This window comes from Hyperolius riggenbachi, chromosome 1 (genome assembly GCF_040937935.1).
Source record: "Hyperolius riggenbachi isolate aHypRig1 chromosome 1, aHypRig1.pri, whole genome shotgun sequence".
NCBI lineage: Eukaryota > Metazoa > Chordata > Amphibia > Anura > Hyperoliidae > Hyperolius > Hyperolius riggenbachi.
The window spans coordinates 455,686,968-455,831,146 of NC_090646.1; the positions used below are offsets into that span (position 1 = coordinate 455,686,968).

General features: G+C 43.1%; 1 long non-coding RNA gene across 2 annotated transcripts; it reads right to left on the bottom strand.

Annotated features, from left to right (window-relative positions):
• Positions 1–1,534: 1,534 nt before the first annotated feature.
• Positions 1,535–58,217, bottom strand: LOC137553873 (uncharacterized). 2 transcript variants are annotated; one of them, XR_011027301.1, is made up of 4 exons: positions 58,120–58,217; positions 51,445–51,508; positions 37,524–37,570; positions 1,535–1,812 (listed from the first exon to the last, which is right to left on the bottom strand). It is a non-coding gene; the product is annotated as an uncharacterized lncRNA (long non-coding RNA). The 2 variants fall into 2 exon arrangements; XR_011027303.1 differs by having other exon boundaries at positions 57,905–58,217.
• Positions 58,218–144,179: the final 85,962 nt, after the last annotated feature.

Below are 144,179 nucleotides of genomic sequence, written 5' to 3' on the forward strand. Positions count from 1 at the left end.
ATCAGCAATAGTTAGATGGGTAGAAGGTGTCCGTTGTACGTTCTGATCCAAATGCTGTTATTTTTAAGTAGCTCTTAGTTTCATATGTTTTAATTGCTTTTATTTGATTATTGTTTAATGGGGAATGTACACAATGGGCTGTGACCTGCATAGCTTGATAGTTTGGAGATTGCGGGCTCCTGTTGCTAGGGGGAGGTATGCTTTCAGTTGCTCTGTTGTTGATGGTGGGGGGACTGGTTTGAGCAAGTACATTAATGCCAATCCTTACGTGGGATGTCAACCCCTGAAGAGTCAGAACGCTGACAAAGCGCGTAGGGTAGAGATACATTCCACACGATCGGCAGTGAGTCTTCCGGATTGAGAATGCATGGATCTTGGAGCTGCAGTTGTGCAGGTGGTCATCCAAGCATCCTCACCACATACTGTTACATGCTTTAGACTGTTTAAGTCCATGGGAGTGCACTAAAATCACATAGAAAGTTTGGTATGATGCCTTTTTCTTGCAATTCCCCTAAACTACATGAAAACCCCATTACCCCCGCCCTTCTTCAAACGTAATGAAATTACATTTGAAGAGTGGATAACTTGATGCTTGAACAAAAATTGCACCGGAAGGCATATTAAATCATGTTTGTAAATTAGATGTAAATCATGATCAGAAATCGCAGGGTTTTTGTGAGTGTTTTTGTGAAAAAAATGTGTTATTTTGCCGTAATCCATGATTCTAGTCATAGTGTTATTAATGTGCATGTGTGTATTAAATCATTTATGTAAATCTATAATAACCCCACTGTAATTGGCCACCATGATTGGTAGTATCACTGAATGGATGGAAGCGTGCGAGTCACGATGCCCAGAGAGATGGCCTGTGCACTCCTGCCCCATGTAATGTTTGCCACCAGCTAGTACATTATACTAGATGAAAGTTATGTTTTAATAAATAGGTATGGAAATTTCAGATAAATTATACCAAGTCATGTCCCACCAAACTGCTTAGTGTTTTGGGAGTGCTGTATCCGACGTATATCTGAAGTATTCAACAAGTAGGCATGACATTCTTTGATGATCTGCATCTTGTACTTGCGTCATTTATGTGAGTGAAGATATTTGCATCGAAGTATTTTTCTATATGCTGTTATCCATAGCCAAGGTCATGGTGCTTCTGTTGCTATAGTATGGAGCCTCTATTTGGACCATTATGCCCCCTATACAATTATTTTGCATAGGGGGCATCTTTATGATGTAGTCTCTTTCATGAGCCACAGTGAAGTCTCTTTCTGTAGACTGTCAATCATTCTGTATTTAAGATACCATCTATTCATACGAACAAACCATCTGAGGTAGCCATTAATAAAGGAATGCAAAATACTGGGAAATAAATCTTGGATCAGAATAGAAATACATGTTGCAATTCAAGGTTATCTATAAAGGAATATAATTTTGCTCAGATAATGCAATGACTTCATCATGTGTGTGTGTGGGAGGGAGGGGGGGAGCAGGCTTTTGTGGAAAATAATTTGACGCTGGTGCACAATTTATGTGCAGGTACTCACTTTATTCATGATAAATATTTGTTCCTCCAACAGTAATTATGAATGTTTTCAAGGTTTTGCCCCCATTGTCTTCTCGCTAGCCGCTGATTCTTTTAACACACTCCAGTTCCCGTCATATGGGAAGCAGCTGTCAAACCAGAGGTGGCTGGTTGCCATAGTAGCTAGTAAACATTCAGCACTGGAACAGAAGATACCTCTAAAACATCTCTCTTTGGCTTTTACTTCCCAAAGAGAAAAGCGATGTACTCTTAAAGCAAATCTAAACAAAAAAATATAAACTGATTAGATAAACAATTGTATCTACCCTTCTACTCTACAATATTATTTATTTATTCATTTATTTATTTTAGAATCCTATGGCTTCATTTTGTATTTACATGTTAAACAAGTAGGTTTAATGTTTTTATTGTCGTAGCTGAATGACATTGACTTTTAGTGTACCAGTGCCACAATGTATAAAATATTTTTAGTAATTCCCTGCACTCAACAATCAAAAACTGTTTCCTGTCAGGCAAGAGTTTTTTGACTTGCAAGAAGATATCAATGAGAGTTACTCTGTAGTCCGACTAGATGAGACTAGAGAGAAACAGTAATTTGCATAACTTAATCATTAACCCTTACAGTGAGGAGAAAGATAAAAGGAAATAGTATAAAGGGATGGACTGACTCTTGGGTGCATGCAAAAATTGCTTTACTAGAAATATTTATATAACTACAAAAATACCATGTATCAAACAATGCACACATTACACAGATAAACAAAGATTTTAGTTAAAAAGCCTGGACCTAAAACCCCAGATAAGCTCAATTAGAGGCTGCAGTCCTCTAATTACAAGTAGCAGTTAGTAATTGATAATGATGTTACTGTGGTACCGCTGATGTAGGTTAAGAACCAAAAAGTTCATGGGCTCTGAATGCAAAGTGTTAAGAGCAAAGCAATTTAACTCTATCAGTTAGCCATTAAAAGGTATTAATTTTTACAAAACGTTGTTTTTTCTACCTATATAATTTGTTTGGCTAACACACAATGAAGAAACAAGCTTATTATCTTGGGTGGCACCTGAGACACTCATATAGCCGGCGGTCATTGCTTCATTGTGATACGCAAGCCTCTTCACCGCGGCAAGGTAATGAACACAAAGGGGAATTGGCACATGTACATGCTTTTTGTTTTGTTGTTGCAGCTGCAGTGCAGCCAGAAAAATTAGGCAGGCATGTACACGCACCAGAAAAATTATTATAACGGCCACTGCTAGCTTAAAAATTCAGGAATCCACCTGGAGTCCTGGACCCTGTTGGTGGTGGTGGAGAAGGCAGCCAAGCGGCCTGCGGGCAGAGGTGCTGTGTTGGGAGCGACTTAGTCTTGGGGCAGGCAGTCACACGGCGTGCAGGCAGAGATGCTGTGTGTGGGGACTGACTTCTGGGATCCATGCCTCATTCATTTTGATAAAGGTCAGGTACTGAACACTTTTGTGACTTCTCTTCTCAGTGTCAATGCATTCAGCTGCGCTAAAGGTCCATTCTGACAGGACATTTGAGGCAGGGCAAGACAGAAGTTGGATGGCAAATTGGGACAGCTCTGGCCACAGGTCAAGCCTGCGCACCCAGCAGTCCAATGGTTCATCGCTGCTCACAGTGTCTACATCCACACTTAAGGCCAGGTAGTCGGCTACCTGCCGGTCCAGGCGTTGGTGGAGGGTGGATCCGGAAGCGCTAAGGCAAGGTGTTGGACTAAAGAATGTCCGCATGTCCGACATCACCATGAGATCGCTGGAGCGTCCTGTCCTTGCATGCGTGGACATGGGAGAAGGATTACTGGCAGTGGTACCTTTATTGCGTTGTGCTGTGACATCACCCTTAAATGCATTGTAAAGCATAGTTGCCAGCTTGTTCTGCATGTGCTGCATCCTTTCTGCCTTCAGGTGAGTTGGTAACATCTCCGCCACTTTGTGCCTATACTGAGGGTCTAGTAGCGTGGCCACCCAGTACAGCTCATTCCCCCTGAGTTTTTTTATACGGGGGTCCCTCAACAGGCTGGACAGCATGAAAGACGCCATCTGCACAAAGTTGGATGCCGACGTACTATCCATCTCCTCTTGCTCTTCCTCAGTGATGTCAGGTAAGTCCTCCTCCTCCCCCCAGCCACGAACAATACCACGGAACTTCGAGCAGCACAAAACCCTGCGACGCCTGCTGCAGTTGTTCTTCTGCCGCTGCCTCCTCCAAAGAAACACCTTCCTCATCATCTGAGTCTGACTCCTCTACCCCACATGACTCTTCCTCCTCCTCCCCCCTCTGTGCTGCTGCAGGTGTTGAGGAAACATCTGGTTCTGATGAGAATTGATCCCACAACGCTTCCCCCTGTAACTGTTCCTGTTCACACTCCTCCACAGCTTGATCCACCACTCTACGCATGGCATGCTCCAGGAAGTAAGCGTACGTGATCAAGTTGCTGATGGTGCCTTCACTGCGACTTACCAGGTTGGTCACCTCCTCAAATGGCCGCATGATTCTACATGCATTTCGCATGAGTGTTCAGTTGTTGGGCCAGCACATCCCCATCTCCCCAGAGTTTGTCCTTCTACTGTAGTTGTAGAGGTACTGGGTGACGGCTTTCTCCTATTCTAGCAGGCGAGAGAACATAAGGAGGGTCAAATTCCAGCAAGTCGGGCTATCACAAATCAGGCGTCTCACCGGCAACTTTTTTCTCCGCTGAATATTGCCAAAGTGTGCCATGGCCGTGTAAGACCACCTGAAATGCCCACACAACTTCCTGGCCTGCTTCAGGATCAGGACGTCCTCTAAGCCTGGGTACTTTAACACAAATCTTTGAATGACTAGATTCAGCACATGTGCCATGCAGGGTACATGTGTCATCTTTCTCAAATTCAAAGCAGAAATGAGATTGCTGCAATTGTCACACACCACGTTGCTGATCTCCAGCTGGTGCGGGGTCATCCACTGATCCACCTGTTTGTTAAGAGCAGCCAGGAGAGCTGCGCCAGTGTGACTCTCTGCTTTGAGGCAAGACATGTCTAAGATGGCGTGACACCGTCGTACCTGGCATGCAGCATAGGCCCTGGGGAGCTGGGGCTGTGTAGCTGGAGAGGAGATTGCAGCAACAGTAGAGTTGAACTGCCACTCAGCCAAGGAGGAGGATGACAGTGAAGAGAATGTAGCAGGAGGAGAGGAGGTGGCAGCAGGCCTGCTTGAAAGCCATGGAGATGTCACTAGGTCCGCTGCACAGCCACGTACTCCCTGCTTGCCAGCGGTCACCAGGTTGACCCAATGGGCTGTGTAAGTAATGTACCTGCCCTGACCGTGCTTAGCAGACCAGGCATCCGTGGTCAGATGGACCCTTGACCCAACACTGTGTGCCAGAGATGACACCACTTGCCTCTCAACTTCATGGTACAGTTTGGGTATCACCTTTTTATAGGCCTCAGAGTCCACCAGCTGGTATGGTAACAGCTGGCGAGCTAACAGTTGTTTTATATTACAGTGATGTTAGCGCTCAACAGGACTTGTGGTAGATGATTATGCCATAAACAGCCTTCTAACTGGTTAAAATCTAACACTAGACATCCAAAGATAAATGGTAACCCTGCAATATTGGTTGGCCTAGTATGCAAGACCTAAATTAAAACACCGTCTCAAACCTTTCTCCACAGCCTCTGGGTTGTGTTTAGAGATTGGATTGGTTCAGAACCTTATTCCAAAAAACATTAGTACATTTTGTGAAACCAGCAAAAGTCCAAGTTTAAAAGTCCCAAATTTTAAAAAACTCTAAATTAATCAGAAAGTCCCAGATAACTTGTTCTTAATGCTTGATATAACAGCGGATGATATCCTTTTCCAGAAAACCTAAATATGCTCACCAGATAACCATGCCAATTGTGACAGTTGGCATACAGCGCAAGCGGCCCAGCCAGTAACCTCAATGGATCCTCCTGTGTATCTTCAGCCGTGTCCCAAACATGTGTGAGAAACAAGAGAGAAGCCTCTATGGCGTAGTATGTTTAATCTCCTCACCACAAAGTGCTCAACAGACACGTTTTCATACACCGTGACCCAACACCTTTGCTCTCCTCTTCATACAGGCACTGCAACACATAGCCTCTTACCAGATAACATGGCTGACCAGTAAGACCAGCGTAAGCGCTTTGGTGAAACCACCTTGTATCTGTTTTTGCAGTTCCAAAACTTTCCTCAGCCCTTTAAACTTTAAACAGAGACTAGCATAGCGTAATACCGTTTTTATTCCAGTTAAAATTGATTAAAAGTGCACTCACAAGATTCGTATTAAAATGCGCATATCACAAGAAACATCCACATGGTTCAGCGTCTTCCTCTGTGGCTAACTCCGCCCGACTAGTTTCGTCAATGATGACTCATCAGGAGCATAGCCAACCATCAGAGGAGACGCTATAAATACTCAAATGACAACCCCTATGCTCCTGATGAGTCATCATTGACGAAACTAGTCGGGCGGAGTTAGCCACAGAGGAAGACGCTGAACCATGTGGATGTTTCTTGTGATATGCGCATTTTAATACGAATCTTGTGAGTGCACTTTTAATCAATTTTAACTGGAATAAAAACGGTATTACGCTATGCTAGTCTCTGTTTAAAGTTTAAAGGGCTGAGGAAAGTTTTGGAACTGCAAAAACAGATACAAGGTGGTTTCACCAAAGCGCTTACGCTGGTCTTACTGGTCAGCCATGTTATCTGGTAAGAGGCTATGTGTTGCAGTGCCTGTATGAAGAGGAGAGCAAAGGTGTTGGGTCACGGTGTATGAAAACGTGTCTGTTGAGCACTTTGTGGTGAGGAGATTAAACATACTACGCCATAGAGGCTTCTCTCTTGTTTCTCACACATGTTTGGGACACGGCTGAAGATACACAGGAGGATCCATTGAGGTTACTGGCTGGGCCGCTTGCGCTGTATGCCAACTGTCACAATTGGCATGGTTATCTGGTGAGCATATTTAGGTTTTCTGGAAAAGGATATCATCCGCTGTTATATCAAGCATTAAGAACAAGTTATCTGGGACTTTCTGATTAATTTAGAGTTTTTTAAAATTTGGGACTTTTAAACTTGGACTTTTGCTGGTTTCACAAAATGTACTAATGTTTTTTGGAATAAGGTTCTGAACCAATCCAATCTCTAAACACAACCCAGAGGCTGTGGAGAAAGGTTTGAGACGGTGTTTTAATTTAGGTCTTGCATACTAGGCCAACCAATATTGCAGGGTTACCATTTATCTTTGGATGTCTAGTGTTAGATTTTAACCAGTTAGAAGGCTGTTCATGGCATAATCATCTACCACAAGTCCTGTTGAGCGCTAACATCACTGTAATATAAAAGTTTTGATTTAGGGCTTACACTCCCTGCTGATTACAGCGCACCAGGTGGAGCAGGTATATTACTCCAAGAGGGATAACGAGGTTTACAATACACCTGAGGAGCGCACTTTTCGTTTCCATAATATTTGAGCTAACAGTTGTGCCAAGCCAGCTGTCAGACGTCGGGCAAGGGGATGACTGGCAGAAATTGGTTTCTTCCGCTCAAAGATTTCCTTCACAGACACCTGGCTGCTGTGGGCAGAGGAGCAGGAACTGCTCAAGTCAGAGGCGGAGTGGAGGAGGGTGGCTGTGAAGGTGCAAGGCAGAAAGCGGCTGAAGATGATGCACCTGAAGGAGGAAGAGGAGAAGGAGGGTGGCTTTTCTTTTGTGTGCTGCTTTTGCTCAGGTGCTCATCCCATTGCAATTTGTGCCTTTTCTCCATGTGCCTTTGTAAAGGCAGTTGTCCCTACATGGCTGTTGGCCTTTCCACGGCTCAATTTTTGGAGGCAGAGAGAACAGATGGCATTGCTCTGACCTGAGGCAGACACATTAAAAAATTTCCAAACCACTGAGCCCCCCTGGGGTGATGGCACTATGGTGGCATCAGCAGCTGATGTTTGAAGGGCATGTTGTCTGGCTGTCCATAGGTGGAGATATATGGCGCCGGACACTGCCACCAGCTGTTTCTGACAACGAACTCCCCCTGTTTCTTTCAGGAACTCGTCTCCTCCAACTCCTCTCTGACTCCACCTCTGTACTGTGTCCCTGTTCATCTCCTCTGTTGGGAACATACGTGGCATCCGTATCATCGTCATCATCATAATCATCCTGCCCAGCTTCGCTTGCCTCAGACACCTCCAAAACTGCACCAACAGCAGGTACTTCATCCTCCTCCTCCTCCTCACACTTTACGTCCATAGTGTCGCCTAACTCAGACATATCAGGTGGTGTAACTTGCTTAGCGCCTTCATCTGGTTGTAACAATAATGGCTGTGCATCAGTGATTTCCCCACCAAATAACTCCTGCAAACTGTCAAATGTAGTGGATGCGGTTCTTGGAGTAGTGCTGGTGGCTGCGTAAGATGAGGTGTTCTGTGTTAAATAGTCAACCACGTCCTGACAATCTTGGGAGTTAATGGGACTTGTCTTCTTCTGAACACTGTACTTTGTTCCAGGCCCGCACGAAAATCACATCAGCATGACCTCGTACAGACCTGCCGGATGGCCTTCCTCTGGGTCTGCCTCTACCTGTTTGGTCCATTTTGTTCATATCGGGGGGGATGAAATGAAAGGTATGCACTGACTTGACTAATACAATGTGCAGTCACACAGGTGCAGTTAACAGGTATGCACGGAGTGGTATATCACACTGCGTGCACTCACAAAGGTAGGTGGGTGCACTGAAAACAACAGGTAGGTATATGCAGTGATGGGTATTACAATGTGCACCTGTCACACACAGACAGGTACCGGACAGGCACAGTGACACTGCGTGCGCTCACGTAGGTAGGTTGGTGCACTGACTGAAGTGAACAAAAGGTAGGTATATGCAGTGATGGGTATTACAATGTACACCTGTCACACACACAGGTAGTCACTGAATGTGCTGGGCCTGGCAGTGGCACACCAAGTAGGAATTACCAAGGCTGTGTATGCAACACAAGTGTCAGTGGAACACACACAAAAAAAAAATAGATCACAAGAACAAGATTAGCTCTCAAAAGGTGTTGAGGGGTGCTTTTTTAGCAATAAGAATCAGAAAGGAGCAAGCTAGGAAGCCTACAAGAGCCTAACTAAGCTTTCCATATAGCTCTCTATGCAACAGCTCTCCCTTCTCTAATTAGTGCAGGCACACGAGTGAGTCCAAAGCCTGCCTTTTATAAGGGGGGGAGTGGTTCCAGGAGGGAGTGTAGCCTGATTGGCTACAATGTGCCTGCTGACTCTGATGTTGAGGGTCAAAGTTGACCCTAATGATGCACTATGGTGGTGAACCGAACTTCCGGAAAAGTTTGCGGTACGCCGCGATCGCGAACCCCGGAATTTCACCGGGAACCGTTCGCCGGCTAACCGTTCGGGCCATCTCTAATCATTAACTGCTTGTGCTTTATACACACTACCTACTGCTTTGGGAGACCTGTGCTGCCTTACTTGTGTGCTGATTAACCTGCTTTCCAGGAACTTGTTTGCACTACTTTGGATATCCTTTTATACAAGGGACTGCGATTGAGTCCAGCATATTATCCACAGTGCTTTATGTCCACTCTTCTGTTCTGTGACTGGGTCCAGGATTCAGGCTCCATACACCATAGGATGTGTTTGTCAATTCAAGCCGATGCAGGTCAATTTGTTGCTTTGCTCTTAGAACTTTGCATTCAGAGCCCATGAACTTTTTGGTTCTTAACCTACATCAGCGGTACCACAGTAGCATCATTATCAATTACTAACTGCTACTTGTAATTAGAGGACTGCAGCTTATTTGGGGTTTTAGGTCCAGGCTTTTTAACTACTGTAAAATCTTTGTTTGTCTGTGTAATGTGTGCATTGTTTGATACATGGTATTTTTGTAGTTATTTAAAGAGACACTGAAGTGTCCTAAAAAAATCAGCTTTTTCTTTCAAAAACCTGTGTAACATTATTGCCCTAACTAAAATGCCGCATCCCCGCAGCTGAAATCTAACAAAATCCCCCCTAACTCCCCCCTACCTCTCCCTCGCAAAATCCACGACTTTCTTGGTCGTGGATTTTGCTGCTGGTGGAGGCAAAGCTTAGACGTAGCTCTGCCTCCTTACGCATCAATCAGCGCGTATCTCCGCCTCTCCCCCGCCCATCTCAGTGAAGGAAGACTGAGAGGGGCGGGCGGAGGCGGCGATCCGCGCTGATAGACCCGTGGAGAGGCAGAGCTGCAGCTGAAAGCTCTGCCTCTAACGGAAGTGCTCCCCGCAGTGTGCCCCAGGGAGTTTGGGGCGATTTAGTTAGTGTCCAGCTGCGGAGATGCAGCGTTTTAGTTAGGGCAGGGATGTTACAGAGGTTTTTGTAATAAAAACATGATTTTTATGAGACTTCAGAGTCTCTTTAACCAGTTAATGACAATGCGTTGTATTAAATGTCATGTTAGAGCCTGTTAACGGCAACATGACGTTTTAATACATTTCCCGTTTCCGCCGTCGCACCGCACGTGCGCGCACCGCTTCCACCACCGTTTCCATTGGGATTCGGTGTTAAGTGATTGGTCCTCTACCCAATCGCAATGCCTGGAATGTACGCGACCGTGAACAGCGGCCGCGTCAATTTAGAAAACAGGAAGCCGTCACAGTGCAACAAAATGTAAAAAAAAAAGTGAAAACTTCCTATTCCTATTACACATACAGGCACATACATACACATACACTTATACACAATATTAATACAATTAATAACTTACACTTCCAAAGGCTCCCCCCCTTCTTGTAAAAAAAATCTAATAATCTTAAATAAATACATAAATAGTTGCCTTAGGGACTCAGCTTTTTTAATTTATATTTTATGAGGGAAAATTACTTTTACTTTATTACATAGGGGCTTGTAATTATGGACCGGACAAAAAAACCCTGAAAAATAACACCTATATTTCAAAATAATATATTGTTGTCATACATTGTGATAGGGACATAATTTAACCATTTTAGTAATCGGGACAACTGGGCAAATATAATGTGTCAATTTTATCCACAGGAGAACGTTTAATTTTAAAAGTATATTGGCTGAGAACTGAGAAATAATTATTTTTTTCCATTATTTTTGTATTTTTCCCATTAAAACGCATTTAGAATTAAAAAAAAATTCTTAGCAAAATGTACTACCCACAGAAAGCCTAATTGGTGGCGAGGTATAGATCATTTTCTTGTGATAAGTAGTAATAAAGTTATTAGGGAATAAAAGGGAGGCGCACTGACAGGTGAAAATTGCTCTGGTCCATTAGGGTAAAAACCCTTGGGGGTGAACTGGTTAAAAATTTCTATTAAAGTGATTTTTGCATGCACGCAAGCATCAGTCCATCCCTTTATACTATTGCCATTATTTTACTGACAGGGTACATGTGAGAATCTAGTCTATATTTATGTTTTTTTACATTGATTGTTGTTTTGGCTTAATTGCCTATGAATTATACTAGTTCAATTTCTGTCTTAGCCCCCTTTTCGATATATTTCCCCCAAAGATAAAAGGAACACAGCTTTTAGTTCTATTCAGGAATGACACGGTAAATACACGTGATATCTCATTATCTCATATGTCAATTCAGGTACCCTCTAACAAATGTGATGAAAAGGTGGAGAGAGGTGGAGAAAAGCTCTGTACTTTCCCATTGACTTGTGTAAAAGAAAGAATGCAAATACTAAAACTTATTTTTTTACAATATTAATTTACTAATTATTTAATCAGTGTTTGCCCATTATTAAACCTTTTTTTCTCCTCACCCTGATTTACATTCTGAAATGTATCACAAATGGTAACATCTTAAGTCCTGTCAGGTGCAGTGCTGTCAAATGTTTGTTTCTGAGAATGTTAAAGCCAGTGAAAATAATGCCTGGTCTCCAGCCTCTGGATTGAGTATTCCACACAGCTAAACAGCCTAAGCTAAGCATCACAGGTAGGGTGGGGTAACCAATATACAGCAATATAAAGATATAGGAAGTGTTTCTGATGCTGAAACAAGGAAAAGTATCATAATAGTTAATATTCTGAATAATTGACTGCATTATACTATATGTCACTACAGTACCTCTTTAACCATTTCCTTTAAAATGGATGACTTTTCAGTGCAAAGCAGACACTATAAAATGATCCATTTTACAGGGCAGACAAATGGGATAAACCCATGGGTGCTGAGGGGCGTGCACGTATACTTGCTTGTATGTGCACACGTGTGGCCACTTTCTGCTGCCTATGGGAAGTCGGGGAGTGGTTAAAGTATCCCAGTTAGGAATTGACATATTATTTTGAACTGATTTTAGGATGAACAGATGAGTTTACAAATACTGTATACCATTATATTTATAAATACTGTTTCTTAAAGTACCCCTGATCCAAGGTTTTTTTTTTTTCTTGTTTTTTATGATGTTTTATCTGCGGTGCTGTGACATATGTCACAGCACCATCCTCACCCTCCAGAGCCCCTTGTAGCCCCATACTGCTCAACTGTAATGTTTGACTGAGCACAATGTCAATTATGGGCAGGGAAGAAGTGGCAGTCCCCCCCCCCCCCCCTTTAGCCCATCCTTAGGGACGCCCTCTTTCTATCCTGACTTATCATTCCCCATACTGCACACAGTGTGCAGGAGAGCTGCGATGTGTGAGCATAGTTCCTTGTGGTGTGACAGAACTATGCTGCACACCCTTATGGTATAACGTGTGCCAGAGAGGATGTGATTATACGGTAGTGTGGGCACAAGTGACTGCACATGCTTGTTTATATATTTTTTTCTGATCTCCTCAGTCCATTCTCTACCTTGTTTTCACTGGTAAATGTTAGGGTTTTGCACACAAAGTCATTAAACAGCAGTGTGACTGATTTCTTCTACAGTATTTAAATATACTAAAATGGCTGAAACTGTGAGTGATACCAATATAGATGAGTAATAACAATTTAATACAAGAAAAAAAAAGATAATTTGAAAAATCATGCTAATCAAATTGTTTATGATCTTTTCTAGGGCTAATAACCAATGTGCCCATTGAACATTCGCGGAAGGTTCGGTTTGCGGAAAACTTCGCGAACCGCAATAGACTTCAATGGGGATGGGGACTTTGAAAAATAGAAAAATGTATGCTGGCCACAAAAGTGATGGAAAAGATGTTTCAAGGGGTCTAACACCTGGAGGGGGCATGGCGGAGTGGGATACATGCCCAAAGTCCCGGGGAAAAATCTGGATTTGACGCAAAGCAGCGTTTTAAGGGCAGAAATCACATTGAATGCTAAACTGCAGGCCTAAAGTGCTTTCAAACATCTTGCATGTGTATACATCAATCAGGGAGTGTAATTAGAATACTGCTTCACACTGGCACACCAAACTCACTGTGTAACGCACCGCAAACAGCTGTTTGCGTAGTGACGGCCGTGCTGGACTGATGCGCAACATGGCCAGAGTGCAGGCCGTGGCAGTTTTCCAGCCCATATGGTCGCCGGGCTGTGGTAGCTCAATGATAGAACAACAGTGACTGTCCAGCTGATCAAATTTGGTCTGTCCACAATGAAGCAACAACCTTATTATCTTCTTGTATGTAGGTAGGCATAGGTAGGTGTCCCAGTAGTTAGCTAGGCATAGGTAGGAGTCCCAGTATAGGTAGGTAGGCATAGGTAAGTGTCCCAGTAGTTAGCTAGGCATAGGTAGGAGACCCAGTATAGGTAGGTAGGCATAGGTAGGTGTCCCAGTAGTTAGCTAGGCATAGGTAGGAGACCCAGTATACAGTTGCAAATATGGATAAATTAGCTGGCATCCCTATATTTCAATGCCTCATACCACCTGAATAAATGGAAAGCAATAGTCCTATGTGTACTTGCATATCATTGAGGTGCCATCGAGTATAGGTAGTTGTCCCAGTAGTTAGCTAGGCATAGGTAGGAGACCCAGTATATGTAGGTAGGCATAGGTAGGTGTCCCAGTAGTTAGCTAGGCATAGGTAGGAGTCCCAGTATAGGTAGGTAGGCATAGGTAGGTCCCCTAGTATAGGTAGGTAGGTAGGTAGGTGTCCCCGTATAGGTAAGTAGGTGCCCCAGTAGTTAGGTAGGCATAGGTAGGTGTCCCAGTATAGATAGTTAGGCAGGGCCTGGCTGGCACAGTAATAACAATTACCAAGGTCCAGCTGCAACAGATAGGGCTGCATAATTCAGTGAGCAACACACACAAAAAAAAAACACATCTGGAAAACATTATCTCTCAAAAGAGCTGTTGAGGGGTGCTATTTTAGCAATAACAATCAACCAGGAGCAAGCCAAGAGCCTAACTAATCTGTCCCTAGGAGAACAAGTCTGCAGCAGCTTTCCCTAGTCTGTCTCTAGCAGGCACACGAGTGAGTGTAATGGCCGGCAAACCTGCCTTATATAAGGGGGGGGGGGGGACTTCAGGGCTTAGTGTAGCCTGAATAGCTACAATGTGCCTGCTGACTGTGATGCAGAGGGTCAAAGTTGACCCTCATAGTGCATTATGGGGCAAATCGAACTTCCGCAAAAGTTCGCTTGGTCCAGGCGAACGCGAACCACCAAAGTACACCTGGAACCATTCGCCGGTGAACCGTTCGCTACATCTCTAGTGCCGATGCCATATAAGAATTTCTTTGTAGAAAAGGCAACACTTCATTTCTTTTCACACCTGGTTTGCTATACTCGATGGCACCTCAATGATATGCAAGTACACATAGGACTATTGCTTTCCATTTATTCAGGTGGTATGAGGCATTGAAATATAGGGATGCCAGCTAATTTATCCATATTTGCAACTGTCTGACTATTCCTTTAATCCAAACATATGAAAGGTTTTCAGTCCCATGTCAAGTCTTTAGGTAGTAAACACATGCAAAAATATATTTTCGTACAGCCTTTTTTTTTTTTTAGAACACATCATAAGATCTGTTTTGCAAATCTGTTTGATAATATGAGCCTGAAGTCCATTAGCGTGTCAATTTACACTTCAACTTTTCCATCTGGTTCTATGGGCATGTATTATAAGCTGATACATAATTTAAACACCGCTTTGACACCACAAATTTCATTTGAGTGTTTTGATTTAGATTTTCTTAACAAGCAATCAAATGATTAAAGAAGATTTTCAAGGGAAATGGAATTCTTGTATTTGGATGCCTTCTCTGATGAAACTGCTAGAAAAACAGTGGATATTAGAAATCTGTCTGCAGGCAAAGCCCAGGAGCTGTATGCACAGTAGGCTAGTGTGCACTAATGCTAGAACTAGTTTGTAAATAATGTTGGACAACTTTGCCTCAGTTTGGCTTTACAGCAGCTCAGCAGTCTGGCTTGATAGAATTTCACCCTCTGTAACTGTAACAAAAGATTGAACGTTATCCCAATCAGCAGCTGATACCCCCTTTCACACAAGAATGTGTTACCCATTCTCTAATAGATCTTAAGGGGGGGTCTGTGTGGCTGATATTGTGGTGAAACCCTCCCACATGACAGTTTCCTTTCTGTGAACTTTGTTACATTGTGAGAAATAGTGGCTGACTGTTTCCAACTGCCAAGCAACCAGTATCTACCTCTGTCCATATGTATATCATTATCTATAAAAAAAAAAAATAGCCTATTGCATTGTTTGTGGGTGTGGTTATGATGTCATTTGGTTCTGCCTAGGTTTTTTTTTTTTTTTCCTGTCTGCCAGTAGTAAAGATGATGATATGCAGGCTCATTGTGCATCAAACATGAACAAATTACATGACAAATATCAATTTCTTGATCTCATATCTTTTAACTTCTCACTTTGCCATGTATTGATTTATTTTCCCCCTACTACTATTTTACAGTAAAGCCCTTTTTTGACTTTGTACAGACTTTGAAAGCATAGGGTCAAACCTTAACTATAATCAAATGTCCATGTCGATGGACAAATGTCTTTTTTCAACCAAACAAACTATGCAATTTTAGGAAATGGTTCTAGGCCTGTATTGTTCTGCACCTAGGGGAGAAAAAAAACCTTAGTTTCAATATGTATAATTTGGCAGGTTTTAAAAAGGTTGTTTTTAGTAACTGAGAAAAAAAAAACCTTTTGTGGGGGTCTTCTTCCTAACAAAATATTTGCCCGACCTCAATACAGAGGTAAGTATATTTTATTGATTTATTATTATTATTTATTTATTTCTTATGTTAAATGTAAAAGTTATACAGGCTTAAAAAGAAGCAGAAGGTACTTAGAAGGGTCATCTTACCATACATTTAACAGGCCATAAAGCAGAGCCTGAAAGCTATTGAAGTGGACTTCCTAAAAAAATAACCCATGCCTAGAAGCAGAGTGCCTTCTTTCTTTAAATATAATCCCAGAGAGTTAATTAACTCTGATATCCCACACCATGAGCCTCAATGAAAGAACTGGAATTGAAATTCCAAATTGTACCAGTGAATTCTAGAACAGAAACAAGGAAGTCAAAATTTCACTACTCATGTCTACAGTCCACCAAACCGAATGCTATTCACAGTGGAGTAGCTAGAGATCATAGGGCCCCATAGCAAAACTTTCATGGGGCCTTCAGATGGAGACACTCAAGCAATGCCACCTGCCCCACCCTATGGATATGAGTTAACTGGGCAATTTACAATGCAATAAAAACTGCACATAGTTCATGGGCACTGAGACAAAGTCAGAGCGTGGTGAAACATTTAAAAGTTAATGGTGAATACATTTAGTACCCACTGGGCCGCCTATACTCCAGGGCCCTATAGCAGCTTCCATGGCTGCTATGGCTATTGCTACACCCCTGCTACTTCAATTAACCTACTTTTTTAACCTACTTTTTGAGAATTTACTAAAAAAGGTTGACCCAGGTTACCAGTTCAGGGAATCTCCCTTTTATACACATTTTTTTACTACACATCTTTTAAGGCCTGAATTTACTGAGACAAGGAACTGCACATCACAGTCCCTTGCCTTCTGCAATTGCAAAAGCACTAAGGGCCCATTCTCACTTGGGGTTTAGCGAGTGATTACGCCCCGCAATCGCGCTTTTTAAAGCGCTAGCACAATATTAAGTATATGGCAGTGATCTCACTGCTACGATCGCTGGTGATTTGCGATCATCACTGATCGCCATGCACGGTGCATGCAGCATTTTATTGCGATTCTAGAGTGATCACGATTACAATGCTAAAAAGTGCTAATCGCAATCGCTCAAAAGTTGCAAGAGTGTACAGTCTAAAGTAAGGCATGGGACCTACTAGCAGCTCTTTTCTAAGCGCTTGTGATTTGAAAAGTTCTTGCTAATGTGATGCTCTGGAGGGTTTTGAAAATATCACATTCCTCAAATGGGATCACACCTATAGCATTACATTAGCGAGAGCTTTTCAGATCACAAGCGCTTAGAAAAGGCTTAAGCCTCGTACACACGAGGCACAAATGTCTCATAAGAGACAAAAAAAAAAGCAGCAACAGCTCGTCGCCAGGTCCCTCTGTGCAGCAGCCATACACACGGCGCACAGAGGGACAGAGATGCGGCGGAAGCTGTCGCCGAAGGTTCCTCCCCCCCGCCGGAAGCTTCGTGCATAGTGGATGGGTTGCTGTCGCTAGTCCGCATACACACGTGCGACAGTTGCGGCAAAGTTGCGGCGACAGCTGTTGCCGGCGATTGGCCACGTCAATAACTAGCGACGGTTCGTGGCGCGTGCCTCATACACACTGGGGACCTGTCGCTGCAACATGCGCGTGCCACGTGTTTGTGCCGACAGTTGTGCCCCGTGTGTATGTATGTAACGATTGTGGAACTTCCTCCGTGATCAGCGCGCAACGCGTGCGCTGATACGGCGGAAATCCTCCACAAGCGTATAATTGCAGGAACCCAGCAAAAGGTGCTACGCACCCGTAGAGGGAAATTCCTGTTGGCAGATGGCGTTGAGGAGTGCAGAGGAACCAATCCTCTGTACCTCCACAAATGCCAGACAGGAATTGTACGAAACGCAGAACGTAATCGCAAGAGAAGCGTTTGCGAATGAGAACGAGCAGAGGAACAGGTTGTATGTGTGTGCACCAAACTAGTCGCCAACCCGCGACGGTGCACACACCACAGCAGATATGAAGTAGGAACGCGATCGCGAGAGGTGCGATCGCCAAACGTGACACAAGGCTACAGCAAGGCAGAAACGAGAGTAGCAAAGGCACAGCAAATCATACAATGAAAAGACAAGGAAAATAAAAACGCTAACTGAACGCGAACACCGCACTCATTCGCAACAGTGCACGCGTTCGTGCGCAGTCTTCACGTGATAAGCACAATAGAGACAAGCACGCCTAACTAACCATCGACAGACAAACATGAAACAGAGGACGCGAGCACTTGCTTAACGGTTACCTCACCGAGCCTCCAGCAAGCGTTCGTAGAAGACAGACACACGAAAACAGGAACAAGCGGGAGATAGGATCCACAGCACTAACGAAAGTGGCTAGCGCGATCCAAGAAGACAGAACAGAAGGATCCACAGCACTAGCGCAGGATGCCAGTGCGATCCAGGTAGACAGAACAGAAGGATCCACAGCACTAGCACAAATCGGCTAGCATGATCCAGGAAGACAGAACAGAAGGATCCACAGCACTAGTGCAGGATGCCAGTGCGATCCAGGTAGACAAAACAGAAGGATCCACAGCACTAGCGCGAAGCGGCTAGCGCGATCCAGGAAGACAGAACAGAAGGATACACAGCACTAGCGCAGGATGCTAGTGCGATCCAGGTACAGATCAGTAGAGATAGCTGGTAGCAACCGCTGCACCAGCTATACTCCAAGAACAGAGATCAGAACGATTTCCTGTCGACCAACGCTGGGACAGGACAATCGCAACAAAACAAAAAAAACAGATAAGCAATCCTAACTGCGCTAGAGAAACCTGCCTAGCGCAGTTTCAGGAATTACTCTAAGCTGATCTTCAAACAAAGAGTAAGGCTGACACTCCTCCAGGAGTGTTTCACAGGAAGGAATCCTTATGACCGGCCAAGCATTGTGGGAAACACATAGTACTTATAGTACACGCCTCCAATGAATGTGGCCAGGCAATTTGCATGACAATGTATGCAAATTCCTCAGCAAGCACAAGACTCAAAACTGACAGAAGCTCTCCTTTCTAGAGTCCTGCAGCATGCAAACCTAAACAATGGTCAAAAAGCTGCCTGCCTGCACAGGCAGCTGAGCAAATCATTGCAATGTACCATTAGAAAAGCTCTGCTAGTGAGTCCCATGCCTAAGTGACCTGTAATTGTAAGATACTGCTTCAGGGAAATGAATAGGGAAGCATAGAAGCACATTTGTGCGTATTTACATCTACATCCCCAGCCATAGCACTGCTGAAATGGTACATTATCCACACACATTTAACAAATAAATGTGTGAATGCAAGGCAACTAGATGGCCAATGGTGATAACTGTCGACACCACTATACAAACACAGACCTGGGAGAATGTTCAGTGTGTCAAAAGTAAAATGTAGGAAATGTCTTTTTTTTAGCTATTAACCACTTGAGGACCACAGTCTTTTCGCCCCTTAAAGAGACACTGAAGCGGAAACAAATATATATGATATAATGAATTGGTTGTGTACTATGAATAATTACTAGAAGATTAGCAGCAAAGAAAATATTCTCATATTTTTATTTTCAGGTATATAGTGTGTTTTCTAACATTGCATCATTCTCTAATATGTGCAGATTACACAACACTCAGCATTCAAAATGATTCTTTCAGAGCAGTCTGTGAACTAATGACCTCTCCTCTGGCAGATAAAAATAAAACTGTTCACTTACAGTTGAGATAATAAAAGTCAGAAGACAACCCTCTCCACGACTTTGAAAGTCGTATAGATTAATGGCTTTTTTGCATAGAGATAACAACTGGAGTTTCTTAACTCTTCCTGTACTGAAAACAATTACACTGATGTATCCGATCTTAACCACTTCCCGACCGCCTAACGCACAGAGGCGGCCGGGAAGTGGAGCCCTGAAGGACCGGCTCACCCACAGAGGCGGCGGTCCTTCTAAGGGCATGGGCGGAGCGATCGCGTCATCCGTGACGCGATCCTCCGCCGGCTACTGTCACCGCTCGCCCGCCGCAACATCCCGCCGGCTATACGGAAGCGCCGGCGGGATGTTAACCCCGCGATCGCCGCATACAAAGTGTATAATACACTTTGTAATGTTTACAAAGTGTATTATACAGGCTGCCTCTTGCCCTGGTGGTCCCAGTGTCCGAGGGACCACCAGGGCAGGCTGCAGCCACCCTAGTCTGCACCCAAGCACACTGATTTCTCCCCCCCCCTGCCCCAGATCGCCCACAGCACCCATCAGACCCCCCCCCCCCTGCCCACCCCCCAGACCCCTGTTTGCACCCAATCACCCCCCTAATCACCCATCAATCACTCCCTGTCACTATCTGTCAACGCTATTTTTTTTTTATCCCCCCCCTGCTCCCTGCCCCCTCCTGATCACCTATCATCCCTCAGATTCTCCCCAGACCCCCCCCCCCAGACCCCCCCCCCCCTGTTTACTGTATGCATCTATCCCCCTGATCACCTGTCAATCACCTGTCAATCACCTGTCAATCACCCGTCAATCACCCGTCAATCACCCCCTGTCACTGCCACCCATCAATCAGCCCCTAACCTGCCCCTTGCGGGCAATCTGATCACCCCCCCACACCAATAGATCGCCCGCAGATCCGACATCAGATCACCTCCCAAATCCATTGTTTACATCTATTCTCTCCTCTAAACACCCACTAATTACCCATCAATCACCCATCAATCACCCCCTATCACCACCTGTCACTTTTACCTATCAGATCAGACCCTAATCTGCCCCTTGCGGGCACCCAATCACCTGCCCACACGCTCAGATTGCCCTCTGACCCCCCCCCTTATCAATTCACCAGTGCATTAATTACATCTGTTCTTCCCTGTAATAACCCACTGATCACCTGTCAATCACCTGCCAATCACCTATCACCCATCAATCACCCCCTGTCACCCCTGTCACTGCCACCCATCAATCAGCCCCTAACCTGCCCCTTGCGGGCAATCTGATCACCCACCCACACCATTAGATCGCCCGCAAACCCGCCGTCAGATTACCTCCCAAATGTATCGTTTACATCTGTTATCTTCTCTAAACACCCACTAATTACCCATCAATCACCCATCAATCACCCCCTATCACCACCTATCACTGTTACCTATCATATCAGACCCTAATCTGCCCCTTGCGGGCACCCAATCACCCGCCCACACGCTCAGATTGCCCTCAGACCCCCCCCCCCCCTTATCAATTCGCCAGTGCATTAATTACATCTGTCCTTCCCTGTAATAACCCACTGATCACCTGTCAATCACCTGCCAATCACCTATCACCCATCAATCACCCCCTGTCACTGCCACCCAACAATCAGCCCCTAACCTGCCCCTTGCGGGCAATCTGATCACCCACCCACACCAATAGATCGCCCGCAGATCCGACATCAGATCACCACCCAAGCGCAGCGTTTACATCTATTCTCTCCTCTAAACACCCACTAATTACCCATCAATCACCCATCAATCACTCCCTATCACCACCTGTCACTGTTACCTATCAGATCAGACCCTGATCTGCCCCTTGCGGGCACCCAATCACCCGCCTACACGCTCAGATTGCCCTCAGACCCCCCCTTATCAATTCGCCAGTGCAATATTTACATCTGTCCTTCCCTGTTATAACCCACTGATCACCTGTCAATCACCTGCCAATCACCTATCACCCATCAATCACCCCCTGTCACTGCCACCCAACAATCAGCCCCTAACCTGCCCCTTGCGGGCAAACTGATCACCCACCCACACCAATAGATCGCCCGCAGATCCGACATCAGATCACCACCCAAGCGCAGTGTTTCCATCTATTCTCTCCTCTAAACACCCACTAATTACCCATCAATCACCCATCAATCACCCCCTATCACCACCTGTCACTGTTACCCATCAGATCAGACCCTAATCTGCCCCTTGCGGGCACCCAATCGCCTGCCTACACGCTCAGATTGCTCTCAGACCCCCCCTTATCAATTCGCCAGTGCAATATTTACATCTGTTCTCCCCTGTAATAACCCACTGATTACCTGTCAATCACCTATCAATCACCCATCAATCACCCCCTGTCACCGCCACCCATCAATCACCCCCTGTCACTGCCACCCATCAATCACCCGCTGTCACTGCCACCCATCAATCAGCCCCTAACCTGCCCCTTGCGGGCAAACTGATCACCCACCCACACCAATAGATTGCCCGCAGATCCGACATCAGATCACCACCCAAGCGCAGTGTTTCCATCTATTCTCTACCCTAAACACCCACTAATTACCCATCAATCACCCCCTGTCACTGCTACCTATCAGATTAGACCCCTATCTGCCCCTAGGGCACTCAATCACCCGCCCACACCCTCAGAATGCCCTCAGACCCCAGCCCTGATCACCTCGCCAGTGCATTGCTTGCATCTATTCCACCCTCTAATCACACCTTGAGACACCCATCAATCACCTCCTGTCACCCCCTAGCACACCTACCCATCAGATCAGGCCCCAATTTCCCCGTGTGGGCTCCTGATCACTCGGCCAAACCCTCAGATCCCCCTCAGACCCCCTTCCGATCACCTCCCCAGTGCATTGATTGCATCTATTTTCCCCTCTAACCACCCCCTGAGACACCCATCAATCACCTCCTGTCACCCCCCTAGCACTCCTATCCATCAGATCAGGCCCAATACAACCTGTCATCTAAAAGGCCACCCTGCTTATGACGGGTTCCACAAAATTCGGCCCCTCATAGACCACCTGTCATCAAAATTTGCAGATGCTTATACCCCTGAACAGTCATTTTGAGACATTTGGTTTCCAGACTACTCACGGTTTTGGGCCTGTAAAATGCCAGGGCGGTATAGGAACCCCACAAGTGACCCCATTTTAGAAAAAAAAGACACCCCAAGGTATTCTGTTAGGTGTATGACGAGTTCATAGAAGATTTTATTTTTTGTCAAAAGTTAGCGGAAATTAATTTTTATTGGTTTTTTTTCACAAAGTGTCATTTTTCACTAACTTGTGACAAAAAATAAAATCTTCTATGAACTCGCCATACACCTAACGGAATACCTTGGGGTGTCTTCTTTCTAAAATGGGGTCACTTGTGGGGTTCCTATACTGCCCTGGCATTTTAGGGGCCCTAAACCGCGAGGAGTAGTCTAGAAAACAAATGCTTCAAAATGACCTGTGAATAGGACGTTGGGCCCCTTAGCGCACCTAGGCTGCAAAAAAGTGTCACACATGTGGTACCGCCGTACTCAGGAAAAGTAGTATAATGTGTTTTGGGGTGTATTTTTACACATACCCATGCTGGGTGGGAGAAATTTCTATGTAAATGGACAATTGTGTGTAAAAAAATCAAACAATTGTCATTTACAGAGATATTTCTCCCACTTAGCATGGGTATGTGTAAAAATACACCCCAAAACGCATTATACTATTTCTCCTGAGTACGGCGGTACCACATGTGTGGCACTTTTTTACACCCTAAGTACGCTAAGGGGCCCAAAGTCCAATGAGTACCTTTAGGATTTCACAGGTCATTTTGCGACATTTGGTTTCAAGACTACTCCTCACGGTTTAGGGCCCCTAAAATGCCAGGGCAGTATAGGAACCCAACAAATGACCCCATTCTAGAAATAAGACACCCAAAGGTATTACGTACGGAGTATGGTGAGTTCATAGAAGATTTTATTTTTTGTCACAAGTTAGCGGAAAATGACACTTTGTGAAAAAAAAACTATTAAAATCAATTTCCGCTAACTTGTGACAAAAAAATAAAAACTTCTATGAACTCACCATACTCCTAACGGAATACCTTGGGGTGTCTTCTTTCTAAAATGGGGTCATTAGTGGGGTTCCTATACTGCCCTGGCATTTTAGGGGCCCTAAACCGTGAGGAGTAGTCTTGAAACAAAAATGACCTGTGAAATCCTAAAGGTACTCATTGGACTTTGGGCCCCTTAGTGCAGTTAGGGTGCAAAAAAGTGCCACACATGTGGTATCGCCGTACTCGGGAGAAGTAGTACAATGTGTTTTGGGGTGTATTTTTACACATACCCATGCTGGGTGGGAGAAATACCTCTGTAAATGACAATCTTTTGATTTTTTTTACACACAATTGTCCATTTACAGAGGTATTTCTCCCACCCAGCATGGGTATGTGTAAAAATACACCCCAAAACACATTGTACTACTTCTCCCGAGTATGGCGATACCACATGTGTGGCACTTTTTTGCACCCTAACTGCGCTAAAGGGCCCAAAGTCCAATGAGTACCTTTAGGATTTCACAGGTCATTTTGAGAAATTTCGTTTCAAGACTACTCCTCACGGTTTAGGGCCCCTAAAATGCCAGGGCAGTATAGGAACCCCACAAATGACCCCATTTTAGAAAGAAGACACCCCAAGGTATTCCGTTAGGAGTATGGTGAGTTCATAGAAGATTTTATTTTTTGTCAAAAGTTAGCGGAAATTGATTTTAATTGTGTTTTTTCACAAAGTGTCATTTTCCGCTAACTTTTGACAAAAAATAAAATCTTCTATTAACTCACCATACTCCTAACGGAATACCTTGGGGTGTCTTCTTTCTAAAATGGGGTCATTTGTGGGGTTCCTATACTGCCCTGGCATTTTAGGGGCCCTAAACCGTGAGGAGTAGTCTTGAAACGAAATTTCTCAAAATGACCTGTGAAATCCTAAAGGTACTCATTGGACTTTGGGCCTTTTAGCGCAGTTAGGGTGCAAAAAAGTGCCACACATGTGGTATCGCCGTACTCAGGAGAAGTAGTATAATGTGTTTTGTGGTGTATTTTTACACATACCCATGCTGAGTGGGAGAAATATCTCTGTAAATGGACAATTGTGTGTAAAAAAAATTAACAAATTGTCATTTACAGAGATATTTCTCCCACCCAGCATGGGTATGTGTAAAAATACACCCCAAAACACATTATACTACTTCTCCTGAGTACGGCAATACCACATGTGTGGCACTTTTTTGCAGCCTAACTGCGCTAAGGGGTCCAAAGTCCAATGAGCACCTTTAGGCTTTACAGGGGTGCTTACAATTTAGCACCCCCCAAAATGTCAGGACAGTAAACACACCCCACAAATGACCCCATTTTGGAAAGTAGACCCTTCAAGGTATTCAGAGAGCGGCATGGTGAGTCCGTGGCAGATTTTATTTATTTTTTGTCGCAAGTTAGAAGAAATGGAAACTTTTTTTTTTTTTTTTTTTTTCCTCACAAAGTGTCATTTTCCGCTTACTTGTGACAAAAAATAATATCTTCTATGAACTCACTATGCCTCTCAGTAAATACTTTGGGATGTCTTCTTTCCAAAATGGGGTCATTTGGGGGGTATTTATACTATCCTGGAATTCTAGCCCCTCATGAAACATGACAGGTGGTCAGAAAAGTCAGAGATGCTTGAAAATGGGAAAATTCACTTTTTGCACCATAGTTTGTAAACGCTATAACTTTTACCCAAACCAATAAATATACACTGAATGGGTTTTTTTTTATCAAAAACATGTTTGTCCACATTTTTCGCGCTGCATGTATACAGAAATTTTACTTTATTTGAAAAATGTCAGCACAGAAAGTTAAAAAAATCATTTTTTTGCCAAAATTCATGTCTTTTTTGATGAATATAATAAAAAGTAAAAATCGCAGGAGCAATCAAATAGCACCAAAAGAAAGCTTTATTAGTGACAAGAAAAGGAGCCAAAATTCATTTAGGTGGTAGGTTGTATGAGCGAGCAATAAACCGTGAAAGCTGCAGTGGTCTGAATGGAAAAAAAGTGGCCGGTCCTTAAGGGGTAGAAAGCCCTAGGTCCTCAAGTGGTTAATGTTTTATTTCTTAGCTGTGCTACACATACTAATCATAATATACTATTTTTTTTTTCGCTTCAGTGTCTCTTTAAGGACCAGAGCCTTTTTTTCCATTCAGACCACTGCAGCTTTCACAGTTTATTGCTCGGTCATACAACCTACCACCTAAGTGAATTTTACCTCCTTTTCTTGTCACTAATACGGCTTTCTTTTGGTGCTATTTGATTGCTGCTGCGAGTTTTAGTTTTTATTACATTCATCAAAAAAGACATGAATTTTGTCAAAAAAATGACATTTTCAAATAAAGTAAAATTTCCTATACATTTGAGCGCGAAAGTTATTCTGCTACATGCCTTTGATAAAAAAAAAAACATTCAATGTATATTTATTGAATTGGGTAAAAGTTATAGCGTTTACAAACTATGGTGCAAAAAGTGAATTTTCCCATTTTAAAGCATCTCTGACTTTTCTGACCACCTGTCAGGTTTCATGAGGTGCTAAAATTCCAGGATAGTATAAATGCCCCCCAAATGACCCCATTTTGGAAAGAAGACATCCCAAAGTATTCACAAAGAGGCATGGTGAGTTCATAGAAGATTTTATTTTTTGTCACAAGTTAGTGGAAAATGACACTTTGTGACAAAAAAAAAAGTTTCCATTTCTTCTAGCTTGCGACAAAAAAAAAATGAAATCTGCCACGGACTCACTATGCTCCTCTCTGAATACCTTGAAGTGTCTACTTTCCAAAATGGGGTCATTTGTGGGGTGTGTATTCACTGTCCTGGCATTTTAGGGGGTGCCTAATTGTAAGCACCCCTGTAAAGCCTAAAGATGCTCATTGGATTTTGGGTCCCTTAGCGCAGTTAGGCTGCAAAAAAGTGCCACACATGTGGTATTGCCGTACTCAGGAGAAGTAGTATAATGTGTTTTGGGGTGTATTTTTACACATACCCATGCTGGGTGGGAGAAATATCTCCGTAAATGACAATTTTTTGATTTTTTTTAAACACAATTGTCTATTTACAGAGATATTTCTCCCACTCAGCATGGGTATGTGTAAAAATACACCCCAAAACACATTATACTACTTCTCCTGAGTACGGCGATACCACATGTGTGGCACTTTTTTGCACCCTAACTGCGCTAAGGGGCCCAAAGTCCAATGAGTACCTTTAGGATTTCACAGGTCATTTCGCGACATTTGGTTTCAAGACTACTCCTCACGGTTTAGGGCCCCTAAAATGACAGGGCAGTATAGGAACCCCACAAATGACCCCATTTTAGAAAGAAGAAACCCCAAGGTATTCCGTTAGGAGTATGGTGAGTTCATAGAAGATTTTTTTTTTTGTCACAAGTTAGCGGAAATTAATTTTAATTGTTTTTTTGGGATCGGTTGAAAAGGGCGCCCGAGCTGCCTGTATGAAAAGGGCGCCGCCATAGACATCAATGTTATTTCTGGAAATATGGGCTACAAGGTGTAGAAAAGGGCGCCCGAGTTTTTATATAGGCTACAAGCGGGCTCCCCTTTGTAGCCCATATTTTTTTGGCTACAAGGTTTTCGGCTACAAGCGGGCTCCCCTTTGTAGCCCGTATTTTTTTCGGCTACAAGGTTTTCGGCTACAAGCGGGCTCCCCTTTGTAGCCCGTATTTTTTTCGGCTACAAGGTTTTCGGCTACAGTAAGTTGCCCCTTTGTAGCCCATATTATTGCCTTTTTTTTCTAGCCTAAGTTTTTATATGGGCTACAAGTGCTGGAAGCCGAATTATTTCATTCCCCCACTATCCATGGCGGCCTGGAGGGGGAATAGTAATTAACACATCCCAGAGGTTTTTTTCTAGCCGAAGTTTTGATATGGGCTACAAGTGCTGGAAGCCGAATTATTTCATTCCCCCACTATCCATGGCGGCCTGAAGGGGGAATAGTAATTAACACATCCCGGAGTTTTTTCGTAGCCGAAGTTTTTATATGGGCTACACCAGGCGCCTTTTTTGTAGCCGAAGTTTATATGGGCTACACCAGGCGCCTTTTTTTGTAGCCGAAGTTTATATGGGCTACACCAGGGGCCTTTTTTGTAGCCAAAGTTTATATGGGCTACACCAGGTGCCTTTTTTGTAGCCGAAGTTGGTATATATGGGCTCCACCAGGCGCCCTTTTTTTACCGGCGCCCTTTTCATGTAGACCCGTTTTTTTCACAAAGTGTCATTTTCCGCTAACTTGTGACAAAAAATAAAATCTTCTATGAACTCACCATACTCCTAACGAAATACCTTTGGGTGTCTTCTTTCTAAAATGGGGTCATTTGTGGGGTTCCTATACTGCCCTGGCATTTTAGGGGCCCTAAACCGTGAGGAGTAGTCTTGAAACCAAATGTCGCAAAATGACCTGTGAAATCCTAAAGGTACTCATTGGACTTTGGGCCCCTTAGCGCACTTAGGGTGCAAAAAAGTGCCACACATGTGGTACCGCCATACTCAGGAGAAGTAGTATAATGTGTTTTGTGGTGTATTTTTACACATACAGATGCTGGGTGGGAGAAATATCTCTGTAAATGACAATTTTTTGATTTTTTTTTTTACACACAATTGTCCATTTACAGAGAGATTTCTCCCACCCAGCATGGGTATGTATAAAAATACACCCCAAAACACATTATACTACTTCTTCTGAGTACGGCGATACCAAATGTGTGACACTTTTTTGCAACCTAGGTGCGCTAAGGGGCCTAACGTCCTATTCACAGGTCATTTTTCACGGTTTAGGGCCCCTAAAATGCCAGGGCAGTATAGGAACCCCACAAGTGACCCCATTTTAGAAAGAAGACACCCCAAGGTATTCTGTTAGGAGTATGGTGAGTTCATAGAAGATTTTTTTTGTCACAAGTTAGCAGAAAATGACACTTTGTGAAAAAAAACCAATACAAATCAATTTCCGCTAACGTGTGACAAAAAATAAAGTCTTCTATAAACTCATCATACATCTAACAGAATACCTTGGGGTGTCTTCTTTCTAAAATGGGGTCACTTGTGGGGTTCCTATACTGCCCTGGCATTTTACGGGCCCAAAACCGTGAGTAGTCTGGAAACCAAATTTCTCAAAATGACTGTTCAGGGGTATAAGCATCTGCAAATTTTGATGACAGGTGGTCTATGAGGGGGCAAATTTTGTGGAACCGGTCATAAGCAGGGTGGCCTCTTAGATGACAGGTTGTATTGGGCCTGATCTGATGGATAGGAGTGCTAGGGGGGTGACAGGAGGTGATTGATGGGTGTCTCAGGGGGTGGTTAGAGGGGAAAATAGATGCAATCAATGCACTGGGGAGGTGATCGGAAGGGGGTCTGAGGGGGATCTGAGGGTTTTGCCGAGTGATCAGGAGCCCACACGGGGCAAATTAGGGCCTGATCTGATGGGTAGGTGTGCTAGGGGGTGACAGGTGGTGACAGGAGGTGATTGATGGGTGTCTCAAGGTGTGATTAGAGGGGGGAAATAGATGCAAGCAATGCACTGGCGAGGTGATCAGGGCTGGGGTCTGAGGGCGTTCTGAGGGTATGGGCGGGTGATTGGGTGCCCTAGGGGCAGATAGGGGTGTAATCTGATGGGTATCAGTGACAGGGGCTGATTGATGGGTGATCAGTGGGTGATTAGATGGCAGAACAGATGTAAACAATGCACTTTGGAGGTGATCTGAGGGTAGGTCTGGAGCAATATGATGGTTGGTGTGGGTGGGTGATCAGATTGCCCGCAAGGAGCAGGTTAGGGGCTGATTGATGGGTGGCAGTGACAGGGGGTGATTGATGGGTGGCAGTGACAGGGGGTGATTGACAGGTGATTGACAGGTGATCAGTGGATTATTACAGGGAAGAACAGATGTAAATAATGCACTGGCGAATTGATAAGGGGGGTCTGAGGGCAATCTGAGCATGTGGACGGGTGATTGGGTGCCCGCAAGGGGCAGATTAGGGTCTAATCTAATGGGTAACAGTGACAGGTGGTGATAGGGGGTGATTGATGGGTAATTAGTGGGTGTTTAGAAGAGAGAACAGATGTAAACACTGCAATTGGGAGGTGATCTGATGTCGGATCTGCGGGCGATCTATTGGTGTGGGTGGGTGATCAGATTGCCCGCAAGGGGCAGGTTAGGAGCTGATTGATGGGTGGCAGTGACAGGGGGTGATTGATGGGTGGCAGTGACGGGGGTGATTGATGGGTGATTTAAAGGTGATTGACAGGTGATTGACAGGTGATCAGTGGGTTATTACAGGGAAGAACAAATGTAAATAATGCACTGGCGAATTGATAATGGGGGGTCTGAGGGCAATCTGAGCGTGTGGGCGGGTGATTGGGTGCCCGCAAGCGGCAGATTAGGGTCTAATCTGATGGGTAACAGTGACAGGTGGTGATAGGGGGTGATTGATGGGTGATTGATTGGTAATTAGTGGGTGTTTAGAGGAGAGAACAGATGTAAACACTGCACTTGGGTGGTGATCTGATGTCGGATCTGCGGGCGATCTATTGGTGTGGGTGGGTGATCAGATTTCCCACAAGGGGCGGGTTAGGGGCTGATTGATGGGTGGCAGTGACAGGGGGTGATTGACGGGTGATTGACAGGTGATTGACAGGTGATTGACAGGTGATCAGTGGGTTATTACAAGGGGGATAGAGGAATACAGTACACTGGGGGGTCGGGGGGGGGGGTCTGGGGAGAATCTGAGGGGTGGGGGGTGATCAGGAGGGAGCAGGGGGCAGTTTAGGGTTAAAAAAAATAGCGTTGACAGATAGTGACAGGGAGTGATTGATTGGTGATTAGGGGGGTGACTGGGTGCAAACAGTGGTCTGGGGGGGTGGGCATGGGGGGTCTGAGGGGTGCTGTGGGCGATCAGGGGGCAGGGGGGGAAATCAGTGTGCTTGGGTGCAGACTAGGGTGGCTGCAACCTGCCCTGGTGGTCCCTTGGACACTGGGACCACCAGGGCAGGAGGCAGCCTGTATAATAGGCTTTGTATACATTACAAAACCTATTGTACGTTTGTCATGCGGCGATCCGGGTGCTAGTAACCCGCAGACGCTTCCAAACGGCCGGCGGGTTACAGCGCGACTTGGGCGGAGGCAGTCGCCGGCGGCTGATCGCGTCACGAATGACGCGATAGCCGCATAACCACGCCCGCCTCCGCCGATGGGCGTATTGCAGTCGTTTAGGCCCAGTCTTTGCCGCCGCCCATCGGCTGGGGGCGGTCGGCAAGTGGTTACATTTAGAAAACAAAGTTTAAAAATAGTGTCCCTCACCTACAAACACCATAAGCCCCATGCCACCACCACATTTTACCCTTTGCAGACTAGTACTAACCTTTCTGCAGTGCGACAAGTAGTTACAAAATTAAAATCAGTAAAAACATTGTAGTGATGTTGTAAAACCTTTTTGTTTTTTGACAAAAAATGTTTATGAAAATGTATAAAAAAACACCACTACTCAATGTAAATATATCAGTGCAACATTTTCTCCTGCTAGTGGACAAGCAAATTGCCGCTGCAGATGACCAGGATTCACTTTAGTCTTATAAATGTGCATACACTAGTATTTGGAGAGCTCACGTTTAGGCGAGATAGGTAATTACCGGTACTCTCCATTTATTTGATAGTGTTTCTTGTCTTGTTGTGTCTGTGTACATAGCAAATCAATTTGATACTATAGCCTTCTTTAATACAACATGCATATGGTCACTTGGCATGAGTCTGTACCTATATAGTGCGCAAATTAGGCTCAGTTTATGCTTTGCGTGTTCCCTTCATGATGTCTTTTCCAAGTAACACGTTAAAAAGTAGTTATGATACATGACAATGATCATCTGCAGCAGAGCATATGGGATTACTCCCAGGTGATGCTTTATGAAAATGATTCTTCTAGACAGTTAATCAATATTGCGTGTAGCTGGGTATCTTGCAGATAACATAATACATTTACCATTGCTATATGAAAATGGAAATTAATCCACAGAGTGCCATATACAGTATGGAATAACGGCATTTTCCCATTATACACACCAAATGATTAACTTAACAGGTACTTGATGCTCACTAAAGAAAACTAAATGTAAGACAGACACTCCATTTCCCTTTTTAAGAGTAATAAATTACTGCATACACATTAAATGACTGCATACACAAGGGTATACGAATGTCCATAGATGTTTTGTTGGTTAAAATATATTTAGTACGCAGAACTGAAATTTGCATTTAACAACCCAAAAAGTGTTTAAGGAAGGACAGACAGAGGTATCTGGGGGCTCTGATTAATGGCTACCTTGACACTATGCTTTGCCATCCCATCTGCTTATTGTTGTTAATTAAAATCTGCTCCATCAGGTTTTGCAATCATCAGCTGTTTTTCTACATATTGTTTTATGACAGGAAGTACTCTCTCAAGCATTCTAGTACTGGCCAATCAGAAGACAAGAATACTCTGTCCTAGTTGAAGTTTAATGCTCGTGCTTGAAGCATGATCTAGGTCAACATGTGAGGGAAAAAAAATTCAAAAAGTGGCAGCAATTCAAAGGTAATTTTCATCTTTTCCTATCAATAGCTGATGGGGTTTATTCAGCTCTATTCTTTTGCATCAATGTGCCCAAAAATATGTCAAAGTTACACTTCAGATAAACCTAACCTTCCCTTTTGCAGGGTCAGTTCCCAAATGAACCATCTCACATCTGATATTTTTATAACAGTTATGGAACAATAATGCTTAGTGTTGATTAGCTTAGACTACTAGCAAGTCTTCATTGGTATGGTAGCTTTGTAGACCCTGTCTATAAATCTGTAGGGAAATGTGCTAATGGCACTAATTGTACAGAGATCTCTCCCTTGGAACGCAGCGTGACCAAGCATCCGTGTGGACGCGAAACGATCGTCGCTAGGCCCACTGTTATCCCCACTCCCACCTCCAGCACCAGCAACCGGTACAACTATGTATGAGGTACCCCTCTTCACTTGTTGTTTTTTTTAATCTCCGATACCTACACTTTTGTGCTGCAAACTCGGATCAATAAATATACCACAGTTTTTGACGGAAGGTGCACGCTTTTCTTTTTTCTTTGCATATATATGTACTGTCTATAAATCTGTAGGGAAATGTGCTAATGGCACTAATTGTACAGAGATCTCTCCCTTACACTGCTCTTACAAAGATCTGTTAATGAGGTCATTGATATTTTCCTAATTGATATATTTTGGTAGCTATTGCTAACATTGTGAGCTACCACTGTCCCTGTCACTTGCCTTTTCCTGTACAAGTTTGATTCAGACCGATTAAGGCTATAATGGAGTCGACTCTTGAGCTTGATTTCTGCTGCCCCATTTTAGTGTAGAATTTTAACAGAAAATATGTTACTCATTAAGCAATTTTATCACAAAAATTGATGTCCATGTTAAAGCGAACCTCCAGTGAATAATATCACATATTCACCTCTTTTCCTCTAATGTTATAATCACCTGCCATGTTTTCATCTTGCAAATCACCCCTGAGGCTGCGAGTCTGCAAACTTCTGACATGCAGCCTCCCAAGATAGTACTCTAAAGATTCAGTATTGTTAAGTTTGACTTAGAAATACATAAAATCAAATTCACAGTGATCATTTCTTTCAAAGAGAAAGAGAGTGAGGCCTGGTGCACACCAAGTGGTTTTTGAGGCGATCCGCAAACCGATTCTGCCTTGGAAAACGCTTGGCTAATGTATTTAAATGGGCTGGTGCACACCGGCGGTTTGCGTTTTTTAGCAAACCGCAAACGTGGGTCCTGCAGCACTTTTGCGGTTTGCAGAAGCATTTCTACCTCAATGTAAAGAATAGGAAAAGCTCAAACCTTTCTGAAAAACGCAAGATCAGAGCGGTTTTCCAGACATTTTTGTTACAGAAGCTGTGCAGTAACAGCTTTGCTGTAACAATATTTGAAATCTGCTACACAAAAATGCTCCAGAAAACGCTAGGCATGCTTAGAAAACGTCTCTAAACATGCCTAGAATCGCTCTGAAATCTGCTCCAAGAACCTCTAGCATTTTGAGCATCTGCTAGCGGATTTGGTGTGCACTTGGCCTGAGAGGTGTTTATGAAGTTGTTGATGCATAGTTCTGATATCACATGTGAGATAGCAACTAGGGATGGTATGAAATGTCGATTTCCGATTCCGCAGAAATTCCGATTTCCGCCTATGCAGATTACCAATTCCATGCATTTCCGATCAGTTTCCGATTTACGAATACGGATTTCCAAGTAGTGTTTTTTTTGTCATGTTTTGCATTCTCTGGCCAAATACTTTGAAGCTGTTTCTGCATTTTCTGATTGGTCCATTGATTTTGAATTTTGTGATTGGGCTAAAACTACCAAATTGCAGTAATGCAGTATTTCTGCAGAAATCCGATTTCCTAGTTCCGTTTTCCAAGTTCCGATTGGAAATTCGTATTTCCGATCGGAAATTTAGACATTTCAATTCCACGAAATCCAAATGAACATCCCTAATAGCAACATATGGGTTCTGTACAATCTGATCGGAAATATCTGAGAGCACAACTAATGAAGGATTCACATTTTAAAGGGAACCCAAAGTGAAAGGGATATGGAGGCTGCCATTTTAATTTCCTTTTTGGCTACTTTCACACTTGGTGCGGAGCGATTGTCCTGAGGCAGGAATGCCTGAGGCAAGACAATTGCACCACACCATGTCCTCTTTCACATTACCCTGCGGCAGAGTGTACAGACAGGCTGGACAGAAAGTACATCATTTCTTTACCGTAACTCTACACATGCACACTATGCTACTGCAATCGTTCGTGCATGCTTAGCACATCACCATGTATCACCTTAGACTTGCATTGCTGCATAATCCATGTGGTAGGCATCATCATGCGGCAACACACTGCAGAGTTTGCAGAAGCCTAGAGTTGATTAAGCAACTTCCGCCGCATCATGTTGCCCCGCTGGTAGTGTGAATAGTCTTATTGAGACTAATGGCCATTGCAACATGTAAGCAGCGTGGGAGCAGACTGCAACGCAGATCAATGCAGTAAGTGTGAAAGGGGCCTTAAACAATATCAGTTACCTGGCTGTCCTGCTAATATCTTTGGATGCAGCCTATGTAAGATTAAAGCGGTTTAAAACCCTGGCATTAAATTCAATAAAAACATGTTTTCCTACTTTTTATATGCCATACGGTTATCATATTTGCATTTGTGCATAAGTATTATTATTCATTAATAAGTTATAGGTTCCCAAAAGTACAGTTTTATGCTTTTTGAGCTGACTTTGCATTTTATTAACTGTTTTTATTAATTCATTCATTCAGGCAGACAAGCTTTGACTCTCTCTCTGTGTCCACTAGCTTCTGCACAGTCAGAGAATGTGTCACATTCCACACTTGATACATTTAAGTAAACACAAGATTACATTGTTTAACATTCGAATGCGGCCAGCTCTGAAGGCATTGAAGCTTCTAAAGCCTGTGTTAACCCTTTGAATGATGTTCTAGTAAAAAGAAAAATGCTGGTTGTATATAATATGCTGTGAATATTCTTTTAGAGCAAAGAAGAAATTCTGAGTTATATTCCGCTTTAAATGTATTGTGTGATATATACTAATTACATAGCATTGCCTTTCATAATATACCAAATGGCATTTTATGTATCTAGTGACATACCAGATTTACTTTATTTGCTTTGGGTGTAGTTATTTATTATTCCTTTTTTTTTTACTCAACAAACCATAGGTTTGTCTACGTAGGATAATTTAAGGCAAATTTCTTTAGAGCTAGGGGACTGAGAGAAACAGAAGATATTTGATGCAGAGTTCCATTATTAGCAGATCGAATGAAGTTGGGGGAGCAATGTCCTGAGGTTTTTTCCCTTTTGTGAAATTGGCCTGTCGACACATATGTGGGCAATTAATCATTTTAATTCTGCACCAGTATTTTTCCCATATAAAAAGAACTCTGGTCAATCATTTACTGTGCCTCAGGACCAATATTTACATTCTAATGTTTTAAGGTTGGTGAAACCGAGGATGTGAATCACTGAATGCTTTGTCAGCACAGTATAGCAAATAACTGTTATTGTTGCTATACCTCAAGGGCTGCATCCAGACCTGACACTGGATAATATATTGTGTGTGCTGGGGGAAAGAGATAAATAAGATTATTGAACTGTGCAGATATATGCAGTGTGTGTCTGAGAAAGAGAGGGAGAGTAAATGTGTGTGTGTGTGTGTTTCATATGTATAACAATATATATATATATATATATATATATATATATATATATATATATATATACATATTTTCTTTTTCATATCACATTCTTAACCACTTAATGACAAGCTGACTTATAAAAACGTCCTGCTATAGCCTCTTAATTGCTCCAGGTTTTTTTATAAGTCAGACAGTGCTGCCGCTGTGTGCATGCACGTGCAAACCCCCGCGTGTGCACGTGCATTCCCGTGCAGATGAAAATAGTGGGGGGAAAAAAACACCAAAGAAAAAATACACCTTTATTTCCAAATACTATATTGTTACTTTGTACTAGGGACATACTTAAAATCTTGTGATAACCAGGACAAATAGGCAGATGAAATGTGTGGGTTTTATGCACAGTAGCAGTGTTTATATTAAAACTATAGGGGATAAAATTGGAGAAATAGTGTATTTTTTTTCCTTGTTTTTCCCTTTAAAATGCATGGAAAATAAAGTACCCATATTTCGCGCCGTATAAGATGCTCCGGAATATAAGACGCACCCACGTTTAGAGGGCAAAAACCAGGGAAAAAAAATACTAAACCTGGTGCGTCCATATTCCAGGAGCATCTTGTACATGTCGTCCTGTGTGTCCTCATGTGTGCTCCTGTGCCCCCCATATCCCCATGTGTCCTCATGTGCCCCCATGTGTCCTCCTGTGCCCCCATGTGTCCTTCTTTGTCTTTATATGTTCTCCTGTGCCCCCCCCCCATGTGTCCTGTGTGTGCTCATGTGCCCCTATGTGTCTTGCTGTGCCCCCCTGTGTCTTGCTGTGCCCCCTCATGTGTGCTCCAGTGCCCCCCATATGTCATCCGGTGCCCCCATGTGTCCTCATTTGCCCCCCTTGCCTGAGTCTCCTGGCCCCCCATGGAGTGTCAATAGCGGCGGCAACTTACCTTTGGCAGGCTCCCGCGCTGATCCTAGATGATTCGCTGCCCCCCGCTAGCCTCCTCTGCCTCCCCCTGCTTATCTGGCCCCCCCAGGTGTAGGTATAAGTAGCGGTAGCTTACCTCCGCAGTGCGCCCACGATGACTGCAGACATCCGTCTTCCAGGCACTTCTCGCTCTAGTGACCGGCTTGAACTGATGATGCGCAGTTCAAAGCCGGTCACTAGAGCGAGAAGTGCCTGGAAGATGGATGTCTGCAGTCATCGCGGGCGCACTGCGGAGGTAAGCTACCGATACTTATTGCTACAAATAAGCCAAATATTGCTACATCCTGCCAAAGGTAAGTTGCTGCCGCTATTGACACTCTATGGGGGGCCAGGAGACTCAGGCAGGGGGAAGGAAGGCAGGCACAGAAAGGCAGGGAATCCCTGACGTGGCGGCGGGTCGCGGTTCGTATCAGCGGGCGTTATTAAGTCGGGGATTCCCTGCCTTTGCCGTATAAGACGCAGGGACTTTTTCTCCCCATTTTTGGGGGAGAAAAAGTGCGTCTTATACGGCAACAAATACGGTAATTACTGAAAACAAATATCAACCCCAAAAAGCCCAATTGGTGGTGAAAAAAAACAAGATATAGATCATTTCATTGTGATTAGTAGTGATTAAGCTATCAGAAAATGAAAGGGATAAGCACTGAAAGGTGAAAATTGCTCTTATCCGTTAGGGTAAAAACGCCTTTGGGGTGAAGTGGTTAAGATACTGTGTAAAAAAAGTACATAGAAACAAAAAGAAATGATTTTCCGCTCATGTAAGTTCAAAATATATGCTTTTATTCAGAAATATTAAACTAAGTCTGTGCTTACCTCAGTCTTTGTCCAGAAAGTGTTTATATCTGTTTTGTTTCTACAGCCTATTTAATACAAGGAAAAAAAATCAAACAAAGGACATTACCACCTACCATTTGTGCTTCACTGCAATTATATGAAACATTAATAGAATATTGTGATTTTTAAAAAACACAAGAGAACTTTGGTATTAGATATGGTAAAGTACTGACTTTGAGTTTTACAGTTTTTCCTAATGCTTGCTTACATGGTGCATGTTACCTATTTCCATCTCATTGTCATTTTGCTATCACAACAGCTTAGGATGTGTGGTTTGATAAGAAAAGTTATCATCAGATGAATGTACATGCATGAATAATAGTAAAAGTATGGGATGTGGAGAGCCACAGAGATCAAACCCTGCAATGTATTTTCCATGCTAAGGTGAACTGTATATCCTTGTAACAAATGTGGCATTGGCTGCAGTACTAAAGGAAAGAAGGCAATAAACTGGTTAAGTAATGGTAACCCATGGAGAATAAAAAGGCAGGAGAGGTACCCCCCTTTCTTGAAGCCAGAACATGACACACTGAAGAAGCCTACATCAAAGTAGGTGTAACGCGTAAGTTGACTGGAAGAGTGAACATTGAGTTTCCCGCTCTGGGCTATTCGAGGTTGGCTCTCATCACAACGCAAACCACATGTCAAATATCTTAGCGATATATGCCTTAAATGATTATAAACTACTTAAAAGGCAAGTCTAAAAAGTCGTCATAGTCAAGATTAGTCAGTAGTGGGTGCGTAGCTCACTATAAACAGAATATTTATAGGTTAACAGGTTTACCTCTGGAAAAATTATGCAACAGTCATCTGTTAAATCTTATAAATATATATTGATATAAAAAATAGATAAAGCATATATACAGGAAGATACATTTCTCCAGTTGTTGTCCATCACCCAAAATACATTTTCAAAGTTATTTAAGTGAAACAAGTCCATATCAATATAGCAATTCTTCGTCAGTAGATTTAAACTTCCATCGATAATTGTTATCTCGAGATTGTACAGTGTATGGTACACACAAATATAGCTGTATCCTTAAAAAATGATATATAGAGTTCTATTCTTGTATAAAGAACTTTAAGTAGATATCTCTTAATCAATCAAAGCTAGGTAGTTGTCCCTAAGCTTGCAATTGCATTTAAATAGTAATGCTTACTGATTGTATATCTTTAACGTTTGTATAAGCTATTGTCAATAAATTCACCAAGAATAATGCATATTACCTCTCTTGTGTTCCAGAATCACAGCGGAAGGTAGTGCCTCAGTCGATCTCAGTAGAGTTTCAGGCTCAATGATAAAATATGCTAGCCTGCCAGGCCTTTTTATTGAAAGTTTCTGAAATGGCGTCTTTTAGGGGATTTATGGTGACGCACAAAATCCAAACTTATTTTTAACTGGTACATTCTGCCATTTTGTGACATTTTAAACTATCGGGTTATCTGAGCAGCAGGTGCGTACATATATGACGCTACTTAGCTTATTAACGTGAGCAATCGAAGTCTGTTCTAATCAAAATTACATCAATAACATTTTAATTAGATCATTTGACCCAAGTGGTGTTCTTTGACATCTTTCTGGATCTGATGGATGCCAAGATATATCCGTATGTTCTTAACTTAATCTAGGAACTGGGCATGTTCTTTAGTACATCATTAATTAACGGGGATTTCCTGAACGCCCCTTGTGGTCACAGGTTGTACTGTCTTGTTCACATGGTTTATTGTTTTGCTTTTGTATTCATAAAAAACAGCCATCTGTTTTAATACATGCTAAAATATATAGAAAGCAAACGTATTTACCTTATTATATAAGTCTATTATTGATCAACTCATTAATGAATAACTCTATGATCACTATACATGATCTCTATACAGGATTAATATATCAGCGTATAGCAGGCTTAGCTTCTGCAGTGCTTGTGTTTGGCCTTGCATAAGCGCATTGCATTGCAGCAAAAACTGAATATAGTTCATACATTTCTCCAGTGCTATCATAATAAAAACATAACCTTGTACAGGGAACAAACAGCTTACTGAAGAAAATGACATTAAGGCTTACTCTAACCAACAATCTAACTGATTAAAGAAGAACTCTGCTTATAATCATAAAATCATAAAATTCACTCAAATAATCTGCAAAACATTTTAAAACATAGATAATCAGCTTAAAGCAAGATGGGGATAATTTCTCTGCATTAATATTATTTTCTGACACGCAGATGCTAATCCTTGCAGGGACTTGTATAGCCACAGGACGCCGTGGTGAAAGGATAAGACACAGAGGGCGCAAGCTGTTCTAATGTTACAAGGATTGGTCAGTGCTACGGATGCAGCAAACTATCGGCAAAGCTAGTGCAAGTGCCTTCTATAAAGAGGCGTTGATACCACAAATGTGGACTTTGCAAGCCGGCATTTTGAAAGGGGATTTACCATAACTGCTAAGTGATGGTTCAACTCATACTGCATATATATAACCTGGCAATGGATAAACAACACAACCCAAGATAAGATCTGATATAGCATTATCTTAGTTCAGTGAAATTGGTTACTATTGACAATTAAGATTGAACTGTACAGAAAAATCGGTGGTTTGATCTTCTTGTATACGGATAAATCCAAATACATCTGAAACGATTTGTTAATTGATTCATGTTTGGTTGCTTTGAATGGTATGCAAGTGAGTTGGTTAGTCCATCTAGAGGAGCACTCCTCATCAAGTTGGCTGTGTTTGTTTTTAAGGGGGATAGGAACCATTGTGGAAAAATGAATACAACTGTCTTGAAATAAAATTTGTACTCTCATAATTAGGTGGGTGGCGGTCTGATAATTATAGATGCCCCACTATGCTGGATCACCAACAACTGACCTCTACCGTCTTCCAAGATTCCTTATTCATTCACTGAAACTCACACATTGGATTGCTTCTTATTCATCCTCCCTTTTCCCCCCCACTACTCTATAGATCCAGGCAGGCTGCCTGGCCGGGATTGTTCCAAAACTGTCACCCAAAAGCAATATAAACTGTATATATGTAATAAGTATTAGTAACTATAGTGATTATTCCCCAAAGCCTGAAAAAATGACAGTGTTGGTAACCACTCCACATTTATTTCTAGTTTTATATATGATTTTCACTGACTTTGGTTCAAATGCTTTATTTGTTTGCACCAAATAAATCAAATATTTTTGTATTTTATCATAGCAACCAATCAGATTATTCATTTTCTAGATGTAATTTTCGTGTTTGTGCTTACTGAGTAGTGGCAGCCACAAAACATGCAGGTCAGGGAGGGGATATTGAAAAGTAAACTCCTTTTTTTAAAAGATGCTTTCATGAGATGACTGTCCAAAGTTCAGTTTGAAAGCAAAAAATATGAAGAAAATACCTCCATTTAGCACATTTAGAATCAAGTGTTAACCACTTCAGCCCACAGGGTTGTTCATTTTTTGCATCTGAGCAACTTTCACCTCCCATTCATTTGCTAAGAACTTTATCACTACTCATCACAATGAATTGATCTATATCATGTTTTTTCCGCCACCAATTAGACTTTCTTTGGGTGATACATTTTGCTAAGAATTATTTTATTCTAAATCCATTTTAACAGGAATATTAAGAAAGAAATGGAAAAAAATCATTATGTCTCAGTTTTTGGCAATTATAGTTTGAAATTAATACATGCTACCGTAATTAAAACCCATGTATTTTATTTGCCCATTTGTCCCACTTATAACACCATTTCAATTATGTCCCTATCACAATGTATGGCGCCAATATTTTATTTAGAAATAAAGGTGCATTTTTTCAATTTGCGTCCATCACTATTTACAAGCCCATAATAAAAAAAAAATTACATGAATATACTCCTTTGACATGCATATTTAAAAAGATCAGACCCTTAGGTAAGTATTTATGCTTTTTTTTCCAATTGTAATTTTTTTAATTTTTTTTTTATTAAACATTTTATTTGGATAATTTTTGGTGTGGGAGTTAAACAGCTAATTTTAAATGTAAAATAATGTATTTATTTAATAAAAAATAGATGTGGGTGTACTTTTACTATTTGGCCACAAGATGGCCACAGTCAAAAAGTCCTAGAAGCATACGACCATGCTCAGGAACATGAATGAGGACGGGAAACTTTTTTTAACTCAGAAAAAACGTAACCTCTGATAAGAGGCTGTCGGTATTTCTGAGGGGAACTTCAATCAATGAATGGGAGCTATATTCCCATTTGTTGATTGCTGGGCTAACGGCTGCCGGCGGGAGTGCACGCAGCCTATCTGGACGAGAATGTTCGTCCAGATAGGCTTAAGTGGTTAATTATTGTAATTTAAAATCCTCCTGACAGGCTGTTTTGCATATGTTTTTAACATTTACTTACAGTAAAACGTTTTATAAGATATTGATTGTTTACCTGACACTTTTTTTTACACAGTATTTAATTATTCATCTACAACACAATTATCACACAGACTATCCAATATGTTGTGACCAATTCTTTAAAAATACTAAAAAAAAATAAAAAAAATTCTGAAACAGCTCTTAAAGCATGGTTTAGTACAGTTAAAGCATAAGAGAGCAGAAATATGTTAAATAAACTGTACATTACCTCCTGATCAGTAATGAAATTGTAAATCATTATTGATTTTTTTGCACTTCTGAAGAGATCCAAGAACACCATGTCCTCATCTGTGAGTCTTAGGATTTACAGTATTGAATTTGCCAAAGCACTACCTGTATAACGGTGGCACATTTCTGCCAGAATAGTTTGCACACAAGAAAGAGGCTGGCCGATATCTTTACAAAGGTCCTTTCCAGGTAATGATTTTGGAAAAAATAGAGGGAGATTTGAAAATCCACCCTTGACAGATGTACTAGTCCAAAACCTGTTGGTAACAAGTTTGGAGCTACTATATTAATGTCTACTGTAAGTGACAGAGACCAAGGAAAAAAAGTACAGTAATTTCTAATGCATTTTACTCAGGGACAAATGTACATCTTCTTTGTATTCCATTTGTACAGTTTTAGGGAAGATTGTGATCCTTTAAATGTGTAAGTACAAAATATTGTTTTACCACTCTCCCCTTCCAAACAAAAGGGAAAAATGTGGTCTTATAGTATTTTCAGGCTAAAATAATTGTGACAGTTTGCAGCCAGGCAATGAGAGTATATGCATGTTTGGTTCAGCTGAGTTGCAGGTACTTCTTAGGGAGAGGGGACAAGAGGCACCCCAAGGACAAAACAATCAGTCAAAAAATTCCATTGGGGTATCTGGTGGGGGTCTTTTAGGATTCACTATTGGCGGCACATTGCCCACATTACTGGTAAGTTCCACATGCTCTTCACTGCTTTTTTCGTTAGACACCGGGGTTAATATTTCATAACATTTTAGGTTCCATTGCTATAGAATTTAACAATACACATACTGTAATTATTTGCATACTGCTAAGTGTTTGTAGGAGTCACCATTATTTTCCCAGCATGTATTTGAGGATATTTTGTTTTGTTTTTTTGGCACTGACACACTTTATTTTATTACACTATAAATACAAGATTGCGCATTTATCTAATTAACAACAAATTAATTCTGTATGCATATAATTATCTGATACCTGGCAATAATCTCCTACAGAGATTTCTATATTGAACTTTTAAAACTATATTTTAGTTTTTTAGTCATGTTGCTTAAGGATGCATCCCCAATAAAAGTAGTTACATTTTTTGATACTTTATTTACTGGTGCTATTTAGTTTTTAATGACCTGGGTCTACAGTGCCACTAACTTATAATGTAGACCAGCACAAGCTTCATCCAGTTTATGTGTTTCAAGTCCTTAATCATAACCAATATCAAAAAGGCCAAAACACCCTTAAATAGACTAGGACATTTCTGGATTCCGTCGATCGCTTCATGCGGGAAATTACCGTCGATCGCCCGCGGGTAGGGAGCGCGACGCTAGCTGCATTCAAGTGCCCGACGACCGATGCAATACAGCTGCAATACATTACCTGCTCTGCCGGCGCGACTCCCCAGGTCTCCGCTGTCTTCTTCTTCTCCGCTCTGGTCTGGTCTCCATCACGCTTCACTTCTTCCTGTCCCGGCAGGAAGTTTAAACAGTAGAGGGCGCTCTACTGTTTAAACTTCCCCCAGACATAAAGAAGTGAAGCATGCCAGACCCGGAGACCAGACAAGAGCGGAGAAGAAGACAGCAGAGACCAGGGGAGTCGCGCCGGCGGAGCAGGTAATGTATGCGGGGGCCCGGGGAAGCGGCTGAAATTGATTCACAATCTGTTTGCAGTAAAGGCAGCCATACGATCCCTCTCTGCTCAGATTCGATCAGAGAGGGCTCTATCTGTTGGTCGAATCTGATGGCAAATCGACCAGTGTATGGCTACCTTAACCACTTCACAACTGAGGGGTTTTACCCCTTCAGCATCCAAGCAATTTTCTCCTTTCAGCTCTCCTTACATTAATTTGCCAATAACTTTATCTCTACTTATCAGAATGAAATGTGTTAAATGTGTTTTTTATCACTAATTAGGCTTACTTTGGGTGGTACATTATGCCAATAATTATTCTATTCTAAATGTTTTTTAATGGAAAAATAAGAAAAAAATTGGAAAAAAAATCCTTATTTTTCAGTTTTCGGCCATTATAATTTTTAAATAATGCATGCTACCATAATTAAAATCCACGTAATTTATTTGCCCATTTGTACCGGTTATTAAACCATTTAAATGATGGCCCTATCACAATATTTGGCACCAATATTTTATTAAGAAATAAAGATGCATTTTTTTCAGTTTTGCATCCATCACTAATAAAAAGCCCATAATTTATAAAGTAACAGTATTATACCCTCTTGACATACATATTAAAAAAGTTCAGTCCTTAAGAAAACTATTTATGTATTTTTTATATTTGTAAATGTTTTATTTTATTTTTTTACAAAAAAAAATAAATGTTGGTAACTATTGGGGAGTATGGGAGGTAAGGGGTTAATTTAAAATGTAAAAACAGGTCTTTGCATTAAAAAAAAATGCTTTTAGATGTAGTTTTACTATTTGGCCACAAGATGGCCTCAGTCTTTTTTTTTATGCGTCCTGTAAGCGAAATATGTATGCTTACAGGAAGTGTACTGAGGATGGGAAACTTTTATTTATTAGAATGATCTTACAGCTTCTCATAAAAGGTGCCGATCATTGCTACGGGGACTTAGATCAATGATTAGGAATTGCTTTCCCATTCATTGATCTCCAGGGGGCCAGATGGCAATATGAACGAGCGCACAAATAAGCGGGAGCGCGCACAGCAGTGGTAGCAGCGGGAGTACGTATATTTACTCCCCTGGGTGGTTAAGTGAAGTCTGCAGAGGAGTAGATATACTGTACTGAAGCTGTGAAGTGGTTAAGATCTACTCTGTACCCAACTCTGACAGAGAAAAGTAAAGAGGGGTAATATAGACATCCACTGAAATACCTTGGTTTCATACAAAAACATAAACATCAGTACAAGGAGTAATTTCAGTACAGATAAACTCACTTCCCATTTCAGTAATCCTGGTGCTCTTTTATATACCTTGGCAGGCACCAATCTATTATTCTAGCGTCTCAATACCCACTACTACTATATGTCTACCTGCCAGGGGGTCTATGCGTCTTTGATAGATAAAGAAATACAGGTATTAAAAGATGTTGTATTTTTTAAGAAAGGCTCCTAATGTTCTCTTGACCTCTTTTCTTTATGATTAGCTGTGACAAATGTAAGTAAGGCCCTATACAGTTCTTAGCATCCAAAATAACCACAACCAATGATGTCAGCATTGCAAATGACCCCTAACCTTAAAGGACTTTAGTTGCGTGTTTATTGGTTTTGGTGTAAGCCTCTGCACATTTTAGATTTCTCAGTAAATAAAATCTCTAAATCCTTTTCAACAGTATCTTGGAATGCCTTGATCAAAGCACTCCTGGACTGAACAGGATAGAAAGATTGATCCAACTCACTAGGAAGTTTTACATTATCGGTATACAGTACTTAAAGCTAAACATAAACCATGGAATTTGAGTGATTACATGTATCTATAATACATAATAGGGAAAGGATGTTCAATCTGAGTGAATCTGGAAGGCAGCGGGGGAGATCCCAGTGCCCACTAAACTATATGCCTAGATTGAAGTCATAATTTGAAGTGTATTTTTACAATAAACTTTTATTGGTCTTATGTAATTACACCATGGTCGGCATTTATCTTTTATGAGGATTGCCGTTTTTTACTGGCTAATGCCCCATTGGAGTGCTTCTATGGTGGAATCCTATTGACAGAGGAAGTGTACATCTACAGCTGAGTGAGTCCGTGGTGCTGGAGCCTACATTGACCAGTCTAACAGAGGTCAATAAAATCGGGTAAGTTCTTCCCCCATTGGGTGTCCTGGGAGTGGATCCCTAACTGTCCTAATTGGGTTTTACAAAAAGAAGGGTATTAAGCACTTATATTTAGTGATTAAAATGTATTAATTCCCATGTTAAAATCGTATTGTAGCATTTACTAGGACATATTAAAGGTACTACAACTGGGTATTCATAAATTGAATTGAACTAGATGTGCTGAATAATTCCTGAAGAGTTGACATTCTTTGTGTTGGCAGTGGTAATTATTTCTTTCACATAACTATTTCGTTTTTAGTGGACCCATTTTTATGAATGGAGTACAGTAAGGGAGTAAGTAAAAAAAAGATCTTGTAATGCAGGTATAGTATACTTTGTCTCCTCTTTACTGTGTTTGTGCTTTTATATGTTACACAGGTTTTTCAGTGGACCATCTATTACCCCTCTGCTTTTCTCTTTTGGCGTTGGGGACAAGGTGGATCCAGTAGTGTGTGTGTGTGTGTGTGTGTGTGTGTGTGTGTGTGTGTGTGTGTGTGTGTGTGTGTGTGTGTGTGTGTGTGTGTGTGTGTAGAAGTGCATTAGATATTAGCTTAAAGAGGAGCTGTTAGGTATTGGGTCTCAGAGAAAATAAACACATATATCAGTAGCTAAAGATTGGCTGTACTTACATTACATATGCATTTCACTGTCCACGTTTGGATTTCACAGAATTTGTATATAGTATATGCAGAGATAGATGCTCCTGACAGCTCATGGCAGGCTCCATGTTTGTGAAGCCAAATGTGTCGTCATGTCCTGCCTGCTTCTGATCACAGATAAGCTAGTTCTTGAACAACACGGTGTGCAGTGAATATTAATGAGCCATGTGGCTAGGAACAATAGCTGACTCCTGCAGTGTAGTCTGCCCGAGATTTATCAGTGTTATCACGCTGGACTGATTAGAAGCTCCTGTACCGTCTCATTAGCAGCCGAGGGGAGGGCCCCAGAATGCTTTGCAGTTTAGCTGCGGCTTGCGTCTTTATGGGTCTATAACAGACTTAAGATAAGCACACATCAAAGGTAACTGAAATGTTTATCTTCACTAATGGCTTTTGAGCTTCCTTCTAAACTGTTTAACACAGGAGAATAGAGGTTTAAATTAGCTTCTGCAGCCTGACAGTTACTCTTTAAAGCATGTGCAATGTGCAATATATTTAAGTTGTATATAAATGGTGCTTTTTAAATAATAAAGGCTGCCACAGTGTTATGTCAGCACCTCAGTGCTGTGAGGTGCTGACATCACACTGTGGGAGGGGTTTTACCACCATATCAGCCATACAGAGCCCCCAGATGATGCGTTTGAGAAAAAGGTAAAGTTTTCTCATGGGAAAGGGGGTATCAGCTACTGATTGGGATGAAGATCAATTCTTACCTTCAATACCCTTTTCTCAAAGAATCATCAGGGGGCTCTGAATGGCTGATATGGTGATGAAAGCCCTCCCACAGTGTGATGTCAGTGCCTCACAGCACTGAGGTGCTAACATCACACTGTGGCAGCCTTTATTATTTATAAATCCGTTTTGCGATTCCAATTTGCAATTCCGATTTTCCCTGACTGCAATCAACAGAAAAACGAAGGAAAAATGCAGCATGCAGTAACGATTAAAAATCAAAATCGGAATTAAAAAACTATTAAAAATCAGAATCGCATGCAGTGTGCAGGGTGCCTAAGGGTCCCTGCACACTGCAAATCCGTTTGGCGATTCAGATTCCGTTTCCGATTCTGATTTGCAATTCCGAATTTCCATGAATGCAATCAACAGAAAAACGGAGTCAAAAACGCAGCATGCATTAACGATTAAAAGTTGGAATCAAATGTAAAAACCGATTAAAAATCGTAATCGCATGCAGTGTGCAGGGAGCCTAAAACTGCTTGTGCAATGATTCCCTATGAGGCTCCCTGCACACTGCATGCGATTCCGATTTTTAATTGGTTTTTACATCCAATTCCGATTTTTAATTGTTACTGCATGCTGCATTTTTCCTCCGTTTTTCTGTTAATTGCATTCAGGGAAAATCGGAATTGGAATCACAAAATGGATTTGCAGTGTGCAGGGAGCCTGAGAGTGTTCACATATGAGTGGTTCGATTCTGATTCGCTCACCAAAGCGCTGCCTGTACCCTTTTTGGGGTGATTTGCCTATAATGGAAGCTATAGGGAAATTGCAAAGTGCTTGAAAAATTGCTTTGTATAACAATTTCCCAAGCGCTCTTTAGAATAAATACATTGAATTTATTCTTTTCCGGGTCAAAGAGTTCACTTCCTGACTGACGTCAGGAAATTAAAAAAACAGATCACTCTGCAAAAGCGCTTAGAAATGTGCTTTACTAACAATCACTACCACGCAGGTAAGAAAATCGCTCACAAAATCGCAAAATGCTGACGTCAGCGATTGCGATTTGTGATGTGAAAAGGCCTTAGGTCTCTTTCACATGAACAGCTGACAACAGTACATTTAACTGCTTGTCAACCACTCCTGTTTTGTTGCTGGATAGTTCCAGCTGACTGCAAATGTCCAATCCTGGTGGTTGTCTCTTGCATGCACATCTGAGTGGGTGGCAGCTGTCCATTAGACGTGACATACAGTTTTTGTACTGGACAGTATACACGCTGCGCTTCAACCACTGACACGCATGTGGTTAGGTTGCATTGTTTTGCAACCAGAAGGCACTGGCTCCCAGTAATCAGGCAGATAAACAGCACGTGAAATGCACCATTTTGCCATCTGGGGTGAAAGAGAACTAACTGTCCATCCAGGAATTAAGATACATGTCTTCTAAAACTGATCTGGCTATTTGCTGGCAGTTTTCATTTTTCTTTAGGAAGAGTGGAGCGAAATTATTATAATTTTAGTTTTATACCCTGCAATGTATATACTATGTGTACCCCAACATAGCCTTTCTTGGGTGAAAAATGTAGGGCTGTTTATTTGTGTGTTTTTTGCTTTTTTTTTTGGGGGGGGGGGGGTCTCAAACCTCACCGCTGCCTGCTAGTTCTTTCATTTAGAGGGTTACTGAGAAGTCTGCAGCAGTACTACAAGTAAGTGCACTGACATCAGACTTTTAAATGGATGCTAGCCCTGCCCACAGCTCATATTTTCAGTACAGCTTCAGTACAGCTGATTCAGATTCCTGCTACCCCTGGGATGAAGAAGATATGTCTCTGCTCTTCCCTCGCCCATGTTACCCATTGACCAGGGTAACATGGAAGGGCCAAGGTATAATGGAGATGGCCACCTTACCTACCAATCACACATCACCAAAAATCAATATAAGACATTCTTCGCTTAAAGTCCAAAGGACTGTTACTTAATACTTAGATCAAAATTGTTAACAACCGGAAGCAAAGCACCAAGCCTAATTCTTTTCTTTTCATAGCCAGTCACTGGACAACTGGAGCACTGAAAAAGATGTTAGCACCAATGCCACAACTAGGAAACATACCAATATACAAGTGAGAACAAGATACAGAGAGAGAAAGTCAGTAAGAGAAAAGGGCCAAGAACCACTGACAGAGTGAACACATCACATCAATAGTTGAATATTAAAAAGTTCAATGTCTAAGATGCCACAATGATTACAATGAAAAGCTAGGTTTTGAGAATGTTTACCCCCCCTCCCCCCGTCTTCTTTCTAATTTCCAACACCAACAAAGTGAATAGCACTGATTTTAATGGAATTGAAGAGGACCAGTCAAAGGTATCTCTATAACGTGTCATCTTGCTATAATCAGAGATTGCTGCTGTGAGACAAATAGGAACAGATAAACTGAGTGCAGAATTACCTGGGGGTTACCTCAATATTTCCCTGTAGGGCAGTGCACAACGAAGACAGGAGATGTCAAACATATCTGTAGATTTCAAACCACAAGAAAATTTATGTGTGCTCAACACCAAGCTTAACCCTTACAAGTCTGGCTGTGCAAATCTGGCTAAATTGGCTTATCATGAGGCATTGCTCATGCAAAAATGCATTTGCTTTCGCATGCCAAACTTTGCAGGGTCAAAAACTAATACCGCAAAGCGGTTGCCCTGCGGGAATTAGTTCATGCTACATAGCACTATCCAGGAGCGCCACGGGGAGGCTTTCCAATGCCCCCATACAACCGGGGGGACTGCGGGGCCCCAGGCTCTCTCACTGCCTAGGGACCACAGCGTCACCCCGGAGGGGGAGGCTGGGTGGTGCAGACGACCCCCCCAAGCGTGGCCAGCGCCGGGGAGGGCCATCCGCACCCACCTCCCAAAATTAAAAACAGGCACTTACCTTAACGTCCATTGCATTCTGCTACTGCGCATTAACATGGGGGCACTGCATGGGAAAGGAATGAAGTGTGGGTCACCCCAAGCTTAGGGCTAAGGGCTGGCTCACACACAACACTCCAGAAGGGAGGGGGGGGGACAGGCACAGACAGCCCACTCGAGGGCTCACACCACCTAGAGCAAGCCATCCACCACCTGCCTCCAAAGGGTAGAGACTGCAAAATGCTAACCACAAGAAAATGTATGCGTGCTCAACACCAAGCTTAACCCTTACAAGTCTGGGTGTGCAAATCTGGCTAAATTGGCTTATCATGAGGCATTGCTCATGCAAAAATGCATTTGCTTTTGCATGCCAAACTTTGCAGGGTCAAAAACTAATACCCAGGCTCTCTCACTGCCTAGGGACCACAGCGTCACCCCGGAGGGGGAGGCTGGGTGGCTCAGACGACCCCCCCAAGCGTGGCCAGTGCCGGGGAGGGCCATCCGCACCCACCTCCCAAATGCGCAGTAGCAAAACGCAATGGTGTTAAGGTAAGTGCCTGTTTTTAAGTTTGGGAGGTGGGTGCGGATGGACCTCCCCGGCGCTGGCCACGTTTGGGGGGGGGGTCGTCTGCGCCACCCAGCCTCCCCTTCCAGGTTGCCGCTGTGGTTCCTAGGTAGTGAGAGAGCCTGGGGCCCCGCAGCCCCCCCCCCCCCCGGTTGTATGGGGGCATTGGGAAGCCTCCCTGTGGCGCTCCTGGATAGTGCTATGTAGCATGAACTAATTCCTGCAGGGCAACCGCTTCGCGGTATTAGTTTTTGACCCTGCAAAGTTTGGCATGCGAAAGCAAATGCAATTTTGCATGAGCAATGCCTCATGATAAGCCAATTTAGCCAGATTTTCACAGCCAGACTTGTAAGGGTTAAGCTTGGTGTTGAGCACGCATACATTTTCTTGTGGTTAGCATATCTGTGGATTTCACCTGGCGCTGCATCCAATTTAAACAAGTGTATACAATACATTCAATATTTTATTTAAATAGGCACATCATTTTTGGTCTGGTTAGCCTTTCTTACCTATCATTCAAGTCTTCTACAGTATATCATGCTGGCAACAATAGTAGCACAATGTATAAATGTAGAAAACAGAGCGATTTTTAAGGGCTGCACTTCCTAATGGGCAGTTTCGGATAAAAAGAGATAAAGAAGCAATTTGTCTGAAATCACTTACATGCTATAGGAACATCCATTGACGTCAAAGGGAAAGCCATAAATTTCACACAATGTCCCTTGGGCTGCAGAGAGATTTGAAAGAAGGTTTAAAGGTGTTTTGAAATTTCCCATTATCTATTTTCCTGGTAAATCCCTGGTCAGTAAACTTGCAGTGCATTAAGTCAAAGATTTGTGCTGTAGGGCAGATATTACTTATTGTTTTAAGTAAAAATCTAGAGTGGTGCACAAGAAAATGTTTCAACATGTCTGTTATCTGTGTATTCTTCACAAGTCTTGACAGATGGTAAACTAGGCGTACATTACACAATGTATGCCCAATGGCACATGCAATCAGTATTTCCTTGATTGCAACTTGATTTTGAAATAACTGTCAGTTTACTATTTTGCACCATTCGAGATTAATCAGATTTCAGCAGAATTCTGATTTCATATGGATCACAATACCATTAATAGTAGAAGCAAGACAGTTTTAATCAGGTTGATACCATTCATTGGCTAACTTAAAAGAATAAGAGTAAGCTTTCAGCTATTCTACCTTCATTAGATTTGAATCCTGTATGCTGACAAGTTGTTAAAGCACAAAGCCATATACATGCAACATCAAAAGAGGTTACATAGATTTCTTGGAAAACACAAATACATGTCATTACAGTGCCTTAATTGAAACAAGACATCCAAATAGGGTCTTGAGGGGATGTTAGCTGATTTATGACAAATAGATAAGACCCTCTGTACAATACTCAATTGCTTCTATCAATAGAAGACAGGTACAAGTGCCTTCAAAGCAACGGCCATGCATAAACACTGCTGCAGCCAAGATATCCTAATCCACAAAAAGAATGGTCAAATTTCCAAAGCAAGACTCAGCGCTAGCATAAACAGTCTTTTTCTTGATCAAAAGATTTGTATAAATCTCTTGGACACCAAGTGCTCAAACAAACCAATGAGGTGACTGTCATCACATGACGGAAACACTGTTAGTGTCAAATCCAAGCAGAAGCTATTAATTGAGTAAAGAAAATCATCAAAACAACACTCACATTGCAGCTCCTGTGCAACAGGGACACAGAATACATTGAATTGTCTTGAGGCACTACAAGTATCAGCCTACCAATATGTGAATCCTTTTTGAGATGCCTACTCTTGGACCGATTTCAGCTCTATGCCATCATCAGAGGTTGCGCCACCGATATGTTTGAACTGCCTAATGCAGTACACATCTATGGGAAAGTTGATCACTGGGGGTGGTTGGAAATGCCAAATTCTGATTCTGTGGAAATTTGAATTTCTGTGGAAATTTCGTTTCCTCAGAATCCAAATGAGCATTCCTATTGACTACACACCACTGGCGCACTCACATTATATGTGTGCCCACTGTACCCTATCAAAAAAAAGTTAGGCAGAGGCTTCTGCTACGTACAAAAAAATATTTTATTAATCAGTATACAAAACATCCACCTCGAAAACCGACACACAATTAAAAACAAGTTCCATTCTGGCCAAGAGCATTCAATTATGGCTTAAAGGGAACCTGAAGATACCTAAAAAAAGAGAAAGAGTTTCACTTACCTGGGGCTTCTGTCAGTTCCCTGAAGCCTGCCCCCTCCCACCACCAATCACCCCCCGTTGTGCTCTACTCAGGCTGAAGACTAACTGACCTAGCATTGAATCCAGTGCTAATTAACTCATTAATCACATTACATCACTGTGGATGTGGGTTGTGAAACTATGAAAGTGGGCGTGCTTTCCTGGCGGAGCATCAGTGGGAGCTGTTAACCACGCCAAGCCGCCTGTGCATCTGCCCGACTAGCTGCCTCACTGGGTTTTCTCAGCACAGATGTCCATTTGGATGATCCGCTGGCACCTCCCTGCATAGCGCAATTGGATGGTGTTACAAGCAGGGTCATGCTGTAGAGTGTTCAGCTAACCCAGTGGAAGCTGAGAGGCTGTTTTTGGCGCTACACCACTGGCACTGGCAACAGTTCCCCTCCTTTTATGAGCTGGCACTCACCAACTCATTGCACGTATATGTGGGAACTTTTAATTCGCTGTGACAGTTTTCTTTATTGAGTCTGCGGTCATACAGTATTACAGACACTCAAATACACAGTGCTCGAGTTATTCCACGATCTTATATCAATATGATATCCCTAATCAATCCAACACAGATCAGTCCAATCAAACGAATGAGGGTATGGTACAATCAATGTGATCTATAAAATAGTTCACTCGTGCTACAAGTCCTAATCAAAGGACCCAGGAGGAAAAAACACAGTCTATGTCCAGGTGCGCTTCTGTTCCGAGAATGAGTTCTTACTTCCAGCACATACACTTCCAATATCAGATCAGCGCTTCCTTGACTGCTACACCTCCACCAATTCATCCTGTGAGATCCACACACACCAGCGGCGATGAGCCAGGATTACAGTGGCCGTCACAAGCTTTTGGGGTATTACCAGGCTCCCCCCGCCTCTCAATCACTTTCACCTGCCAGTTGCCAGCACTCTTTTTCAATCAGATCACTGGGACAATCTTCTATGCATGATACCTCAATAACAATAATATGCCTTCATTGCGCAGCATAGTTAAAAACGGACAAAATTTATTAAAACATTCCACTCACATGTCATAGGAATAGGCAAGGCTTGCGGAATACTAAACGGGCTCCTCCCCGTGCGGTCTCCCGGGCTGACCGCTGACTAGTTTCGTCACACCACGTGACTCATTCAGGGGAAGCCGTCCCCTGAATGAGTCACGTGGTGTGACGAAACTAGTCGGGAGGAGTCTGATGCGGAAGAGAAGTTGCGTGCAGGAGAGGGAGGCATAGCAGTGGCGGGACACGCTCGGTACCCGAAGTCACATCTACACGGTGGTCAGCCCAGGAGACCGCACAGGGAGGAGCCCGTTTAGAAACTCCGCAAGCCTTGCCTATTCCTATGACATGTGAGTGGAATGTTTTAATACATTTTGTCAGTTTTTAACTATGCTGCGCAATGAAGGCGTATTATTGTTATTGAGGTATCATGCATAGAAGATTGTCCCGGGGATCTGATTGAAAAAGAGTGCTGGCAACTGGCAGATGGAAGTGATCGAAAGGCGGGGGGAGCCTGGTAATGCCCCAAAATCTTGTGACGACCACTGTAATCCTGGCCCATCGCCGCTGGTGAGTGTGAATCTCACAGGGTGAATTGGTGGAGGTGTAGCAGTCAAGAAAGTGCTGATCTGATATTGGAAGTGTATACAGTATTACAGGCACACAGGAGTGTAACATTCACGTGGGATTGCCTTTTCAATTGAAATCATCATCATTTTATCCTTTTCAGATTACAATTCCCGCAAGCTCCTTGTATGCCATAAACATTAAAGTCTCACATCCACAGTGATGTAATGTGATTAATAAGTAAGTTAGCACTGGAATAAAGGCTAGGTCAGTTAGTCAGCCTGAGTAGGGCGCAGTGTGGGGTGACTGGTGGTGGGAGGGGCAGGCATATACAGTGGTACCTGCTTTTTGCATGGGCTTTTGCCTAGCGACTGAAGTTTGCCTGATCTGTTCAGAAGCCGCTTTAAGCCATAATTGAATACTCCTGGCCAGGAAGAAATTTGTTTTTAATTGTGTGTTGGTTTTAATGACTAGAGATGGCCTGAACGGTTTGCCAGCGAGCGGTTCCAGGCGAACTTTGGGTGGTTCGCGTTCGCATGCGATCGCAAACTTTCCCGGAAGTTCGATTCGCCCCCATAGTGCGCCATTAGGGTCAACTTTGACCCTTTACATCACAGTCAGCAGGCACATTGTAGCCAATTAGGCTACACTCTCTCCTGGAGCCACTCCCCCCCCCCCTTATATAAGGCAGGCAGCCCCGGGCTTTACACTCACTCGTGTGCCTGCATTACTTAGTGAAGGGACAGTTGCTGGCAGACTCTCATAGGGAAAGATTAGTTAGGTTCTTGTAGGCTTGTTAGCTTGCTCCTGGCTGATTGTTATTGCTAAAATAGTACCCCTCAACAGCTCTTTTGAGAGCTAATGTTCTCCTGATGTGTTTTTTTTTTGTGTTGCCCACTGACACTGACATTATACAGCCCTATGTGTTGCAGCTGGACCTTTGAAATTGCTATTACTGTGCCAGCCAGGCCCTGCCTAACCATCTATACTGGGACACCTACCTATGCCTACCTAACTACTGGGGCACCTACTTACCTATACGGGGACACCTACCTATTCCTACCTACCTACCTATACTAGGGCACCTACCTATGCCTACCTACCTATACTGGGTCTCCTGCCTATGCCTAGCTAACTACTGGGGCACCTACCTATGCCTATCTACCTATACTGGGACACCTACCTATGCCTACCTACCTATACTGGGACTCCTACCTATGCCTAGCTAACTACTGTGGCACCTACCTATACCTATCTACCTATACTAGGGCACCTACCTATGCCTACCTACCTATACTGGGACTCCCACCTATGCCTAGCTAACTACTGGAGCACCTACCTATGCCTACCTACATATACAGGGATGCCTACCTATGCCTAGCTAACTACTGGGGCACCTTCCTATGCCTACCTACCTATACTAGGGAACCTACCTATGCCTACCTACCTATACTGGGTCTCCTACCTATGCCTAGCTAACTACTGGGACACCTACCTATGCCTATCTACCTATACTAGGGCACCTACCAATGACTACCTACCTATACTGGGTCTCCTACCTATGCCTAGCTAACTACTGGGGCACCTACCTATGCCTATCTACCTATACTGGGACACCTACCTATGCCTAGCTAACTACTGGGGCACCTACCTATGCCTAGCTACCTATACTGGGACTCCTACCTATGCCTAGCTAACTACAGGGGCACCTACCTATGCCTATCTACCTATACTAGGGCACTTACCTATGCCTAGCTACCAATACAGGGACTCCTACCTATGCCTAGCTAACTACTGGGGCACCTACCTATGCCTATCTACCTATACTGGGACACCTACCTATGCCTAGCTAACTACTGGGTCACCTACCTATGCCTACCTACCTATACTGGGTCTCCTACCTATGCCTAGCTAACTACTGGGGCACCTACCTATGCTTCCTACCTATACTGGGTCTCTTCCTATGCCTAGCTAACTACTGGGGCACCTACCTATGCCTGTCTACCTATACTGGGGCACCTACCTATGCCTACCTACCTATACTGGGACTTCTACCTATGCCTAGCTAACTGCTGGGGCACCTACCTATGCCTACCTACCTATACTGGAGCACCTACCTATGCCAACCTATATACAAGAAGATAATAAGGTCGTTGCTTCATTGTGGACAGACCAAATTTGATCAGCTGGACAGTCACTGTTGTTCTATCATTGAGCTACCACAGCCCGGTGACCATATGGGCTTGAAAACTGCCACGGTGCGCAAACAGCTGTTTGCGGTGCATTACACAGTGAGTTTGGTCTGTCAGTGTGAAGCAGTACTCTAATTACACTCCCTGATTGATGTATACACATGCAAGATGTTTTAAAGCACTTTAGTCCTGCAATTTAGCATTCAATGTGATTTCTGCCCTTAAAAAGCTGCTTTGCGTCAAATCCAGATTTTTACCCGGGACTTTGGGCATCTATCCCACTCATCCTTGCCCCCCTCCAGGTGTTAGACCCCTTGAAACATCTTTTCTATCACTTTTGTGGCCAGCATAAGTGTTTATAGTTTTCAAAGTTCGCATCCCCATTGAAGTCTATTGCGGTTCGCGGAAGTTTGCGCGAACCGAACCTTTTACGGAAGTTCGCAAACCCCATTCGCGAACCTAAAATCGGAGGTTAGGGCCATCTCTATTAATGACAAGGATTTTCGAGACAGATGTTTTGCACCCCTGATTAATAAAGTCACTTTTTGTACATGTCAGAGACCTCTGGCTATACTTTGATAGCGTATAGTACAATCTTAGGCAGTGGGCTCCTCCCACTCGAGTGTAGCACGACCCAGCATTAAGTGGCTCTCCCAAGTTTATTTCAATTCCATGCGTGCGCATGGGCATAACTTAATTTTCATACTTGGATTACCCAGTCCTATCATTGCATCAGGTTCCTTAAAGAGCTATGAATGGTAGTCTTCCACCACTTCTCTTTAGCTTACAATAGACTCCCCAAGTAATATCAGACTGTAAGAGAGCAATGGGTAGGTAACAGTAGCAGTATGGGCATCAGGTATCACATGTAGTACTGCTGTATGCTAAAGTACTCACATAGCTGATCCATAGCAACAGTAGTTATGGTGACAGAGCTATGCAGCAGTACCTTCATTCACAATCCATAATATCTCTATAAATGCTGGAATAAGCCATAGCCATAAATACTTTATAACATGTGAACAATAATTGATGGATAGACTTTGGCATTGTATGTTAAACAACTAAACAAATAAACATACTTGCTGGATTTGGGTTGTTGTTACCTTATCATACTAACATGTATCTTACAAACAACCTTTTTAGCCCAGCATTGGAACTGTGTCTGCTATGCATGTAGCATTCTTCTTAATTTCTTTTCATTTTCACACTGTTAGCTGTGATCACGTTAGGCAAGCAGATTGCTTGATTTTCAGTATCATAGTAGAAGCACGCACGCCGCCTCACATATTCTAATCTCTTCTCCAAGAGTGTGACAAACCTTTATCATATAATTTCACTAGTTGTCTAACCACATTAAAGCCTCCAAATTCAGAATGCTGATCTGCCCCCAATGTCCCTATTTCCCTTTGATTTGTATCCTTGGCAACGCCTCTGCCAGAATCCAAACTGATTGCAACGGAAAGCCTCATCTAAATTACAAGAGATTTCATCTCTCCTCGAGCCACTGCATCAGTAATGAGATTGTAATTGATTAACCACAGCGAGAAGAATCTGATTTTTATAAAATTGGTCATTTGTCTCAGGAGTGACGTTGGGCACAGTCTTAAAAGAATCTTTTAAATGTTTTTAAATGTCTTATTTTAAAAATTCAGCATCAGAGCAGTAAAGGGTATGTTGTAATAACAGGCAGTATATTATATATTCGCAATATCTAATTATTTCATATTAATGGGTTATTTAAAGGTGCTGTCTGACATTCCTAGTTAAATACACAATGCATCTCCCTTTTTCTTTTGCCCTTAATAGAAATCCCAATACCCAAGCACATCAATAAGAGATTGAAAAATGTCCCTTATTCCCCTTTCAAATTTCTGCAGCAGTAACATATCTATGTGAGCTTATATGTTAGTACCCAAGGCACTCTAGAGTTACAGTATAATTTATTAAGTATTTCAAACTAAAAAAAAAAAATTGCCAAATATATGCAATTTCAATTCGATGTATTTTTTCAGGCACTATGTTTTAAATAAATACTTCATGTGTTAGTGATGGCCAAACATCACGATTTTGCGAATGCGCTTGCAAATTTTACCGCGAGCCCCATTGACTTTAATGCTCAGCAAACTACTGGAATCTTCAGGGCATCTGTGCAGCCACAATTTCTTTACAAAATGGGTACAAAGTAAACAAAAACCCAGACAGTGGCATAGCAGAGGGGGATCAAGGGCAATATATTCCACAAAAAAATCTGCAAATGCCAAAAATCATATATAGTTTCTAGATTTTTCAAATGAAGGTCTTTAGAATGGCTGCCGTGACCTGCCCAAAAATTGTTATTTGCAGACACTTTAGCAGAGACTAGAAATGTGTGTCATTTCAAATTCATCTATTACATTTTGAAACTTTTTGTGAGCTAAAAACAGCCACATCCTCCTTCCTGCCTGACCAAAAATAAATTTTTGACGTTGGTTGTAGCAGGCACTGTAGCAAAGGCCTGGAGAAGTACACAGGCAGCAAACATTTTAAGTTGCCTGTAGGAGAAGCCTGAAATCTCTGATATTGTATACCAAAGTTTAAAGGGACACTGTAGGGGGGTCAGGGGAAAATTGAGTTGAAGTTAACCGGGGCTTCTAATGGTCCCCCACAGACATCCTGTGTTCGCACAGCCACTACCCAATGCTTCGGCCCTGCCTCTGGTTCACTTCTAGCATTTCAGACTTTAAAGTCTGAAAACCACTGAGCCTGCATTGCCGTGTCCTCGCTCCCGCTGATGTCACCAGGAGCGTACTGCGCAGGTCTGTGCATGCACAGTACCCTCCTGGTGACATCAGGGGAAGCGAGGACACAGCAACGCAGGCGCAGTAGTTTTCAGACTTTAAAGTCTGAAATTCCAGAAGTGAACCGGAGGCGGTGCCGGAGCATCGGCGAGTGGCTGCGCGGGCACAGGATGTCTGCGGGGGACCATTAGAAGCCCCGGGTAACTTCAACTCATTTTCACCCGACCCCCCTACAGTATCCCTTTAAATGAGTTATATGAAATTATTACATTTTTTAATGTTCAACTTTTAAGACATGTTAGTTGTAGGCACTGTAGCACAGGGGTAGCAGGAAAAAAGGGCGTGCGGTTGAGGGTAGATGAAAAGGGTGCCGTCATAGGCTCTAATGTAAATGTCATTAATACGGTAAAAAAAGCAGAAAAAAGGGCGCCATGATAAATATCGTTAACAACATTAGAACATTAAAGTTTTTGAAGTATGTTATCGTTTTAGAAGTTTGCAATGTTATATAGTTTTTATCCTATTATTTTGTTTGTATGTACATCTTTTTTGTTATCAAAGATATTATCATTTCTATGTGTAAATGGGTGTTTCTGCAGAGGGAGTGGTTAGGGTTTAGCACCACCAGGGGGAGTGGTTAGGGTTAGGCACCACTCGGGCAGTGGTTAGTTTTAGGCAACACCAGGGGGGTGGTTAGGGTTAGGCACCACCAGGGGGTGGTTAGGGTTAGGCACCACTGGGGGGGGGGGGTAGTTAGGGTTAGGCGCCACCAGGGGAGTAGTTAGAGTTAGGCACCACCAGGGGAGGGTTCTGTGTGAGAGTAGGGGTTGGGTTAAGCTGTATTGTTGAATTACGTAATGATTTTTAATGTTAATATCTTTTCGTTATTATTTTCCTTCTGTTTTTACAAAGGGATTTATCGTTAACCAAGTCTAACAATGATGTTTATCGTTATCAGATTTTGTTATCCACCGGTGCCATTTCATTTTCCTGCCAGACCCATTTTTAACGCTGCCCTTTTTTCATGCACGCAGCCTTGAAAAGGTGGCAGGCAGCAGCCTACAAAATTATAGTTGCATCAACTGTAGCAGAGGGCTGAAAAAAATTGGCATTTTCTAGAGCAAACATAAGAATTAGAAGCCACGCTGGGTGAGGCCTGAAAGAATGAGCAGTTACCTGCCTAAACATTTGAAATAGCAGCCACACTAGGTAAGTGTAATGATCCGTTCAGCTGGATGCACTGGCAGACAGCTGTTTGACTATTCCTCTAGTCTGTGGGCTGCAGGTCTCTGCAAGAGAGACCTGTCTTTCCATTACAAGTTTCTGGTCTGTTCTGCTGCTGAGGAATTTGCATACACTCATTATGCAAATCCCCTACCTTCCTCCTTTGATGACTGGCAGTATAAAGAGCTATGTTTCCCAGAGTCCTTTGCTGGTCATAAGGGTTAGTCCTGTGGAACACTCTTGGAGTGTCAGCCTTGCTCATTGTTTGAAGATTAGTTTAGAGTAATTCTTGGAACTGCACTAGGCAGATTCCCTAGTGCAGTTAGGATTGCATATCTGTTTTGTTTGCCTGTTATGATTGTTCTGTCCCAGCGGTGGTCGACAGGAAGTCATTCTGATCTTTGTTCTTGGAGTATAGCTGGATCAGCGGTTGCTACTAGCTGTCTCCTCTAATCTGTCTTGCCTGGATCGCACACGCCTTGCGCTAGTGCTGTGGATCCGTCTCTCTCACTTATTCCTGTTTTCGTGTATCTGTCTTGTCTGCTACGAACGCTTGCTGGAGGCTCGGTGAGGTAACTGTTAAGCAAGCGCTCGCGTCCTCTGTTTCATGTTTGTCTGTCGGTGGTTAGTTAGGCGTGCTTGTCTCTGTTGTGCTTAACACGTGGAGACCGCGCATAAACGCGTGCACTGTTGCGAATGAGTGCGGTGTTCGCGTTTAGCTAGCGTTTGTTATTTTCCTTATCTTCTCATTGTATCATTTGCTGTGCCTTTGCTACTCTCGTGCTCTGCTTTGCTGTAGCCTTGTGTCACCTCGGGCAATCGCATCTCTCGCGATTGCGTTCCTACTTCATATCTGCTGTTGTGTATGCACCGTCGCGGCTACTAGTTTGGTGCACACACATACAATCTGTCCCTGTGCTCATTCTCTTTCGCAATCGCTTCTCTTGCAATTGCGTCCTAACTTGGTTTCCTTTGTTGTGTGTCCGCCATCGCAGGGTGGCGGCTAGATTGGTGGACATACATACATTCCTCATCTGTGCTTATTCGGTCTTGTGTCACTGTTAGCAATCGCCATCTCTGGTCGATTGCCTTCTCACTTTGTCTTCATGGTTGTGTGTTCATCGTCGCAGGGTGGCGACTAGTTTGGTGGACACACATACCCTCTGTCTGTCATGATCGCTGCTGCAGCAGGTATTGCTGGAAATAGTAGTGCTGCAGCTCAGGCAGTTCTGATCTCTTTCCATGCAAGCTGCATAGCTTTGTCTGCCTTTCCCTGCTGTCAGCTGGTGACTGATTATCATTCACCTGTGTGGGAATCTGCATGTCTGCTCCCATTGGATGACCTCAGTATAAAGATCTGCTTCCTGCAGGACTCCTCGGGTTTTCATAGCTTCAGTTTAAGCCTGTCTTGCTGTTGCTTCAGCCCCAGACCGTGTTTCTTGTTCTAAAGATACTTTGCTGGTTTTGCATCATATATTGGTTCATTGCCCATATATATGCATACCAGCACGTTTATTATTTTCCTTGTATTTGTGTTACGTTGATACATCAGTGACGCTGATATATACGTACACGAACTGTTTATATCCTGTGTTCAGTTAGTCAGTTCCAGCACGTTTTGGTGGTTGCGCGTATCGTGATCACCCGTGCTGAGCTAGTTATCCTGTTCCTGGTCCTGTTTGTGGATTGCGTTCATCTCTGCGAGGAGATAACGAATCCTTCTGAATCCTGTCCTGTTACCGTTTGTGGATTGCGTTCATCTCTGCGAAGAGATAACGAATCTTTCTGAATCCTGTCCTGTTACCGTTTGTGGATTGCGTTCATCTCTGCGAAGTGATAGCGAATCCTTCTGAGTCCTGTTCCCTGTATCGTTCCAGTCCTAAGTCAGTGTTCCTGCTTATGTCATATATCGGTTCATTGCCGATATATACATATGTTAGTCAGACGTTACAAATAGTTTCATTGATAGCTGTAATTGTAATACGCTAGGAAATCATACTTATTGTATATTTATCTGTGTTACGTTCATCTATCTTGATCCTGCTATTTCCTGACTATCCTGTCCTGTCTTTGTGAGGCACGCCATCGCCGCAACGCATTGGCTGCCTCATTCCAGTCTGTTTTATTGGGGACGCTTGCTGTCACTAAGTAGTGGCTAGTTAAGCAAGCGTTCATTCTGTCTACCTGTCCTGATCTCCTCAGTTCTGGTTTATGTGCTCAGCGCTACTTTGCGCTGAGACGTTATAGCGAAAGCAGTGGCGTCCCTACCATAGTGCGCAGGGGGGCGGGGCGCACCGGGTGTCAGACACCCAGGGGGGTGTCACCACGACCCCCCACAACAGCACAGCAGGAGGGAGAAGCAGGGCTGGAAGGAGGGGCAGTGGGGGCAGCGGTGGGGAGGGGGGAAATATCCCCCCCCCCTCCCTCACCTGGGACCCCTCCTTCTGCCTCTCTCCCCCTCCAGAATAGCGGCGACAAGTGCGGGGCGGCCGGAGGCGTATGAACAATTACTCACCTGATTTCCGCGTTCCAAGCGTGGAGCGCAGCGTCATGACTTCACAGGTCTCCGTCTTCAATGCCGCCCACTGTGCTTCCTGATTAGCGGAAGCACAGTGGGCGGCATTGGAGGCGGAGACCTGTAACGTCATGACGCTGGGAACGCGGAGATTAGGTGAGTAATTGTCTATACGCCTCCAGCCGCCCCGCACTTGTCGCAGCTATTCTGGAGGGGGAGAGAGAGGCAGAAGGAGGGGTCCCAGGTGAGGGAGGGGGGGGGGATATTTCCCCCCTCCCCACCGCTGCCCCCACTGCCCCTTCTTCTAGCGCTGCTTCCCCCCCTCCTGGGCATCTTTACTGGGGGGAACTTTACTAGCTATACTGGGGGCAACTAAACTAGCTATACTGGGGGCAACTACCAGCTATACTGGGGGCAACTATACTGGGGGCAGCTATACTGGGGGCAACTAAACTAGCTATACTGGGGGCAACTATACCAGCTATACTGGGGGCAACTAAACTAGCTATACTGGGGGCAACTATACCAGCTATAGTGGGGGCAACTATACTAGCTATACTGGGGGTAGCTATACTGGGGGGGCAACTAAACTAGCTATACTGGGGGGCAACTATACTAGCTATACTGGGGGCAACTAAACTAGCTATACTGGGGGCAACTAAACTAGCTATACTGGGGGCAACTAAACCAGCTATACTGGGGGCAACTAAACCAGCTATACTGGGGGCAACTATACCAGCTATACTGGGGGCAACTATACCAGCTATACTGGGGGCAACTATACTAGCTATACTGGGGGCAACTATACTGGGGGCAACTATACCAGCTATACTGGGGGCAACTAAACTAGCTATACTGGGGGCAACTAAACTAGCTATACTGGGGGCAGCTATACTGGGGGCAGGTATACTAGCTATACTGGGGGCAGCTATACTGGGGGCAACTAAACTAGCTATACTGGGGGCAACTAAACCAGCTATACTGGGGGCAACTATACCAGCTATACTGGGGGCAACTATACCAGCTATACTGGGGGCAACTATACCAGCTATACTGGGGGCAACTATACTAGCTATACTGGGGGCAACTATACTAGCTATACTGGGGGCAACTATACCAGCTATACTGGGGGCAACTAAACTAGCTATACTGGGGGCAACTAAACTAGCTATACTGGGGGCAGCTATACTGGGGGCAGGTATACTAGCTATACTGGGGGCAGCTATACTGGGGGCAACTAAACTAGCTATACTGGGGCAACTAAACCAGCTATACTGGGGCAACTAAACCAGCTATACTAGGGGCAACTAAACTAGCTATACTGGAGGCAACTATACTAACTTCATTGGGGGCAACTAGTTTCACTGGGGGCAACTATACTAGCTTCACTGGGGGCAGCTATACTGGGGGAAACTACTAGCTATACTGGGGCAACTATACTAGCTAATACTTTAAATTACAGTTAGCTCCGCCCTCATCCGGTTATGACCACGCCCATTTTTGCCGCGAAGCACGCCGCAGGTTGTGGCCACGCCCATTTTTTTTGTGTGGGGGGGGTGTCTTTTAATACCCAGCACCGGGTGCCAAATGCCCTAGGTACGCCACTGAGCGAAAGTATTGTTTGTGGCTGTTGGATCTGCACTGGCTCAGTGCGCCACAATCTCCTATTGGAGTCAGTCCTCCCCTCCACTATACTAGGGATAGCCTGTTTCCTTGTGCTAGTGTGTGTACCTCCTTCACGTCAGCTCATGCGTTGCATGCTGACTGTGGAGAATACACCACCAAGCCTTACATTATGAAAACCCCATTACCAATCCCCATTGTGGGGGGGATTCCCAGAAAGTATGACACTGTTAATTATGGTTCCTGTTCCTTTAAGAAATTTGAAGAACTTAGCTCTGAAACAGAAAATGAGTTTTTCTCTGAATGTGCCAGGTTCCTGGCCAATCCTGATCTCCAAGCGACTCCTGTTTCAACCTGGGCACTTCAGCTAGTTTATATTTTGTTTAAAGGGCAATTGTTTCAGTGGGCATGTGATGTTCTCAATCATTCCGATTTGAATGAGAGACCGCTGGAATTTCTAGCGTTTGTGATCCATAACTGGTTGCGCATAGATCCATTGCCTTTTCCTCTAAATGAACTCCTGGCAGCAGGCCAATCAGCTGCTCCTTCAATTGTTTGCAAAAATGATCAGCAAGCAGAGAGTGTTCCTGATAATTTTCCTGCAGCTTTGAATAAATCACCAAAGGCAGCAGGGTCTAAGGCAAAACGCAAATGTTCTAAGAAACGTGTCTGATCTGCAGAGTCGTTATCCTTAGCGACTGAGACCTATAATGAGATTCTGGCATTAACAGATAATGAAATGCAATTGTCTTTCAGGGGAGTTAAATGGACTTATGAAACTACTAATGAACTTTCATCACTGGCTAGGGAAAATAAAGATTTTTGTTTAAAAGAATTATCTGAGTATGATTATGAGGAGATATTACAGAGTATTGAACAAATCAACTTATTTGTGAAGCAAGGAAAGTTTGCATACACTACAGTTCAACACTTGCTACAGGTATTGGAGATTCTTAAGAATAAGGAATCTGCCAATCACCTGCTAATTAACCCAATATATGTCCCTGCCACAATCATATGTGCAAACTGTGATCAGCCTGAATGTTTAGCTAAGTATGCATGGGATCCCCCATTCGAGAAGGGAGAGATGGAAGCCCTGGTCTGTGAATGGAAGAATGATTCAAGTTCATTTTGTCAATTTTACAGTGCAAAAAGTGAATTAGTATTGAATGCATGCATTAAGTCTGCCTATAACCTAATAAAAACTGGTGTGTGTAGGTATGACTTTGTGGCTCCATTGATCGATGTGTGGAAAATGATTTTGGACGATTTTTATGCGATTTAATCAGTTGATACCAGGGAAGACACACTGTCAATTGGAGACTGTCCCACTTCTCCAGTTACTGAGTCCCTTCCATGTCTTGTGAATGTTCCTGTAACTCCACCCTGTACCATGGATAACTCAGTGTTACTTCCCAGTAAATCAGAAGCCACTGATACTTTCTTAACCTTGCCCTGCACAAATTTCTCAGCAGAGAATCCAGAGGTCCTGTTGACTTCTGAGTCCAGCCTAGCCAGTACTCATGAGTCTTTGTTCAGTGAAACAGACACCAGAAAAATCTTGCCTGTCTCTGCAAACACTTCTGCAGAAATTACCTGTGTTGATAAAGTTCAACTCCTGTCTGATCCAGCAGATGCCAATAGATGCACTACATCAGTTTCCGAGTCCCAGCAATCCTGTCCAGAAACCTCAGAACCCCAGCATCTGAATTTTCCAATTTTACAATTGAATGGTGATTCAGATGCACAAACATTGTGTTTTGATCTTCCTGTTTCTACACCTCACTCTAGTTTCGTTAATAACTCAGAGCGTCTGCTATGTGAATCCGAAATCGCAGAATTATTACCGTGTTCAGAAAATGTTCCAGTAAATTTGCCCTGTACCATGAATTGTGCAATAGATCTCTCCAATGAAACTCAGGTCACAGAATTATTATGCTGTCCAGCAGGTGCTTCCATGGTTTTGCCCTGCAATATGGACTGTTCAGTGATCCTGTCCAGTGAAGCTGTGGTCGTAAAGTCTTATGCTTCACCCAGTACTTTGGATACTTCAAACCCTCTAGCAGAGGAGTCTGAGGCACTGCTTACCTCAGTTGGTGTTGCAGTAATATTCACTTGTTTAGCAGCTGTTTTGGAATTACAGTCTGCTCTAATAAAACTTGATGAATTTCTGCCCAGCGAAGCAGAAGCCATTGAAATATTGTCCTCGTCAGCAAGTGTGTTAGATACCTTGCCCTGTACACAGTCTGATTTAACCAATGTTGTTGAGTCCCTCTCCAGTGTTGTAACAGCCGAGGAACTCCAGCCCTGTCCTCTGAATGTTTCAGAAGGCTTGCCCTGTAACATGGATAATTCTGATTCTCTGGTCAAAATAATAGAAATCGCAGAATTTCAGTCCGGTCTGATGAGTGTTCCTGAAACCCAGCCCTGTATCCTGAAAGATTCTGGTTCTCTGGCCGCTGTGGCAGAGGTTCCAGAGTCCCCTTCCTGTCCAGAGAATTCCTCAGTTTTGCCTAGTCCAGTGGGGGCTGCTGCAATACTGACTTGTTCTGCAGCCCCTCATGAGCTCCAATCCAGTGTATTAGATGAGTCTCTGTCCAGTCCAGAGGTAGTTGTGGAGTCCCTATCTGGTTCAGTGCATACATCAGAAGATTTGTCCTGTCTTGTTAGTGCCCCTGAATCTGATTTGTTACTGACTTTGCTGGAATCAGCGACATCTAAGTCTGATCCTGCATTCTTGTGTGAAAGTCCAGTAGTTGCGAAGTCTAGTCATGATGATTTTTTTTTGGCCGGTCCTGGTTTTGGTCCTGTCTTGGCTGACCCTGAGGCTCACAGTTCCTTGACGTGCCCAGAGGTTTCTCTTGTGCCAGTGTGCCCAGATGTTCTTTGTGTGCCAGAATGCCCAAGTGTGTCTAAGGTGTTAGCGTGCTCTGATGCTTCCTTAGTGGGAACATGTTCTGATGTTGCCAGTCTGCCTGCATGCCCAGAGATGGTTCTGGTCCCTGAAAGCCCTGATCTTGATGTTTGTCCTTGTGGCCCTGACTCGGGAGTTGCCCTGGGTTCCATGGGGGTTCTTGATGGTTCTCCATGTGAGCCTAAGGGGCGTTCTGACCTATGGGGATCTCTTTGGAGCTTCAAGGTGTTCTGGGAGATCTCTGAGGAAACTTGTCCTGGTGCCTTGGACTGGTTCAACGGTGGATTTTGTATTGGTAAAGACAGTCCCGGTGGGCATTGCAAAGGCTTTGGCGTTTTTGAACGGTTCCTGGAAGGCGGTGGGTATCGCTCAGGGAGTTTCGGAGGGCTTTCTTCTGGAAATCATGGTTCTGATGGGTGTCACACTGGGGCTTGTAGTGCTGATAGGCATGGTTCTGTGGGTTCTGGTTCTGATGGGTCCAGTCTTGTGGGGACTGATTCTGGAATTTGGTCTTGCCGGGCTGTCTCGGTCATCATGAATTATCAGTCAGACTGTTTTGTTGGGAATTTCAGTTTTGAAAAGCGTCTGGAATCCGCTTTTAAGGGCGGGGGTACTGTCATGATCGTTGCTGCAGCAGGTATTGCTGGAAATAGTAGTGCTGCAGCTCAGGCAGTTCTGATCTCTTTCCATGCAAGCTGCATAGCTTTGTCTGCCTTTCCCTGCTGTCAGCTGGTGACTGATTATCATTCACCTGTGTGGGAATCTGCATGTCTGCTCCCATTGGATGACCTCAGTATAAAGATCTGCTTCCTGCAGGACTCCTCGGGTTTTCATAGCTTCAGTTTAAGCCTGTCTTGCTGTTGCTTCAGCCCCAGACCGTGTTTCTTGTTCTAAAGATACTTTGCTGGTTTTGCATCATATATTGGTTCATTGCCCATATATATGCATACCAGCACGTTTATTATTTTCCTTGTATTTGTGTTACGTTGATACATCAGTGACGCTGATATATACGTACACGAACTGTTTATATCCTGTGTTCAGTTAGTCAGTTCCAGCACGTTTTGGTGGTTGCGCGTATCGTGATCACCCGTGCTGAGCTAGTTATCCTGTTCCTGGTCCTGTTTGTGGATTGCGTTCATCTCTGCGAGGAGATAACGAATCCTTCTGAATCCTGTCCTGTTACCGTTTGTGGATTGCGTTCATCTCTGCGAAGAGATAACGAATCTTTCTGAATCCTGTCCTGTTACCGTTTGTGGATTGCGTTCATCTCTGCGAAGTGATAGCGAATCCTTCTGAGTCCTGTTCCCTGTATCGTTCCAGTCCTAAGTCAGTGTTCCTGCTTATGTCATATATCGGTTCATTGCCGATATATACATATGTTAGTCAGACGTTACAAATAGTTTCATTGATAGCTGTAATTGTAATACGCTAGGAAATCATACTTATTGTATATTTATCTGTGTTACGTTCATCTATCTTGATCCTGCTATTTCCTGACTATCCTGTCCTGTCTTTGTGAGGCACGCCATCGCTGCAACGCATTGGCTGCCTCATTCCAGTCTGTTTTATTGGGGACGCTTGCTGTCACTAAGTAGTGGCTAGTTAAGCAAGCGTTCATTCTGTCTACCCGTCCTGATCTCCTCAGTTCTGGTTTATGCGCTCAGTGCTACTTTGCGCTGAGACGTTATAGCGAAAGTATTGTTTGTGGCTGTTGGATCTGCACTGGCTCAGTGCGCCACAATCTCCTATTGGAGTCAGTCCTCCCCTCCACTATACTAGGGATAGCCTGTTTCCTTGTGCTAGTGTGTGTACCTCCTTCACGTCAGCTCATGCGTTGCATGCTGACTGTGGAGAATACACCACCAAGCCTTACACTGTCGCTTTGGTCTCCCTCTTTCAGGGCTATCTTGCCCTGCGTTTCTTCCCTTCGTGCAATTCCTGTCTGGCGTGTGTGGCAGGGCAGAGGAGCTGTTCCTCTGCACTCCACAACTCCACCTGTTGACAGGAATTTCCCTCTACAGGTGCATTGCACCTTTTGCTGGGTTCCCTCAAATTACACGCTTGTGGAGGATTTCCGCAGTGTCAGCGCACGTCTTGTGCGCTGATCACGGAGAGAATTCCACAATCGTTACAGTAAGGCCTGAAAAATGTAGCAATTATCTGCCTAAACATTTGAAATGGCAACCACACTAGGGGAGGCCTGAAAAATTAAGCAATTACATACTGATTTATTGGACTTTATTTATATTTGACTTCTATTTTATTTCTATTTGACTTTCAGCCTCTGTATGAGCCAGAGGGGTACATTTATCAAGAGTGTCTGAGAATAAATATTGGTAGGTTTTTAGCAATCCGTGCAGAATTGTCTCAGACATCCTAAGCAATCACTAGATAGTGCAGATTCCTTCTTAAACTGTTAGAAATAGGAGGAGTGCAGTGTGTGAGGGAAATTGCTGTTGCTGAGGTAACCAATACATCTGCTGTATTGCATAAATACCCAGCACAGGAAGGGTTAAGCACAGAACAGCTTCACAGGACACCTGGCAGCAGGGGGGAGGAGCACTTCACAAATCATGTCTAGCTGCTGCACTGAACTGTATAACTTCTTAATCTGCAACAGTGTAGGGATGGATTTGCACTATTCTTAACTGTAGTGCAGCTCTAGAAATCCACGGTAAACTGACTCTTTTAAGTAGGATTTGAGAAGTTTCTTATCATGCAGAACAGTTCCTCTGCTGGTTAGAATTGTTTAAGAAGAAAAAACTATTGGTAATGCTTTGATAAATCTGGCCCAGAGGCCTTAAAAACTGGGCAATTACATGCCAAATAAGTATTTGAATTTTCGCCTCTATATGAGACAGAGGTAAGAAAAAATGGATCATTGCATGCCAAATAAATATCTGAATTTCAGTCTCTGTATGTATGCGCCAGAGAAACAAATAATATTAATAATTTTTATTGGATCATACAGCAAATCGAAGTAGGACCAAATGGCATACTTTGTGGCATGCTTTTGGTTGGTCAGGATAACTGTGCCTGTGGCCAAGGCAGGCATGCGGCTAGAAGTAACAGGCATGTGCCAGGGTAATAACAGTTTTTTTGGGTACTGCCAATGAAGTAGGACCAAATTATATACTGTGTCCCATGCTATTGTTGGTGCAGGGTAACCATGCCTGTGGCCAGGGTGAACATTAGGCCAGAGGTAACTGGCATGCCCAAGGATAATCATATATTTTCTTTTTCTTAGGGTAAAGCCATTTGAAGTAGGACCAATTGAGATACTGGGTGGTGGTCGAGGTAAAGGAAAGCTGTGCCGGTGGCCAGGACAGCCATAAAGCCTGGAGTAACTGGCCAGAGTAATAATATAATGTTTTTGTTGGGGTACAGCCAATCAAAGTGATACCAAATGAGATACTCAGTGCCATTATTTATTTAGGGGGTATGATAACAGTAAAACATCACTTTATCTAAATTGCTATACATGCTTTGACTTTATTTCATAGTTACATAGTTACATAGTTATTTTGGCTGAAAAAAAGACATACGTCCATCGAGTTCAACCAGTACAAAGTACAACTCCAGCCCGTCCCCCACATACCCCTGTTGATCCAGAGGAAAGCGAAAAAAACCCCACCAGGCATGGTCCAATTAGCCCCAAATGGGAAAAATTCCTTCCTGACTCCAGATGGCAATCAGATAAAATCCCTGGATCAACATCATTAGGCATAACCTAGTAATTGTAGCCATGGATGTCTTTCAATGCAAGGAAAGCATCTAAGCCCCCTTTAAATGCAGGTATAGAGTTTGCCATAACGACTTCCTGTGGCAATGCATTCCACATCTTAACCACTCTTACTGTAAAGAACCCTTTCCTAAATAAATGGCTAAAACGTTTTTCCTCCATGCGCAGCTCATGTCCTCTAGTCCTTTGAGAAGGCCTAGGGACAAAAAGCTCATCCGCCAAGCTATTATATTGCCCTCTAATGTATTTATACATGTTAATTAGATCTCCTCTAATGCGTCTTTTTTTTCTAGACTAAATAAACCCAGTTTATCTAACCTTTCTTGGTAAGCGAGACCTTCCATCCCACGTACCAATTTTGTAGCTCGTCTCTGCACCTGCTCTAAAACTGCAATATCTTTTTTGTAATGTGGTGCCCAGAACTGAATTCCATATTCCAGATGTGGCCTTACTAGAGAGTTAAACAGGGGCAATATTATGCTAGCATCTCGAGTTTTTATTTCCCTTTTAATGCATCCCAAAATTTTGTTCGCTTTAGCTGCAGCGGCTTGGCATTGAGTACAATTATTTAACTTGTTGTCGATCTAAGTCCTTCTCCAAGTTTGATGTTCCCAACTGTATCCCATTTATTTTGTATGGTGCTAGACCATTGGTACGACCAAAATGCATGACTTTACATTTGTCAACATTGAATTTCATCTGCCATGTATGTGCCCATATAGCCATCCTATCCAGATCCTGTTGCAATATGACACTATCTTCCTGAGAGTTGATGATTCTGCACAATTTTGTATCATCTGCAAAAATAGCAACATTGCTCACTACTGCATCTACTAGGTCATTAATAAATAAATTGAAGAGCACTGGACCCAGTACAGACCCCTGTGGGACCCCACTGCTAACAGTCTCCCATTTTGAGTACGATCCATTGACCACAACTCTTTGTTTTCTGTCCATTAGCCAGTTCCCTATCCATGCACACAAACTCTTCCCCAGTCCTTGCATCCTCAACTTTTGCACCAGACTTCTGTGGGGAACAGTGTCGAAGGCCTTTGCAAAGTCCAAGTATATCACATCTACAGCATTCCCAATATCCATATTAGCATTCACTACCTCATAAAAGCTGAGCATGTTAGTCAAACAGGACCTGTCTTTAGTAAACCCATGTTGATGCTGAGAAATAAGATTATTTTCTACTATGAAGTCATGTATAGTATCTCTTAGTAACCCTTCAAATAGTTTGCATACAACTGATGTTAAGCTTACAGGTCTATAATTTCCTGGATCAGATTTTTTGCCCTTCTTAAATAATGGGAAATGGTGGGCTGTACGCCAATCCACTGGGACTCTGCTAGTTGCAAGAGAGTCACAAAAGATAAGATAAAGGGGCTTAGCTATAACTGAACTTAATTCTCTTAGGACCCGAGGATGCATGCCATCCGGGCCAGGTGCCTTGTCTATTTTTAATTTATTTAGTCTTGCCTTTACTTCTTCCTGCGTTAAGTATTTAATATTACAGTTAGAAGATTGAGACTCTTCTGCCTCTGTAATTTGCAACAGTGCTGTTTCATTTGTGAAGACAGAAGCAAAGAAAGCATTTAATAACTCTGCCTTACCTTGGTCGTCCACCATTGAGTTCCCACCCTCATCCTTTAGGATTCCTATACAGTCAACCTTTCTTTTTTTAGAGTTGATGTACTTGTAAAACTTTTTTGGGTTAGATTTGATATCCCTAGCGATTTGATTTTCAGCTTCGATCTTTGCCAGCCTAATTTCTTTTTTACAATTTTTATTGCACTCCTTATAATTGCTTAGTGCAGCCTCAGTCCCCTCCTGTTTTAGGACCTTATAGGCATTCTTTTTCCTCTTCATTTTATCCCTAACCTTTCTATTCATCCATAGAGGCATTTTTTTATTCCTAGACATTTTGTTTCCATATGGGATATACATACTACAATATTGATTGAGAATACGTTTAAAAGCTTGCCATTTCCCTTCAGTGTCGTCCCCTTGTAGTACATTATCCCAGTTCACCAAACTTAGTGCCTGCCTAATTTGATTGAACTTTGCTTTTCTAAAATTCATAGTTTTAGTGGTCCCGCTGCCCCGTGGCCTATCAGTCACCAGATCAAACGTTATCATGTTGTGATCACTATTTCCCAAATGTTCTTGAACCTGCACATTTGATACATTATCTGGTCTATTAGAAATGATCAGATCCAGTAACGCATTCCCCCTAGTTGGTTCCGTTACCATTTGAGTCAAGTAATTGTCCTGTAGTGCTGCAAGAAATCTGCTGCTTTTACCAGAATGGGTAGCCTCAATACCCCAGTCAATGTCTGGAAAGTTGAAGTCGCCCATAATTATGACCTCGTTTTTACTTGCAGCTTTTTCAATCTGCTTTCCTTTTTGAATTGCTTTTGGAACTACACTGACTACTGTTTTTCAGTCTCTTCTGACATGGTAAAAAGGCAAATATGGAGGTTCATGATAATCAGCAAAAAACATGATGCTTTAATGCAGGGGCATAACCAGAAATTACTGGGCCCCCCATAAAAATTTGGATGCCCCAATGTTATTGAATTGGCTAGTGCACACTTGAATGTGTTTTCCCCATGCAGATAAAAACAGACAGCAGCCAAGCACTGCATGCATTTTCTCTATCAATTACATTAGCTTCTGTGAAAAAAACATGCATGTTTTCACACATATGGTGTACAGAAAATGCATACAGAAAACCGAAAGATGAATGCACTCCTAGTCTCATCATATTATACTCACTCTGTCCATCTCTGATGGAGCAGAACTGGCTCTGCAGACTTATCTGACATAACTACAGTACACAGCACTTAGAGCGGAGTATATAGGTTGGGGGATGGCTGCTGCACACAAGAGCATGCTGCACACTCAATAGGGACTGTCTACAAATCTTTGTCTACAAAACTTTGTATGATTCATTATCAGTGAGCAGATGCAGTCATTAGAACAATTGTGCAGAGAGCAGAAAGGTTTCTCTCCATGCCCAGACTCCTCAAGCATTACTACAGTACACAAAGCACTTGGGGAGTGGTAGAAAGGCTGGGTGTAGAGCAGCGCTGTACACAAGACCCTCTGAACACTGAATAGAGACGCTCTACAAATCTTTGTCTGCAAAACTTTGCATGATTCCTTGTCAGTTGCTGAGCATGTGCAGTCATTAGACTAATTGTGCAGAGATCAGAAAGGCTTATCTCTCCGTGCTTTTGGCTGTCAGTCTCTCTGGACAGGGAAAAGAACCCCCCACAGGGCCCTCTGGGGCTTCTGGGGCCCCCTGCAGCTGCATCCCTTGCAGGGTCTATTGTTACGCCCTTGCTTTCAAGATATACTAAACATATTTTGAACCATCTTCATGCGTTCCTACAGTATAGGAATTAATCCTTACAGTAATGACCTTCTCCTAAAATTCCAAGGGGTGAAAACTGCCTTAAAATCAGATAGATGACATTTATGGACTTTTAACATTCAGTCTTGTGTTCACTAGGCTCTGTATCATCTTGGTTCACATTTTGTTGAGGTAAAACGGACTTTCCTGTAAAGAGACACTGAAGCGAAAAAAAAATATGATATTATGATTTGTATGTGTAGTACAGCTAAGAAATAAAACATTAAGATCAGATACATCAGTCTAATTGTTTCCAGTGCAGGAACAGTTAAGAAACTCCAGTTGTTCTCTTTATGCAAAAAAGCAATTAAGCTCTGCGACTTTCAAAGTCGTGGAAAGGGCTGTTATCTGACTTTTATTATCTCAAGTGTTATTGGACTATTTACTTTTTCTCTGCCAGAGGAGAGGTCGTTAGTTAACAGACTGCTCTGAAAGAATCATTTTGAATGCTGAGTGTTGTGTAATCTGCACATATTATAGAATGATGCAATGTTAGAAAAAACACTATATACCTGAAAATAAAAATATGAGAATATTTTCTTTGCTGCTAAACTTCTAGTAATTATTCATAGTACACAACACCAATTCATTATATCATATTTTTTTTCCGCTTCAGTGTCTCTTTAAGGAAGCCATTGAACTTGTTAAAATGAAGAAGCATGAATCAGAGCCAGTTCTCTGAAGTCTAAAAGGAGAAAAAAGTGAAAGTTATAAAACAAAAAATATTGGTCCTGTGTGTTTATTAGGTCCAGCTGGTTCAACACAGATATTTATCACACATCTTTTACCTGAGCGTATGGCTGTTTATGTTCTGCAGAATTCTGTTTTTACAAAATGCTGACTCCCGAGGATGCTTTCAGCGCAAATAAGGATAGTCACTTTTTGATATTAAAAAAAAGATATGATTTTGGTTTTATTAAGCTCTTTCTATTTCAATGCATATTTTATGTCCATGAAGAGCAAAATCCTTCTTGGAACTTAAAACTCGTACTCAAATGAATAGAAAGAAGTTCCACTTCAAAGAGATCATCAACATAAAAGACTTCCCTTTAAAACAAGGCTTTCAATTCTTTACTAAATTACAATAATGAAAAATCTGTAAAAAACATAAATAACCTTGGCATAAAAAATGGTAATAATGCGCATTATGGACCACGCCCCCCTCCCCTGCTGCTACCCAGAGCTGTCAGCACCCAAAGCACCCACTACGGCACCCTGTGTACAGGAGGTGGTACCCCCCTACACACCACTGCACCACCGATACCCACGCTCACCACTGACACTCACCTTTGAATTTGCTGCTGTAGTTTCCCATTGGTTATTACACTTCACTCCACTTTTAGGTATTCCACTGGTTGTGCAATTGTAGAACTGACACTTCCTTTCCCATTTACCAATCATTGCTTTAATTTGATAAAACAAAGGTAACTTACAATCCTTTATCATGTAAAACATAGGCAATATCTATTCAAGCCAGGTTTGCTAAGTCTATATATATATATATATATATATATATGTTGATGTGAATCATTATCAGTTCTGACATCCCTGCAGCCATCTCTAAGCAGGCAATTCATGGCACAGTAGCATCTATTGATATTATACACAAGGATTTCAAGAACTTAAGAAGTTAAGTAGTGACTCAATTACACAAGTTTATTAATCGTTAGGGGGACATTTGAGCTACAGACCACATGTAAGGGGCAGTTGGGGCCCGGGGCTCGCACCGGTGACAGCAGGAAGGGGTTAACAGGGATGCACAGGTTTATTCAGAAGTGTATAGACAAAGGTGTTTATGCAGACTGTAATCTAACTCCCGGAGTCCGCCTCGGCCAGGCCGTGCGTGGCGAGGGCCCGAGGCTCAGGAGGACAGGACTCAGGAATTTCCCCACCCAGTACTGGAGTAGGCACGGGTCCTGGGATCAGGCAAGCGGGTAGTCAGGCGGAAATCAGGTCGGTACACAGAAGGCAATATAAATACAGGGATCAGGCAAACGGATAGTCAGGCGGAAATCAGGTCGGTACACAGAAGGCAATATAGATACAGGGATCAGGCAAACGGATAGTCAGGCGGAAATCAGGTCGGTACACAGAAGGCAATATAGATACAGGGATCAGGCAAACGGATAGTCAGGCGGAAATCAGGTCGGTACACAGAAGGCAAAATAGATACACAAGCTATAACACTCACTAACTTACTTAGCTTCACGAACAGCTACCTAGCTAGCCTAGCAGACGCTATAACTAGCGTGGCGCGGCGTTCCCGGAAGGCTTAAGATGACCTGATGACGTCACCTTCGGAACGCGCGCCGCCCCCTGGCGTACGGCGTGCGCCCCTTGGAACGCACGCTAGCAGAGGAGGAAGAGTCCGTGGAGCGCAAGCCGGAAGAGGATGCGTCTCCGCAGGAACGATGAGCAGGTAGTATCGTTACAGTACCCCCCCCCTGAGGAGTCACCTCCGGGCACTCTAACCCCGGTTTGTCCGGGAAGTTAGCGTGAAATTCCTGGATTAATTCAGGAGCATGTACCCGTCGAGCCGGGACCCAACACCTCTCCTCTGGCCCGTAACCCTTCCACTCGAGAAGATATTGCAATGAATTCCTGAATTTCCTGGAATCTAATATCCTATCCACCTCGTACTCGGTTTCCCCTTGAACCGTGACTGGAGGAGGGGGGGCAGCAGAAAGCTGGGAGGGATCAGCCGGTTTGAGAAGCGACACGTGGAAAGAATTCCCGATTCTCATGGACCCTGGCAATTTCACCTTGTATGCCACCCTATTCAACCTTTTTAGTACCGGAAAGGGACCTATAAATCTGGGCCCCAGTTTTGGCGTTGGTTGACGCAAGGGAATATGCCTCGTCGATACCCAGACTAGGTCCCCTGGTGAGAACACCGTTTCCGGTGTTCTGCGCCTGTCGAAGGCAGATTTCTGTTTCTGCGTGGCAGCCTGCAAATTCCTTTCAGTTTCCTTCCATATGTCCATCATATGTTGTAATCTTTCTTCTAAGACAGGTAAGTTGGAGGGTGGACCTACCAGAAGCGAGAACCTGGGGTCGAGGCCATTGACTACCTGAAAAGGGGATCTGCCCGTGGATGAACTCATCCCGTTATTGTGGGCAAATTCTGCAAATGGGAGATATTCGGCCCACTGTTCCTGGTTGTGGGAGACAAAGCAACGCAGGTATTGCTCCAGGGATTGGTTTACCCTCTCGGTCTGGCCGTTGGATTCAGGATGGAATCCTGATGAAAACGCCAGCTCCATTCCCAGACGAGAGCAGAAAGACCTCCAAAACTTGGACACAAATTGCACCCCCCGATCCGAGACCACCCGTTCTGGAATACCATGGAGCCTGAACACGTGAGTGACGAAGAGGTCGGCCAACTCTTTGGCTGATGGCAACTTGGTCAGCGGAATAAAGTGAGACATTTTGCTGAAGCGGTCCACGACCACCCAAATCACAGTGTATCCCTCCGACGGGGGTAAATCCACAATAAAATCCATGGACACATCGGTCCATGGTTTGGATGGAATGGGCAGAGGAAGGAGAGAACCTCTGGGGGCTGTCCTAGGAGTCTTGTTGCGGGCGCAGATTGGGCATGCTCTGACGAAGGCCCGCGTATCTCGCGGTAAAGAAGGCCACCACACCAGGCGTGTCAACAGTTCCCGAGTTCTGGCTTGACCCAGATGCCCTGCTGTCTTACTCTCATGAAAGTGTTGCAAAACCTGCAACCTCAACTGTGGAGGAACATACAGAAGCCCTGGTGGTTTCCCCGAGGGAACCTCATCCTGGTGATGAGACAAACTCTCCACTAGGTCCCCAGTGGAGCTGAGCGTTGTCGTGGCGGCGACAAAGCAGCGGGCGGGCAAAATGGGTTCGGGACTTTGAGCGCGAGGGGGATTCGGACAGAAATAGCGGGACAGAGCGTCCGCCTTAACATTCTTTGGGCCGGGCTTGTAAGTGATGGTAAACTTAAATCTGGTGAAGAACAGGGCCCACCGGGCTTGTCTGGGGTTTAATCTTTTGGCAGACTCAAGGTATTCTAAATTTTTGTGGTCTGTGAAGACGGTAACCGGGAGATCGGCGCCCTCCAGCCAGTGCCTCCATTCCTCGAAAGCCCATTTAATGCCCAGCAACTCGCGATTGCCAATGTCGTAATTTTGCTCCGCTGGTGAGAATTTCCTAGAGAAGTAGGCGCAGGGATGTAACTTTTCCGGGGAACCTGAATATTGGGAGAGGACCGCCCCTACCCCCAGTTCAGATGCGTCAACCTCTACCACAAAGGGACGTGTCGTATCCGGATGTACCAGAAGCGGGGCCGAACAGAAAGCCTCCTTCAAAACCCTGAAGGCCTGACAAGCCTGGGGAGTCCACTGGGTAGGATCTGCCCCCCTTTTAGTTAGATCAGTGAGAGGGGCCACCTGGACGGAGAATCCCTTAATAAATCTCCTATAAAAATTGGCGAACCCCAGAAACCGCTGCAGAGATTTCAAGTTGGTGGGTTGTGGCCAATTTAACACTGCGGAGACTTTGGCTGGATCCATAGTCAGGCCTGCGCTGGAAATAATGTAGCCCAGGAAGGGCACTTGATTGACCTCAAAGGTGCACTTCTCTAGCTTGGCATATAAGTGATGCTCCCTCAACTTGCGAAGAACTGCCCGGACCTGTTCCCGGTGGACTGACAAAGATGGGGAAAACACTAGGATATCGTCAAGATAGACGATGACGAACTTCCCCAAGAAGTCCCGCAAGACGTCGTTGACGAACTCCTGGAAGACGGCCGGGGCGTTACAGAGCCCGAAGGGCATGACCAAATACTCGTAATGCCCCTCATGAGTATTGAAGGCCGTCTTCCACTCATCCCCCTGGCGAATCCGGATGAGGTTGTATGCCCCCCGCAAGTCCAATTTGGTGAAAATTCGCGCCCCAGCGATTTGCCCGAAGAGGTCGTCAATCAACGGCAGAGGGTACCGATTTTTTATGGTTATTTTATTCAGTCCCCTGTAATCAATACAGGGCCTGAGGCCCCCATCTTTTTTTTCCACGAAAAAAAATCCAGCCCCCGCAGGGGAATTAGAGGGCCTGATGAACCCCTTCTGCAAGTTCTCTCTGATGTAAGTTCTCATCGCTGTCCTCTCAGGGGCAGAGAGGTTGAACAAGCGACCCCGGGGAGGCATAGTCCCCGGGAGGAGATCTATGGGGCAATCGTAAGAGCGGTGCGGAGGCAGCTCATCCGCCGCACCAGGAGAGAATACATCAGAAAACATGCCATACGGCTCTGGGATAGGCAAAGTCTGTACCTGCACGCTGCGGACCGGCAGGGCAGCAATACAATTATCTTGACAAAAGCCCGACCACTTTACCAGTTGACCTGTTTGCCAATCCAGTACCGGGTTATGTTGCCTTAGCCATGGCAACCCTAACACCATGGGGGTGGATGGCATGTTCAATAGGTAAAAGGTAATCCCCTCTGAGTGCAGTGCTCCAATCGTGAGGTGCAACTCCGGGGTTACTGCCATGGGCTGTCCCAGTTGTATCGGAGAGTCGTCAATGGCAGTGACTTGAACCCGTCTATCTAGCTGGACGGCAGGGATATTCAGACGTTTGGCTACCGCAAGGTCCAGGAAATTCCCGGCGGCTCCACTGTCGATGAACGCCTGTCCTGAGAATGCCTGCCCCTGCCAGTCCAGGTAGACCGGAACAAGAAAACGTTGGGTACTAAGAGGAAAATTCTTCCTGCCCAAGAAAGCTCCCTCTGACTCCCCTAGGCATTGGCATTTCCCGACTTCTTTTCTGGACAATTTCGCACAAAGTGTCCCGTTCCCCCACAATAAAGGCAAAGCCCCTGAGACCGCCTCCTGGTTCTCTCCGCTACCGTGAGCTTAGAAGCTCCGATTTGCATGGGTTCTTCCTCCGTTGCAGCAGCAGCAGGAGGGGATACAGTGAGCATAGGAGTGGCACCGGCCGACTTCTCCTGGCGACGCTGCCGGAGGCGACGGTCCCCCCTAATGGCCAGGGTTATCGCTTCATCTAAGGAAGCTGGGGGTGGAAAGTTGACCAGGAGATCCTTCACCTGGTCCGCCAGTCCGTGGATGAACTGGTCCAGTAAGGCTGGGTCGTTCCAGCGGGTGTCAACGGACCACCGCCTGAATTCTGCGGTGTAAACCTCCGCAGTATTCCTTCCCTGCCTCAACCCACGCAATTTCTGAGAAGCGGTGGAGGTGGCGTCAGGGTCAGAATATAGGACTCCCATGGCCTCAAAGAACCCTTCCACAGATGAGAGTGCAGGATGTCCCTGGGGAAGACTAAAGGCCCACGCCTGCGGGTCCCCCTGCAACAGAGAGATCACTAGTGCAACTTTCTGGATCTCTGAGCCAGATGATCTTGGCCTCACAAAAAAGTACATCAGACAGGAGTTTTTGAAGTTACTGAAAGTATTGCGATTGCCAGAAAACTTCTCTGGAAGAGGGAGTTTCGGTTCCGTTATTGCACCTACAGGAGGAGGAGGTGCAGCCGGATCTACCGGAGGATCGGGCGCCCCTACCCCCAGTGGAGGGGCATCAGCAGGAACAACAGTGACCTGCGCCGGGGCCTGTGCTTGAGCCTGCGCCTGGGCCTGTGCTTGGGCCTGCGCCTGGGCCTGTGCTTCGGCCTGTGCTTGGACCTGTGCTTGAACTAGTGGAGTGACCATATCCGCAAGGCCTTTCATAGCCTCGGCCAGGGCGTCAATCTGACGTTGAAGGTCCTCCATAATTTTTTAGGGCCAGTTATAATGTAAGGGGCAGTTGGGGCCCGGGGCTCGCACCGGTGACAGCAGGAAGGGGTTAACAGGGATGCACAGGTTTATTCAGAAGTGTATAGACAAAGGTGTTTATGCAGACTGTAATCTAACTCCCGGAGTCCGCCTCGGCCAGGCCGTGCGTGGCGAGGGCCCGAGGCTCAGGAGGACAGGACTCAGGAATTTCCCCACCCAGTACTGGAGTAGGCACGGGTCCTGGGATCAGGCAAGCGGGTAGTCAGGCGGAAATCAGGTCGGTACACAGAAGGCAATATAAATACAGGGATCAGGCAAACGGATAGTCAGGCGGAAATCAGGTCGGTACACAGAAGGCAATATAGATACAGGGATCAGGCAAACGGATAGTCAGGCGGAAATCAGGTCGGTACACAGAAGGCAATATAGATACAGGGATCAGGCAAACGGATAGTCAGGCGGAAATCAGGTCGGTACACAGAAGGCAAAATAGATACACAAGCTATAACACTCACTAACTTACTTAGCTTCACGAACAGCTACCTAGCTAGCCTAGCAGACGCTATAACTGGCGTGGCGCGGCGTTCCCGGAAGGCTTAAGATGACCTGATGACGTCACCTTCGGAACGCGCGCCGCCCCCTGGCGTACGGCGTGCGCCCCTTGGAACGCACGCTAGCAGAGGAGGAAGAGTCCGTGGAGCGCAAGCCGGAAGAGGATGCGTCTCTGCAGGAACGATGAGCAGGTAGTATCGTTACACCACATTAATCATGGATGCTTGGACAATGGTTCAGAAAGACCCTCAAAACATGCTTGAAACATACATTAATCAGCGCCACAATGTGCTATGCTTTTCCTTGCATTATGCATGTGCAAACACGTACATACATTATAAATTCCACTCATGGGCAAGCAGACTTGAGTGCTATTACCTGCATACATGCTCATGCCTTTGGTCATTGTCATAGCTGCCTGCCAAGATAGGAACAAAAAGTGGTGAGTATGAGACAAGCCCATATGCAATTAGCTTTTTCTCCTGTGTTCTCTCCTAGATGATATTTGCATCTCTTGTTAATAAAATGCATTTTAAACCACAACATAGCAAAACATACTCAAAATAATTTTGCTAGTTCTTTTTCTCATACATTTTTGGAACTTTTTCAATATGAAAGTGTTCAAAAAGTTATTTTGAACAGAAGTTGAAAAATGATCTTCTAGGAAAAAATGTGGAGAAAAAGTTAACTGCATATGGACCAAGGAGAGAACTACCTGAGCAAAGTTGCAAAATGATCTGTTCATGCTCTGGTTTGGTTAGCATTAGGACTAGAGGCCGGGTAGCATATGCTGCCCTTAACTCAATATTTCTTAAAGCGGATCTGAGGTGAAAAACTAACTATAACAAGTAACTTGTCTTTGTATCTTATCTAAAATTTAGATGGTTTACACAGTAAATCTAGCTGCATACAGCTTAACTACTTGATGCACGCCGTGCAGTACATTCACAGCCCTACAAAGTCCTAGGATGCACCAGGGCTGTGAATGCAAGTCTGCAGCGGCGTGCAGCCGACGCTCACGGTCGCCCGCGCGCACCACCATTACCGCCGCTTAGCGGGGAGATTAATAAATAGGACCGCAATTCCCATTCATAAATCTAAGTCCCCGATTCAATGAATACCGGTATCTACGAAACACCGGCATTCATTGTATCTTCCTGTTGTCACACTGCTACGCATTGCTTCCGATTCACATGCTTACGTACTTGAATCGGAAATAATGACTGAGGACATCTTGTGGCCAAATAGTAAATTACACCGAAATTCATTTTTATTTAATAAAAATCCCCACACTGACTTTTATAATTAACTATTTCCCTCCCACTCCCTCCCATCGTATATATATATATATTTGGGAAGAAAAAAAGATATAAGTAGTTACCTTAGGGACTGAACTTTTTAAAAATGTATGTCAAGGCAGTATATTACTATTAATTTTTAATTTATGGGCTTGTAATTAGTGATGGACGCAAAACTGAAAAAATACACCTTTAATTCCAAATAAAATATTGGCGCCATACACTGTACTAGGGAAATGTTTTAAACATTGCAATAACTGGGAGAAACTGGCACATAAAATGTGTGGCTTTTATCCACAGTAAAACGTTTTATTTTAACACTATAATGGCCAAAAACTGAGAAATAATGCATTATTTCAATTGTTTTCTTATTATTCATGTTAAAATGCATTTAGGATAAAATAATTCTTAGCATACTGTACCTCACAAAGAAAGCCTAATTGGTGACAAGAAAAAGATACAGTTCATTTCGCTGTGATTAGTAGTGATTAAGTTATCGGCGAAAGAAAGGGAGGAGCGCTGACAGGTGAAAATTGATCTGGTCCACAAGGGGAAAAAACCCTCAGTCATCAAGTGGTTAAACAATATATGAACATTTCTTCCTGTGACACAATGAGGACTGCCATGTTAGGCTTGTAATCATTACACAGGTAATTAGCTATGCATCTCCACACCTCAACCTGTGATAACGCCACGCCCCTCTCCTCCCCTTGTCTGTGAAATCCCGTGCATGCTCAGTGTGAGCTGGGGAGAATGGCAAAGAAGAGACAGGAGAGGAGGGGGTATAGGGGTGACAGGAGGGGGAAAGTGGCAGAGAGGGCCCCACAAAGGGAGGGGAGAATGGCAGAAAGGTGACAGGTGGCAGAGAGGGGGTCAGCAGGCAAGGAAAGGGTGGCAGAGTGAGGTGATAGTAGAGGAGGGGAGAGTAGATGAGAAATTCTAGCAACATTCTGAAGGTGATGGGAGAGAGTGGAAAAGTGGTGACAGGCTGCAGCATGGTGAGGAAAGGGTCATTCAGGCTGGGGAGGGGGTTGTGAGAATTCTGGATGGGGGAGCAATAAAAGCTGGAGGGATAGTCGGGGGCTGCAGCTAAAGTACCACCTGACATCCGATCCTCCAGCTCCAGGCAGTGTGGCTGCTATACAAATTCTTCACTATCCCTCCCTCACCATGGCCCCCCCTCCTCTGCCTGTGTGCATCAGAGCGCAGCGTCTCTTATCAGCGCTGCTCCTGGACGTTCCCTGTGTTGAAGCCGTGCAGGCAGAATTATGGTACACCATCCAGCCAGCAGCTCTCACCACTTCCTATTCTCTGCATGTCGCGTTTACACAGACATGCAGAGAGCTGCCAGCTGCCTGCACGGATTCAACACATCCAGGGAACGTCCAGGAGCAGCACTGGTAAGAGACACGCTGTGCTCTGATACACACACACACAGGCAGAAGAAGGGGGCCATGGTGAGGGAGGGATGGTAGCAAAGTGAGACTACACGCTGCGCTCTGACACGAGGGGGGTCCGTGGTGAGTGATGGAGGAGTGAGGTCGGACCCCCCTCCCTGCATCCTCGCTACACTCTGTGTCCGGGTGTCACTCCTCCTAGAATCACCACTGACTGCTGCTAACGCTAGTATCGCGAGAGTTCAGCATCTCCAGACTTGAATCACCGCCTCTGCCTCCTCCTGCCTATAATTAGATCCCATGACCCTTTGCATTCCAGAACTGAACGCCGCGGCGTTAGATGCGCTGGGGGGGCATGGCTTAATATTTTTATAAGGTTTTTATTGTGAAATATATTCAAAACAAAGCTATTTAAAGGGTTTAATGCCCCCAAAATATGTCCACCAGCACAAAAATGCGGACATCCTAACTTGGTCTCGGATCCACTTTAACATAACTCAATATTTCTAAACATCTAGTCAGCTGTCTCATGGAACACTAAAGAAAACCTAGTAATGGAAATCAATGCTAGGTTAATCTTTGGAGCTGATACAGCTGAACATTAGGAATGTCAATATGATTACTAAATAATCTTTTGTTACCAAGGATGAGTGAAATTATGCAAAATGAAACACTGCTAAGCTTCTACATTGCCAACAGTGAAAAAAACAGATTAGAAAGATGTGTTGTAGCGACCAGATTCACATTACTTACATTACTCCCCTCACCACTACAACTTTCCCTCACTCAGATGAAGCAATAGTGATTCCAAGTATATTTCCTGCTGTATGTGATGTAATGGAAACATATCTATTCCTTTTTGAGAATTTTTATCCAAACTTTTCTTTGCTACTTATTGCACTTCAAAGAACAGTGCACACTTCCCTCCTCCCACATTGACTTCATCAGGGCTCAGATTTTGGTCCTACTAAATCCTGAATTTTGGGGCCAGTGCAGCTGAACAATCTTTGAACCAATCTGAGGCTAAATTAATCAACAGGATGGCATTTTATATATATTTAAGATATATAAATATCATGTAGGAGAAAACATAGAAGGAAAAAATGTATTGAACAAGGGCCCATGACCCATATGCAGATAACTTTTTCTCCTAAGTCTTCTAGGTGATAATTTTTCAACCTCTTTTTTTTGGCAAAGCATAAAAATATCCATGTAACGGTTAGTGTCAGCTGATGACAGGATTCTGATTATTTGGTGATCTGCAGTATCACCAATAATACAGAAACTATATCTGATTATGTGGTGATCTGCAGAATCACCAATAATGCAGAGATAGTGACAGAACAGTCAGTACTTTAATCAGAGTGATCACACGTGTTTAGGTGCACAGTAGCTCAGGAGCACTCCCAAGTGATAGCCCCTGGCTGTGGGACTATCACCCGGATGGGAGAGGTCGCACAGGCAGGGTTGGTAACTGATCGGTCAGGCAGCGGTACAGAATCGGCAAACAGTACGTAGTCAGAGTGATAGCTAAAGTCGGCAACAATCAGATATGTAGAAATGCAGAATCAGGAGGCAAGAGCAGAGTCGAGGTCGGGCCCGGGTCGGCAACAAGACAGGCAGAGTACAGAATCGTGAGGATAGTCGAGAGTTCAGGCAAGGTTCATACACATAAAGACAATAGTATCAATTATGATTATAGCTATCAAACAATTCCTATCTTGTGTGAAATCCCCGGTTTCCTCCCGGATAAAAGCACACCGGAACTATCTAAGGTCTGAGAGCTTAACCGCAAAGTTTCAGCAACAGCAGACAATCTTGAACTGACAGCCCGGGACTTGAATGCAAAGGTAATCCCCGCAGTTCCGCCCACACCTCTCAACCAATCAGGCGGCAGCGGTCAGTACCCAGGTGTCAGCTGACCGGCCGGTCAGCTGACCTTTCTCCTCAGCGCATAAAGGTCCTGTCTCTGTGTGCGCGCGTGCGCCCTTCTGCTGAGATGCATCCTGGAGAGACCTGACCTGGTGGGAAGCGATGCCGAGGAGGCGGCGGCGACATCCGCCGTGACGTCAAACGCGAGAGCGGCAGTCACGCCGCTCTCAGCTGTTGAGGTAATTTTGCTACTACTGACAATCCCCTTGGAGAAAACTCGGGAGAAAAGGTTTATTGCATATGGGCCTGTGTTGCATAACACCTGCATTATACCGTGGACATACTGTAATGCAACACCCACTGAGTATGCTAAAATACACAAATTATTTTCATAGCATGAAGAATTGATATATAGCATGCCTATTATTGCACACATTATCCAGAAAATCACTGTAGAATATGAATTACGATAACATGATCTGTTATACTGGAGAAATGTGAACATGCCCATAAAATTGTAAGAACAGTGCATCCACATGCAGCAGCACAGTGCAAAGCAATGTGCATAGTGTGAACTTACCTGACTTAATTGATTAGACCTTTTATAGTGCAAATACTTCTCTGTACTCTGTTTATTCTGTTACCAGGAGCTCTCCCTAATTGACTGTTAATAAAGAAATCTGATAAGTTTAAGTTGCAGTAACTCCTAGTCAAAAACAGCTTTTGGCTACTGGCACAGATAAATTGGCACTGTATATAGAATGTGAAGAGCCTTGTAAATACATACACAATTAGAAATGTGTATCCATTAGATATTGGATTCAATGAAAGAAAATATATGAAAATAAATTCAGTTTCAAAATTGGATCAAGCAAATTGACTTTTGATTAAAATATTAATAAAAAATCCAACCAAGAAAATCCATTATTTTTTATGATTAGATTGCAGAAAGCAGTGGTGAGGCATCCACAGTGTTGTACCTTTCAAATGTATTGATCAGTACAAAGCAAGGAGTGGCTGCATTTCAATCACATTTTTCACAGATTTGTGTGACACCAGATCAAAATTCATTGAGGCCAGGTGATACATCTGGCAAAGGATCTACGTCAAGGAACTAAAGATCATTGGCATAATTGAGTAAAAATCTAAATAGCATATGCCTGCCCTAAGTAAAAGCATACGTGCATCTTCACAAAACAAATATATGAAGGTATTTTACATTTACAAATGGCATTTTAAGATGCCAAAGATTCTTATGCATTTTGTCTAATTCATAATATTTTTGCCCAAAGCAAAATCATTTTTGCTGCAGGTGAAAAGAGATGCAATCTCTATTTACTTTCTGTTGTGTCCTACTTTCACACTTTCCCTTATTTTATGTAAACTTCCATGAAGTTTGCTTGGAATGGTGTGAACTGCTTTAAATTAAATGTACTAGTAAGCTATATGTGTGGGTTTTTTTTCACTTTACTTTCTTCTCCATTTTGCTTTAGTATTTTGCCTTACTTGCCCAAGAGCTGACTCAGACATTTAAACAAACTGTTTTGTTGCAACTTCAAGTCATACTTTTGCCTCTTCTGCAACCTCTGGTGCTTTTTAGTCATAATCAGAAGAAGATATTTCTCTCATAACAAAACAATAACAACTAACAAGTGCTTAATTTCCACATTTACAATTTTTACTAGAACTTATCATTTTCAGCCTTTTATTTAAAAATATATTGTTGTTGGAAACTGTATGAGAGTGCAGAGTTTTGATTCAGCCATTTTGTTTGCAGAAGCCATGTTTGAACTTAATGTAGAGCTTTAATGACACATAGCAGAATGTAATAAATGATTTTAATCACCCTGGTTTCAGCAGCATAACCATTTTTACATCTATAAACAACTGTATATTGATATGTAACCCCACCCTTCCAAGGTGATGAGTAGTTTAGGCTGTGATGGCATGCAGCCTTCTCCCCAGTGCACTCTGGGAAATTATGTGATGTTCCTGCTCACACAGGAAAAAATCCAAAATGATTCACCTTGTCAGCAGTGAAAATGCTGCTATGCTGGCACTAGATCTGCTAAATTTTAGGAATGTAAATCAGATGCGGTAAGATTTTACAATGGGAATGCAAAATAATTTAGTAATTAATATTATAAAATTAAGCAATTTCATTCATTAAGTTGTACAGTCAAGATTTTATTTTACTTGGCACAGGCCTCAATTCACTAAGGTTTATCAAACACTTTATCAAACGTTTGATAATTTACCTCATGAGTAAAATCTAATTTTGAATTCACTAAGGTAGATAGATAAGGTAGATACATAGTAGATTTATCAAATGTTTTATCAATAAAATGTTCAATAAATCTATAACACCTTAGTGAATTTTAGAAAATTAGAATTTACTTATGAGGTAAATTATCAAACGTTTGATAAAGTGTTTCATAAAGCTTAGTGAATCGAGGCCAATGTTGAACATTATTTCCCTCTGAAACATCACATTAAGAACATCAAAAACATTTTTTAACCGGATGCCAAAATGCTGCATTGTATATATACTCCCCTAATCGTTTCACTTCTACACCAGGGGCACATATATATGCATCACCATGTTTATGAACACTGCTAACGATCGCCAGATGAATAAAATTTCACTGCTTCAGTGAGTAGCACTGATCAATGAAATGAAAAAGTAAACAAACAAACACACTTCCTGTTAACACAGGATAAAGTGTGCAGGGAAATTTGGTTCCTAAAAAGTAAAATTACACAAATCATACATTTAAAAAATGCATATCTTATAGCCATTAACACCTTCTGCCCCACTCCCTCATAGTTACCAAAATAAAACACTGGTTAAAAAAAGATCCAAAGTGACAGCATTAAAAAAAACCTAAAAAACACAAAATAAAAAAAAATCACCTTTATTTCCAAATGAAATCCTGTAACTATACATTGTACTTGGGGCATTATTTAAATATTGTAATAACCAGGACAAATGGGCAAATACAATGTATTGGTTTTATTTACAGTAGCACTTATTATTTTTAAACTATAATTGGCTGAAAACTGAGAAATAATGACTTTTTAAAAAAAAAATAAAATTAATTTGTATTCCCTACAAGAAACAAAATAATTCTTAGCAAAAATTAGCACCCAAAGAAAGCCTAGTTTGTCTCACAAAAAAAAAATAGATCAATTACTTGTGATAAGTAGTGTTAAAGTTATTGGTGAATGAATGGATAGAACGTGACATATAAAAATTGCTCTGGTTTTTAAGGAAAAATAACTTGTGGTGGGGGAATGGTTGAGAGAAAATGTATCTTTTGCAACTGCATTTGCACAATGGCCCTGGACCACTTATTTATTTTATATAAATTCCTTCTACATTTTTTAAGGACGTGCTAATCCATTTATGCCGCCTGGCATGATCCTCACATCCAGGCGGCTGCTGCACTGATGATGCGTGCTTCTGTGCGCTCCTGCGGGCGATCACGAGCATGCCCGCACGATCCCCTTGCCATCCCCTGGTAGCCAGGTGATCAATAAATGGGAACATGTCCCAATAAATGGAAACATGAAAAACAAAAGTTTCCCGTCCTCTTCTCACTTCCTGGAAGCGAGAAAGACCAAAAAAAAATACTCAATGTGGCCATTTTGTGGCCAAATAGGAAAACTACATATACTGCAATCATCGAATCCACCATAACATCATCTATGACTGTATGGCTCAGCTCCTGCTCAGCATTAGAAAAGGGGAGGCTGCAGCGCACCATCTGAACAACGGAAAGGATAATTGGCTGTAGCTTACCTTCCCTGCAGGATCTTTACGCTAGCAGGTGCAAAAAGAGAGCAACCAAAATTGCCTCTGACTCCTCTCACCCAGCTCACTCCATTTTCCAGCGCATGCCTTCAGGAGTAAAATTCCGGTCAATCGCTACCAAAACCTCCAGACACAGGAACAGCTTTTTTCCTCAAGCGGTAGCCATACTTAATGCTGAACCACGTTAGAGCTGCTAGGACTCGATAGTAATCAGCACAGAACTGTAAATGAACAATTCTCACATTGCTTAATGCCACTATACTTGCATAAATGTCCTTGACTTGTAATATACATACTGTCTGTCCTTGTATTGTTTTTGTTTGCGTTTGTTAAGCAACTGCCAAGACAAATTCCTTGTAGGTGCAAACTTACTTGGTGAAATAAAATTGATTCTGATTCTGATTCTTATTTTTCAATACATAAAACACATTTTATTACATTTAAAATTAACTGTTTATCTCCCACACCAAATATTACCCCCCAAAAAATTTTAATGGAAAAATAAAAAAATGCAATATAAAAAAAACATAAATAGTTACCTAAGGGTCTGAACTTTTTAAATATGCATGTGAAGAAGGTATATTACGAATATTTTTTTTAATTATAAGCTTGTAAATAGTGATGGATGCAAAACTGAAAAAAATGCACCTTTATTTCCAAATAAAATATTGACGCCATACATTGTGGACAAAATTTAAATGGTGTAATAACTGAGACAAATGGGCAAATAAAATACATAGGTTTTAATTATGGTAGCATGTATTATTTTAAAGCTATAATGGCCGAAAACTGAGAAATAATGATTTTTTTCAAATTTTTTTTAATATTTTTGTGAAATTGCATTTAGAAAAAAGTTATTCTTAGTAAAATGTACCACCCAAAGAAAGCCTAATTAGTGGCGGAAAAAACAAGATATAGATTAATTCATTGTGATAATTAGTGATAAAGTTATTAGCGAATGAATGGGAGGTGAAAATTGCTCTGTTGCATAAGGTGAAAAATCCCTGCGGGCTGAAATGGTTAAAGAAGGTCACTAAACTACAAAAGGGGTGTCAAAATCACAGCATAATAGGTGGAGAAGTCTAATGCTACGTACACACATGCGACAACGATCGTTCGTTGAGGACGACGAACGAACTTTTAATTGATGAAAGAACGACCTAAGTAAAGTTAGTTTTAAAAGGTGTGTAACGATCTGATCGTTAGAAAGAATGTTACATCACGTAAAGCAACTATTGCGCCTGCGCATAAAAATGAGAAGTTTCATGGAGAAATTGTGAAATGCGCATGTCAAGCCTAGTACGAACGACCGTTTCCAACGATGTACTACTTTTGCAAACGATCGTCGTTGGTTAAAATCCGCCGAGACAGAACTTTCTTTTGTAGCGATTTGGCTCGTTCGTCGTTTGCCTTAATAGTCGGTGGTTCGTTTTTTGTAACGATCGTCGTTGGTAAAGATCGGGGAACGATCGTTACAAACGACTATAGTCGCATGTGTGTACGCACCTTAAGACTTTGCCATTTTTGCTACTATTGCTAATATACTTAGCTCATGTGTTTGTTTTTGATGAGCACACCTACCATCCTATATCTTCTGGGCTGGTACTCCAGATTAAAAAAAAAATACATTAAATTGCTTAACTTAACTTGTTTAATAAAAGACAAAAACATTGCTTAATTATATGTTGTTTATAAAACACATATGTACATGATCCTATGCTACAGAAAACTACAGTATTTTGAATTAAAAATTTAGAAAAGTTCAGTGCATTAAAGGGACTCCGAGCAGTGCAGAAACTATGGAAAGATGCACATCATTTTAAAGCTCTCTTTCTCCTCTTTCCAATGATATATAAACCGCCGCCCTACGCCTTTTAGTTTTCGCTATTTTCGCGATTGAAATTGCCGCGGCCGCGATTTCGATCGCGAAAATAGAGAAAACTAAAAAGTGTAGGGCAACGATTTAGGTGTCGCCAGAAAGAGGAGAAAGAGAGCTTTAAAATGATATCCATCAAGCCATAGTTATATTGTATTACACAGGGCGACTTTTTGTCAAAGTCAGCAGCTGCATTCAGCAGAATGGAGCTGCTGACACTGGGGAAAGTGTCGTCCTGTGTAATACAATATAACTATGGCTTGATGGATATCATTTTAAAGCTCTCTTTCTCCTCTTTCTGGCGACACCTAAATCGTTGCCCTACACCTTTTAGTTTTTTCTATTTTCGCGATCGAAATCGCGGCCGCGGCAATTTCAATCGCGAAAATAGCGAAAACTAAAAGGTGTAGGGCGGCGGTTTATATATCATTGGAAAGAGGAGAAAGAGAGCTTTAAAATGATGTGCATCTTTCCATAGTTTCTGCACTGCTCGGAGTCCCTTTAAGCAAAATTCCCTGAGCAAATTTTACTTTCCTTCAATCAGCACTACTTCTGCATTTTTCTGGCATATCTCACTCTGCAAGTGTGGTTTTGGGTTATAATCAATCTATTCAAGAGGAGGATTCTCTGCTCTTTCTATGCCCTACAATCTTTACAGAGGAGGTTGAGAATGATTTTGAGGCTAAATATGTCTCTACCTAACTAAATGTAAAGATATGACCATGAAGAATAATACAGCTCACACTTAGTTTTTGATCTCTCTTACAGGTCAAAAATACATCGGCAAAAAAGGGGTTTTAAGTTGGAAAAAGTAGGTACAATTAACAATATGGTAGAAGCGACAAAACGCAAACCTTTTAGTAAATCGAAGGAAATAGCTAGTATCAGTGGCATAACAATAGGGGCTGCAGCCACACGCTACTTCCTGATAAACAGGAAGTAGCATGTGGCACTTAAAGAGAAACTCCGACCAAGAATTGAACTTCATCCCAATCAGTAGCTGGTACCCCCTTTTACATGAGAAATCTATTTATTTTCACAAACAGATCATCAAGGGGCGCTGTATGACTAATATTGTGGTGAAACCCCTCCCACAAGAAACTCTGAGTACGTACTCCTGGCAGTTTGCTGTCTGTGAACCTTGCTGCATTGTGGGAAATATCTGTTTACAGCTGTTTCCAACTGCCAAAAAAGCATGCAGCAGCTACATCACCTGCCAACAGTAAAAATGTCACCATGTAGTAAATGTCAGAATGTAAATCAAGGATTTAAAAGATTTCACAATGGGCAAACACTGACTAAATAATTTATACATAATTATTATAAAAATGAGGCACTTTTTTTATTACATTATTTTCACTGGAGTTCCTCTTTAAAGATTGGACCTCCGCGGTGGAACCCATAAAGGTATGCCTGTGTTCCTGCTGCTGCTGCCACCTATTAATGCAGGAGGGGTGCGCACTGAGGGGAGAGCCCGAGGTGAGGGAGGGGTGGAGTGCCCCGCCTGCGGATGTGGGGGCCAATGCTCTCCCCTCATGCTGCGACCCCTCCTGCCCCCCAAAACAGCCCTGAGTGGGCTCGGGGGGAGAAGGGCATCCATATTTTCGCAGGGAGGCCCAGTGATTTCTAGTTATGCCCCTGGATAGTATATACTAAATACATATACATAAGATTTATTTAAAATTAAAAATAGCTCTAATCGTCCATTGCATAAAAAGCAATGAATGGATTAGGACAGGCCAACAATAAATAGAAAAGCATCAAATCACCACAACAAAAACATTGAAGTGTTCGTAAAACAAAAATGCCATATTTGCTCATCTCTAGATCCATTGTTGGGGCAGTGACAATGAATGCGGTTATACATGTTTATATAAATATATCTATACTTGCCTTCCATGGAAGCGGCCTATTCAATTGTGCCACTTGGTCTTGCCCACTCTCTAAATGTGACTGACTACAAGTCCCACAATGCATTGCAGGAGTCTGACAGCCACAGTCATGACTTATAAAGGCAAATGCATTGTGGGACTTGCAGTTCCGTAACAGCTGGAGGGCCGAGTTTGCCCATGCCTGCTCCAGAGGCTAGTGCTAAAAAGTTCAATTTCACGGAGTGAGGAGGATTCCATATGCCTTCCAAAGCTCACTAAGGTCACCCTGTACAGCATTGGTCAGTAGAATCAATTGTTCAGGATGAGGATTACCCCAGCAATTCAATAAAACATATCTGTATATCCAACACAAGAACAAGAACAATATCAAAAGATATGCAAAATGTATGTATCTAGTGTTGCTTATTAAATGTCCCTAGATTTACTAAAGTTAATAATCTTGTCTTAAGTAACCACTTGAGGACTGCAGTGTTAAACCCCCCTAAAGTCCAGGCCATTTTTCACAAAAAGGGCCACTGCAGCTTTAAGGCCTCGCTGCAGGGCCACACAACTCAGCACACAAGTGATTCCCCCACCCTTTTCTCCCCAGCAACAGCGCTCCCTGTTGGTGGGGTCTGATCGCTCCCCCAATGTTTTTTTAATGTAAATATTTATGTTATTATTTTATTATTAAATTTTACTATTTTTTTCAATAATTTATTCCCGTCCCTCCCTCCCTTCCCCCACCAGCCAATCATAGCGATCGGCTGTCATAGGCTTCAGCCTATGACAGTGGATCGCTCCTGTCTCCCCCAGGGGGCCAGCTGTGTGAACACGGTAGAGTTGGGCCGAACGGTTCGCCGGCGAACGTGGTTCGCGCGAACTTAGGTGGTTCACGTGCGGGTGTCGCACGCGAACGTTTTGCGGCAAAAGTTCGCAAAAAATCGGTTCGCCCCATAATGCACCTGAGGGTCAACTTTGACCCTCTACATCACAGTCAGCAGGCCCAGTGTAGCCAATTAGGCTACACTAGCCCCTGGAGCCCCACCCCCCCTTATATAAGGCAGGCAGCGGCGGCCGTTATGGCCACTCGTGTGCCTGCATTAGTGAGAGTAGGGCGAGCTGCTGCAGTCTCTCATAGGGAAAGATTAGTTAGGCTTAACTTCTTCCTGGCTGCATACCTGTTCTGTTCAGTGAGCCCTCAGCCCACTGCATACCTGTACTGTGATCCTGCCACTGCATACCTGTTCATTGATCCTGCCACTGCATACCTGTTCAGTGATCCTGCCAGTGCATACCTGTTCATTGATCCTGCCACTGCATACCTGTTCAGTGATCCTGCCAGTGCATACCTGTTCATTGATCCTGCCACTGCATACCTGTTCAGTGATCCTGCCAGTGCATACCTGTTCATTGATCCTGCCACTGCATACCTGTTCAGTGATCCTGCCAGTGCATACCTGTTCATTGATCCTGCCACTGCATACCTGTTCAGTGATCCTGCCAGTGCATACCTGTTCATTGGTCCTGCCACTGCATACCTGTTCATTGATCCTGCCACTGCATACCTGTTCAGTGATCCTGCCAGTGCATACCTGTTCATTGATCATGCCACTGCATACCTGTTCAGTGATCCTGCCACTGCGTACCTGTTCAGTGATCCTGCCACTGCATACCTGTTCATTGATCCTGCCACTGCATACCTGTTCAGTGAACCCGCCACTGCATACCTGTTCTGTTCAGTGAACAGTTTGGTGTGTCAGTGTGAAGCAGTACCTTAATTACACTACCTGATTGATGTATACACATGCAAGATGTTTTAAAGCACTTTAGGCCTGTCATTTAGCATTCAATGTGATTTCTGCCCTTAAAACGCTGCTTTGCGTCAAATCCAGATTTTTCCCGGGGACTTTTGGCATCTATCCCACTCCGCCATGCCCCCCTCCAGGTGTTAGACCCCTTGAAACATCTTTTCCATCACTTTTGTGGCCAGCATAATTTTTTTTTTTTTTCAAAGTTCGCATCCCCATTGAAGTCTATTGCGGTTCGCGAACTTTAACGCGAACCGAACCTTCCGCGAAAGTTCGCGAACCCGGTTCGCGAACCTAAAATCGGAGGTTCGGCCCAACTCTAGAACACGGCTGTCCCCACTACAGCGCTGCCTTAGATCACAGCGATGTACATCCTAATTAGACGGCAGTTTTGCCGTCTAACAGTCTCCGAGCAGCGATCGCCGATGTGAGACTCCGCTCCGCCTTCCAAGCGGAGATGCGCGCGCATTGGCATGCACAATCTCCTGCTAGCCCCATTGAAAGCCATTCGCACCAATCAGCATAGAGCGGTCCTGGGGCTGCCGCCGCATTCACGCCAGTCGGTGTTCATCATATCAGTAATATCACATACATATGTTATGATACATATTAACCTTGAACCTTATGTTTGTAATACATTATACTTGACAGATAGTATTATTGTTCTTCTACTTCACTTTGGTTAAGGTTTCTTCATACTAAGTTGGTGCTGCCCACTTTAGTGCATGGTATGTGATCGACAAGGAAAGTCTGTTGTCTTTCAAAGAATAGTTCCCATATGTGTTATGCAGTATTGTATTATGCATTATCACACAGCAATAGACATTTTTGGTCCTGCACATTCATCGCACAGATGACAACAATAAAGGTCTAGTATGGCAGTGCAAGGCATAATATACAAACAGGTATACAAATTAGAGATGGCCCGAACGGTTCACCGGCGGACGGTTCCCGGCGAACTTCCGTGGTTCGCGATTGCTGCGAACCGGGAACTTTTCCGGAAGTTCGGTTTGCCCCAATACTGCATCATGAGGGTCAACTTTGACCCTCTACATCACAGTCAGCAGGCACATAGTAGCCAATTAGGCTACGCTCCCTCCTGGAGCCCCCCCCTTTATAAAAGGCAGGCAGCATCAGGCAGTGGACTCACTCATGTGTCTGCAGTAATTAGTTAAGGGATAGCTGCTGCAGACTCTCATAGGGAAAGCTTAGTTAGGCTCTTTTAGGCTTGTTAGCTTGCTCCTGGCTGATTGTTATAGCTAAAAAAGCACCCCTCAACAGCTCTTTTGAGAGCTAATCTTGTTCTTGTGATCTATTTTTTTTTGTGGCCCACTTGCATTATGTACAGCCCTGTCAGTTAGTGTGACTGTGCCTGTCTGTGTGTGACAGGTGCACAAGTAATACCCATCACTGCATATACCTACTACCTGTTGTTCACTTCAGTGCACCCACCCACCTACGTGAGCGCACGCAGTGTCACTGTGCCTATCCAGTACCTGTCTGTGTGTGACAGGTGCACATGTAATACCCATCCCTGCATATACCTACTACCTGTTGTTCACTTCAGTGCACCCACCTACCTACGTGAGCGCACGCAGTGTGATATACCACTCCGTGCATACCTGTTAACTGCACCTGTGTGACTGACTTCACATTGTATTAGTCAAGTCAGTGCATACCTTTCACTTCATCCCACCCAATATGGACAAAACAAAAGGCAGAGGCAGGCCACCTGGTAGGTCTGTTTGAGGTTGCGCTGTCGGGATTTCGTGTGGCCAGCGACCAAAGTACAGTGTTCAGATAAGTAGAAGGCACGTACCATCAACCCCCAATATTGTCAGGACGTAGTTGACTATTTAACACAGAACACCTCATCTTTCTCAGCTTTCGCACGTGACATATCTTCCTCCTCCTGCTCTGATTCTGGCACCCCACTTAACACTCAGTCAAAGGCCACCACCAAAGTGCCATCACCCCAGGGCTCAGCGGTGTGGACATTTTTTTGTGTGTCTGCCTCAGATGAGAGCAATGCCATCTGTACTCTCAGCCACTGAAAATTGAGCCATGGAAAGACCAAGGCCCATGTAGGGACAACTACCTTACGAAGGCACATGATTACAAAGCACAAAATGCAATGGGATGACCACCTGAGGGAAAGCACACAAAAGTAAATCCACACACCGCAGTGGAAGATATGCAATTATTTCTCAAAAAAGGCGATACCCAAACTGTATCGTGATGTTGAAAGGCAAGTGGTGTCATCTGCAGGCCGCTTGACTGCCTTCTCCGCCACCACCAACAGGGTCCAGGACTCCAGGCGTATTCCTGAATTTTTAAGGCCGCTGCTAGCAGCGGCCGCTATAATAATTTTTCTGGTGCATGTACATGCCTGCCTAATTTTTCTGGCTGCACTGCGGCTGCAACAACAAAACAAAAGGCATATACATGTGCCAATTCCCCTTCATGATCATTACCTTGCCGCAGTGAAGTGGCTTGCATATCACAATGAAGCAATGACTGCCGGCTATATGAGTGTCTCGGGGGGGGGCACACCTAAAATAATAAGGTCGTTGCTTCATTGTGGACAGACCGAATTTGATCAGCTGGACAGTCACTGTTCTGTCATTCAGCTACCTCAGCCCAGCGACCATATGGGCTTGAAACCCACCATGGCCTGCACTCTGGCCATGGTGCGCACCAGTCCAGCATGACCGTCACTACACAAACAGCTATTTGCGGTGCGTTACACAGTTAGTTTGGTGTGTCAGTGTGAAGCAGTACTCTAATTACACTCCCTGATTGATGTATACACATGCAAGATGTTTTTAAAGCACTTTAGGCCTGCAATTCAGCATGCAATGTGATTTCGGCCCTTAAAACGCTGCTTTGCGTCAAATCCAGATTTTTCCCCGGGACTTTTGGCGTCTATCCCACTCCGCCATGCCTCCCTCCAGGTGTTAGGCCCCTTGAAACATCTTTTCCATCACTTTTGTGGCCAGCATAAATTTTTCTAGTTTTCCAAGGTCGCCTCCCCATTGAAGTCTAGTGCGCATTGCTGGTCATTAAAAGTCACACCCGATGCGTCGAAAATGACACATCGGGTGCCCATTAAGCAGCGCTATGATGCTCCACTTCGGGGGCACCCGATGCGATGAAAATCATCATTTTCATCGCATCAGGTTTGACTTTTAAGGACCAGCGGGTGCAAAGTTATTGTCGTACCGCGCACTAATATCGGCACACCTGCACTGAGCGCGCACAGTGCACGGGGCCGTGCGCAAAGTAGGTTTGCGCACACTAGTGGCCAAAACGGGCTTTTCACACCGGCGCTAACACTTAGTGCCGGTTAGTGAATCAAGCCCCTTGTTGCTTTGATCATGTTTACCACCTATGAGCCTGTGCTTCACATTGAAACCTCCCCATTGTTAATAACCGGGATGTTCCAGGACAAGCCAAATACTCTTCCTAAAAGTTCATTAATTAAATTAAGTATTGAGAGCCTACATACCTGACTTCCATTAAACATTAGTGAGCGTTATTATAACTGAACCATGCGAGGGTTATCTAGGAGACCCACAATAATCCACAGATTAAAAAACAATCCAAACTGTCAACGCAGGCCATCATTTAAACAGGTAATGGCTACTAGTAGGAGTTGTCAATACAACCCTGTTTTTTTTTTCACCCATGTCAATGCAGATTTAAACAGTAGAAAAAAAATATTTCACTTGAGATTTTTAATGGATTTCTTGCTTTACTGCATAATGAAAAAAAAATCTATAGTGTGAAATTAACCATGACTTATTGCTTGTGTTTTGCTCTCTCCTCTTGTGATTCACTGTCACTGCAATGAGGACGTTAGGTTCACACCTGCATATGCAGACAGTCATTTCAAAGCTAAGGAGTAGAGGATTATTCAGAGTTAATATTGCAGTTGGTAGCACGCTTTGTAGACAATAGGGAGTAAACCCATATATGCTCTTCAGTTATATAAGAAATTAGTCATCTTGAAAAAAAGTGGTGCTGTTTAATTCCCCACTGGAACTACTGGGAATACTACAGGGCAAGTAAATGGAGTCTGATTGCTTTTTTTCGGTGTTTGGACAAGGCTTATGGGAAGCTCTACTATTGACAGAATAATCATAAATTGCACAAAAAATATGCTTAGAAAAAAATGTGATATTGGTATTTTATATAGATATGTCCATCGTGCTTTGCTGTTTGTGTTGTTGAATAAGATTGATATGTAATGCTTATTAAACATTAAAGAAGATGAGTACTATCATTATATGATCCATGACTGTATAATCTTAGATCTGTAGCAATATTAGCTTATAAACTGATGTTTAGCTGAATACTTTATGTTTTGAAATTGTTATAACATATACCATTGCTGTCCTTTTGCACCATAGTGTTATTGTAATGTAGCAGTGTCTTAAAGAAGTCAGAAAAGTCCTTTTCTAGAAATAACTTCAGGCAAGCATATTTGATACACATTCTGGAAGCACTGAAATACCCAGGAATTCACCTGTTTCAGGCTGCAATGAAATACTGATTCCTTAAAGCGTATCTGAAGATATATATATTTCTTAAGTCTTTCACTTACTTGGGGCATCTGCCAGCCCCCCCTGCAGCCGTCCTGTCCTGCGCTGGTTCTCAACGATCCTCCATTCCCCCGTAGCGGCCCAGTTTTGGTTTGGCCAACTTACAAGTCAACAGTCACTGTGCCTGAGCGGCCCTGGCTGCGCACATCCTTGTTCGAGTTCCCAGCGCATCCTGCACAGGCACAATATGAGGAAACCTTTACTGCAACGGGAGCGCGAACGAGACACGGCTCCATAGGCACAATGGACGGTGACACTACAAACTGAAACTGTGCCGCAGCAGCGAACAAAGGATCATTGAAGACCGGGGCGGAACAGGATGGCTGCAGGGGGCTGGCAGAAGCCCCGGATATGTGAAACTCTCTTTTTTTTATATATCTTCAGGTCCGCCTTAAAGAGGCACTTTAGTGACATACAGTATAGTAGAATTCAGTAAATGATTCAGGATATTTGTTATGGTAATTTTCCTGGTTTCAGTATAAGAAACACTTCATATAGCTATATGTTGCTGTATATTTGTATATAACTCTGCCCTCCCAGTGATGTTTGGCCTAGGCTGTTTAGCTATACAGAATTCTCTCACAAGAGCATTCTGGGAGACCAGATATTATTGGTACAGGCTTTAGAAGTCTCAGTTAACAAACATTCTTCAGAAATCACCTGACAGGAATAAAAATATTGCTACCTGTGATCAATTTCAGAATGTAAATCAGGGTGTGGAAAGACTTTACAACGGGTTAACACTGACTAAATAATTTATAAATGGATATTCAAAAAGAAAAATAAGAAATTTTAATCATTATGTTATTTGCACTTCAGTTCCTCTTTACCTGAGCATGCTCACAGACAGTGCCCTGTAGCGTAAGAAGCACACCGATTATGTCTGCTGGAGCTGAAAGCATTGTGACTTATGAAAACTGTGAATTTTGTGGCTGACAAGTACTAGATGTATGCAATCTGTTAATTAAAAGCTTAGCTTTTGTTTTGTGTGTTTCCTTGCTTTGTTTAAGAACACTGCACAGAACCTCTGTAAACATTTGTATAACAGCGCCAATAAGAACATCACTTTTAAAGAGAAGCTGCTGTTTAGGTCTCTGTACTTTAAAAATGCTGTCCAACCCTAACACCTGCTTTATTATTTATTCCTGCTTATAATTCATGCTAAATTATAGAAATTATGCTGCACCCCATATTCTCACTTCACAACCCTGAGCCGATCATGTTCAGTCATACCCAGTTAGCACTTCCTACATTTTTATTGTTCTTTACTGGTCTCCCCTTACCACCTCTCACCTCTCTCACAATAATTTGCTCACCTGACTCTAAAATCCTTACAGTGAGCAGGGATGAGCAGAAACTACGCCAGTGCGAACTTACGCATCGTAGTTCGCATCTACGCATCGTAGCTTGTAAGTGAAGTTTCAAAACTACGCTTACGAATTTACGTGTAGCGAAGTACCGCTAAGCATTGCTTACGCCCAATATGCGTAGTTAACATGTGTATTCAGAATCAGAATCATTTATTTCGCTAAGTACAATGGGGGTTGTACCCGGAATTATTTTTGGCACATACAGGGTCGGTGATGGTATGGTACAGCAGAATCATTGAAAAAACAAAAGGTCATTTCAGAGATATACAAGCAGACATCATTGCGTAGAGAACTACAAATGCATTACTCGCGTCCAATTTTCCGCGTGCGATTGTATGCTTACAAATTTATGCATTGGAAAGGGGAATTTATGCATAGAAGAGTTCCCGGTATAAGCATTTACAGAGGAATCAATACGTAAAATTTTATGCATACGGGCATAAGCATCCGCATACACTATGCTTCGCACTACGCGTAATTGCTTATTTTAATGCGTATTCTATGAAATGCATAAGAAATTAATATATCATATCGAAGCCGTAGTTAGGCGAAGCGTAATTGCGTAAAACTACGCATAGTTCCAGCGTAGCGAAGTTGGCTGACTACGACCATCCCTGACAGTGAGTAACTGTCTTGTACAGAGTTGTTTTGGCCTTTCTGATAGTTAAACTAGTACACTTTGGCATACAGTCAGAATGTATATTCTAGTGATAAATAAATGTTGTGGACAATTGTTTCTAGTAAGTTGCTGAGTACAAGCATGCAGGATGTAAGTTCAGAATTTTTAAACTTCCCTAGGTACACGCCTCATCCAGGTTAATACATCTCTAGATAGTTGAGCCAGGAATTAAATTACAGCTTGTACCCTTAAAAACAATTCAGCCACAGAAACTATCATATGTCTTTTTTAACTTACTGTATATTTTACTGTCTTTGTGATCAACAATATTACACACTTTGCAACACCAAAACGAACGTTAAAAAGTTTATATAGCATACATCATAGTTATATCACCATCACTGTGATCTTAAATTCACCAATCATGATGCTCAGCTAAAACTGTTATCATATTACTTGAACGTCTAGAATCCTATATATCAGTTTGCAAAACTTCTCCTAAAAATCATGCCAGCCTTTTTAAAACTAAATAAAGCCCTTGAAGAGCCTGGATATATAAAAACTGCAGGGAAATAAATCAAAAGAGATATGGAGAGAACAAAAAGGGAAACTTACCCGATCAAAGTCTATCTTTACAGAATCACTTAAAGTGGACTTGAACTCTTGTACAGGACAAAAAGAAAACATAGAGAAATGCACCTTGTATGTATTTAGAGAGTTTAGCCTGTTTTATTCCCCCTCATTTGTGTCTAATCACAAGTTGTAAGTTGATCTCTCTCCTGCGTCACCTAACTGTCATGGCAGATAAGCTAATTTGAAAGCACAGAATGTTAACTATAAATATCTGCTTCCATGAATCAGGAAGTAGAAACAGTGCAGACTTATTTAAGGATTAGTATCAGCTGCAACAAAGAAATGTTTTTTTTTTTTGTTTAAAGGTTATTATGCTGTTGCATATCTTTTAAAGCAGAGAGGAAGTTCTGAGTTCAGGTCTGCTTTAAAAACAACTATTTATTTGTTCTTTTTTACAGACATGCATTTTAAGGCCATCCATGATGCTGTTGTATTGCATGTCTTGTCATCAATAACTGTGGCTTAACACACAATTACACATAATCTAGCATTCGATAATTTTATACTGCGCATAAGGACTTTCATTGTTTTCCATCCTTCTTTTTATACAACGAAATGTGTTAAAAATAAATAATTTGTTGGCAGGTAGCTGAGCAAAGCTCATGTTATCACCACTGTATAGCCCAGAGGGAAAAGATGTCGCCTTTCTGTCTGCCAGTAAAGATGATGCAGGCAGCCAGCAGTAACACTGCACTCACCAGGAACATGCTCTGCTCTCAGCAAGGTTCTGTGCTTTGAACATTGAAAATAAATTGTCTCCTGGGGCTCATTACCAGTTCTTTGGCCACCACTGAATATCTGGCGACAATGTGTAAAACTACTGTACTGCTAAATGAGCTTCCGTTTATTACCAAACACCAGCAGCAATGCTTGTTTCGAGCATAAAGGTTAATACGGTGCCTTTGAGAAGATCATCAGTCCATAGCTGTGAACTATTCCAGTGATGGGATCCAGTAAATTACTAGTTCACCTTCTGAAGTTTTTATGCTGTAAAGATGTATTGGTACACTGATGAGCAGACTCAGTGATTAGGAGACCTGCCCATTCTCTTACCTAGAAGGGCTTTTCCTTTCCTAGGATTGGACAATTTTTGTAGATTTAAACTGCAAATTTCTGCATCCATTTTTAAATAAAATTGGAAATTTTGCAGTTTGCCAGATTCTGTTGATAGCTTAAAGTACTAATTGCATTGTTTATTTGTTATGACTTTCTGCTTCCTCTGACTATCCTCCTGTTTGTCGATTCTATGCCTCAGCCATTTGATTCACGTTGCCGACCCTGCTTGTTATTGACGCTGAATCAGTCTTCCGTTTCTGTACTGTACCTGTCCACTTGTTGCCTACTCTGCCTGTCTGACCTCGCTACCCGCACCAGTGGGCCTAGCCACTGGTGAGGGAAATTACTGTCTGTATCATCTACTCCTAGGCTGCAGTGTTGTCTGTATCATCCACACCTAGACTACAGTACCGTCTGTATTACCAACTCCTAGGCTGCAGTACTGTCTGTATCACCTACTCCTAGGCTGCAGTACTGTCTGTATCAACTACACCTAGGCTGCAATACAGTTCGTATCACCTGTTCCACAGGGGATCGTTAGTGCAGTACTAATTGTATTACTCCTCCTTGTGCTGTGCACCAAACACTACTAGGCTGCAGTACTACCTGAATCACCTGCTCAACAGGTGATCAGTTGTTCAGCTCTGGTTGTATTATCTCCTACTTGCGTTTGTGCTTCCAACACTCTCGGCTGCAGCACGGTCTGACTCACCTGCCTAATAGTGAGCACCGGCTGCAGTACTGTCTGTGTCACCCGCTCCTCGGGTGAAGCCGCTCATCCTAATTACTGTTACACCAAACACTATACTACATTATTTGCCTTGTGCTTTGTTATACTTGTATTATTGGTGATTCTGCAGATCACCATATAATCAGGTATAGTATCTGTATTATTGGTGATACTGCAGATCACCAATAATCAGAAAATCTGTTCAGCTGACACCTATCGTTACAATAACCTACTATTAACATAAATACTTATTGTGCATGTGTTAAGTGTTTGTATACTTAGTTTGCATAAAATTAGTTAGCAAAATGTGGAAATTAAAAAAAATGTTTTGGTAATTGAAAAGTTTTATACAGGAAATCCATGATTTGGGTCTGAACTTAAATTTTGGACACCAGAACTAGTGCAAAAGCAATTTTCCCAGAATCTCACAAAAAATAAATAAAATGGTGCAATCTGACACTGATTGGCCTTAACCATAAAGTTTATCTTGTGTCTCTTTGAAAATTTCCCTTGGCTTTTGTTCTATCATTTCCAATATCATTCTGACAATGTTGGGACTGATTTTCCTCTTTTGGACACATCGAGGGGGGCACTGGCTACCTTTCCATGGATCCTAAAATTCTTAATTATTTTTGCACCTGTCACTGGTATATTTACTTGGAAATGGTCTTTACAGGCTTTGTCTTTGCTATTGTTTATGAATTTCTTTCTGATCGTCTCAGATAACTATCCCCATTGTTTTCTTTGGACCATTGTCAGCATGGGACGCACGCTGATACCAAAGAGCAGCACTCTTCTCTATTCTCTATTTAAATAGGTGGAAAGATTGATTGCACAATTGGAGACATGTATGGCACTAATTAAAGAAAACAGAGTTTGAAACATCGTGTTGATCAAATTATTTATGACCTTTTCTGTGGATACTGCCTAGTTGGAATATATTTGTGGTATAAGAAATCTGTTATCTCTTTGACATATCAATGCCTTTGACACATCAATGTATGCAGATATATGTGGGACAATTGCTTCTCATGTAATTACTTTTCACACTAGGCAAAAAGAACCTTTTCAAGCTGTAAGTACCCCAACTCATTTTTCTATGACTGTAAATAAAAGAAATATGCTCCTGGCCTACACCACATCCCTAATAGAAAGATTGTTATCTGCCCCTCAATGACATCTAGATTAACTAGCTATCACATTATAAAACAATCCCTATGGATGAGCACCAAAACTTGTCAAACTTGATTTTACTGTCACCCTGTTTGACAATTGAGATTGCTAAAAAAAATGACAGTTATTAGTGGTAGTAGTATACTCCTATGTGTACAACACACCTATTTAGATCTTGCTCACATTTTGTACTTAGAGAAGGGACTGATGGACATTCTAATGCGAACAAGAAATGCTGGTAAAATAATTTTACCTGGAGGGATGTTCATTGTAAATATGTTCATATGTGGATTGTTCCTAATCCAATTGTCTTTATGGCCAATTTTACAGAACCTCTATATTGCTTTCTGGTTACAGTAGAATTACTTTCTACAGTTTTATAATGTGGCTTTATACACATAATGAGTAGGCCCTAAAAAAAAAAAATCACAAAGTCATGATGTCCTGATCAATCAGCACTTTTGTTATTTTTAAGACAAACAATCAAAGTTGTGTTTACCTCTTACGGACAAAATATATTAAAAATAAATCGCTCTAAAGGTGGCCACACATCTAGCGATTTTGCTGCCAATCAACCATTCGATAATTATCGAATTGGATGAAAATCGTTACCGCAAAAAGCATGCCCGATTGACAATTTGATCAATTTGGTATGAAATCAGTGAGTCAATCTTGAGCCGAGGTGGTTGATCAGGTGTGGGACGGTAATGGCGTGCTTTTTCAGGATGAACAACTAACGCAATGGAACCCCCGGCCACTGTCCCCCAAATGCTCATGTAGCCTCCCCAGTGCCCTTGCATTAAAATCTCTTTGTTGACTGGCCGTGAATCCAGCTGCTTCTCTTTCCGCCTATTTTGGTCACCCATGGCTGCAGCACTGGCGCATGTGTGACATCACACACGCTCCACTTGCTATGCGTACAGGCAGCCAACAGATCTCTCTCTGATAAGATTTGATCAAAGAGAGATGTGTCTCTTGGTCAATCTACCCATAAATTGCTAGATAATAAGTAAAGTGTGTAGAAATACCAAAAAAGATTATTAAATGTACTCCTTTCAGGAAGGGTGTCTTTCCTTGTTTTATCTGTTGATGACAGAGTGCCCTTGAAATTTTACTGTACTTCCACTGTCCACCAACAGATGGCTCTCTCCAGCCTGTGCAAAGTGCCTTTCCTGTTCACGGTGTCTGGGGCCATGCAAAACTGCTGTTCTTTAAATCAATCACCCTGCAAGTGTGGTTAAGCTACTTAAAGGCTCCACCAGTACCTAGCTGATGCCAGAGCATTCTACTGTATTATTTGGTTCAGAGCTGCTGCTTGTCTGGACATCTTTGATCCCTTGTATCGGATAATATTTCTCTGCTGTTTACCTGTTACTGACCTTAGTATCCTGCCTTGACCTCTGTTCCTTGACTTCAGCTAAAATCGCCAGGTTTATGGACCCGCCAGCGGGACCATGGAGGGAACCCAGAGGACACAGAGGGACCTCATGGGCTAGAGGACTGGAGGAAGCTCCAGGTGAGTCCAGATTTGCTATTTTTACCTCTGCTCAGGGTCCCTTTAAATAGAAGATAAAAAATTATCTCATAGGAGAAAACTCAGGAGAAAAAGTTAATTGCATATGGACCTTTATGTTATAAATCTGTAGAGAGGAATGCTTCTGTGTCTAGCAAGCAATATAAAGGTTCTGTAAAACTGGCCATGAAGACAATTGGATAAGGTACAAGAAAACAAAACATATCTACAATGAACATTCCTCCAGGGAATATTATTTTACCAGCATTTTTTTGATTTCAGAATGTCCATCAGTGCCTTCTAAGTAAAAAAACAATAAAGCAACACAAAGCAAACATATAGCATTTCTGGGTAAATTGGTTTCTGGCTCATATAAAACCAACGGCTGCAGTCTGAAATTGCAGACCCACGCTTCTGCTGCAATTGATTAAAAGAATTTTTTTTTATTGTTTCACTGTTATTAGAATTTATGGTACAATATTTTTCCACTTTAAAAAACAAAATCATGCTTCAGCACGCTAAATGACATAATGTGAGCAAGTCTCCCTTTCCTATGTACCTTATGCATTTAGCTGTTTTTATTTCCTCTGTTAACATACAGTATTTGTAGTCAGAAAGCATAATTATAAAATCTGAAATCTCAAAAGATGAACCACAGTAGCAGTTTCAGTAGTATTAAGGCCTGGTGCACACCAAAAACCGCTAGCAGATCCGCAAAATGCTAGCAGATTTTGAAACGCTTTTTCTTATTTTTCAATGGCGTTTTGCTAGCGTTTTGCGGATTGCTGCAGCGGATTTCAGTATAGTACATTTCATATATTGTTACAGTAAAGCTGTTACTGAACAGCTTCTGTAACAAAAACGCCGGCAAAACCGCTCTGAACAGGCGTTTTTCAGAGCGGTTTGCGTTTTTCCTATACTTAACACTGAGGCAGAAACGCATCCGAAATCCAAAAAATGCCTCACCCCGGCATTTTTCGTTTCTGCAAAATGCCTCCCGCTCTGGTGTGCACCACCCCATTGAGATACATTGACCAAGCGGATCCGCAGCCGCAAGCGGCTGCAGAAACACTGAAAAAGCCGCTCGGTGTGCACCAGCCCTAAAGCATACTTACAGCAAAATGATTTCACCAGAAAAATAATCAGATGTAGCCTTTCTCATGTGTGCACAGAATTTCACTCAAAATAAGTGAAACATTTCATACTTACCTATGCCCTTGAAAAAGAAGAATTATTCTTTATCAGTGCTGCCAATCACTTCTCTTCCTGAAGCCCTCCATGCACACTTCAATAATGTACCCTCCCCTTCATGAACCCAGGCACGTTCCAGTGCCAAATAATACAATAGATTGCTGGCACTGCCAGCAGGAAGGAGGGAATCATATGTCACAATCTCCTGCACTCCTCTGCACATTTGGCAAGGAGAAAAGGCTGAGGCCCTTTTCATAAGGAGGCGGGATAAAAACGTGCTGATGTGTGAATACAGAAAACAGGTATGATTTCTATTTAAAAAAAAAAAAAAAAAAAGCTGCCACTACATTATATGTTTTATTTAAATACAGGATTAGACTGAAATATTCCACACCTGAGGTTCACGTTAAAGTTAGATAGTAGTGATGAGGCCCGTTTCCTGTAAAAATGATTCCACAATGTGATTTTACTATGGTGCAAATTCTATAGATTTCTTTTTTTTATGCTGCCATGCAACAAACCATGGGGTGCTCTACATTTTTTAAGGGTCTAAGGCAAAATCAAGTGGCATAGGTGCTGCTGTGAAATAAATGTGTAGTGCCACATCAGCAATGATCACAGCAGGAATGGTGCTACACTCAAAAAAGGAATTGAACCATCACACATGCAATCAGTCCATAAGCAGACGTTTACTATAGAAAATTGCACAAAAGGTGGATCAGCACAACACCAGGCCGCCTCCGAATGGCCTCCATCAGAGATGCGCTGAGCCCCCCCAGGAACTACAAACGCACCTTGAACCCAAACAGAAGCTCTGCATATACACCAAAAGCATGGCTGTTAAGTGGGAGCAGCTGACCAAAAACGAATTACATTAGTACATAGCAAGGAAATGAACAGCGCTACTTAAAAACAGACTAGTGCCTACCTGCAAAAGAGTGCAAGCCCCACTTGTGGGGTTGAATACACACCGAGCATACACATGACCTGTCTACCACTAGAGGAGGATGTTGGTTTCCATTAACAGCTTGCATGCAACCTATTAAGTACTCGTCCCTCCCACTGCGAAGAAGTCAATCCTCCATGGGAGGGGCCTAACATGAACTAAATCCTAACCTATGTATATGCATAGCCTGGGTGTGGCTAATCAAATAAAATCGAAAATTGAAAATTGCGCAAAAGGTGGATCAGCGCAACACCAGGCCGCCTCCAAATGGCCTCCATCAGAGATGCGCTGAGCCCCCCCAGGAACTACAAACGCACCTTGAACCCAAACAGAAGCTCTGCATATACACCAAAAGCATGGCTGTTAAGTGGGAGCAGCTGACCAAAAACGAATTACATTAGTACATAGCAAGGAAATGAACAGCGCTACTTAAAAACAGACTAGTGCCTACCTGCAAAAGAGTGCAAGCTCCACTTGTGGGGTCGAATACACACCGAGCATACACATGACCTGTCTACCACCAGAGGAGGATGTTTGTTTCCATTAACAGCTTGCACCCAGGCTATGCATATACATAGGTTAGGATTTAGTTAGTGTTAGGCCCCTCCCATGGAGGATTGACTTCTTCGCAGTGGGAGGGACGAGTACTTAATAGGTTGCATGCAAGCTGTTAATGGAGACGTTTACTATAGTCTGTGTTTCGATACGAGTGTAGGTCCCTTTAATGAAGACATGACAAGAAGTGATGTGCAATTACAGGACTAACGTGCATCTCTTCATGTTGAAAAGCAGATTCATCATGCTATACGTGCTTATCATAGTGATTCGCTTACTGTTATATGATATCCCTGCACTCTCAGATCACCCCCAAATTGTACTTTCATCAAGAAAAGTTAGCACTTTACAGTGGGTAGACTCATGCTAAATATATACAATATATTATACAAATATATACAATACAAATATGTAGCCCTAGATTGCTGTCAGGGACACCTTGCTTTCACCTGCCAGTAATAAGTTGTTAGCCTTGTCTCTTCAGGTGTGTGTGTTCCAGTGCCCTACACTGTGGCCAGATTTATCAAAGCATTGCCAACAGTTTTTTTCTTCTTAAACAGTTATAACCAGCAGAGGGACTGTTCTGCATGATAATAAGAAACGTCTTGATTCCTACTTAATAGCAGCAGTTAGCATGAATTTCTAGAGCTGCACTACAGTTAAGAAAAGTGCAAATCCATCCCTAAACTGCCGCAGATTAAGAAGTGCTTAATAGCAGTTCTACAAATAGTGCAGCAGTGCAGGCTAGGCATGATTTGTGAAGGGCTCTTTCCCCCTGCTGAATTCCTCCTCAGAGCCAGCTGGCATCAATACAGCAGATATATTGGTTACAGCAGCAACAGCAATTTCCCTCATACACTTCACTGTCTGATAAACTTTCCAAACTTCTCCAATTTTACAACAGTTTTAGAAGTAAACTGCACTATCTAATGATTTCTTAAGATGTCTGAGACAGTCCTGCACGGATTTCTAAAAACCTACCAATATTTTGTCTCAGACACTCTTGATAAATGTCCTCTCGTGAGCCAGATTTATCAAAGCATTACTGACAGTTCTTTCTTTTTAAACAGTTTTAACCAGCAGGGTAAACAGTTCTGCATGATAATAAGAAATTTCTTAAATCCTACCTAATAGGGGCAGTTTAGTGTGAATTTCTAGAACTGCTCTACAGTTAAGAAAAGTGTGAATCCATCGCTAAACTGATGCAGATTAAGAAGTGCTTAATAGCACTTCTACACATCTCTTGCAGTGCAGGCTAGACATGATTTGTGAAGTGCTCCTCCCCTCTGCTGAATCCTGTGATACTGTTCTGCGCTTAACCCTTCCAGTGCTGGGCAATGATGCAATACAGCAGATGCATTGGTTACCTCAGAAACAGCAATTTCCCTCACACACTGCACTGTCTGAGAAACTTTCCTAACTCCTCCTACTTAAGAACAGTTTGAGAAGGAAACTGCACTATTTGGTGATTTCTTAATATTGCCAAGTCAGTTCTGCATGGATCTCTAAAAACCTACCAATATTTTGTCTCATGCACTCTTGATAAATGTCCCCCACTGTGATCCAAGAGGAATGTCCTCGACTTGCCCCAACATAAAACATTCATAATCCTCAAAACACAATGGGCTTGATTCACAAAGCGGTGCTAACTGTTAGCACGCCTGTGAAAACCCCCTTAGCACGTCTAAACAAGCTTTTCGCTCATAAAACTTTACGCGCGCAAAACTTTATGCGCATAAAACTTTACGCGCGTACTGCACAGAGCGCAGGGCGCTCCGCGCGAAGTGCCCATTAAAGCCTATGGGACTTAGCGCGCGTAAAACTTTGCGCGCGCAAAGTTAGTGCGCGATCTGATTGAGAAATCCGGTGCTAACCTACTTAGCACCCTGGTTAGCGCGTCTAAAGACTTTAGACGTGCTAAGTAGGTTAGCACTGCTTTGTGAATCAAGCCCAATATGTTTCATTTTTTCATGTTAAAAACAAAATGCACTTGCAGTGGTAAAGAATGCAAAAGTGCTTAAAAGTGTGACTCAACCTCCAGTCTGCTACAAATGATAACACTTTTTAGGACCTAGAAATGTGGGTCACACTCACAAAACTTAAAATGATTGGAAGGGTGATATTTTATGTTACACATAATTTATTTTTATTTTTATTTTTTTTGCTTTTGGGGTGTGACAAAATCAATAGAGAGTGTCATACTTGAAAGGCAATGGGTCAAGCTTTATAATGTTTGTTGGTGTGGCAGCCCTGGTTTTTGAGTATTCTATTTTTTATTATTCTTTTAACCAGTTTTTTTTTTTATGCCCATTGACTACAATGCATTTGGAAAAAAACAAGTTTTCACATCATGCCCATACATTTTGCACATATACTCATGTGTTAAAATGTGTTTTCTCTTGCTCATTGTGCTTTTCAGCACTCCACAACTGAAAAGCACCAAACATTGGCCTCAATTCTGGTAGCTATGTGAGGTAAATATTTTCTTGTAGGTAAAATACCTCATGCACTATTTCCTCTTTTGTTTTTTTAGCAATTTGAAAGATTTTTTTCCATTTCTGAACATGCGGTAAAACATGAGGTAAATGCATAAAGTGAAGTAAAACATGAGGTATTTCAGTGGTAAGCATGCAGTAAATAAATAATAGTAGTCTTTAATTGTCTTCTATAAGTTAGTATAGTTTTTGGAAGATTTTTTTTTTGAGGGGGAAGGTGTATTTGATTATGTAGCAACCTATGAAAAGTATATTTATAAGCATTCCTTAAAAAAATCTGTACTACAAAAAACATCGCCTGGGGGGTACTCACCTTGGGAGGGGGAAGCCTCAGGGTCCAAATGAGGCTTCCCCCATCCCTGTAGCTGCAGGCAGTCCAGTGCTGGCTCCCCGGACAAGCCTGACAAAGCTTGATATATTTACCTTGCCAGGATTCAGTGCAGGCGCAGTAGCTTTGGGTAAGGCGGAAATAGCCGAACCCAATCGTATCCACTTTACTGCGCAGGCGTAACAGGACTCTCGCCAGCGCAGTAGAGCGGATAGATCGAGTTCGGCTATTTTTGCCTTAGAAGAATGAAAAGCCAATAGCACGCCTGCGCTGGATCCTGGCAAGGTAAATATTTACATCGCCGCACTTCGTGGGACAGAGGCAGACTAATGGAGGCACGCAGGAGGACGGGGAAGCCTCGTTAGGACCCAGAGGCTTCCCCCTCCCAAGTTAAGTACCCCTCAGGGGCATTTTTTTTTTCAATATAGGTTTTCTTTATAAAAAAAAAAATCCAGTAAATATTTGGAGTTTTATTTCTACTATTCTTTTCTATTACAAAGCCTGAGTAGGAAATCCACTAAAACAGCAATAGGAACTCCATTAAAAACTGCAAAATACATACAAATTGACTTTACCTCTAGGTACAGGCAGGTATTAAACTGATCGGTAAATTATTTGCTAACATGCACCCTAATTTCCATGAGAATAGCTATTTTTGTAAAATTAATGCAAATTACCTCATGAATTACCTCACAATTTACCTCATGAGGTAAAACATGACTAAAACCTACCAAAATTGCTAAATGTCATTACCTCGTGAGGTAAAGTACCATACTTGAGGTAGTTTGTTTGATAACCTTACCAGAATTGAGGCCAATAGGTGAAAAAGTACTATCAAAATTAAGTATTAAGTATCATAAGTGAATTGAGTAAGGGTGATAGACTTCAATGCATTTGGAGAATACACGTTTTCTCATGCCCATTTGTCTACCAAAATATTAAAAAAAAATTGAAAATTGCGCACAAGGTGGATCAGCGCAACACCAGGCCGCACCCGAATGGCCTCCATCAGAGATGCGCTGAGCCCCCCCAGGAACGCGGAGGCGGCCTGGTGTTGCGCTGATCCACCTTGTGCGCAATTTTCAATTTTCGATTTTATTTGATTAGCCGCACCCAGGCTATGCATATACATAGGTTAGGATTTAGTTAGTGTTAGGCCCCTCCCATGGAGGATTGACTTCTTCGCAGTGGGAGGGACGAGTACTTAATAGGTTGCATGCAAGCTGTTAATGGAAACCAACATCCTCCTCTAGTGGTAGACAGGTCATGTGTATGCTCGGTGTGTATTCGACCCCACAAGTGAGGCTTGCACTCTTTTGCAGGTAGGCACTAGTCTGTTTTTAAGTAGCGCTGCTCATTTCCTTGCTATGTACTAATGTAATTCGTTTTTGGTCAGCTGCTCCCACTTAACAGCCATGCTTTTGGTGTATATGCAGAGCTTCTGTTTGGGTTCAAGGTGCGTTTGTAGTTCCTGGGGGGGCTCAGCGCATCTCTGATGGAGGCCATTCGGAGGCGGCCTGGTGTTGCGCTGATCCACCTTGTGCGCAATTTTCAATTTTCGATTTTATTTGATTAGCCGCACCCAGGCTATGCATATGCATAGGTTAGGATTTAGTTAGTGTTAGGCCCCTCCCATGGAGGATTGACTTCTTCGCAGTGGGAGGGACGAGTACTTAATAGGTTGCATGCAAGCTGTTAATGGAAACCAACATCCTCCTCTAGTGGTAGACAGGTCATGTGTATGCTCGGTGTGTATTCGACCCCACAAGTGGGGCTTGCACTCTTTTGCAGGTAGGCACTAGTCTGTTTTTAAGTAGCGCTGCTCATTTCCTTGCTATGTACCAAAATATTTGCCTTTGTGCAAAAATATGATATTTTATTAAGGCTACATCACAGTGGTGCATTGTAGTGTAATGGCACTTTGTAATGCAGCTTACCACACTGAGATGCACCATCTATGCAATGTTCACAGGTCGATGGGTGCATTGCAGTACATCGGAATGCGGCATGGTAACGTGCTGCATGCAGTGCATTACTGCAAAACACGCGCAATAACAATTACAGTGAAGCATACTTTTCATTGACTGTATGCTACACTTATGCAACACAATGTGCTGTTAACATGCTGTGTCGCTTTCTTGATCTATTGTATTGCTTTTCTGCTGTCACAGAGAATGCAACACAGTGATCACTGCGAACATGGCCTAAAACATTTTGGCAAAACAAACATGGCCATATTTGCTCAGCAGAAGTACATATTTTATTACATGACTTTAACTCTTAGTTCTCCCTATTCTTATAATTTTAGTTATTATTATTTATATAGTGACATCTTCTGCACCATCATAGTCTAGGGACAATTTTAGTGGAAAACCAATTAACTTATCTGTAAGTTTTTGGGATGTGAGAGGAAATCGAATTGCCTGGAGCAAACCCACACTGACTCTTGTGCAGATAGCGCCCAGGCTGGGATCCAAACATGGGACTCAGTCAGCACTGCAAGGGTAGTGTGCTATCCACTACGCTACCATGCCGCTCACTTCAGAAGGTTCCTACAAATAACATATCTCTCAGATACTGTAGTAATGGCTGAAGGCTCTGAAAACCTAAGAACAATCTATGAGGGACCGTACTATGCCGACACACACCATGGGAGCTTCTTCTTTAGTTGATGTTTAGAAAATGATATTTTTTTTTCTGCAACTTAGAAAATGCAGGAGTTTCCATGCATGTGACAATAGTCAGTGTGCTAATTAGATAGTAATTACAAAATCAGCAGATGGACTATTCGCTGTTACGTGTAACTGCCATGCAACAGAATGTTAAAACCCAACTATACCCTAAACTGAAAAAGGCTCATTCCAATAGCAATCAGGATGAGAACTGTGAAGTGAAAGATATTCAAAAATTTTTATTAGAGTAGAAAGCCAGGTATATTACTTCCTAAGGTTTTGGCAACAGTTCGCATGCGTTGTAGACTGATGAAATCCTCAAAAAGTAGAAAATAAAAGATTTAAAATACTTCTACAACAGCAACGCTGACTCACTAATGAATGAGAAAAATGATCTCATGCTGTGAAATAAAGAGTGGGATGAAAACTACCACGGTAGATATAAATCTACTCATCATTATCCTAAATTGTAACAGAACAAATGAGTACCGGACTAGCATGGTAATGCTAGTGGTACATATGAGAAAATGTGCTCTTATGTGGCTGGAGTGGCTGGATAGTGTAATGGTTAAGGGCTCTGCCTCTGACACAGGAGACCTGGGTTCAAATCTCGGCTCTGCCTGTTCAGTAAGCCAACACCTATTTCAGTAAGGAGTTCGTTGGGCAAGTCTCCCTAACACTGCTACTGCCTACTGAGTGCGCTCTAGTGGCTGCCTCACAAGCACTTTGAGTCCGACAGGAGAAAGGCGCTATACAAATACTGCTATTATTATTATATGTGCAGATACTTATAGAGCACAGGTGTCGAACTCCAGGCCTGGAGGGCCAGATCCATGCCAGTGTTTAGGATGGACTGAGAAAGAGAAATGTGTTCTACCTGATTGTCCACACCTTTCCTGATTCAGACCCATCAATGAATTTGAGCTGTCTCAGAAATGTGTGAGGACCTCGGCCCTCGAAGGACTGGTTTGACATCTTTGTTATAGAGGAACTGTAACCAAGAAGAATTGAAATTTATCCCAATCAGTAGCTGATATCCCCTTTCCTATGAGAAATCTTTGCCTTTTCTCGAATAAATCATCAGGAGGGTCTGTGTGGCTGTTATTGTGGTGAAACCCCTCCCACAGTGTGCTGTCAGGACCTAGTTCCTGACAGTTTCCTGCTTGTGAACCTTGTTACGTTGTGTTATGGTGGGAATACACGGTTTATTTTTAAGCCATTTAGATGGCTCGATAGATAATTTCCGACACATCCGATCTCTCGCCCGATCCTTTTGCTGCTCGATTCCACATTGAACACAACGAAAAAAAAATACGAAAAACTAGCAGAATATAAGAGAATCGCCTGCGGAACCGAGCGGGGAATTGGTCAAGCGGGAGAATCGAGTGGCAAAATCGAGCTGTGTATGCCCAGCATTAAACTGACAAGCAACCAGAATCTCCCTCTGCATATGTATATCTATAATAAAACAACCTTTTAGCCTATCACAATGTTAGTGGGTGTGGTTAATGGCAGTTGGTGCTGCAGTGTCTAGTATTTTTCTTATGTTAAAGTGAACCTCCAGACTAAAAATCTACTCAGCAGCACTGAAAAAGCTTGGTGTTTCTTTAACAGTTTCCCAGCATCAAAACTTTGTTTTTCTTACCCAAGCCTCATCTTTAGCTGCACAGAGGCTAAGCTCCAGCCCATCAAAGAAATCTGCCTGGGCATTTTTCCCCTGATGCTGTGCAAAGCATAATGGGATTTATGATGTTGTTGTTCTCGTTGCCTCACGCAGCTGGGAGGGGTGATCAGGACACAGGACAGTTGGAACTGTGTCTCATGCTCCCTGTCACCTCCTTTCAACCAAAAAGATGGCTGCCCCATGACATCACAAACATTTGCCTGTTCTTTTAAAACAGGGTGGGTAAGCGATTATATTACCTATCCATTTTAATTAATATAACTAATGTAACTTAATGACAGTATGTTTGTTTAGGCTTAAGTTCCTCTTTAAGATGATCTTAAGATGATGCCGTGCAGGCTCATTGTGGATCAAACAACAAGAATAAATGTTATGGCAAATATCAATTTCTTGATCTCTATTACATTTTTTTTTTTACTTCTCACGTTGCAATGTATTGATTTATTTTTTCCCCCTTTTCGCTTAAAGGGGTTCTGTGGAGTGCTGCAATAAACAAAAACAGACACTTACCTGGGGCTACGATCAGTCCCCTGTAGCTGTAATGTCCCGCATCGTCCTCCTCCGATCACCTGTTCCCCGCCGCCGGCACCAGTCAATTATTTCTCTAACAAGACGAATAGTGCGCGCTCCCGCTCGTGTCTCCGGGAGATTACTGCGCAGGCACAGTACAAGGTTTTCTTGTACTGCACCTGTGCAGTAAGCTCTCGGAGTTGCAAGCGGGAATGCGCTTGCGCGTGTCCACAGCCGCGCAGATGCAAGACATGCGTAATTAGACCGGGACCAGCGGTGGGGAACAAGTGATCAGAGGAGGATGGCATGGGACATTACAGCTACAGGGGGCTGATAGAAGCCCCAGGTAAGTGTCAGTTTGTGTTTAATGCAGCACTCTACAGAACCCATTTAAGTTCTTTTTTAAAAAGTAACTAAAGCAAAAAGTGGCCAAAAAATTGGATACTGACCTCAGTAGGAAGAAGTCTCTGGACAGTTGGTGGATAATTCTAAAAAGATTTGTCAAGAGCTTGTTGGATATCTTTATCTTTTTTTTTCTCTGTGCATGAGTGCTTCATTTTACTGAGCTTGGGTGTGGACCTTACTTGTGTATGCACAATGTGGATGCACTCCTACTTGGACAAGAGCAGAACGACAAGACGAAGAACAGTGAGCTCAAGATACAAGATGCTTTTATTGTCGCTGTACAATACAATTAAATATTGTATGGAACATTCCTAGATGCCTTAGATAGAGAAAGAATAGATAAACGTAATGAAAAATATCACACTATAAAATAGTTATTAACAGTTCCCAGCATATACAGAGTAAGAGCCAAAGTAAAAAGGCGTGCATGAAAAAAGGGCACAGTAAAAAAAGGGCTTAGCTTGATAACGAAATGGCCCAGGTGGATAACGAAATCTGATAATGATAAGCGTCATTGTCAAACTTGGTTAACAATAAATACCATTGTATTTACAGACGGGAAATAATAATGAAAAGATAATAACATTAAAAATCATTACATAATACAATAAAGCTTAACCCAACCCTACTTTCACACAGAACCTTCCCCTGGTGGTGCAACCACTCCCGTAGTGGCGCCTAACCATAATTACACCCCCACCCCCACCCCCCCCCCCGTGGTGCCTAACCCTAATTACCCCCCCGGTGGTGCCTAACTGTAACCACCCCCCTGGTGGTGCCTAACCCTAACCACCCCCCCAGGAGTTGCCTAAAACTAACCACCGCCTGGGTGGTGCCTAACCCTAACCACTCCCCCTGGTGATGCCTAACCCTAACCACTCCCTCTGCAGAAACAGAATTTTACACATAGAAATGATAATATCTTTGATAACATAAAATCTGTACATATAAATGAAATAATATGACAAAAACTATAACATTGCAAGCTTCTAAAATGATAACTACTGCAAAAACTATAATGTTTTAATGTTGTTAACAATATTTTTTGTGGCGCCGTCTTTTCTGGTTTGTTCATCGAATAAATGATAATTGCATTAAAGTCTATGGTGGCACCCTTTTTGTCCACCCTTGTCCTGCGCCCTTTTTTCCTGCTACCGTAAAAAGTATGCATGAATGAACATATAAACAAATGAAGTTCTAAAAAGAAGCACACTTTTGCAATCAGTGGTAGTTTCCATTCTAATGAGGGGTAATTATTTCTGAGCATTTAAGACACTAATTATTTTGGGGAAAAAACTGTTCTTCAGCCTAGTAGTGTGGGCATGCAGCACTTTGAGGCGCCTGCTAGAGGCAGAGGGGTGAAAATGCTAAGGCTTGGGTGAGATGGATCTTCACAGTAATATTTTACCCTCTTGCTACAATGGGCAGTAAACATGTCATCCAGTAATGGTAAATGACTCCCAGTGATTCTTTCCGCCACTGGCGTAACAATAGGGGATGCGACCCCTGCCCCCACAGGGGGGCCCGGGCCTGCTCGGGGTCGTTTTGGGGGGCTGGAGGGGTCACAGCATGAGGGGAAAGCCATGCCCACAGTCGGCGGGGAGGGCGGACGGTCCCCCACTCCCTCACCTCGGGGCTCTCCCCTCTGCGCTCCCAGAAGCTGTTGTGGAAGTTGTGTTTTCTTCAGATTCCTCAAAAAATTAAGCATCTGGAGGAGGCCTTTCTTGGCCATTTTAACCTCAAAGAGGACTTGGAAATCGGCTGAACCATCTAGAGGCTCCTCCATCACAGGTTTGCTTTAATATAATCTAGAAAGCACTGCAAAGGAAAAAAAAGCAAACAATTCAACTCCTATCTGCTAATTCACTGATATTCAACGAATGCTTCACCTAACCTATCTCTCACGCTAACCCTCCCTTCTAGCTACTCCTAACACTAACATACCGATACCTATGCCTAAGACTACTCCCACCCACGTAGTCCTAATGCTAACTTACTGACTACCTACTACCTACTTCTAACACTAACCCCCCTGCATAGCCTAACACTATTTTTGCCATTGTATACTGTATAACTTACCCCTGCCATCACAATTTGTTGCTCTGTCCCTATCTGTACCATCCCTCCACTTCTATCTTTGGTTTCCCTGCATTTGGCTTTTATTGCCTCCCCCCCCCCCCTACAATAGGCACTGCAATTGAAGCGGTATAAAACTCTGACATAATATGCAACAGAAACATGTTCTCCTACTTTTGGTATCACATTCAGTTATCATATTTGCTTTTGTGCAGAAGTGGTATTATTCATTTAGAAATTACAAGTTCCCAAACTACAATTTTTTTTTTTGCTCTGAGAGCTGCAATTGCATTTTATTCATAACTGGTGTATCTCTATTTTATTTCTATTGTAATGTACCAGGGATTATTTCTGATTCCCTCTCTGTGTTCTGTAGTGTCTGCACAGTCAGAGAAGTGTTTGCATTCCTCACTTGATATAATTAAGTAAACACAAGATAATGTTAAACGCAAGGTAATCACTATTTCGGATGTGTCCAGTTTTCCCTGCAGGGAGCTTGTATGTCCTGTGTTTGACTAGTTGAATGCCGTTCTAGAAAAAATAATGTGGTAGTATATAATATGCTGTAAATACTCTTTTAGAGCAAAGAAGAAATGTTGGGTTTCATTCTGCTTTAACACTGTGTTCTCTGCAGTGCCAAAATTACCAGGTGCATAAAGGCACCCAAATGAACCACTTAGACTTTCAGGGCTGGAACCATGCTGCATTTAAATTCTAGTTGTGTATTAAATATTATTTCCTGGCTAAGTGAGCTTATTGAATTAAGTAAGCAGTCATTATAGTCGAATGAATCATAAACTAAGTTCACTTCGCTCATTTATTAATACTCAAGGCTTTATTTGATAGAAGTGAGCAAAACAGGATGCTTGTCCGATACAAATGTAATGAGCCTTCAGCAGTTTACAATAAACAGACCAATGAAACGTGTTGCTTTCTGCATGGCTGCTATAGGTTACTGCACATGGTTTATTGCTCCTACTAAATAAATCCCTTTTTATGATTTATTTTGGCATGTGTAAAAACATGCTCTCCTAGTGCCCTTTCAATAAGAATGCAAAGCAAACTAATTCTAAGCTTCATTCTAAGGAATATCCCACTCCTAGTATGGTGTAATATATAATACAATTCCCCTCTTCCCTCTGGTATTTCCTTGGAGGTATGGATATTTTTCATATTCACCGACATTTCTCTTCTTCCAGGTTCCCTCCAAGCTGCACACATTTACAGGGTTTTCCCCCTAGTTCCATTTCAAACTAAAACATATTAATAAAATATAATATATTTGCCAATGGCAGTCACTTTAATAAAGCCCTGTGTGACTTTACCAACATCTATACACTGGAAAAAAAAATTTGTGTGACATTACAATTTATCAAGCTGTAGGCCTGTGAAGTGTCAGGGAATCTATGATGATATTGCGAATCCACCAATGTGGATAGATTCTAGCCTTAATCCTGCTGCTGAGTTCATTAGTTTGATGGCCTGTCAGGCATCACACGGGAACAAAAATCCTACATTATAAAAATAGAAGAATGTCACTACACGGGGGACTTAAGACAAAATGTGTTGCTATTCTATATATACAGTAGTATGTACTGCGTAAACACGTAAACACACAGCATGCACACACAGCACCTACACACAGCATGCAGCAAGCAAGTGACTGAGGTTTGATACTGTAAGTACTTTTCAAAGAGAGAACTTTGTCAGAACACTTAAACACACAACCCACAGAGCCTACACAGCATGTACACACGGCACACACAGAGAATACACACAGCATGCACACACGACACCTACACAGCACACAGCATCCAGTGGCTGAGTTTTGATACTGTAAGTATGTTTCAAAGAGGGAATTGTGTCAGAACACTTAAACATACAGCCCACCCACACAGAACATACACAGCATGCACACACGGCAAACACAGAGGATACACACAGCGTGCGTGCACGGCACCTACACACAGCGCCCAGAATCCAAAGGCTGAGCCGAGGTTTCATACTGCAAGTACTTTTCAAAGAGAGAACTGCGTCAGAACACCTTATGGACACCAGAGCATGACCGTGGCTGGGAGCACTTTGTGCATGAGTCACGATTATGTGATGCACAGAGCACTCCCCACCGTGGTCACGCGCTGAAGTACGCACAGCCGTGTTAGCACCTGCGTACTAATGCCTGACTACAGCGACCCCAAAGAGGCTGCCGGAGGGCCTTTAGGTATGTAAGGAGGGGGATATAGAGAGGGGAACAGGAGTAGCGGTGACCATCAGGACAGCTCCCCATTCATGCCTGCTTCCCCCCGTTTCTCCAAACCTTTTTGGCTCTGGTATCCTTTAAACACACAGCCCACACACACACACACACACACACACAAAGCATACACAGCATGTATACACAGGTCACACAGAGGATTCACACAGTGTGCACACACACATTTTCACAAGGAGCAAACACAAGCATTCACAAACACATGCATAATTATACAGCAGCTGGAAGTTATAACAGCTCTCAATGAACGCTATGGGATATTTTATGATCTATCAAACATGTTGATCTTGGATATGTATTTTTAAGCAATTTTTACTCTTTATATTTTTCCTTGAAAATTAAAAATCACAACCCCTTAACTGAATATTGATCACCTTTGACATTTAGAGGATACTTTGTCAGAGATCCTCATTCTCCAATAAATGGTCTTTCTTTTTTTTAACATATTGATCAATGTCAAACCATGAAGAGGTTTTGAAATTAAGTAAAAGTCTGCATGTTATTCCCTGCTTGGTATTTACCTCCATCTAAACTGTCTCCTCCTAAACTTCCTTGGTATTTGCCTCCTAGAGCTTCCAGCACCATAATGGCTGAAAAAAGAGAATGAATGTGGGGTCTTGACCATGAGATTTTGATAGATTCCAATCCAATAGTTCTCACACTGAACAGTCTCAGTTCAAACAAAGATATTAGCCAGCCATGTGAACCAATACCTAAATCTTAGAGAGTCCCACAATCTAATTACTACTAGGATTATGAACTTGAAAACTCTACAATAGGATCCTGGACCTAAATGCTCTTGAATGAACATTACACTTCTGTTTTATTCCTTGAACATAAGAGGAGACTGAGGGCAGATTAAACAAACATGGACTCTATAAGTGCCTAGAGTAAAATAAAGTTTCTTTTTAATTTGTTTGTCTTTTTTGTATTTACTTAGGAAGCTATAATAGGGTTTTCAGATGAGATATTGATTGCATGAATAATCTTGGTACCCATCAGCAATGTACAAGTACTGCAATTAGAAAAGAGACCTACATTATGAGTGTACTGCTATCAAACAGCCTTCCAAGTTTTGTTCAGCACCCATGCCTTAAGTTTTGAATGTGACAACTTTCCTGGTGATATCAGTGCATGGTGTGGTGTGTTCTTATATCTTGAGGGGAGGATCCCATAACCTGCTGCTAAACTATAAGAAAGAAGTTATAAAAACTAGGCAAGGACAACAGCTTTAAGCAAAAACAAAAGCAGCTCAGGACATCTAATTGTGAGACTACAGATTCCACCCGGGCAAATTGCAGATCTTATTCATTCTATTTTCAGTCAATGGCAATGGCAGTTTTACACCTTAAACTGCTCATCTGTTCATAGCAGCTGTTTGCACTCTCATCAGCACTCATTACATATTGGATTTTTAGCATAGAACCATAGTTCATTTGTTTTTTATTCTGCTGCAGCCCTGATCTGTAATTATTATACATCCATCTACCCATTATAGAGGTCAAAATTATATTTACTTTATAAATAGGGAAAGGATAACACAGTACACTGTTCTAAAAAGCATGAAATGAAATTAAAGCTTTAATATCTAATACTTAGCTATGCTGAATTAACTATAAAGTACAGTAAATGAGTATCTATAGTGATGAAGAGGAAGCACTTGTAAAGCAAGTCTGTCCTAGCTGGTAATTACGCCTTTACTCTGGCCACTGCAGTGGCGTCCCTACAATAGAGCGCAGGGGGGCGGGGCGCACCGGGTGTCAGACACCCAGGGGGGTGTCGCCACGACCCCCCACAGCAGCACAATCGGAGGGGGAAGCAGGGCTAGAAGGAGAGGCTGTGGAGGCAGCGGTGGGGAGGGGGGAAATATCCCCCCCCCTCCCTCACCTGGGACCCCTCCTTCTGCCTCTCTCTCCCCCTCCAGGAAAGCGGCGATAAGTGCGGGGCGGCCGGAGGCAGGGCCGCGCCTGGGCGAGTGCTGTGGTGTGGGTGCATTGCACCCAGGCGCCGGGCTGTGCTTGCCCCCAGTCTGGTCTTCACCGGTGCCCTCTGCCTCCCCCTCGGTCGCCGCTCTCTCCCCCTGGCCGCCTGCAGCATCAGACCTCATCAGCGGGCGACCAGATAGACGGGCGCCGGCGCTAGGACCTAGCGGACACCGCTCATGCGGAAGTGACATCACTTCCGCATAGTGGTGCGCCCGCCGCCCGCTCTAAGGTCGGGTCGTCCACTGATAGAGAGGTCTGCTGCTGGAAGGTGAGGGGTCCCTGTCACTCACCCTCTACCTAGCCTGGGGGCACCTGTCACTCACTACCTACCTAGCCTGGGGGCACCTGTCACTCACTGGGGGTCCCTGTCACTCACTACCTACCTAGCCTGGGGGCACCTGTCACTCACTGGGGGCACCTGTCACTCACTACCTACCTAGCCTGGGGGCACCTGTCACTCACTGGGGGTCCCTGTCACCCACTACCTACCTAGCCTGGGGGCACCTGTCACTCACTGGGGGCACCTGTCACTCACTACCTACCTAGCCTGGGGGCACCTGTCACTCACTGGGGGTCCCTGTCACTCACTACCTACCTAGCCTGGGGGCACCTGTCACTCACTGGGGGCACCTGTCACTCACTACCTACCTAGCCTGGGGGCACCTGTCACCCACTACCTACCTAGCCTGGGGGCACCTGTCACTCACTGGGGGCACCTGTCTCTCACTACCTACCTAGCCTGGGGGCACCTGTCACTCACTGGGGGTCCCTGTCACTCACTACTTACCTAGCCTGGGGGCACCTGTCACTCACTGGGGGTCCCTGTCACTCACTACCTACCTAGCCTGGGGGCACCTGTCACTCACTGGGGGTCCCTGTCACTCACTACCTACCTAGCCTGGGGGCACCTGTCACTTACTGGGGGTCCCTGTCACCCACTACCTACCTAGCCTGGGGGCACCTGTCACTCACTGGGGGTCCCTGTCACTCACTACCTACCTAGCATGGGGGCACCTGTCACTCACTGGGGGTCCCTGTCACTCACTACTTACCTAGCCTGGGGGCACCTGTCACTCACTGGGGGTCCCTGTCACTCACTACCTACGTAGCCTGGGGGTCCCTGTCACTCACTACCTACCTAGCCTGGGGGCACCTGTCACTTACTGGGGGTCCCTGTCACCCACTACCTACCTAGCCTGGGGGCACCTGTCACTCACTGGGGGTCCCTGTCACTCACTACCTACCTAGCCTGGGGGCACCTGTCACTTACTGGGGGTCCCTGTCACTCACTACCTACCTAGCCTGGGGGCACCTGTCACTCACTACCTACCTAGCCTGGGGGCACCTGTCACTCACTGGGGGTCCCTGTCACTCACTACCTACCTAGCCTGGGGGCACCTGTAACTCACTGGGGGCACCTGTCACTCACTACCTACCTAGCCTGGGGGCACCTGTCACTCACTGGGAGTCCCTGCCACTCACTACCTACCTAGCCTGGGGGCACCTGTCACTCACTGGGGGCACCTGTCACTCACTACCTACCTAGCCTGGGGGCACCTGTCACTCACTGCCTAGCTAGCCTGGGGGCACCTGTCACTCACTGGGGGTCCCTGTCACTCTCTACCTAGCTAGCCTGGGGGCACCTGTCACTCACTGGGGGGTCCCTGTCACTCACTACCTACCTAGCCTGGGGGCACCTGTCACTCACTGGGGGTCCCTGTCACTCACTACCTAGCTAGCCTGGGGGCACCTGTCACTCACTGGGGGTCCCTGTCACTCACTACCTAGCTAGCCTGGGGGCACCTGTCACTCACTGGGGGGTCCCTGTCACTCACTACCTAGCTAGCCTGGGGGCACCTGTCACTCACTGGGGGGTCCCTTTCACTCACTACCTACCTAGCCTGGGGGCACCTGTCACTCACTACCTAAAGGGCTCCCTGTCACTCACTACCTAAAGGGCTCCCTGTCACTCACTACCTAAAGGGGGTCCCTGTCACTCACTACCTAAAGGGGGTCCAGGCTGGCTACATATACTGGGGACACTGGCTGTTTGTCATTATGTGCATTTACTGGTGAAAAGCTGTCTCCTATTATGTGCATTTGCTGGTGAAAAGCTGTCTCTTATTATGTGCATTTACTGGTGAAAAACGGTTTCTTATTATGTGCATTTACTGGTGAAAAGCGGTTTCTTATTATGTGCATTTACTGGTGAAAAGTGGTCTCTTATTATGTGCATTTACTGGTGAAAAGCGGTTTCTTATTATGTGCATTTACTGGTGAAAAGCGGTCTCTTATTATGTGCATTTACTGGTGAAAAGCGGTCTCTTATTATGTGCATTTACTGGTGAAAAGCGGTCTCCTATTATGTGCATTTACTGGTGAAAAGCGGTCTCTTATTATGTGCATTTACTGGTGAAAAGCGGCTTCTTATTATGCGCATTTACTGGTGAAAGGCTGTCTGTCATTACGTGCATTTACTGGTGAAACGCTGTCTCTTATGTGCATTTAGTGGGGAAATTTTGTCAGTAAAAATAATCTTTTGTCCGTAAATTTTTAGGTATTTGTCAGTAAAAAATAACGTGAAAGGTTGGCAACACTGGCAGGCTGTGTGGCGCAACGGGAAAGATACAGGCAGCCCACCTCACACTTGGGCTTGGCGGGGGGAGGAGCCGACGATAGCGAGCGAGAGTAGGGTGGCCGCAGGCAGCCATAAATACGCAGTGTGTGACTGTGTCGCACTCGCAGAGCCTCTCAGCCTGAATCAGTCCAGAGACTCGCAGGCAGCCAAAGCCAGCCAGGAGCAAGCCCATGGAAGAGGGGTAGGAATGGAGTATCGCATGCATGCGTAAAGAGGTGGAAGGTGTGGGTGTGATGAGGCAGGACATGGGTGTGGTTATGTGGTTGGGCGCGGTTAATTTAACCACTCCCATAGGCGCCAGAGAAAATCTTGCACCCAGGTGCCAGGCACCCCAGGCTCTCACCCCTGGGCGTATGGACAATTACTTACTTGATTTCCGCGTTCCAAGCGTGGAGCGCAGCGTCATGATGACGTTACAGGTCTCCGTCTTCAATGCCGCCCACTGTGCTTCCTGATTAGCGGAAGCACAGTGGGCGGCATTGGAGGCGGAGACCTGTAACGTCATGACACTTGGATCTCCCCACCACTACCTCCACAGCCCCTCCATCTAGCCCTGCTTCCCCCTCCTGGGGCACCTACACAGGGGGCAACTATACTAGCTTACTGGGGGCAACTATACTAGCCATACTGGGGGCAACTATGCCAGCTATACTGGGGGCAACTATACTAGCCATACTGGGGGCAACTATACTAGCCATACTGGGGGCAACTATACTAGCTTACTGGGGGCAACTAAACTATACCAGCTATACTGGGGGCAACTAAACTATACTAGCTATACTGGGGGCAACCAAACTATACTAGCTATACTGGCTGGGGCAACTATACTAGCTATACTGGGGGCAGCTATCCTGGCTGGGGGGCAACTATACTAGCTATACTGGCTGGGGGCAACTATACTAGCTGTACTGGCTGGGGGCAACTATACTAGCTGTACTGGCTGGGGGCAACTATACTAGCTATACTGTCTGGGGGCAACTACACTAGCTATACTGGCTGGGGCGACCATACTAGCTATACTGGGACAACTATACTAACTTCATTGGGGGCAACTAGCTACACTGGGGGCAACTGTACTAGCTATACTGGGGGCAGCTATACTGGGGGCAACTATATTACCTACACTAAGGGCAACTATACTAGGTATTTTGGGGGCAACTATACTAGCTATACTGGGGCCGCTATTCTGGAGGGGGAAGAGAGAGGCAGAAGGAGGGGTCCCAGGTGAGGGAGGGGGGGATATGTCCCCCCTCCCCACCGCTGCCTCTACAGCTCCTCCATCTAGCCCTGCTTCCCCCTCCTGGGGGTACAGCCTCCATATCACTCCTATCCCGGGTTCACTTTAGTTAGCTCCGCCCTCATCTGGTCATGGCCATGCCCATTTTCCACCACAGCGCGCTTTGCGCGCCGCAATTTATAGCCACGCCCATTTTTTTTTTGGGGGGGGGGTGTCTTTTAATACCCAGCACCGGGTGTCAAATGCCCTAGGTACGCCACTGGGCCACTGACAAACATACATAAACCTTTTTTTATTTAGGAAATCTCTGAAGTAGGTCAAAGGTCCTTCTAGAAAACAAAAAAAAGGAGAGATCCCAGGAGCCTCATATAGTATTTTAATTTAGCAAAATCAGGTAATGCAGTAAGTATGTAGGAGAGGTACTCATAAATATGCATTGCAGCACAAGCAATCACAGAATAAGGCAAGTGAGGAAAGCCCATCTTGGGTCCTTGGTCTTTTCTGGGCTGAATGGGTCTTGCTCTGAAAATCTGAAAAGAACTGCTAAAAATTCAAAACCATACCAATCGAGTTACTGTGATCGCCTGGGTCCCTGTTTGCCATTTCCGCTGCTCCCTGTCGCGATCCTGGCTTTTAATCGCTAGTTTTAGGCAGTTGCAGGAGAAAGCAGGAACACTACCACCACCGCTGCTTATCCACAAGGGAGCAGGCACCACAGGTCTCAGATGATGCAGGTAGAAAAAAATGATGGCCCGCTGCACCAAGGGTGGGTGTAAAAATCTTTTTCTTTCTTTATTGAGTCATCAATAGACACACAAAAAGGCTGACGCGTATCGGAGCTCTGAAAGGCTCCTTAATCATAGCCAATTTACACAAATTCAGCACAAGTTTAAATAGTCAGGTGCCCGCCCAACATCACATAACAAGCACTCCAATGTTATCAATCTCTCCAGTAAGCAACTTACAGATACTCAGCTATCTCTGCTTTCCAGGGGTCTGTCTTTTTCACCATCATGTCATTTCGATGTCTTCGGCACTATGTTAGACATCAACAAATTTATTAGAAATTGAATGGTGAGGAAGCATTTCCAGGAATTAGAAGAGGCTGATGATGGAGAGAGGGTCTTGGGGGCAGCTGCGGGGCCCCCTTCTTTTGCTGCCCCATCGCCTGGGGAGGTCCCTCCCTTTCGGGAGGCCTCGACCGCCCTCACACTGGAATGAGTGTCCAGGGTGACGGGCGGCCCAGCCGCCGGGGCAGCCTTGGGCCCCGTATCCATCCCCAATCCCTTTTTCTATCCTATTCAGGCAAGAACTACAGCTGTTGATAATTTCCAAGACTTAGTAGAGAGTGAATTGGTTCGGTTACAGAGGACATCTAAAGCTAACTCGGATCTCACTAGACAGGAACGGGATGCACTCCAGTCCCTCCAAGATGATGATACAATAGCTATTCGCAATGCAGATAAAGGAGGGGCTGTGGTCGTCCTGGACTCAGATATGTATAGGGCAGAATCCTTACGACAGTTGGGGGATACAAGAACTTACCAGACTTTACCAGGGGCGCCTCTAGCCATGTTGTCACTCCAGGCGAGAAAATCTGTGGCGCCCAACCCCCCCCCCCCCCCCCCCCACCCCCATGGCGCCCTTCCATGAAAATAATTATAATGCGGCAGCGTTTCTCCAGAAAATTCACAATGCGGGCAGTGTTTCACCAGAAAATACACGTAATGTTAGGCTGCAGAAGTGAGCTTACGGGCTGTGGGCCAGTGAACTGATGCGGAGTCTATTTGACACTGCAAGCCTGTTCACCATCTGGGGACACAACATCTGGCGGGGGTTGACCGGGGTCCTCCCTGCACAGCACTCATGCCTGGTCGGCCTGGCACCCTCTACAATGGGTCAGAAGGAGGCACAAAGGGGGACAGAAGGAGTCACAGGGGGACTAAAGGAGGCACATGGGGACAGAAGGAGGCACATGGGGACAGAGGAAGATGCAAGGGACAGAGGTGGCACATGGGGACTGAAGAGGCACATGGAGACAGAAGGAGGCACAAAGGGAAACAGAAGGAGGCACGGGAAGACAGAAGGAGGCAGAGTGGGACTAAAGGAGGAACAGGGGGGGCAGAGGTAGCATAAGGGGACAAATAAAGGCAAAGGGGACATAAGGAGGCACAAAGAGCACAGAAGGAGGCAGAGATGGCACAAAGGAGGAAAGAAGGATGCACAAGGCACAGAGGTGTCAGCTGCCTGCAACTTACGCTAAGTAGATTCAGCAGAAGCAAGTAATAGAACAGCCACAGGGGTGTGGCTTAATTTGGGGGTGTGGCTTAATTCTGCAACATGGCGCCCCCCAGGACCAATGGCACTCCAGGCAATGGCCTGTACTGCCTATGCCTAGAGGCGCCCCTGCCCTACAGTACGATTCCAGGGAGAACTTAAGGAATTATTGAGCTCTGGTTTTTCCTCGGGAGTGTTTTCGGAAAAAGAGAGGGATTATCTTATGGTGAAGACACCAGTGGTCCCCATTTTTCACCACCTCCCGAAGGTACATAAGCCTGACGTTCCCCCTAGAGGCTGCCCCATTGTTGCGGTCATCGGCTCCCTGGAGGAACGCTTAGGGCAATGGGTGGATAGCTGTCTCCAGCTCTTGGTACAACGGTTACCAGGATATTTACGTGACACCACTCACTTATTAAAAAGCTTGGATTCTTTAGAGTGGTCTAACCATTACACATGGGTCACAATGGATGTGGCGGCACTCTATTCCTCTATCTCCCATGATCTTGCCCTCAGAGCACTGGAGTTTCATATCCAGAGATATGGCTTTTTTCCTGCGGCTACTATGGATCTCATGTCGGCGGTAGATCATCTGTTGACCCACAATTATTTTATGTTTGACAGGGTTTTCTATTTCCAGAGATGCGGAGCTTCTATGGGAGCCAAATTCTCCCCATCCCTGGCGAATTTGTTCATGGGATGGTGGGAGGAGCGCCGCATCTTTGAAGTGGAGAACCCCTTTTCTGAGTATATTTTTTGGTATGGGAGATATATAGATGATCTGCTGCTGATATGGGGGGGGGGTCCCCCAGACGTCCTGCCCGATTTTTTAACATACTGCAATACCAACACTTTTAATTTATCTTTCACTATGTGTTGTGATTCGACTCAGATAGATTATCTTGATCTTACTCTGAGTGGGTCTCAGACATCGGGAAGGATCGTCACGAAGACCTACAGGAAGGCATGTTCCGGCAATTCACTTTTGCTTGCAACAAGTTGCCATCCGAGCCATACGCTAAGGGCAATCCCTTATGGTGAGATGTTGAGAATAGCTCGCAATTGTTCTGATCCCAGTGCTTTGGGGCAGGAGTTGGATATGGTGGAGGAAAGGCTTCGGGAGCGGGGATACAGTGATCAATCAATTAGTAAAGCCAGACAGCAGATATTGCGCAAGAAACGCCAGGATCTGCTGAGTACGGGAACCAGAGGCAGGACTGAGCAAAGAAGGAGTCTTACTTTTTCTACTCCTTATAGTTTAGAATACAACAAAATTGTCAACATTGTGAAGAAGTATCTGCCGGTCCTGCACTCGGACCCTAAACTCCGCAGGATACTGGGTGAAGGATGTGCTTTTTTTTGTACGGCGTGCCCCCACTTTGGGGACCCGTCTCTCTCCAAGCCTTTTTTCTAGCTCTCCTAGGCCGGTTCCCACTTGGCTAACCTGCAAGGGTTCATATAAATGCGGGTACAGCACCTGCAGGTACTGTCGCATCCACAACCAGACACAAGACATCTTCTCGATTTCTAAGGGTGAGAGATTTGAAATTAAACAAAACATTAATTGCAATTCTAGCAATGTTGTTTATCTCATCACCTGTGATGCTTGTGGACTGCAGTATGTGGGGTGCACTACCCGCCCTCTGAGACAATGTATCTCGGAGCATTATAATGGACCAGGCAGATGCATTAGGAATGAAGCTTTTGTCACCCAGGTTTCTAGTGTATCCAAACATTTTCTGAGGGAACATCGGGGGGATATGGCTAGTTTCACTTTTCAGGGGGTAGAGAGAGTCACACGTTCACCCAGAGGAGGTGACTTATACAGATGTCTCTTGAAACGGGAGGCCCTATGGATATGGAAACTGGGCACACGCATTCCTGCGGGTCTTAATTTTAAAATGGATGCTAGTTTAACATATGATATAAGAACATAATCCCTTTGGATTCCTTATTGCCTGTTTCCTCTTTTCCTCTCTCTCCCCCCCCCCTTTCCCTCTCCCTCCCCTCCTTCCCCTCCTTCCTTCCCTCCCGGTATCCTATTTTTGTATAACACATTGCTTGCTAAACTTATGTCTGTTGCTAGGCTGTTTATTTATCTTGATGTGGAACAATTTATCATTGGTTTTTAACTCTTTGATCTTTGTATGTTGGTTCTGCCATTTTAAATGTAATAATGTACATGTCACTTTAAGAGGGATAGCCATGCTCAATGTGGGCTGGCACCTGACTATTTAAACTTGTGCTGAATTTGTGTAAACTGGCTATGATTAAGGAGCCTTTCAGAGCGCCGATACGCGTCAGCCTTTTTGTGTGTCTATTGATGACACAATAAAGAAAGAAAACGTTTTTTACACCCACCCTTGGTGTAGCGGCCCATCATTTTTTCTACCTGCAGTTTTAGGCAGTGTTTACAAACAAAAACCATGGCAGCTAACCAGGAAGTGATGTATAAATATATATATATAACATATAACATGTTTCAGTATACTACAAGTTTTTATTACATAGTGAATTATCTGCACTCCAGTCTGGGATTCTCACAGTTCATGCATGTGACAGGCAGCTCCCTCCCCCCCTCAGCCTCACAAACTGCAAACTGAAACTGAGAGCAGAGAGGCTGTCTGTGAGGAGTAAACAAAGCACACAGTGCCTGCAGGGGGAGTGCATAACTTGTATTTATTACAGCAGAGGAAGCCCATTCCTCCCTGGGTTGACAAAGCTTGAAAAACAAAAGAAGATTAGATATATTACAGAGACAGTGGAACTAGAAAAGGCTGCAGTAATCCAGACCGCATTAGAACAGGTATAGGAACTTATAGGATAGAAGAAATAAGGCTGAAAATTTTGTTACAGAGTCTTTTTAAAGCCTCCCCCCCCAAAAAAAAAATGGGGGGGGGACATACTGTGAGGGAGGAGGCACCACAAAAGGATTAAGAAAAGCAGTTAAAATTCATCTAGAAGGTAAGAAAATTAACTTGTGTCCATTAGGGAATTTGTATGGGGTATACAGGTTTATGTTTATAAACAAAAAAACTTGTTTAACTCCCACCAATTTCTTATCTGAGGGAAGCAATGTTACTTACCACCATGGCAAAAAGGCTCTCCTGCTCACCCTGGCTCTGATTGGTGGATCATATGGCATTATAATAGGACAACCTAGTCATTATGAGAGACTCAAAACCTACCACCAGTACTTATTGAATTGTAGTAATGATCATAATCTGCTAAGTATGAGAAATGCCACAGAAATTTGCGCAATTACTGCCATACAGCATTACAATTTGGAAATTAAATTGATTTTGTGTAATTCATTCATCATTTTGCATAACTGTTGCGTAGTTTCATGGTGACTTTAGCAAATCAAAATAGTAATGCGAAATTTTGGGAAAAATCATAATGAAATTATTTTATAACCATAATCAGGAACCGTAATTTTGCATTTTCTCATAATTTTTGCGTAATTTTGTGCAGAATTTAGTGATTAATAGTAACCCCCCATACATGCTATCATCATCACCCAAATTGCTACTTTTGTTAAGGGGGATAGTGGGAACAAGTCAAAAAATCTTATATTTTTTGATCAAATGGTTTTTAAACTCATTTGCATTTTTAAAATCAATTTTCTCAAAAACGACAAAGTCGTTTTGAAATTTTTTGACTCGTTCCCCTTATACCCCTTAACACAAGTAGCAATTTTGGTGAAGATGGTAAGTATAGGGGGTTTGCTATTGACAACTAAATTCTGCACAAACTTACAGAAAAATTACAAGAACATGCAAAATCATGGTTCCTGATTATGGTTACAAAAGACTTTCACTATGATTTTTTCGCAAAATGTCATATTACAATTTTGCATTGCGTAATTGCGAATTAGGATGCGAAATTACGATTATGCAAAAGTCATGCTCATTACTATTGACTTGAATATTGTCAAACTCCTGATCTTCATGAATCAATACAAATTAAAGATAGTCAAGATGAATCTAACCTTAACTCGAACCAAGTCACAAACTGAATGTTAATTTAGGTAGATCAACATGCTGAATTAAAGTGATAGTAATCGGGGGAAGGGGGCCTTAACGAGCATCTCTTTTGCTAAGTTTCCCAAAAAGATGTCAGCACAATATAACTATGTAATAAAAAGTTAAACATAATATCTATTTCATTGGTTCTAGGATTTCTTATGCCCTTCAGTGCACCAATTGGTTTTCCAAAATGGCAGCAATAACCAGGCTGTTATAGAAATTTTCCTATGCAGAAAGACAGGTGTCACGATCTCATCTCAAACTGATTCTAGCGGCATGTGATTGGCTTCTAGGAGCCAGTGCAAGTGGGCGATTGGCACTCGGCATGCAGATGGTGTCTCCAAAATTCCCATGGGCTTATATGGATGGGTTTCCTCCATTAAGCAACGCTGGGGTGTTAGACGCTCGGCGTACACTCTCTAGCGCTATTGTCAATCAATAAGTGATTGTCATTACATTATTATGGGCCCGAAAAGACTTTATTATGGAAGGCATGCAGCGACAGATTGACCAGCTTACTAATGCAGTAAAGCAACTGTCAGTGCGTGACATTCCTCCTACAACTCATCAGGTAGTTATACCGCTTACTGCCGGACCAGCCACAGCCACAGGTAAAGTTGCAGTTTCAGAACCTAAGTTGGAACCTTGTCGGAACTAATGTGGAATAAGTGCACAATAAAAGTGTGGAGAATTTGATACATTGATGTGCTGGTGAACTATATGGGTTGACTTGTCAGAGACGGTTAAAGATCATTTGGTTAGTCACGTTGCAACTTTTACTCTTGATGAAGCTAACAACTTATCTTTTAGGTTAGACCATAGACTGCAACAAAGACATCAGGAAAGGACAGCATTTTCTAACAATAAGGCTGCTTTCTGTGTTCCTAAAATTCTTGTTCCTCCCTCTGAGGAGCCCATGCAATTAGGGTTGTTTAAGTTATCCACTGCAGAAAAAGCTAGATGACGTGACAAAGGTCTCTGTATTGTAGTGGTTATGGTCATCTGGTAAAAATCTTGTCCAGAAAAGAAGGAAAAGTTGCAGGAAAACTTCAATGCTGTGGTGAGGTTTGAGAGACTCCCATAGAGGGCCAGGTATTTCCTTAGTCATATTAATAAGTGCTGTTGCCATTCATTATTTTTTGGGGAAACCAATTGTTTAGTGGTCAAGCTTTTGTTGACAGTGATTCTACTTAGAATTTTGTGAATATTGAACTGGCTAATCAGTTGGGGATTCCTGCTGTGGGATTGGCAGATAAATTGTTTGTCACTGTTGTTGATGATTCTCTCTAACAGGTCAACCAGCCAATCACCTCTGCTCCTGAAATGCAGATAAAGATTGGGGCTATTCATGTGAAAAAATAAAAATCTTGTTATTGAAATTGTCATCCACCTTTTTGGTTCTAGGTTTACCATGGTTGAATTTCCACAATCCAGTGATTGATCGGGAGACTGATCATCTGGTCAGATCGGTGTCACAAGAATTGTTTAAAGGCTTTACCTGTATATAGTGTTGATATGCATATAAAACAATTGCCTCCATGTTATCTCAAATTTGGTGATGCATTTTCTTTTCAGGCTGCTGATGTACTTCCTCAACACTGATCTTTAGCGTTGATCTCAACAACCGAATTCTGATTTCATCAAAATTTGGTGTTCTGCAGACAAATACTGAATTTCATGTTTTGATTTTCATGTTCCAAAGTCAATGACGCAGATTTCCAGAGTTAATAGCAAAGCCACTGTATATGCTATTGTCACTCAATTTGTCATGTATGTTCGGGGGATGCATAGGTACTTGGTAAATAAACATTTTGAGAAAAGACTGTCGTTTCTGAGAAAATCGATTCTAAAGTTTCATAGGAAAAATAGTTTTTAAACTGGGTAAAATGACACTTTGCTGCAGTAAACTGTACTGCATTCTGAGTTCTGTATACACATTGTATACATTTCATGAAAACGGACAGCATAGGGTCCCCCTTCCCAAGACTCTCTAACCCATTGTCACCCATGCCAGCTGGGATAGCCAGAATACAGAGGCTGGACCGCATGGGGCTCCACTCCCTGAACTATAACAGCCCACATGGTCCATGGTACAGTGGCTCCAGAAGAAAACCTAGCTAAATGGTTTATCCGACCCTCCACATCTGCTGGTGCAGGTTTTTTTTTTTTGTTGAGAAAAAGAATGGTAATCCCAGACCCTGTATCGATTATAGAGGGTTAAATAAGATCACCATAAAGAACAGGTATCCACTATTGATTGATGATTTGTTTGGTCAACTTGCAGGGGCTAAGGTTTTCACTAAACTTAATCTTGGAGGGGCTTACAATTTTATTTGCATACAGCCAGGAGATAAATGGAACACTGCATTTAATACCCAGGATGGACATTATGAGTTTCGGTTAATGCCATTCATTCTCTGCAATGCTCCAGAGTTAATGATGTGTTTTGTGACTTTTTGTGCAAATTTGCAGAGGCTTGGTTTAGGTGAAGAGTGTGATGTCAGATTGGGGCATAGGGACTGAAGGAAGACAAGAGGTGTGCTAGTCCTAACAACAGGACGGCTCATCACTATATCATACCAGCTTATATTGGGCATTATTTGACCATGTACCCAGAGAGGCCCCAGATATAGTGGCAGAGTAGTATCCACCTTTAGTATGTATTATCAAGCCACCGGTGAGCTGGGTGCAGGGTGAGACGAATGACGGCTCACCATGCTGCCACTCGAATCCCCAGCGACATTAAATACTATTACCCCTCCAAGATGTAGCAACTCAGAGGGAGATGTAATTTGTGGTCTGGTGATCGCCATATCCCTGAATTACTCTTAACACTAGTGCTATGAAGTTTTGCACCGGACGCCAAAGCAACCTGCTTCGCATCTTTACATATTTATAGTTTAATTCAACTACAGTAATTTATTTTAATAACTTACAAGCTTTACTAATTTCCTTAAATAAGAAAGAGAGAGAAAGAGAGGCTTTGGCAGAGAAAAAAAAGATCTCATGCACCCTCTGAGGAAATTAATCTTGCGCTTTAGGAACCAATAAAAAGATCAATTGTGGATGAAAACCTTTTTATACAGATACTGTATTGTCAAACCTTCTTTTATCACCTCATATGTTTACAAGCAATCAATGCAAGAATATATTAATATCATCTCCCTGCTGGATCTGTGTCTGGCATTCTGTCCTCGGGCATCTCAACAAGTCGCTTCAGCAACAGTATTACTGGAAATTAAAATTGTAATTCATTGATTATTATAGAGTCAGAATCCTGTTTGCTACACAGAGAATAAATGGAGTGTGTATGTGCTCAATTTACTTACACTGCCTGAGAATGCCCTGGAGAACAAGATACTTACAAAACAAGTCTTTTCTTGCACACACTGTTAATATGTCCAAAGAATTATAAGGTAGCTTCAACCACACTCCTTTCTCTGTTCTATATGTTTCACCACTTGTACAGAGCCAGTTCGTCAACTGTAATAAGTGAAAGAGTTTATTTTAAAGCAATAGAACCAAATCATTTACTTTGAAAGAGTGATTTAATATATCCTATCCAATGGGGCTATATATCCATGGCCAACATTTATGCTGGGTCTTTCCAAACACTGTATTTGTTATAATTACATAATTCAGAAGACCAAAACCAGCCACACTAGTTTTATGACCCTTGTAGGAAGGGCCCCCAAGCTGTGACAGCCCCCAAGAAGAAGCAAAGGAAAGATGTGAAGATTAAGTGGCCCCATCAAAGCTTTTCTGAGGGGGTGTCATGTTTTGTAGTTACTACCCTGGTGATGATCATTACCACTACAGCATTAATAAAGAGCTACTGTAGTGACCGAGGAGGGTCCTATGTGAGTTCCTCAGGTTCAAAGCCCCTGGTGTGTCAGCAACCTTTGCATCCAATATTGCCACACCACCGCCTACAACAGAATATGTTGGAGTTGAAGTTTCAGTTGAAGCTACCTTAATTTTCTTTGGATAAACAATGACCTAGATACACGTGTACCTTCACAGGGGGAAAAATATATTATTAGGTTTGACAAAATTGCACTCAGTAATTAAAACATATTTCAATATATTTTATTCATATGTTACATATTTATGTGAGGCTTGATGTAACATTATATAGTGTGTGTGTGCGTGCGTGCGTGCGTGAGTGCGTGTGTGTTTTGTGTGTTTTGTGTTTTGTGTGTTTTTTTTGTCTACATTGATCCTCATTGTTGTCAAGACTGGAGACCTTAATTTATTCAGAGATGCCATGTATTATACAACATGAGTTATGTCTCATAAATAGCTGATGCCAAGTTCAAGAGTTCTGTGACTGATGTGTCAAAAGAATGATAAATAATTGCAAACAGTACAGCTGTTACAATATCTGGGCACCTAGATGACCTGCACAACATAGTACCACTATGGCTACAGCAGCCTAGGCATCACGTGTTGATTAACTGCTGCAGAATCTACAGTACTCCCTTACTGTACAGCAGAGGTCCCCAACCTTTTGTCAGCTTATGAGCCATATTCCAATATAATAAGCAGTGGTGAGACACTCTAAGTGCGAACGCTCAAAAAGACTTTGTTAAAAGTAATTTAAAACATTTTAATGACCTGATATAAATTATACAACTTCAGCTCATCTTCCTACGCATGGGAAGTGTATAATATGTTATACTGAGGCAAAGACCAGTGGATTTACATGCTTATTCAGTAAGACAAAACCAGATTTTTATAGTTATTAGAAGGCTTAAGTTTGGTTGCTATTGGTTACTTTACATTGCACTTAATTTCTCATTGCCCACTTTTTTTCAGTAAGCATATATAAGAGCACACTGCTAGGAACGCCCTACCATGCATTCAATTTACAAGCAGAAAACATAAAGTTAACCAGATGGAAATGACTGCATTATGTCTTTGACTATAGTTTATTGTTTTATCTTACTATTCTTCTGTGTCTCGTTAATGTTAATGTCACTTTCTAGACTGTGCTCTTTTTGTATATTGTTTCTCTTTGAGTCTCGTATTCCTGCATGTTTAATCTTTGTCAAGTATATTGAATGTCAGCAAATTTGCCTCCACTATGCTTCCTTCTATTTGCCTATAGTTCAGCTGAAATGTATTTTACATCAGCTCGAATGCTTATCAGGAATTTAGTGAAACAATGAAATACAAAGGTTGGTTTAAATCACAAGCTGAGAGAGGCAGGAGCTTAAACCTCCTTTTGTTGCCCAGTTCAGAAGCTGGCGGAACAGTTGAAAAGGATGGGAGTTGTGTCTTGTTAAAAAAGGTGCTCAATAAAACTATTTTATCAGGCATCTTTTCATCAGGATGCTGGCAATATGATAAGAATAGGAACCGGGGAGGCTTTGGAGGTTGTGTTAGGTACCACCAAGGTTAGGCACCACCGGGGGAGGTTAAGGTTAGGCTCTATGGAGTTGCGTGGTTAAGGTTAGGAAAGGTTAAGCACCACCGCGGTAGGTCAAGGATGGACACCACAAGGGCCCACCCTGGATAATAAAGTTGGGCATCATCAGGGGGTCATAGGGTTAGAGTTCTATATGAGTGTAGGGTTAAGTTAGGTTATAGTAAAATATTTGCAAATATTACCAATAATTTACTATATAAATTAAGTAGTAGAATATCTGTAATTTTACAGATATTCTACCTTCAGCTATTTTCTGCACCCTTTTTTTATGGGGGCCTTTATTAAATGTACGCAAAGATGGAACACTGTTAAAAGGAACAAGCAGCTTCCATTTGCACCCCATAGACATTAATGGCAGTAGTGTAGCTTATGGTAGCACCAGCCATTGCAAGGTGGTTTTTAAACCAAGATGGTGGTTCTTGGATATCAGCTGCTGCTATTGTTGCCCTCTCCTGTGATCTCCGCTGCTGGTCTATAGGTAGCATTAGTATACATCTGGTGACTTGGTGGCCGATTGATTATTTGATTTGATTTATAATCGAATCAGATGATATACAGAGGCACACATATATATATATATAAAAAAATTATTCAGGCCGCACTTAGTGTGGCTGCTATTTCAAACATTTAGGAAGGTAGTCGCTCAAATTTTTAGGCCTCAGCTAGTGTGGCTGAAATTTTAAATGTGTAGGCAGGTAACTGCTAAACTTTTCAGGACTCACCTAGTGTGGCTGCTATTTCAAATGTTTAGGCAAATAACGGCTCAATTTTTCAGGCTTTACATAGTGTAGCTCCTATTACAAATATTTAGGCAGGTAACTGCTAATTTTTTCAGGTCTCAACTAGGCAGGTAAATGCTCAGTTTTCCAGGCCTCATCTAGTGTGGCAGCTATTTTAAATGTTTAGGCAGGTAACTGTTCAATTTTTCAGGCCTCACCTAGTGTGGCTGCTATTTCTAATTATAATGTTTATGCTGGAAAATGCCACATTTTTCAGCTCTCTGCTACAGTGGATGCAACCAAGATTTTTTAGTCTACTGCATACCACCTACTCCTGGCCCTTGCTATAGTGCCTACTGCAAATAACATCAAAAATTGACATTGTAAAAATAACTTCATAAAAATATAAATATGTGGTAATAGAATGTTGGATATTTCAGGCCTCTCTTACAGTGGAGGTAACTAACAATGTTTACTCTACCACCTGCTGCCTTCTCCAGGGCTATGCTACAGTGCCTGCTGCAAATGGTTACAGAATGCCAGATATTTTAGGCCTCTGTTACAGTGGAGGCAACTAACAATGTTTACTACTCTGCCATCTGCCGCCTTCTCTAGCCCTATGTCACAGTGCCTGCTGTAAATAACACCAAAAATTTACATTGTTAAAGTAACTTCAGAAAAAAATAATAATTTGGTAATATAATGACGGATATTTCAGGCCTCTCTTACAGTGGAGGCAACTAACAATGTTTACTCTGCTGCCTGCTGCCTTCTCCAGACCTATGCTAAAGTGCCTGCAAATAACATATCATTAGAGTTGAAACATTTTGATGACATAAAATGTTTAATAATGTCATAGTTTAATTTGCAATACCACTTATTTCAAGCTTCTCTGCGGACTAGCATTATTTTTCTTCGGCTGGAAGGATGGTGTAGCTCTATAGTGGAGCTGCTTACACCACATATTTTTCAGGCCTCTCATCCCTTTTTCAGGATGGATGCAATTACAATATGGATGCAATTACAATTTTGTACACCATTTGACATGACATATTTGAAATTTTTTTTTAATGTAATTATTTATTTATTTATGTATTGTATTTATAAAGTGTCAACATATAACGCAGCGCTGGACATTAGTTTAAGTTACAGACAATATTTAGGGGTGACATACAGCAATATGACAATACAGGAATACAAGAAAAACAAGATCATGCAGCACAATATGAGTACAAGGTAATGCTTAGTCAGTCACTGGATGGAGCATGGAGATTAGGCAAGTTAGGTTCACTCAAATGCATAGCATGGGTGCACGGTAATGGAGGTGCATGATCAGGTAGGACACAAAAGGAGAAGGACCCTGCCCAAAGGCTTACAATCTAGAGGGAGAGGTAGGGACACCAAAGGTAGGGAACCAGAGTTCAGCTGTGGGTTTAGAGCACTTGTGAGGGGTAGTAAAAACCTAGAAACTACTGTATATTCTGGCGTATAAGACTTTTTAACCCTTGAAAATCTTCTGAAAAGTCAGGGGTCATCTTATACACCGGGTGTCAGTGATGCCGGGTGATACGCCCTATCCTGTTACCGACTCTCAGATCTCGCTGCTGAGGACTGTAGTGAAGCGGTGCAGGTGCACATGTGCAAGATCTGAGAGGCAGAGAAGGAAGTAAATAGGACACAAGGGTGGGCCAGAAGGATGAAAGAGGCGCGTTTCATGGGCACAGCGCAATCCATTCACCCATCCACCTCTGATAAACATACTAAAGAATTCACACCTCCACACCCTTGTGTCAGTCCAGGACTCCTGAAGCTGTGTGCCGGTGCTGGTCTCTCACAGGTACACCGCTCCTGTGCTGAGCCAATGCCAAGAAACAAACACAGAGACCGCACTCAGAAGGCTATTCAATCACTGTATTGAAAAATCAGAGCGAACACCTGAGACTCCTGAGGAAGGGCTACGCCCGAAACGTTGTGTGCCTCTGTTCGCTCTGATTTTTCAATACAGTGATTGAATAGCCTTCTGAGTGCGGTCTCTGTGTTTGTACCTCTGATAATCAGGTAGACAAGGAGAGTTGAAAAATCCACTTAGGTAGAGGGAGATTTGACCAATCCAACCAGTCAATCGCCTATATACTGTTCTATACTGGGAACCACATACAGTACAGCACCAGTATATGTTCATACATAGCACCAGTTTATGATTTTTTAATTTTTTTATTTGGTGTACATTGGAAGAGGGGTAGTCTTATACTGTACAGCGAGTATATCCCAAACTCTATATTTTAACTGGAAGAGTTGGGGATCGTCTTATACGCCCAGTTGTCTTAAATGCCGGAATATACAGTATATGTGATTTTTGGCATTTACGCATAAAAAAAGCCTCTGCGTAAAATACATATTTTTGCTGAATATTTCGCCCTTGATCCACCTCTGCCATGCCACTATCTAGGTTTTGGCACACTTTGTACATCTTTATATAGAAATTGTGAAAACAGAGATATTGTGAAGGTTTCAGAAGTTCTCAGGTCATTAAAGTCAATAGGGCTCGCTACAAACAATGAGTTCACGAACATTTGCAGTAAAATTCATGAAATCACAATATTTCTCCTTGCACACTTTTAGTGCCAAACTTCCTGCAGCAAACTCAGGGCTCTGCTTCCTCAACAATACCACCAGCTCATTTGGTAGATAAGATCAGATGTACAGGGGTTGGATAAAATACTGGAAACACCTAACATTTTGGCATCATAATCTTTGAACATGTTTT